The sequence below is a fragment of the Schistocerca piceifrons genome, chromosome 3, assembly GCF_021461385.2.
Source record: "Schistocerca piceifrons isolate TAMUIC-IGC-003096 chromosome 3, iqSchPice1.1, whole genome shotgun sequence".
NCBI classification, from domain to species: Eukaryota; Metazoa; Arthropoda; class Insecta; order Orthoptera; family Acrididae; genus Schistocerca; species Schistocerca piceifrons.
In genome coordinates this window covers 312523081-312667259 of record NC_060140.1, presented here as the reverse complement: position 1 = coordinate 312667259, position 144179 = coordinate 312523081, and the positions used below count along the sequence as shown (strand labels likewise).

Genomic DNA, 144179 nt, shown 5'->3' with positions numbered 1-144179 from the left:
TCCGGAGGTAAAGCAGTCCTGCCATTCGGATTTCCGGGTGGGGACTACTCAGGAGAAACAAAACTGGTGGTCTACGAATCGGAACGTAGAATGTTAGATCACTTAATCGAGTATTTAGGTTAGAGAATTTAAAAAGGGAAATGGTTCGGTTGAAGTCATATACGTGTGGATTATGAAATTTGGTGGTAGGAGAAGCAGGATTTCTGGCCTGATGAATAGTGTTATAAATACAAAATCAGATAGGGGTAATGCAGGAGTAGGATTAATAATGACTAAGAAAATAGGAATGCAGGTGAACTACTAAGAACAGCATAGTGAACGCATTGTTGTAGTCAAGATATACACGAAGCCCATACCCACCACAGTAGTAAAACTTTATATGCCAGCTAGCTCAGCAGATGATGAAGAGATTGAAGAAATGTATGACGAGATAAAAGAAATTATTACGGTAGCTAAGGGAGAAGAAAGTTTAATAGAGATGGGGGAATGAAATTCGATAGCAGGAAAACGAAGAGAAGGAAAAATATTAGGTAAATATGGTCTGCGGAAAAGGAGTGAAAGAGGAAGTCGCCTGGTAGAGTTCAGCACAAAGCATGATACTTGGTTTAAGAATTATAAAAGGTTGTATACGTGGAAGAGACCTGGACACATCAGGTGGTTTGTTTGATGATATAATGGTAAGACCGAGATTTAGGAACCAGATTACAAATTGGGGGGGGGGGGGGGGGTCCACCGGGGGCCGAACCGCATAATAACCCTGGGTTCGGTGTGGGGCGGTGGAGGGGTGAAGTGGACTGCGGTAGTCGTCGTGGGGTTGTGGACCACTGCGGCTGCGGCGGGGACGGAGCCTCTCCGTCGTTTCTAGGTCCCCAGTTAACGTAAAAGACATATCCAGATGACTTGGAATTATTCAGTTTACATTTGAAATTCTGCGTAATTTATTTTTAGACGTGTATACATGGCCCCCTTCACAGTATAGTTTACCGAATAAAGAAATTTCCATTGATTTGTTAATAGTGATAAGTGTATTACTTGGATTGCTTTTTACAGGGTGCATGCTAAACATTTTTAAATACCAATTTCTCTACTGAATAAAAACGGTAGCTGCGAAGTAACAGTTGGTTGGTTTTAAGATTGCTCCCCGTACATGAAATACTGCAGAGAGGCTTCGGCAACGATGTTGTCTTCCTTCGATAGGCGTGCGTCAGTGCGAAAGGTCATATGTGACAAGAGATACAACGTTCCCTCCGAGCCAAATGGTTGACACTCGTTAATTTCCATTGTGTAGTGCACTTTTACTACTTTCATTGCACTCTTGGAACAGGTGGCCTGGAGAGCGGGCATTCATGAGTATTGGCACAACATTCAGCAACTCTATGGCCAAGTACACAGTAACGACCGTGAATCTGGGATATCTAGCGTTTATCTCAGCATGTCATCCATCACTTGGTGACTCTCCGGGGCATTCTATGCAGGGTGATGTCTCCTTTCTTCTGGCGCCTGCAGCTCCCTCTAAAACTGCCCAACATAAAGCATGCATACTACGCAGAAAATGGAAACAGAGCTATCCATAACTGTTGTGAACGATCCAAAACTGAGTAACCTGCGGGACATACTCTGTATTCCTGCCAATACAAACTGTTGTCTTGTTACATTGCGTTAGGTCGAGAGATAGCACCCTTCGCATCTGTAAACAGAATGTCAGTAGGGTATCAAATCGAGATGAATCTGTGGCTCTAAAGGTAGAATTATAATTAATTACATGATTAACTGGGGTGAAAGGAATTAAAAGGAAACGGGATAGGAAAGAGATAGGAAGGAAACGTATCAATAACTTCCAGCCGCACAGGGCATTGTGGCAATGCAACGACGAGAGCTGAAAATTTGTACCGGATCGGTACTCGAAACCTAGTGCTCCACTTCTCTTGAATTGCGGCAATCTGTACATTCTTTGCGGCAGATCCAAATAATCCGTAACTTCACGCTCTCCGCACTGCAACGACCCCCCCTCCCCCCTCCCCCCACCCCCCACCCCCCACCCCGCCGCCTCCTCCCCGGCCCATCCCCCGGGCCCCCCCCCCCCCCGCCACCACCCCCCCCGCACCCTCATTAACCCCGTACTCGTAGATTTCTGATTCCCGTAAGAGTTTGGTCATTGGCTGTGCATCTGCACTGAACCTTTTTCATCAAACAGCCCACAAAATTTTAGATATTTGCTGTGTCTGTTCTGTCAGACATGTCCGACAGAACAGACGCCACTCATCTATAATTATAATTAATTGAGGATGGGTTGCCTTTGCTTCAAAATATTCAGTACCAAAAAGCCGTTCTGGTAAAGCAAGTCTAATCGCTCTTTTGTCAATTGAGCCTTACTGTCGAAATTTAGTAGGTACCAATAGCAATCTTCTAACGACCGTTCGGTGTACGCCTTACACATAATAGCATATGTCAGTAGCAACAATCTCTGATTAGCTCCTCGAAGAAAGTAAACTTTGAAATCCACACTCAGCGTAATACAAGTACATAATACGGAATTTCTACGACAATGAGCCATTTCATGCTGAACGATGATATGGTATCAGCTCGCAAAACCGTTTTCGACACGTATTCAATGCCGGTTCGGCAACGTCAGTTGCACTTCCCATCTTCCCTCATAAATTAGTTGCCTTTTACCTGCACTGTTGGTAAGAGCTTTAAAAATAAATCTGAATCTAATGATCGTAGAAATCGGTTGGTTTTTCTTCTTTTAAAACAATTACTGCGTAAACAGTCCTTCGTAACAGAAATAATTTTCTTAATCTTATTCCATAACCAAACATTAAAAGAAGAAACAATTTCGATGTAAGTTAATTCTTAACATCTTTAAAGGCTTTTAGTAATAGCAGAAGGAACGAGACCTGTTGCCTGATTAAAAATGTGCTCTCTTAAATTAACATAATGCAATCTGAGCGGATAAAATTAGAATATAGAATTCCTGCTTTTTAACTAGCAAAATTAAAAAGTTCCGTTATTAATTTCCAAATTAATTCACTGCGTATCAGAAAAAGTGGAATAGAAATACACAAAATACCATCTAATTTCATACTAACCTGTTAAACATAAGACTTGTTCAGATGCTAAGTTTTGTATACACGTGAAGAAAATTAACCAATAAGTAGTTAAATTTCGGAAAATTTGCCTTAAAAGTAGTTGAAAATGGATAAACATAAAGTTTTTGTGTGTACAACTGAAAAGGACAATATAAATTTTTGTGTGGTACAAAAGCGAACTATTCTGTTAATGAAGTCTTGTTCCACCTGCACGTGGAACTCTTTAAGCAGATACGAATCTACAGTAAATTGTAACCTGTGATGTGTTGAAGTAACCTTGGGTGAAATTTGAGCCGAATTAGACGGGGACTTGTCGGAAAGCTCGCATTTCAAATGCGTTTATACTAATTAGGTCAATATTTCATACTGAAGTCAATAAACTCGCAGTTATCTCGGAAACGAACCCATGTCCCTTGAACAGCTTTTGCTTCTATAGCATTATGCTACACTTTCACCCGTGTCACTTTTCGCTACCAGTCATGATACGCGTATAGTTGGATTCAAGAACGATGGCGGTCGAGTTTAGACTTGTTCTGAGCATCTATGTCACGCATTCGACAGCGAATGAGCTTTTAGTATTGTTCTCAGCACTGTGGTATGAATTTCTTAGCCAACGCGAGCATTAACGTGATCGTAGCGAGGTCTTTAGAAACTTTTCATTCCATTTGTTGCGAGTTGTCACGGCTGATCGTGATGGTAGGCGACAAATTCTGCACAAGCAAGCGGGAGACATACTTTGCATTACATGCGCTTTCTTCAAGCGTACGGCAAGTGTATGCGCTCACCGCAGCCATCGTTTGGAACGGGCAGCAATGCAATCGCCGTTCGTGTCTCGATCTGCACGAACCGCTATCGTATATAGATCTTATACTTAGCGGGAGGGGCGGGGGGGGGGGGGGCGGGGGGGCTTTTCGCACGCGCAGTATCACTTAAAAAATTGCTGTAATCATCGTAAAATAGGAAATTAAATTTTTGTCATGGTATGTTATAGCGACTTACAGAACAGTATTGCAAAATCGCGCAGTGTTTTTCATTTCGTAACAGTACTGTTTTTTTATTAATTTCGTTTTGTGCGCACTTCCTGACACTTCCAGACCTTTACCAGAAAATTAGTGCAGAATACCTGTCATTATTGATCACACAAAATCTTATGCATCTTTACTTCTTAACATGTGCGAAATATCAGGACGCACACACGTGCTATAGCACGAACATTTTAGGTTAGAACTGGCTTGCATTATCGTCAAGCGCAGCAGCTGCTGCTACTGCCGAAAGGGGCAGCACCGTCCGGCCACCGGCAGTTTCGCCACTGCAGCCAACAGAACAACCGTGTTGCAGCAACGCACTGTTTGTCTGCGAGATACACCCACATAGCTGCAAATCATTCGCAGTGTTACTCGAATAACAAGTGTGTACACCTTTCTGCGCTTCCGTGCTTCCTAACAGGATTGCACACCACATAAAATTTCCTAGACTTCTTTCTAAAGCCCTATTTGAGGAGTTACAGTCCGTTTAAAATGGTTCAAGTGGCTCTGAGCACTATGGGACTTAACTTCTGAGGTCATCAGTCTCCTAGGACTTAGAACTACTTAAACCTAACTAACCTAAGAACATCACACACACCCATGCCCGAGGCAGGATTCGAACCTGCGACCGTAGCGGTCGCGCGGTTCCAGACTGTAGCGCCCAGAACCGCTCGGCCACCCCGGGCGCCTGTTTAAAATTAGATGCGACTTTTGATGATCAGCTGACCGGGGCTGGGGTTGTGATGCAGTTATCCAGGTAACACCAATGGCGGGCCGGCTTTCCCTACCACACCGCCTGCGATTCGGCTGTTAAAGCGCCCTTACTGCCACACCATGAATAAACAGTAGCACGTTGTCACACACGGGTCAGCGTTCGTCAGTTCTCGTTGTTAATTCGTATTCTGTGGCACTGAAGTGCTCTGTAGCCGTCAGGTATTGTGAACAAATGTTTTATGTTTGCGTTGCATTAATAACAACAGTGCAGCACATCTGAACACGAGATTTGCAATACAAACGTCGTCCAGGAAGACATTCACCGCCTGGGAAGATAACGTTCTGCTGCAAAACAATCTTCGGAATACGGAAAAAGTAGTGGACAAAAGCCTTACCACTCTGTTGTGGTGCATAAGTCCCCAACAATGTAGTGAAGGAAAGAAGATATTTGCTCTGGTTACAAAGAAATGTTCCGTGAGATAAAGTTGAACCAGCATATATAAGGCGAAGTTAATGGAACTTGTAGTGCAGTACAAACAAAAACTGCACGCTACCAGGTCGACGAACTGGCGAACTGTAAAGGGCATAAGTTGATCAGGCTTCACCCGCATCACACTTATTTAAATCCGAAAGAGTATATGGGACAAGGTGAAAAGTAACGTGGCAAAAAACAAGTAGGCCGTAGTAGTTTACGTTCATAGAGGTTGAAATGCTGACGAAAGGAGCCACTGCAAACGTTACACAACAGCACTGTAGTTTTCAGCTACACCAAGAAGGTTACTGAAGATACACATCCACGAAGGACTGTGACGAGTTTTGAGGAATACGTAACTTATCTTGCTGCCATGTTAAAATCTGCTTCTTTCGTCAAAATACAGCAGAGTTTAGAAATATTCATCTCACTAACATTCTAATGCCGTTGAAATTGCTACAGAATCCTGAAATCGTGTTATTACAGTAGTGGGATTGCAAGTCAGGTCAACAGTTTATAAAACAGCCCATTTTCAGTACAAAAATAAACGTAACTTCTTTACTTGTATTGTTGCAAAACCCACAATAATTCTCGTTTCACCTGCTATCGACGGCCCTCAATGATATGATTTCACTGAAAAAAATCTGTAGTCGCTTGAATATCGTGGTAGATAAGAATATTTCGCATATTAATCTCATGACAAAACACACTCATCTTTGCGCGCTATCATTTGCCAAAAATCTTTCTTCGACAACTCAGACCATTTATGAGATACGAGTAATTTATGACTTATTTTAATCTAGTTTTTTTTTTACTGGTGCACGATTTCGTGACGGAGTGGTTTACTTGCATTCATTTTTCTCGAGATTGGAAACACAGCGATATCCTTCAAAGTTCAAAGAATGATTCAATATATTACCTACATTTAATACGCAGCAATATGCAACCTAAGACCCACCAAACACAAATTAATGGTGACACCTATTTCTCAGTGCGAACTAAGAATTTCTTGCAGTAGGTTACTAGTATTGAAATATCGCAATTACTAAGACCATTAACGTGATTATAGGCGGTTTATCATGAAGCTGGCACATTACTATAAGACGTGCGATAATCAGAGTTTATTACCAAATAGTTTCTTTAAAATTGTTTAAGAAACACGGCAGATCCTCCGGCTTATGCAGCTTGCTGTTCACGCAATCAAACGAGACTGCTAGGTTCACCGCCGATTAGGCCTGACATCATTACACTGTGGTAACCTGCTGACGCGCCCAGTACTTGCTGACAACTACGCTTCCCTCCACTCTTTCCGTGCTGAACTGTCAAAAGCCGTAACTTATTTTAAGGGCACTGTAGGCGTTTCCATTACAGCTTTACAGATCGTTTGTATGTGATTAGTTCTAACTAATCCCTTACCATTTAGAACAAATGTAGTTACATGGTAAGTACAACAGAATGGACCTTCATTCCTATTCATTAAATTGTGTTCCACCTCTATAACTCTGTACTTCAGAGTCCACGAAAACTGTAGGTTCCGCTAGTCCGGCCAGTTATGAGTTCAAAGGTCGGAGGAAGCAAGGACAATCCAAAGGTGGGGTCCAGGGAGTTACTACCCCCTTCCTCTCTTCCACCTAGTTGCCGAGTAGTGAAATTATATATTTTGATTTTCAATCGTGCGACTTGCACAAGAAGGCCAACAATAGATTTAAGCTATCGATTTAGTGATAGCACTATCGGCTATCGCCCTTACCTGCTTCAGCCAAGACCAACTACCGTACATTGGTGGCCTTACTTGAGCATATTTGTTTCGTTAATCTATTCATTTGTTACTTGCAGTTGAATTTAAAGTACACTACTGGCCATTAAAATTTGCTACACCACGAAGATGACGTTCTACAGACGCGAAATTTAACCGACAGCAAGAAGATGCTGTGATACGCAAATGATTAGCTTTTCAGAGCTTTCACACAAGGTTGGCGCCAGTGGCGATACCTACAACGTGCTGACACGAGGAAAGTTTCCAACCGATTTCTCATACACAAACAGCAGTTGACCGGCGTTGCCTGGTGAAACGTTGTTGTGATGCCTCGTGCAAGGAGGAGAAATGCGTACCATCACGTTTCCGACTTTGATAAAGGTCGGATTGTAGCCTATCGCGATGCGGTTTATCGTATCGTGACATTGCTGCTCGCTTTGGTCGAGATCCAATGACTGTTAGCAGAATATGGAATCGAGGGTTCAGGAGGGTAATACGGAACGGCCACGTATCACTAGCAGTCGAGATGACCGGCAACTTATCCACATGGCTGTAACGGATCGTGCAGCCACGTCTCGATCCCTGAGTCAACAGATGGGGACGTTTGCAAGACAACAACCATCTGCACCAACAGTTCGACGACGTTTGCAGCAGAACGGACTATCAGCTCGGAGAGCATGGCTACGGTTACCGTTGACGCTGCATCACAGACAGGAGTGCCTGCGATGGTGTACTCAACGACGAACCTGGGTGCATGAAGGCAAAACGTCATATTTTCGGATGAATCCAGGTTCTGTTTACAGCATCATGATGGTCGCATCCGTGTTTGGCGTCATCGCGGTGAACGCACGTTGGAAGCGTGTATTCGTCATCGCCATACTGGCGTATCACCCAGCGTGATGGTATGGGGTGCCATTGGTTACACGTCTCACTCACCTCTTGTTCACATTGACGCCACTTTGAACAATGGATGTTACGTTTCAGAGTGTTATGACCCGTGGCTCTATCCTTCATTCGATCCCTGCAAAACCCTACATTTCAGCAGGATAATGCATGACCGCATGTTGCAGGTCCTGTACGGGCCTTTCTGGATACAGAAAATGTTCGACTGCTGTACTGGCCAGCACATTCTCCAGGTCTCTCACCAACTGAAAGCGTCTGGTCAATGGTGGCCGAGCAACTGGCTCGTCACAATACGCCAGTCACTACTCTTGATGAACTGTGGTATCATGTTGAAGCTGCATGGGCAGCTGTACCTGTACACACCATCCAAGTTCTGTTTGACTCAATGCCCAGGCATATCAAGGCCGTTATTACGGCCGGAAGTGGTTGTTCTGGGTACTGATTTCTCAGGATCTGTGAACCCAAATTGCGTGAAAATGTAATCACATGTCAGTTCTAGTATAATATATTTGTCCAATGAATACCCGTTTATGATCTGCATTTCTTCTTGGTGTAGCAATTTTAATGGCCAGTAGTACAAGTGCTGCCAGTAATGGTTTTTTTTCTGTGCTCTGTTGAGATAGTTTCTCTTCATGAGAGTACTGACGGGCGATCAGCTTTAATTGTTAAAACCATTCAAAAGCCAAGAACGCACAAAATATCCTTTATTCGAGACAACCAGTTTGAACAGTCTCAGCTGTCGTCTTCAGGCCTGATGTAACAGAGGTATTTTAATAGTATCTTTCCATTACTTTTTACTTCCATATCCAGCTTCTACGTGCATTGATTCTTTCTGATCAATTTCTTAAACTTCTGCCTACTCTTCATCATTACTATACTGTGATTTGATATCTACGCCAAGGTACGCCTTACAATCCAATATCTCCCCCCTGCGGGTCCGGGGATTAGAATAGGCCCGAGGTATTCCTGCCTGTCGTAAGAGGCGACTAAAAGGAGTCCATCCCCCTCAAGGGGGTAGTTAGCGCCTGCGTCCGGAGTCGGACGGTTCCACGACCTCTATTTGCGGTCATTTTGCTTTTTCACTTCTCGTTTCTTCCTTCCTTTGGTTGGTTCCTTTCTTTGCTCTTCTCCATCTCACTGTCTTCCTTACTCTTTCCCTTGTCTTCTTCTCCTTGCCTTCTCATTGCCTTCTTCTCCTTGCCTTCTCTGGTCTCCGCCTCGGCCTTTGAGACAGTCTGTCCTCTCTCTCCCTCTCTCTCTTCTTTTTCCTCTTCTTCCTTCCTGCCTGTGCGCGCCTGAAGGCCGACCCACGCGTTCGCACGCGTAGCCGGTGACGGGGTAACGCGTAATTCCCCACCCTGGGTAGACAAGTAAGGCACGCACGTACCCCTGGTAAAGGCCAGGCCCAGGGAGGGGTGATTGCCTGAGCTGATACCTCCTGAACATGCCGATTGGTCCCTCCGTCTGTTTCTCGGGAGGTGTGACCTGAAGTGTAAACATTCACCTAAGGCGGGAGTGCCCTCTGAGAGGGTCCCCACAAGGAAGGAGCGCGCCATCGGAGACGCTGGCAATCATGGGGGATTCCTACGCAGTGGATCTCTCTCCATCTCTCTCGACTTCTGCCCAAAAACGGAAACTTGACCAGCCACCAGTGACAAAAGTACTGCCGCCTGCCCCACAGTTCCTCGTCGTTTCTCGATCTGAGGACAGAAAGGATTTTTCCTCTGTCAACCCTTTCGTTATCCAGAAGGGCGTAGATGCCATGTCAAGTCGTGTACCAGGTTGCGTAATGGTACCTTGTTACTAGAAACTGAGAGCGCCTTTCAGGCACAAAAACTGCTTCAGGCCACACTCCTGTACACGTTCCCTGTCCGGGTGGAGGCTCACCGCACTTTGAATTCATCTCGTGGTGTGGTCTATACTCGATCACTTGACGGATTGACTGACGAGGAGATTCAGTCTTTCCTCGCTGAGCAGGGCGTGACGGCTGTCCATAGAGTCATGAAAAAGGTCAACAATGACCTTGTACCGACCTGGACACTTTTCTTGACCTTTGACAGTGTTCAGCTGCCGTCGCGTATCAAAGCAGGCTACGCTGCTACCAGTGTCAGCGTTTTAATAACACTCGCCAGTCTTGTTACAATGCGGCTAAATGTGTCACTTGTGGCAGGGATGCCCATGAGGGTGACTGTCCACCTCCGTCTCCTTGTTGTGTGAACTGTCGGGGTGACCATGCAGCGTCCTCCCACGACTGTCCCATCTACAAGGAAGAACGCTGTATCCAATAAATTCGGGTCAAAGAGAAAGTGTCCACCTCGGCTGCTCGCAAGCTATTTGCTAGTAGGAAGCCCGCGCTGCTCCCAGCGGGAAAGTACAGTACAGTACAGTACAGTACTGTCCTCGCCTCTCCTCGGACTACCAGGGAGGTGGCGACGCAGACATGCGACCTGACCTTCGGCACCACGGTCGTCCGTTCGGCCAGTGCTAAGATCGCGCGGTCGACGTCTCCTCTTCCTCCCGTCACCCCTCCAACACAAGCACCTTCATCAGCTTCTGCCAAGACGAAGACCCAGAAATCAGATGCACGGGCCTTCAAGAATGAACCGTCCCGTGCAGACTTCCTACGTACCTCGCACTCTCAGCCGTCGACCAGTACTTCCACTAAAAGACCTTCCAAGAAGGCTCATAGGAAGCACAGTTCTCCTTCTCCTCCATGGCGCATTTCTTCTCCTGCGCCACCCAGCGGTTGCCGCCCCAGGCCGTCATCCGTTTCGCCTGGCCGCACCGCTGGTAGTCGAACATCTGGCCGTCCACCGGCGGAGGAAGCTCCTCCTCCCGGCCATTTTAACGAGATGGCCGATGAACCTATAGAACCAAATGACGATGGCTGTCCGCCTACTGATAGCGGCGGCAGTACTCGGTCGAAGCCAGGCCCTCTGTGGCCTTCGAGGTGACCCCTTTTTTCATCTTCCTTTTCTTCTCACGATGGCACTTATTCACTGGAATATTCGCAGCATTCGCTCCAACCGAGAGGACTTGAAGTTGCTGCTCTGCTTGCACCGTCCGCTCGTCGTAGCCCTCCAGGAAACGAAGCTCTGCCCATGCGATCACATTGCCTTGGCACACTACACCTCTGTGCGTTTTGACCTACCCCCTGTGGTAGGTATTCCGGCTCATGGAGGGGTTATGTTGCTTGTCCGGGATGATATTTACTACGATCCCATCACATTGCACACCGGCCTGCAGGCAGTTGCCGTCAGAATTACTCTCCCCACTTTTACATTTTCTATTTGTACCGTTTACACTCCATTGTCGTCTGCCGTTACCAGGGCAGACATGATTCAACTTACTGCTCAGCTACCTGCACCATTTTTGTTAACTGGAGACTTCAATGCCCACCATCCCCTTTGGGGCTCTCCAGCATCCTGCCCGAGGGGCTCACTGTTAGCAAACCTTTTCAACCAGCTCAATCTTGTCTGCCTCAATACTGGCACCCCTAGTTTTCTTTCGGACACATCTCACACCTATTCCCATTTAGACCTCTCTATATGTACTACCCAACTTGCACGCCGGTTTGAGTGGTATGCCCTTTCCGATACATATTCGAGCGACCACTTCCCGTGTGTCATCCATCTCCTGCATCATACCCCCTCTCCGTGCTCAGCTAGTTGGAACATCTCCAAAGCCGACTGGGGGCTCTTCTCTTCCGGGATGACCTTTCAGGATCACACCTTCACAAGCTGCGATAGTCAGGTCGCACACCTCACGGAAGTCATTCTCGCTGCTGCTGAATATTCCATCCCTCACCCTACTTCTTCTCCACGTCGCGTTCCGGTCCCCTGGTGGACCGCAGCACGTAGAGACGCTTTACGTGCTCGTCGACGTGCTTTACGCACCTTTAAACGCCACCCTACAGTGGCGCATTGTATCACCTATAAACGATTACGTGCGCAGTGCCGTCGTATTATTAAAGAAAGCAAGAAAGCCAGCTGGGCTGCTTTCACAAGCACCTTCAACAGTTTTACTCCTTCTTCTGTTATCTGGGGTAGCCTGCGCCGTCTATCTAGCACTAAGATCCACTCACCAGTTTCTGGCTTGACGGTCGCGAATGACGTCGTTGTGGCCCCTGAGGATATCTCCAATGCCTTCGGCCGCTTTTTCGCAGAGGTTTCGAGCTCCGCTCATTACCACCCTGCCTTCCTCCCCCGAAAACAGGCAGAGGAGGCTAGGCCACCTAACTTCCGCTCCTCGAATCGTGAAAGTTATAATGCCCCTTTCACCATGCGGCAACTCGAAAATGCACTTGCCCGGTCACGGTCCTCCGCTCCAGGGCCTGATTCTATTCATATTCAGATGCTGAAGAACCTATCTCCTGCGGGTAAAGGTTTCCTTCTTCGTACTTATAATCGCATCTGGATTGAGGGACATGTTCCCGCATGCTGGCGCGAGTCTTTTGTTGTACCGATTCCTAAGCCGGGGAAGGACAAGCACTTGCCTTCCAGTTATCGACCCATCTCGCTTACCAGCTGTGTCTGTAAGGTGATGGAGCAAATGGTTAACTCTCGTTTGGTTTGGCTGCTCGAATCTCGGCGCCTACTTACCAGTGTACAATGTGGATTTCGTAGGCGCTGCTCTGCTGTTGACCATCTGGTTACCTTGTCAACCTTCATTATGAATAACTTCTTGCGGAAGCGGCCGACCGCGGCTCTGTTCTTTGATTTGGAGAAGGCTTACGACACCTGTTGGAGGGCGGGCATTCTCCGCACCATGCATACATGGGGCCTTCGCGGTCGCCTCCCTCTTTTTATTCGTTCCTTTTTAATGGATCGACAGTTCAGGGTACGTGTGGGTTCTGTCCTATCGGACACCTTTCGCCAGGAGAATGGGGTGCCACAGGGCTCAGTTTTGAGCGTCGCTCTCTTCGCCATAGCGACCAATCCAATAATGGATTGCCTCCCAGCTGATGTATAAGGCTCCCTTTTCGTGGACGATTTTACCATCTATTGCAGCGCGCAGCGTACATGTTTCCTGGAACGCTGTCTTCAGCGTTCTCTTGACCATCTTTACTCCTGGAGTGTCGCCAATGGCTTCCGGTTTTCTGCCGAGAAGACGGTCTGTATTAACTTCTGGCGCTACAAAGAGTTTCTCCCACCGTCCTTACGACTCGGTCCCGTTGCTCTCCCATTCGTGGAGACAAAATTTTTAGATCTTACATTTGACAGGAAACTTAGCTGGTCTCCACATGTGTCTTATTTGGCTGCCCGTTGTACCCGTTCACTAAATGTCCTCCGTGTTCTCAGTGGTATGTCGTGGGGAGTGGATCGAACCGTCCTACTTCGCCTATATCGGTCGATCGTCCGCTCAAAGCTGGATTATGGGAGCTTCGTATACTCTTCTGCACGGCCGTCCATCTTACGCCGCCTCAACTCCATACATCATCTGGGCTTACGTCTTGCGATCGGAGCATTTTATACTAGTCCCGTCGAGAGTCTTCATGCTGAAGCCGGTGAATTGCCACTCCCCTACCGGCGCGATATACTGCTTTGTCCGTATGCCTGTCGGCTACTGTCAATGCCCGACCACCCGTCTTATCGTTCCTTTTTTTGACGACTCCCTCGATCGTCAATACGGGTTGTATGTCTCTGCCCTGCTACCCCCTGGAGTTCGCTTTCGTTGCCTCCTTCAACACCTTGATTTTTCACTCTCTGCAACCCTCAGAGTGCGCGAGAGCCACACGCCACCTTGGCTCCAGGCTCAGGTTCGTGTTCACCTTGACCTCAGCTCGCTCCCAAAGGAGGTTACCCCCGGTTCGGTATACCGCTCCCGTTTTGTCGAACTTCGTTCGAAGTTCGTTAATATGACCTACCAGGCTGTTCTTTACATCTGCCGCCACCGACATTCTGCTTATGTCATCTGCTCTGATTCCCAGAGCGCCATCCAGAGCCTCAGTGATCCGTATCCAGTTCACCCTTTCGTGCACTGGATCCAACGCTCTCTTCAGCAGCTGGTGGACGACGGTTCTCCGGTTAGTTTTATGTGGGTTCCTGGCCATGTCGGTATCCCTGGGAACGAAGCTGCAGATGCCGCGGCCAAGGCTGCGGTCCTCCAGCCTCGGACAGTTTTTTGTTATGTTCCTTCCTCAGATTGTAGCAGGGTCATTTGTCGGCGCATTTTATCGCTGTGGCATGCCGATTGGGCTGCACTTACGGACAACAAGCTTCGGGCCTTGAAACCTCTTCCCGCGGCTTGGACGTCCTCCTCACGCCCCTCTCGGCGGGAGGAGGTAGTTTTGGCCCGGTTACGAATTGGACACTGCCGGTTCAGCCATCGCCATCTGCTGACGGCAGAGCCGGCGCCGTTCTGCCCATGTGGTCACTTGCTGACGGTCCGCCACATTTTAACGTCCTGTCCGGATTCTACTACACTGCGTCTTGATCTTGGCCTGCCACGTACTCTCGATGCCATTTTAGCAGATGACCAGGAGCAGCTGCTCGCGTTCTTCGTTTTATCAAATTGACCAACCTGTCTATGGACATATAATTATGCTGTTTTTTTAATCCTATGCCTGTCGATCTTTTATCGTGTTTTCCCTTTTAGTTGCTGTTTTAAACTTGTGCCTCGCGGTGCATTCCTTACGTAGTCTGGGCGCTAATGACCGTTGAAGTTGTGCGCCCTAAAACAAAAAAAAAACAAAAAATCCAATATCTGATTTAGGAATCTCTGCCAGACCATGATGTAATCTAACTGAAATCCTCCTGTATCTCCCGGCCTTTTTCGAGGATATCTCCTCCTCTTGTGATTCTTAAAGACAGTATTCGCTATTACCAAGCCCATATTCTCCCATAACCCTTTTTTTCTGCTCCTTCCCCTAAAATCGCATTCCAGTTCCCCATGACTATTAGATTTTCATCTCGCTTTGCGTTCCGAATTACCCGTTCAGTGTTTTCGTATACCGCTTGCGACGTCAGCATCAATACCTGGTCTAATGTTTGCTATGGGTCTGGAGAAAATGATTACAAAATTCTAAGAGACTTCCTTTTGAAGTGCAGTGTGGCAGGGGGAGGAAAGTATTTGATCTGACGTCTGTCGAAGATGTGGAAACAGCACTGCAGGAGGGGTCGAGTGGCATCGTGCAAGCATGCAGTGAACGGGGAACTGACCGAACATTGGAAATGCCTGCGATCACGGTGTAAAATCACATATGTTCAGGAGTTGCCCCCTGCTGACCTACCAGCAAGACAAACATCCTCTCTGGGATTTCTTGCTCGCATGCAAATGGAGAATGAATAGCCATGGAACATAATGTGGAAAAAAAAACCATCTCCAAGGCCATGTCAATACACGGAACTGCAGGATGCCCAACGGAAGATCAGCACGCACATCAACCGGCACCACTTAGTACTGCTAATGTGTGACTGTGTGATGCGGGTTGATGGCATCCTTTATCGCAGGGCTGTATTTTTTCGAGGGGAGAGTTTCTGCGGGTCCTGTTACCTATACCATCTCTGATAAAAGCCACGAGAGTTTTTTTCGAACCAATGTCATTCAAACCCTTCAACAACGTGGATGTGTGAGTAGGATCATTTTTATGCAAGATGGCGCTCCTTCGCACAGCCAGTGACGCGGATGTTGCAGAGGCATTTCAGAAATGCTGCAGCGTGGCCGTCCAGATCACTTGATCTCAATCCGTGTGACTTCAGGCTCTGGGGTTATCTGAAAGATGATGTGTTCAGTGCTCCAATTACGTACGTAGATGAACTGAAGGCACGCATTGCACAACCCATTCTGAACGTGACCCCCGACACACTCGGATCTGTTGTGAAAGCTGTTGTTTCTTGATTTCAGCTTGTGGCAGAAAACGGTGCACAACATATTGAACATGTCATGCTCCAATCTCACGACAATTGTAAAGGGATATCAGTTTGCTTTTTAAGCGGTTTTTGGCCCCGGACAATAATTGATTTTTATGTGGTTCTTGGCCCCTGGGCAATCAAAAACGGATTTTTCCCATCTTCTGTGGTACGATCTTGCGTAGTGTATGGGTTTCCCTTGCCACAAATGTTGACTGCCGACTTGGGCAGTCATGCGCATTGAACAGTATGGATACTGTAATGTGCAACTCAAACCACAGTCGTGGTATTGCGATTCATCTGTCATTTGTAACTGATTCTAATTACGTCAAGACACTTACGCACCATCTATTGGAAAAATTTCCGTTAATAGTTTTGTTCCATGACGTCTCTCCCTGCATCAACAACAAGCTGGTCAAATTTGACGTCATTCTGAGCATTCTTTTTGAAACTGGGACTTTACTTATGGATATCCTGTACATACCAAGACAGGATAACTCTTTAAGATAACTTACTACATGCTGACTGTGCAGTGATTCTAGCAGATAAAGGAAAGGACCTTCAGAAAATAATTTACTTACTGGAACAGATAAGGGCGAAACTTGACATGGAGATCTCAACCGAAAAAACTGACACTGCTCTTAAAAAAAACAGTACATTGAAATGAAAACAATGATGGATGAAAATACTTTAGAAGTTGTTAACCACTTCAGTTACGTAGGATGTGAGGTGGCGTACGGCTACAGCAAAAATATAGAAATTAAGGTCACAAGGAGAAGGACTCGGACACGGCAACCCATTCGACTCATATTTGGCAGGTGCTAAAACTGCATAAAATAGTGGCTCCCAACCTGGAGACAGTTACCCCCTGAGAGTTGAAATCAAACGAAACGTTCAGGTGCATATTAGTCACGAAACAAAGTTTTCAAAAAGTCGGTACTACTATCAGTACTCTGTGGAACCATAATGATGATTACTTAAGTAACCAACAATTATTTTTTTCAAATAGTAGCATTAACACATGACACAGTGTTGCGGACGTTACGGCTTGTGTAACGAATATGTGATCACCATCTTCCTCACATATTCCTAACAGTTTGTATCATGCATCTGTGGAAGCAAAATGCAGACATATACATCACATACGCTTAAATATCTCATGAAAAGTCTTCTGGAAGTTACAAGTAGTTCTCGAAATAGAACAGAAATTACTTCATTATTTACTTTGCAACAATAAATGAACTACCCGACAGCGCAATACAACAGTAACTATCTAAATGGCTAATACAATGCTGAAGGACCTACACAAGATAATTATTATTACAGCTGCACTCGCATATGAGCAGTTTCATTATGAGTGACGGTGAGTAAGCAACCTACTGTAGATCTGTAGATGCAATAACATCAGCTGCCCTCTTGTGTCCTCCCGTTCAGGTAAGCATAGCTCGTAATGCGCGACACCCTCTCTCCCACTTCCCATGCTGTCTCAGTTCACGATGTGTCGGCATATGCTGCACCACTGCTGAGCAATGCGTACAGGAGCGTGAATGTTCGCATTGTCCTATTAAAATAGCTATACGTTGTACAACTTGTACATTATGCAACAAATAGTGTGAAAGTATGGATTAAACACATTGAATATTGTATAAGCATTGTATTCATAACCTTGATCATATCACAGGTCATATCAACCAATAAAAGCATTATCACAAATATGATAAAGATCAAAAATCAAAGAACAAATCTTTTTCCCTAATTAGCATTATATTCTTCAAATCAATAAATACCCTGTACTAAACATTTTCTAAAGTAGCCTTTGTTCTTTCAAAGGATTCGGGCTATCTCCATACCAAATTTCACTGAAATCAGTTCATCAGATTAGTCGTGCAAATGTAAGTTATTTTTGCATTCATAATATTAATATGGACAAAACTTTCAATTACGATAACTTTTTTCCCATCATAAGATTTTGCTGGAATGAAGTCTATATGGTGCTCCAAAATAGGCTAAAGTTACATGAGAAAACAAAAAATTATTCTAGTAGTTTTGGATAAGCGTGTTGAAACATATACATGAGAGTTTTACATATTTATTATTCGTATAGTTTATTATTTTTAGGAACAGTTGGTCAATTTGGGTCACACAGAGCTCTTATGTTTAGAGTTCGCAAGCATCTCATTTTATCTCCATGGATTCTTTTTCTTCCTTTAGTCCACTTTGTAGTTGGTCGTGTGGTGACTTCATTCTCTGGAAGTACTTTTAATAATAATAATAATAATAATAATAATAATAATAATAATAATAATATAATTTTTGTGACATTGTCATGTCTTCTGGGGTATTCTGTATTTGCTAGTATTGTACATCCACTTGTGATGTGATCTACTGTTTCTATTTGTTGTTTACAAAGTCTGCATTTATCCAGGATCAAACAATAAACACCAGGTATTACAGCAAGCATATTATTAAAGATCCCAATACCACAACGGATAAATGCAGACTTTGTAAACAACAAATAGAAACAGTAGATCACATCACAAGCGGATGTACAATACTAGCAAATACAGAATACCCCAGAAGACATGACAATGTCACAAAAATAATACATCAACAGCTTGCCTTACAACATAAACTTTTAAAACAACACGTTCCTACATACAAGTATACACCACAAAATGTACTGGAGAATGATGAATACAAATTATACTGGAACAGAACCATTATAACAGATAAAACAACGCCACATAACAAACCTGACATCATACTCACCAATAAAAAGAAGAAATTAACACAACTAATCGAAATATCCATACCCAATACAACAAATATACAAAAGAAAACAGGAGAAAAAATTGAAAAATACATCCAACTGGCTGAGGAAGTCAAGGACATGTGGCATCAGGATAAAGTTGACATCATACCAATTATACTATCAACTACAGGAGTCATACCACACAATATCCACCAGTACATCAATGCAATACAGTTACATCCAAACATATATATACAACTACAGAAATCCGTAATTATTGATACATGTTTAATTACCCGAAAGTTCCTAAATGCAATATAACACATACCGTACAGTTAAAAGGAAGTGACACTTGATCAAGGTCCGTGTCACTCCATTTTTAACCGGACTTTGTCTGAGAAAGTGAAGGAAATAATAATAATAATAATAATAATAATAATAATAATAATAATAATAATAATAATAATAATAATAATTAGTGCCAGTAGTCAGACACAAAGCGGCGACAGCCTGAGGCCATCCAATTTCTGCAGTTCAGAAGTAAGGAGCTCAGCAATCAGTTGATTTACAAGCAATAAGTATAGTGCAAGCATTTTCACAGGGTTGATTTTTAAATGGGGGTGCAGAATGTGAGTGAAAAAATTGTCACTATGGAGAGGAGTAGCGCAAATTGTTATTTATATTCACATGTTATATGGGAGTAAAACAATATGATTACATTTTGCTGAGTAGGAAAATGGCAGTTCATCTGTGGCATGGAGTACGACCATGCTTTTAAGGATCGCTTAAGGGAGATTTAGTGACAATAAATTTCAACTGACCAACTACATCACATTTTCTTGGAAAAGCTGACAATAGAGACATAAATACAAAAAAATGGCATACTTTGATTACCTTCCTTTAAACTCATAGAGTAAAGTGTGTAGTAAGACTTTTTGTGTAAATTAAAGAACAGCACACGGAAACCTACTCAAATAATTGAGTATATTAACTGCTGCTGCTCAGCATATTTATTCCTTAAAGACATGTGTTGTAAATAATCTCTCTTTTTTTCAAGCAGTAGTTGAGTACACAATATCAATACTAGGAATAAAAACAGTCTCAGTAAAAACTTGAAATCTCTTTAACTTGGTCCAAAAAGGCCTCCAATACTCAAGAACACACATTTTCAGTCAGCTGTCAGCAGTCATTAAGAGCGTAGTTTCAAACCACAGTTTGGAGAGTTTGAAAGACTATTTGGTGCCCAATTCCTTCTAATCCATAGCTGAATTACTAAATACAAACTGTTAGACTAATTTAGGTAAAAATTTCAAAGAGATTTCATTTTTTACAATACTTAGTTGCAATAATTAAGTAATTAGTCAATTTTGTTTATGACCAATTTGATAAAAGTGCATATTTGTTTTATTCTGACAGTGTATTAGTTCTGTAAACATTAGAAGTTTTATCTTAACCTACGTATATAGCTTGAACTTTTCGTCATTAAAGATCAGTGAAATGAGTATTAACTCAAGTGTTATTAATATTTTTGTTTTCTTATGTTTTTTGATTTGTTCCACATCTACTTTTCGAAATGTGTCCGTTGCGAAATTTGATCTATCGATCGTAATTCACGGGATTAACATTAAAGTGGTAGTCCTCTTTAAGCCCATGGAAAGTAGGTGATTTCGCGCTTATTTCAAGTCAAACAAAAAGTAACGCTAAATCTGATGATACATTTTTGTTCCTTACACTTTTGTCTCTGAGATTAGTTTTGTGTACATATCGGACGCTCCCCGTAACCGCCGCACCAGGTTGAAGGACGCCTTTCAGTCATCGATGAGAAATTCCGAAGCCCTACTCTTTGACCTGTAACAAAATAATTTTGTGACGGTCATTTTCAATATATTTTCTATCAGCATGCATAGGACAACTGGAAAATGCAAAGTTCAGACGTAATGTTGACGTGCTGACAGAAAGTCATTCTCTTCGCCCAAGAAATCGAGACAAAATCGTGCACCAAAAATAGACGTTTGGAAATGCCTCAAAACGTATACTAACAGAAAATTTAATGTAGAATGGCGATATCAAATCCCATGTACGTTTCTGATTCCCGTCAGTTTGAAAAATAAGGTTTCGAGAAAACCTCGTTTAAAGTTTTTGGTTACACTTTCTACAGTGACATTAAATATACCTCTAGTCAGCGATACGTGGACCATACAGCAATCCTTCCAAATCCAAAGGAGGTCCTCCTGGATCTTCTTCGTGGCCATGGTGGTCCTGCGGACCTCTTTCCTGTCATCCTCTGCTCTGTTCGATCGATACGCTTTTCGTCCGCTTGCAACAGGCTGATCCGATCTGAAGTTAAACACTTTCATAATTTTCATAATGCCTGTTAGGCCGTCCTTGAAATCACATGCTGCGACATTAGTTGCGATGTCGACTAATTTTTTTCTGCTGTGAATGGCTTTCGAAGTCGTTTTTTCACAAATCAACTAGTAACATAAGAGGTCCTGGCAAACTTGGGATGAACGGTACAATAAAGCAGACATACCAGAGAACACTATAAGCCAAAAACAATCGATTTCTGACTTTCTCGAACAGGGCTACGCTCTGAGTCCCAACAAAAAAAATTTATTCCAAAATGTTTCACAAAATTGACCTTTATTATAAGAGAGCAACGAATATGAGAAGAATTGGCAAAAGGCAATCAGCTATTTTAAAGAGGTAGTTTCATTTTGGAATAAAATGTTAAAATTTTACACAAAATTAACCATTATTGTCATAGTAAGCAACGAATACAGGTCAAGATTGGCAAAAGTTAGATAATTGATTGTTTTAAGGACATGGTTTAAATTTGAAACATTGGAACATACCGTTTTCTATCACCCATCACAGAGCTGCTTCTTGTAATGGCTCCACACAACGAAGGTATCGTCGACGTATCTGTACCACACCTTCGGTTTACAGAGTGCCACGTCCGTTGCCAACACTTTAAAATGTTCCATGAAGACGTTGGCCACCACTGGACTAAGTGTACTACCGATGGCGACGCTCTGCAGCTGTTCATATAAGTTGCCATTTCACATTAAATAGCTTATTGTGAGACATGATGAAGCGTGACTGTCTTTTGTGTGGTACACAGCAGCTGTGCGGTTTGTTTGGCGGTGCATGACGATGTAGGAATGGCGGTTATCGCTGAAACAACGTGTTTTCGGTTATATCCTTCGGTTCTAGGCGCTTCAGTCTGGGACTGCGCTGCTGCTACGGTCGCAGGTTCGAATCTTGCCTCGGGCATGGATGTGTGTGATGTCCTCAGGTTGGTTAGGTTTAAGTAGTTCTAAGTCTAGGGGAGTGAAGACATCAGACATCCAATTTCAAGTCCCATAGCGCTTAGAGCCATTTGATTTGAACTGTTATATCCTTTTTTTCCACCCCAGTTTGACCTGACTGTTAAAACAGCTCAAAAATAACCGGTTTCTGAAATAACCGATTTTCGGTTTTCTGTTCCTATTGTTTCCTTTTATAGAGTCTTAGAAATGTAGCAAAGGTTGAAAACATTTTGACTTACTGTTTCGAGATCGTAGAATCAAAATATTAAACAGGCAAATAAAAAAACTTAGTCCGTTCACCGTTAGCTGCTGTTCTCGTAACATGGTACGTGCTTAAATACCGCTCAAAAATGTCTGTCTACAAGGCCTACAAACAGATAGACGTAATAGCTATTACAGCAAGAAAGGAAGAATGAATTGATTGTTGGTGTTGATAACGATCAACCTTCTTTACCTCCTCTGCATTACTGCAGATGACATGTCACTGAGCACATACGTTTTGTGCATGCAGTACACATGAGGCGCCTCGTTGTTTCCACTGCACTGTGTGGAATACGAAGGTTCATAGTTCACTAACCTGCTGTCTTCAAGTTGATGTCCCCAGCGCAGAAAACAGCACGCATGTCGCAGATTCTGTATCTTGAAGCTGAAACTGACTTTCAGCGATGTTCTGTTCTGAATAATGCATCACTTCTTTGGGATGCCACTCGCATATTTTAATATAGCCACACGAGAAGACTACATGATCTTAGTACACCACCTTCTGATATAGCAAAGTACATGATCAAACACAATCTTTACGAAAATGTATCTTTACACTATTTGTGGCACGTGTCTGGAGTGAATCTTTTAATAATGAATACTGGCAAACATTCTGCCACAGACAAGACTGTACATCTCGACTGCCTAATCCAGAGTGACGAACAGGAAATTCAGTAAAAATTGGAAACACATCCTACGACAGACAACATGTCTGTTGCTCTCGACTGCCTAATCCAGAGTGACGAACAGCCAGAAACACTTCGCGCGCCATACCAGAAAAGGCATGACCCTAACGCTTCCGAAGTGCTTCGCCTGATTACATTAGTACTTGTTCCATAGATCGTGAATACGACACTTTGTAATGATGTGGAACGTGTCAGGTTAATAAAAGGTGTCTATACAAGATATTACATTAGACAAAATATTACATGACACTCAATAATTTTTGTTTGTTGAGGTTGGGAAATTACCCACTTACTATATTCAAAAATTCACCTAATGAGTAAGAGGAGTTGCCATTAAGAAGTTCTTTTAATTTCCTTTTAAATGCTATGTGGCTATCTGTCAGACTTTTGATGCTATTAGGTAAGTGACCAAAGACTTTTGTGGCAGCATAATTTACTCCCTTCTGAGCCGAAGTTAGATTTAATCTCGAGTAGTGAAGATCATCCTTTATCCTAGTGTTGTAGCCATGTACACTGCAATTACTTCTTAATTCATTCGGATTGTTAATAACAAATTTCATAAGCGAATATATATATTGTGAGGCTACAGTGAAGATTTCTAGCTCTTTAAATACGTGTGTGCAGGATGATCTTGGATGAGCTCCAGCAATTATTCTGATTACACGCTTTTGTGCAATGAACACTCTTTTACTCAATGATGAGTTACCCCAGAATATGATGCCATACGAAAGCAGAGAATGAAAATAGGCATGGTAAGCTAATTTACTCAGATGTATATCGCCAAAATTTGCAATGACCCTATTAGCATAAGTAGCTGAACTCAAACGTTTCAGCAGATCCTCAGTGTGTTTTTTTCCAGTTCAACCCTTCATCAATGCATACCCCTAGAAATTTTGAATATTCTACCTTAGCTACCGATTTCTGATCGAAGCCTATATTTATTAATGGGGTCATTCCATTTACTGTGTGGAACTGTATATACTGTTTTCTCAAAGTTTAATGAGAGTCCATTTGCAGAGAACCACTTAATGATTTTCTGAAAAACATCGTTTACAATTTCACCAGTTAATTCTTGTCCATCGGGTGTGATAGCTATACTTGTATCATCGGCAAAAAGTACCAGCTTTGCATCTTCGTGAATATAGAATGGCAAGTCATTAATATATATTAAGAACAGCAGAGGACCCAAGACCGAACCTTGCAGCACCCCATTCTTGATTGTTCCCCAGTTTGAGACATCACCAGTTTTTTACATATTATATGAACTGTTCATTTCAACTTTCTGCACTCTTTCCGTTAGGTATGATTTAAACCATTTGAGCACTGCCCCATTCATACCACAGTACTTGAGCTTATCTAGAAGTATTCCATGATTTACACAATCAAAAGCCTTCGATAGATCACAAAAAATCCCAACGGCTGACTTCCAGTTACTCAGAGCATTTAATATTTCATTATTGAAAGTATATATAGCATTTTCCGTTCAAAAACCATTCTGGAAACCAAACTGACATTTTGTTAAAACTTTATTTTTATAAAGGTGTGAAGCTACTCTACAATACATTAATTTTTCAAGAATTTTTGATAAGGCAGGCAGAAGAGAGGCTGGGCAGTAGTTGTTGACATCAGACATATACCCTTTTTTATGAAGTGGTATAACAATGGCATACTTCAGTCTATCTGGGAAAATACCCTGCTTCAGAGAGCTATTACATATGTGGCTAAGAATCCCATTTATTTCTTGGGAACAAGCTTTTATTATCCTGCTGGAAATGCCATCAATCCCATGTGAGCTTTTATTCTTGAGAGAGTTTATCATCTCCCTAATTTCAGATGGAGAGGTGGGTGGAATTTCAATTGTATCAAATGGTGTGGGTAAGGCCTCTTCCATTAACTGCCTTGCTTCTTCTAATGAACATTTAGATCATATTTTCTCTACAACATTTGAAAAATGATTATTCAAAATGTTTTCGATTTCTGGCTTGTTGTATATCAAGTTTCCATTCGCTTTGATGATGCTGCCATCCTGTACTCTTGGTTGCCCTGTCTCCCTTGTAATAATATTCCAAATTGTTTTGATTTTGTTATCAGAGGTATTAATCTCAGACATGATGCACATGCTTCTGGACTTTTTAATAACCTTTCTTAATGTAGCACAGTAGTTTTTATAATATTTGGCTGTTTCTGGGTCATTACTCTTTCTTGTTGTTAGATACAGTGCCCTTTTTTGGCTACAAGATATTTTTATTCCTTTAGTAAGCCAAGGCTTTTTGCATAGTTTCTTATAATTAGATTTAACTACTTTCTTGGGGAAAGAGTTTTCAAATTCTCTTAAAAGCGTATCATTAAATAGGTTATATTTTAAATTAGAATTGGGTTCCTTGTACAGTTCATGCCAGTCTAAATGCTGAAGATTTTCTCTGAAATTTCTAATTGTTGAGTCATTAATTGAATGCACAACTTTGGAGGGTAGTTTTGAATTACTGAATGGAGTTATGTCATACACTGTAACTAGCTGAGCATCATGATCAGAAAGCCCATTCTCAACAGGACAAGAATTTATGTTTTTAAACCTATCTTGGTCTATAAAAGTGTTATCTATCAATGTGCTGCTGTCCTTTACTACCCGAGTAGGAAAATTGACAGTTGTCAAATTGAAAGAACCGAGCAAGACTTCCAGGTCATTCTTCCTGTTACTCTTTCAGTTAATCAACATTGAAGTCCCCACAAATAATAATTTGCTTTCCCCTATCTGACAGATAGCACAACAAGGCATCCAAGTTTTCCAGGAATAAATGAAAGCTTCCTGGAAGGGACCTATATACTGTTACAATTATAAAAGAGCCCTTCTTCAGTTTAAGTTGACAGGCGCATGCTTCTATATGTTGCTCTAGACAAAACTTTTTTGTATCTAAGCTTTCTACACAGTGATAACTTTTTTGAAATCTGCGATTTCGTTAGTCTTATGTTTTTTATTTAAATTTTCTTTTAATAATTCTAAAATGACTGATTGATAGTCAGCTGTTGAGAGACATTTGTACTAAAAAGTGAAGTCATTCCAGTGAGTAGTTTAACTAATAATAATAATAATAATAATAATAATAATAATAATAATAATAATAATAATAATAATAACTATACTTTAACGTTTTGGCGCCCTTGCTCCGAACACAGCAGCCAATCACAGAGCAGTAGCATTATGCAGGCGGTCTTTCTCACGGGAATGGTACCGAATGTAACATCTGTCACTGGTACCTTACACCACATTTCGTCATCTATATACACTTCTTGCATCTCCACTGCTCTGGGAACAGCTTCTTGGAGCCTAATATGATGGCTGACTAAGACAGAAATATTACACTATGCAGACACGGGCAACAGAGCAGCCATTTTCTGTTTTTTATTGTATACTATGAATGACTTGACGTGATGTTTTTAATTTATTACTTTTACAAAAAGAAAAGGCTCCAAGCACTATGGGGCTTAACACCTGAGGTCATCAGTCCCCTAGACTCAGAACTACTGCAACCTAACCAACCTAAGGACATCACATACACCCATGCCCAAGGCAGGATTCGAACCTGCGACCATAGCAGCAGCGCGGTTCCGGACTGAAGCGCCTAGAACCGCTCGGCCATAGCGGCCGGCTATTACTGTAGCGATAATATCCTTCCCCTATTACTGTTTCATAGAAATGACAGACAAACCTTTAATCTTTCAAAGTAAATGAAATATTGTACTTCATTGCTACGTCACTTCGTAAAAATATTTCCAGACTAGGGTTGACGCTATTCTGCAATACAACATCCGGCAACGACAACGAGAAACTATCTTATAGACCAGGTGGGGGGGCAAGGCTTCCACACTGCACATACGTACGCCATGACGCACAGCCGGCTACATGGACATTGTTGTCTTAGCAATGCCGTACCAATTCTTATGCCGTGTGTTGGTTGCTCGTTTCTGTCGGTATTTTTTTCCCATTTTCTTAATAATGCAATATTTCAAACCAATGTAAATTTTACAAATAAAAATTACTCCTTATTTAAACGACGTCTATTTAAAAAAGAAATATATTAGCACTGCTACTATAGTTAATTGATATTTCCCTTTTTTACTCGGTTATTAGTAAAAAAAAATTAAAAACATCTGTTATAACTGAGACCAAACGAATACCGAAAAACTCGCGCAGATAGGTGGCCGAAGCGCAGTGAACAGCTTTCGTCCAAAGCGCTGGGAGAGTTCATTCGTTTGTTCGGAAGGGGAGACCAGTAAGGTTTTCCACCTTTCGGCCGCTCAGCGATGACAGAATCGAGACGCGCGTCATGCAGTCTTTCTCAAGCTATTTTACAGAAATTATTAGGTAAAAAGATTTCATTTTTGCTTTACTTATAGCTTTATACGTCAGGTTCATGATGTGCCCAGCATTTCGTTAATAGTCATAGTTATTGCGATATTTTTGAAAATTAATACTCTGTGCGAAATTCAGAAAAGTGTCCAAAGGTCTTATGATTTTGCGTTTCCTGCATTTTACATAATACGAGGTGTAACTGGAAAGTTTTAAGAATGGGCTTGCAATTGTACAATGGTGGTACTTACAAGCTACTGTGATGCATCTCTTTCAAAATAGTCTGCATCTGATTGAACACACCGACTCCAACGGTGTTTCCACTTTTAGAAACATTCCTGAAATTTTTTTCCTGGAGTGTGTGAAGGACGCTCTCCATATTTGCCTGAATGTCTTCAATGCAGTCAAATCGCTTCCCTTTCAGTGAAAATTTCAGTTTAGGAAACAGGTAGCGGAATATGGCGGTTGTGGAAGCGCAGAAATTTTGAATTTGGTCAAAAATTCGACGATGGAGAAGCCACGATGAGCCAGAGCATTGTCATGGTGCAGGACCCAACTTCTGTCTTTCCACAATGCAGGCCTTTCCTACCGTATCTTTTAACGCAAACGCTCAAGGACACATTTTTAGCATTCCAGGTTAATTGTCTGTCCTCCAAGGGTAAATTCATGATGCACAATACCGGTAGAATCGAAAAAAATCACCAAAATTGTCTTCACCTTCGATCGACTTTGCCATGCCTTTTTCGGTCGTGGTGAATCTGGAGTTTTCCACTGCGAAGACTGCACTTTTGATTCAGGATCACATCCATATATTCACGATTCGTTACCTGTAATTGCCCTGTTTAACAAATCTGGGTCATTTTTAGTCCGATTAATCACACCGTGCACACTTCAAGTCGGTATTCTCTCTGGTCACTTGCCAACACTTTCGGAATGAATTTTGCGGACAATCGACACATGTTCAGATCTTCCGTTAAAGTTGAGTGAATTGCACAGAAACTTAAGTTGATCAGCCATCTCCCTAATTGTAAGTCTACGATCAGAGCGCACTAAATCGCGAACTTTCACAACATTTTCATTCGTTTTTGAAGTGGAAGGACGGCTAGACCGTGGTTCGTCTTCAAATGATTCGTGACCATTTTTAAATCTGTTGAACCAGACAAAAACATTTTACTGGCTCATACAGTTATCTTCAGAAACTGTTTTTAATAGTTCCTAAGTCTCAGAATCTGATTTCCCGGTTTTAAAACAAAATTTCACACAAACTCGTTGCTCGGTTTTTACGTCCATTTTCATGCAGACAGAATCCGGCAACAAGCCCTAACAGACCCGCACTCAACCAGCTGCCACAATGGACTAAATAAAGGAAACGCAGTTTCCTGTCAGAGGGCGTTCAAGGACAAGGCAATGACTCACTCCCCACCCTCCATGTACCTGCCCACCAAACAAGTAAGCAGTAGCGGATCCATTCTTAAAACTTTCCAATCACACTTCGTATGTTGTTGCATATCAAATTTAGCTGACATATTAAATTTTTCTGTAGACTTGGACAGAGGTACCTGTCTGTCACCAGTCTCGAAAAAAACTGATCTAATGTAGCATACTCATTTGCGATCGCGTTGCGCCAGCGATAAAGCCAGAGTGAAATATCCATCGCGTTCATCATATATCATAACCGGTTTCATATATCGAAGTGAGAATTTGGTAAATGATAAAGTATTTCACCATATAGTTATTATGTAGAACTTCATTATCTACGTGTTATCCCAATAACTACAGACTTTTTCGGTGAAAGAATGTAAGTTTTATGGGCCATCGATAGCTGATAAAACGAGAAATGCTATGGGTTTTGGAACAACATATGTGAAGATATACGTTATTTTCTACTGAGGAGCCAGCCGGGGTGGCTGAGCGGTTCTAGACGCTTCAGTCTGGAACCGCACGGCCGCTACGGTCGCAGGTTCGAATCCTGCCTCGGACATGGATGTGTGTGATGTCATTAGGTTAGTTAGGTTTAAGTAGTTCTAAGTTATAGGGGACTGATGACCTCAGATGTTAAGTCCCATAGTGCTCAGAGCCATTTGAACCATTGTGTACTGAGGATGTGCTTTTCATAATTATTGACTTCCCTTTTCCTAAGTTCCTAGCTTAACAAACTTAGTAAACAATTGATTCAGAATTCTCTCGCAGTTGTGTCTGCACAACATGTTAGTGAGGTGAGACACTGTAAGCTCCGCTGTGTTTTGGCAAAAGAAGCAAATTTTGACATGGCAACCAAGGGAGGGCGTAGGTTTACCTCAAAATTCACCACTCCTGGGGCTTCTCTGAAAGTTACAAATGGTTAACAAGCCAGACAAAAATAAATCTCTGTTTTCTGGGGTATTCTTTTTAGATACTAACGAAAGCACAGGTGGCAGAAGATCATTTTTGAAAGGTCACCAGAGAGTGTGCGTGGAGGGGCCAGACATCATATTTACAAGAAAAATGTGAGAGTGGGTTTAGTTTGAAACAGAACATCCCCTGCAGCGCTCGGTGTTTGCCCTGCAGCGCTCGGTGTTTGCCCTGCAGCGCTCTGAGCGACCCCCACCACCACTGCCGCTCTCCCAAGCTTCCCCGCCGACTGCGCACCTAGCGGCCGCGGCTTTTCGCGCTGTACCAGAATCTGTTCTAATCGGTCCGTTGTTCCCATCCATAGGACGATGACTCGTCGGACACGGGCGTGGCGGCGCGCGGCAGCGTGGAGGACTCTGGCTCGGGCGACTGCGAGGGCGGGCTGGACGCGCCTGGAGGCTCCTCGGCGGCGGGACCCGGCGCGGCGCCCCCGCAGGCGGGCACTTTCTTCCGCGACGGCCGCCGGCGCATCGACTTCGTGCTGGTCTACGAGGAGAGCGGGGGCGGCGGCGGCGGTGGGTCGCGTGGAGGCGGCAGCCGCTCCACGCTTGGCTCGGGGGACCCCGTGATGGCGGCGCACCACGGCTCTGCCGCCGCCGCCAAACGCTCCTCGCGCCGGGAGCTCTGGCGGCAGCGCTTCATGGGCAACCTGCAGCGATCCGGCCTCCACATGGAAGAGGTCTCATCTTATTATTATTATTATTATTATTATTATTATTATTATTATCACTATTATCATCATCATCATCATCCTCTTGATATATTAGGCAAATTGCCTGTTGCGGTACTCGCTCTCTCTCTCTCTCTCTCTCTCTCTCTCTCTCTCTCTCTCTCCCCCTCTCCCTCTCCCTCTCTCGTTTGGCCTTCCAGCATTTCTTCTTCCAATGCGTTTGTAATTAAGCGCCTTTATAGGGAGTCTTTCCCCACCCATACCATCTACATGTTCCTTGCATTTTCTTTATTTATTTTTTCGTTTAAGTTATACAAGAGCTGGATAAAAATATGGAACTTTTTAGACACTGTGGAAGTAGGCTGTTTAGGTTTTTATGTTGGTAACGCCACGTAGCGCTCTGTATGAAAATCACGGACTGTGCTGTGTGGAGCCTGTGGCTGGTTTCACTGTTGGAATATTTGCTATTGTAGTCTTGGGCAGTTGGATGTGAACAGCGCGTAGCGTTGCGCAGTTGGAGGTGAGCCGCCAGCAGTGGTGGATGTGGGGAGACATCTACATCTACACCCATACTCCGCAAGCCACCTGACGGTGTGTGGCGGAGGGTACCTTGAGTACCTCTATCGGTTCTCCCTTCTATTCCAGTCTCCTATTGTTCGTGGAAAGAAGGATTGTCGGTATGCCTCCGTGTGGGCTCTAATCTCTCTGGTTTTATCCTCATGGTCTCTTCGCGAGATATACGTAGGAGGGAGCAATATACTGCTTGACTCTTCGGTGAAGGTATGTTCTCGAAACTTTGACAAAAGCCCGTACCGAACTACTGAGCGTCTCTCCTGCAGAGTCTTCCACTGGAGTTTATCTATCATCTCCGTAACGCTTTCGCGATTACTAAATGATCCTGTAACGAAGCGCGCTGCTCTCCGTTGGATCTTCTCTATATCTTCTATCAACCCTATCTGGTACGGATCCCACACTGCTGAGCAGTATTCAAGCAGTGGGCGAACAAGCGTACTGTAACCTACTTCCTTTGTTTTCGGATTGCATTTCCTTAGGATTCTTCCAATGAATCTGTCTGGCATCTGCTTTACCGACGATCAACATTATATGATCATTCCATTTTAAATCACTCCTAATGCGTACTCCCAGATAATTTATGGTATTAACTGCTTCCAGTTGCTGACCTGCTATTTTGTAGCTAAATTATAATGGATCTATCTTTCTGTGTATTCGCAGCACATTACACTTGTCTACATTGAGATTCAACTGCCATTCCCTGCACCATGCGTCAATTCGCTGCAGATCCTCCTGCATTTCAGTACAATTTTCCATTGTTACAACCTCTCGATACACCACAGCATCATCCGCAAAAAGCCTCAGTGAACTTCCGATGTCACCCACAAGGTCATTTATGTATATTGTGAATAGCAACGGTCCTATGACACTCCCCTGCGGCACACCTGAAATCACTCTTACTTCGGAAGACTTCTCTCCATTGAGAATGACATGCTGCGTCCTGTTATCTAGGAACTCCTCAAATCACACATTTGGTCTGATAGTCCATATGCTCTTACTTTGTTCATTAAACGACTGTGGGGAACTGTATCGAACGCCTTGCGGAAGTCAAGAAACACGGCATCTACCTGTGAACCCGTGTCTATGGCCCTCTGAGTCTCGTGGACGAACAGCACGAGCTGGGTTTCACATGACCGTCTTTTTCGAAACCCATGCTGATTCCTACAGAGTAGATTTCTTGTCTCCAGAAAAGTCATTATACTCGAACACAATACGTATTCCAAAATTCTACAACTGATCGACGTTAGAGAAATAGGTCTATAGTTCTGCACATCTGCTCGACATCCCTTCTTGAAAACGGGGATGACCTGTGCCCTTTTCCAATCCTTTGGAACGCTACGCTCTTCTAGAGACCTACGGTACACCGCTGCAAGAAGGGGGGAAAGTTCCTTCGCGTACTCTGTGTAAAATTGAACTGGTATCCCATCAGGTCCAGAGGCCTTTCCTCTTTTGAGCGATTTTAATTGTTTCTCTATCCCTCTGTCGTCTATTTCGATATCTACCATTTTGTCATCTGTGCGACAATCTAGAGAAGGAACTACAGTGCAATCTTCCTCTGTGAAACAACATTGGAAAAAGACATTTAGTATTTCGGCCTTTAGTCTGTCATCCTCTGTTTCAGTACCATTTTGGTCACAGAGTGTCTGGACATTTTGTTTTGATTCACCTACCGCTTTGACATAAGACCAAAATTTCTTAGGATTTTCTGCCAAGTCAGTACATAGAACTTTACTTTCGAATTCATTGAACGCCTCTCGCATAGCCCTCCTCACACTACATTTCGCTTCGCGTAATTTTTGTTTGTCTGCAAGGCTTTGGCTATGTTTGTTTGCTGTGAAGTTCCCTTTGCTTCCGCAGCAGTTTTCTAACTCGGTTGTTGTACCACGGTGGCTCTTTTCCATCTCTTACGATCTTGCTTGGCACATACTCATCTAACGCATTATGTACGACGGTTATGAACTTTGTCCACTGATCCTCAACACTATCTGTACTTGAGACAAAACTTTTGTGTTGAGCCAACAGGTACTCTGAAATCTGCTTTTTGTCACTTTTTCTAAACAGAAAAATCTTCCTACCCTTTTTAATATTCCTATTTACGGCTGAAATCATCGATGCCGTAACCGCATTATGATCGCTGATTCCCTGTTCTGCGTTAACTTTTTCAAATAGTTCGGGTCTGTTTGTCACCAGAAGGTCTAATATGTTATCGCCACGAGTCGGTTCTCTGTTTAACTGCTCAAGGTAGTTTTCACACAAAGCACTTAAAAAAATTTCACTGGATTCTTTGTCCCTGCCACCCGTTATGAACGTCTGAGTCTCCCAGTCTATATCCGGCAAATTAAAATCTCCACCCAGAACTATAACATGGTGGGGAAATCTACTCGAAATATTTTACAATTAATCCTTCAGGTGCTCAGCCACAACAGCTGCTGAGCCAGGGGGCCTATAGAGACATCCAATTACCATGTCTGAGCCTGCTTTAACCGTGACCTTCACCCAAATCATTCCACATTTCGGATCTCCGTCAATTTCCTTCGATACTATTGCACTTCTTATCGCTATAAACACGCCTCCCCCTTCACTGTCCAGCCTGTCTCTGCGGTATACATTCCAGTCTGAGTTTAGGATTTCATTACTGTTTACGTCTGGTTTCAGCCAACTTTCAGTCCCTAGTACTATATGGGCGTTGTAACCGTTTATTAATGAGAGCAGTTCTGGGACCTTTCTGTAGACGCTCCTGCAGTTTACTATTAGCACATTAATATTGTTATTCCCTGTTGCATTTTGCCTACTCCTACTCTTCCGCGTCTCAGGAGGCGTCTTGTCGGGCCTAGGGAGGGAAGTATCTAACCTAAAAAAACCCATGTGCATTCCACACGTACTCCGCTACCCTTGTAGCCGCTTCCGGTGTGTAGTGCACGCCTGACCTATTCAGGGGGACCCTACATTTCTCCACCCGATAGCGGAGGTCGAGAAATTTGCACCCCAGATCTCCGCAGAATCGTCTGAGTCTCTGGTTTAAGCCTTCCACTCGGCTCCAAACAAGAGGACCGCGATCGGTTCTGGGAACGATACTACAAATAGATAGCTCTGATTTCACCCCTCGAGCGAGGCTTTCCGCCTTCACCAATTCCGCCAACCGCCTATACGAACTGAGGATGACCTCTGAACCCAGACGGCAGGAGTCATTGGTGCCGACATGAGCAACAATTTGCAGTCGGGTGCACCCAGTGCTCTCTATCGCCGCCGGTAGGGCCTCCTCCACATCTCGGATGAGACCCCCCGGCAAGCAGACAGAGTGAACACTGGCCTTCTTCCCCGACCTTCCCGCAATTTCCCTAAGGGGCTCCATCACCCGCCTAACGTTGGAGCTCCCAATAACTAATAAACCCCTCCCCCCGTGTGCCTGCTCGGACCTTGCTGAAGGAGCAGCCACATGTCCACTCACAGGCAGAGCGGGCGATGCCACACGGCCAGCCTCCACATTGACCCTCCGCCTCGTGCGCCGCGAACGCCGCTGAACCCGCCACTCCCCTTGGGGAGAGGGTGGCCCAACCGCGCCCAGTACACGCGAAGATGTCTCGACAGCAGCGACAGTGGGTGAAGCATGTAACAGCTGGGGTGTACCTTGCGACGCACCAGACTCCCCACTGCCGCTACACTCCGAGGCAGCAGCCTGAAGACGGCTGACCGCGGCCATCAACACGCTCAGCTGTTCGCGAACAGTGGCCAGCTCCTCCTGCGTCCGTACACAGCAGTCACACATCCTATCCATCCTAAGGAATCAATTTACTGAAGAGAGTTAATCAACCTTTAACTAGACTGCTAATTCACTAAAGGCGGCTGTTTATTCACTAAACTGTGGTTGCTAGGCACTTCTTGTAGAAAACAATGAAAATAGCACTACCTGTCTCTGGACTGTATTGAAAACAAACACTAGCACTACTGGCACTATGGTTGACTAAAGGGACTCTCTGACTGTATTCAAAACAAACACGAAATTTATGGAACACTATTAATAGCACCAGACAATTAAAGCTTCCTAAAAGCAAATACACACGGAAGAAGAAGTGACAAGTAAGAAAAATACAGTTAATACTTAAATTAAGGTAGCTCGCTGCACAGCAGACGTGAAGCAGACGGCAGTTACGACGACACTGAGGGGAGAGAGATGGCAGAGTTTTGAGAGCGGATGATCTGGACGTGTGTCCATCTCTCTCTCTCTCTCTCTCTCTCTCTCTCTCTCTATATATATATATATATATATATATATATATATATATATATATATATATATATATATATAATGACTTTTGAACACTATTAAGGTAAATACATTGTTTGTTCTCTACCAAAATCATTCATTTGCTAACTATGCCTATAAGTAGTTAGTGCCTTCAGTAGTTCGAATCTTTTATTTAGCTGGCAGTATTCGCGCTCGCTGTATTGCAGTAGTTCGAGTAACGAAGATTTTTGTGAGGTAAGTGATTCATGAAAGTTATAGGTTATTGTTAGTCAGGGCCATTCTGTTGTAGTGATTATTGAAAGTCAGATTGCGTTGCGCTATAAATATTGTGTGTCACTTTAGTGTTGATCAGAATAAGTAAAGAGGGAAATGTCTGAGTACGTTCAGTTCCGCTCAGCTGTTTGAAAATCAAATAACGTAAGGGGTTTAACCAGCACAGTAATTCATTAATTTTTCTAAGGGGACGTTTCAAAAGTTTCAGATGTAATGTTATTTTTATTACAAATAACCCATTTCAACTGATTTAGGCTTTCTCAGATTTTTCTAAAAGAGAAGGGAAAGGAAGGTTGTAATCGTGTAACATTACAAATTAAGGAACATGTTTCTAACTACTATAAATTTTAAAAAACTAGAACTATTTTAAAAAAAGTCCATGAAAGGCTGTCAAAGCAATTTCGTGTCACTGGCTGGTAGGGCAGTTACTCGGAACTATATTTTTTAACAACCGTCTAAAAGGAAGAACTGTCGAACAACACACATTGGAACATAATCAAGAGTATAAACGTACAAGGATAAAAGAAATGGCTCTGAGCACTATGGGACTTAACATCTATGGTCATCAGTCCCCTAGAACTTAGAACTACTTAAACCTAACTAACCTAAGGGCAGCACACAACACCCAGTCATCACGAGGCAGAGAAAATCCCTGACCCCGCCGGGAATTGAACCCGGGCGTGGGAAGCGAGAACGCTGCCGCACGACCAGATAAAAGCTCGGGAAAAATTTATGAAGGCAAAAATAAAAATACTGTGGGAGGGGGGTGGGCACACGCAAACTAAGTAATGAAAATTACCTTGAAATAGTCATAGCTGCCAGGTGAACTGCAGCGCAGAGCTACTCGTACCTCGAATTACCCTGGAGAGCAGGTGAGGAAACAGTCTGATAGACGGCCACATTGAAACTAGAGTGCACTAGTAGTTCAGTACCGGTACGTCAGCAGAAGGCGCTAGTGTCAGTAGAACGTAACTGATCTTGCCATTACTAAAAGAATCAGCTACACGCAATAATTAGAAGTTATTGGGTACTACCTTAATTGGCAATGCGCGATAGGGCATAGGATAAAAATACTTAGAAATTACAAGAAAGATTAAGAAGAACTTTAAAATTCAAATGTTGACATGAAAACAAAGAATCACAGAAGTTTACAAATGGGTGTACATAAAACATAACCAAAATAACTGTATGCATGAAAGTAAACAGGGTAATTTCCGCTCATTTATTTATCCATGCCCCGACCCCTTCCCCCCATTTCATTTTTGCCTTCATAAATTTTTCCCCGGTTTCTATTATTTTATGTTTTTACAGATTTTGTTCCAACTTACCTTGTTGGATGGTTGTTTACCATTCTTTCCGTTAAATAGTGGCAAGTTCAGGCAATGATGATGGCGATGGATAGCGAGCACGCCGCCGCCTCTACAAAGTAGACAACAAAGGCTCAAAACACTGTGATCTGGTAACAAGTGGCCACATGGTTGTTACCATTGTTCTCATTAAGCGCACTACCAGCCGTTGATGTACTTCGCTTTGACAGCCTTTTGTGAGTGGTAATTCGTTTTTTAAAACTTTTAAAATTTTTCGAAATTTAGCGCAGGAGAACCATCCTCCTTAATTTGTGAGCTTATATAATTACATCCTTGTTTTTCCTTCTCTGTTAGAAAAATCTGAGAAAGCCTTAACCGGGCGAAATGCTTTATTTGAAATTAAAATATCTTCGCAGCCGAGACTTTGTACATAATTATGAAAACGGGTTATTGTAGGAATCAGACTATCATAGAATGTAATATGCTTTAAAAATATGGAAACACCGCGAGAAATGTTTGATTAAACATAAATGCACATCCTAGCCGAGCTGGTGAGTGGCGCTGTTAAGTTTGACTACGAATGGCACGTGTGTAATGTCCTCTGTACTTTGCAACTGTAAGTCGTAGTCTGAACAGTGTTCTTTGTAGTTGTCAGTGCATTATGTCGGATCTAAGTGATTTCGAATATTGCAAATGTTTGGCACTTGTATCGTGGGTGCCGAAGTGGTTGGTATTCCAAGAGGTACCGTACAGAAGGTTTATATGGCATACAGCGTAAAGGCGCGTTTACATTGAGCTCAGAACATGTTTTTGTTCGGAACATTGTGTGCAACTTGTTCTGTCAACATGTTGGCAACATTGTTCGTTGTCCGCTTTCCCGTTTACACTAGCGAGCAACAGTTCTACGTATTCGCATAGTCTGCTGCGGTGAACTGATAGGTTACTTCGTGTATTCACATCAATAGATACGCTATGTCAAGTGAAAAGGAAGAGTTAATGACATTTGGTGCTGCATTAATAATACTTAACGAAATAAACAGACGAAGAAAACGATGTAGTCGTCGTCGGTGGACCAAAACCTATTATAGAAGACGTGGCGGGAATGGCATGCTTTGTGAGCTGAATTTGGAAGACGGTTCTGGCTTTCGCAACTTCAGTAGGATGTCGCCGTCAGATTTTGAAATGTTGGATGTTATAGGACCAGTTGTTTCTAAGTAAGTCACAAATTTCAGAAAAGCAATCCCTGTGAACCAAAGACTTACTGTTACTCTTCGTTTTCTGGCATCAGGAGACTCCTATCAAAGCCAGCCATATCTCAAATAGTTCCATATCATCCAGGAAACGTAAATATTTAAATCCAAACCACTTCGTTTCGTAAAGTGTGTCAGTACCACATCCACATTTTTTACTTTCCTCTATTTTTCGTTTCTCTCGTCGGTACTGAGACGAGAGAGATTTAACTTTTTTGTCCACGTCACTGCTGCTGGTGCCAAGCGCCGCAGCAACTTTTTGTAGTGAATCATGTTTGATTTTAGTATTTTTATAACCTGCGCAACGTAAATTCCACAGGCACTCCTCTGCCTCATAGAGCGACATCAGCTGGAAAATTTTGTCTCATGACCACTCCATTTCAAATAAAAACGAAGGGATATAAAATACACACCACTACACTCCAGCAAAACAAACACCAAAACACTCACTCAGAGCAAACGAACACTAACGCTGCGTAGCGGAATTTAGTGGTAGCACGCCACGAACAATGTTTCTTTGATCTCTACCGACACAACCGTGGAACACTGATTTTGTGTTGCGAACATCGGTAGTCCATTACTAGCCACGAACAATGTAGCGAATAATGTTGTGAACGATGTTGCGAACTCAGTGTAAACGCGCCTTAAGATTAAAAAGTCATCTAATAAGTCACAACGCGGAAGAAAGTGTGTTCAGTCATCATGACAGATGGTCATTGAAGGGGATTTGACGAATAATTAGAGGTTGAAAGCTATAAAAGTCACTGCGGAACTGAATGTCGCACTCTTAGATTATAGAACAATGGGAAGTCATATAGCCGAATGAGTCTTGTAGCACGCTGTTCCCAACTCCTGGTAGAGTTTACGTGCCAAGAGTGAAACATGGCGGGGGGTTCGGTGGTGGTTTGGGCAGCCGTATCGTGGTATTTCATCGGCCCGCTTAGGTACTCTGCAGGCATGCATTACTCTCAAGGATTATGTGACCATTTTCGCCGATCTGGTCCATCCCATGGTACAAAGTTTGTTTCCCAGAGGTGATGCTGTGTTACGAGAAGACAGGGCCCTTGTTGACCCAGCTCACATCGTCCAGACCTGGTTTTGTGAGCATGAGAGTGAGCTGTCTCATCTCTCCTCGCCACCAGTCGCCAGATCTCAGTATTATTGAGTCTTTGTCGTCTACTTTGGAAAGAACGGTGCGCAATCGTTATCCACCACCATCGTCGTTGCCTGAAATTGCCAATATTTTGCCGGAATAATGGTATAAAATTTCCTTGAAAATCATACAGGTCCTGTATTTATCCACTCAAAGACAACTGGAAGCTATTTTGAATGCCAACGGTTTATTGGCATGGTAACATGTTGTAGTGTCTGTGACTGTATATTTTTGTCCACCCCTTGTATATTCCTGAATTTTCCCTTAGAGCTTCATTTCTTTTACGATATATACTTCTACTTCCAGCCCCTCTTACCTGTTATGTGCGCATGCCTCAATCACACATCTGGTATTGATGTGGTTTTGTAAAACTTCAGTTGCATTTCTCTCTTGGCTTTATTGCACAACTTTTTTACCATCATTCCACATACAGAAGCAAATTTATTTAATTTTTGGCCCACATCGTAGTTGCATTCATATGTAATGTCGCATCTCAGATATTTAAAGCGTGTAACTTGTTCCATTATTTTATTATTCTGGACTCCTTTTCGTCTTAATGATTATATGCCTTGAAATGTCATCATTTCTATTTCATCTACAGACAATGTTAGTTTTCTGAAGCTATCTGCTGCAACTTACTTGTTACTATATAAAAACATTATTTTTTTTATTCATCATTTTCCGTTCATTGATACCTTCATCTATGTTGAGAAAATGCAGCATCCTTCTCGTACCCCTTCGTATTCATTGGCTTTATGTTTATATTTCCCACATCTATACCAATTTTAGTGTTTGTGTATAAACTTTTAATTACATTTAGGAAAAAAGATGGATAACCTCGGCCAGCTATACATTCCATAGTTTTTTCAGGTTGTCGAATGCGGTTAAAATCTAAAAGAGCAAGCTGCATTTAGCTACCAAGTTCTCGCTTCTCTCTGTAACTACTTGCTAGTGTACAAACATTGTCAATAACTGATCGTCCCTTTCTAATACCTGACCTTCAAATGTTCATTTTTCAAAGATACTTTTTCTCTTGCATTCACCGATATTGGCATATAATTTATAGGCTGATCCAGGAGGCTTATACGTCTATAGTTACTGCATTTATTTCATCACCCTTTTTAAAGACAGAGATTACCTTGCTTTCAGCCAATCCTCTGTCACCTTCTTGTTTCTCCAACATTTATTTTAAAAAATTTAAAAATCCTTAGATATAGGAATAACCTTCCACATGTCAACATTTCTATATTAATACCTTCTAAACCAGTGGCTTCCGTATTCTTAGACTTTCTGTCGGCTCTCACATGTCAAGATCGTCCACATCTTTTGTGACATCCAGTTCAGGCACTGTCTGAATTACTATCACCTATTTCGTGTTTTCGTCACTTTATAAGCAATCAGTTGTCTTCCAGCCTCAGCCTTTACTCCCTAATAACAATATTTCTCTCACTAGGGATAGTTGCAAAGTTTTAATTATCACTCTTAAGGAATAAAGTTGCGAATAGTGCATACACTTTAACATGGCAGCCAACTGAGAGAATAAACCGACAACTTAACCCTGTTTTATACAAGTGACTTTCTAGTCAGAATCGACTACCAGTTGTGAGTCTGCATCATGTGCTCAAGTGTACCTGTGAATCAAGCGCCAACCACCTCGCTTGTGAGACTGTGATAGCAGTAAGCAATTTAGAACTCCTCGTCATTGTGGATGAGAATTAGATACAAATAGGGTAAAGCAAAAAAGTGACACAAACAGAATTATCTGCATTCATTCCCCCTTACCATTGTCATAGTGGTGTGGTCGGGGCGGGGGGGGGGGGGGGGGGGGGAGGAAGAAGGGAGGGGAGAGAAGAGAGATTGAGAGAGGGAGGGAAATGAGGTTGTTAGAAACCAGTTATATCATAGGAATAACTCTAGTTTAAATATTTTTAAATACTTTATTTTTAGTTTTACCAACTTCAGCATAAAGTGCATCATTACATATTGGTTCAAACGGCTCTGAGCACTATGGGACTTAACATCTGAGGTCATCAGTCCCCTAGAACTTAGAACTACTTAAACCTAAGGACATCACATACATCCATGCCCGAGGCAGGATTCGAAGCTGTGACCGTAGCGGTCGTGTGGTTCCGGACTGAAGTGCATAGAGCCGCTCGGCCACCTCGGCTGGCCATTACACATTCTTTGAAGTGTTGTCTGTACTGTAGACACTGCCCTCATGTTCAACCACATTCACAATACAGTAAACAAATATTTTGTCATTTTGTGCAGGGCAAGGACATAATACTTCAGTAAAAATCTGAACATTACATCAGCCAGGTATCTGGAAATGATTCCATTAAAGATACTACTTACACGTCAGTAGTGGGACACAGAATGTATGGCCCCACTCTGCATTCTTGCCAAATTTATTCAACATTGCGGCCATAGATGTGGCAATGTCGCAGTGACGTCATGGTGGGGAGAATAGGTCACTTGAGCTACGACCACTAACCTAGCCCCCTTTCCCCTCCCCATCTGGAAATTGGTGGGAGGACGACTCTGTCTGTTCTGGACTGTCAGACAGGATGGACATAAGTCTTTATTTTGCATGCATTGTTTAACTAAACAATTTGAGTTGTCATAGACAGTAGCTCCATCCAGTCTGTTCAACATGTCTGGAGTCAGTCACCTAGTTCACAACGTCACCAAAAGATGATGCTGTCAACCCTTCCCACTCCCCTCCAGTTACGTTATCCAAGGTGACGGTCTGGGGAAAAAATGGACGGAAATGGAATCTGTCTATATCGTGCTGCTGGACTGGGAGGCTGGTAGTAATTATTTACTGTGTTCAATGGATGAGATGCCTTTGCTGGAGGAAGAGTATATTAGCTGTAATCATGCATCTGAGAATTGTGTTGATAGCAATGATATTTGATGAAGAGGAATACGCTTCATGAAATAATGAAGGTGCAGCATGATGGGGCTAAGTTACACTTAGCAACTCATTCTGATAAATGCATATGCTGCAACTGTAGATCATTCGATAAAAGTCTAGTCAGTTTTCCAGAGTGCAAGAGGCAAGACATTCACCCCAGAGTCTTCGCATCTGCTGGAAGAGAGGCCACATGCAGGGCTCACGGAACGCCATGCAGCAACTGCAGGGTCACGCGCTAAGCACTCTTTGTAATGCAAGAATATTTAAAAATTACACGTTTTATTCTGAGGAATACCACGACTGCAACACACGAACACAGATTCTAAAAAGTTCGCGACACACTTGTGAAATCATCCCAGAGTCATATTGAATCTTCTCAAATTTCCACAGAGAACACATGCAATCACGAAAGCTGCCCGACACATACTGAGTATTAGTTCGCTATCGCCCGCCTAGAGGGCGACAGGGTTAGGTCAGCTGCATTCTTGTACTCCGGCCTGTCCAGTTTGGACGACTCCCACTGTAAGCTGGAAATGTCAATTGTTCCAGCCACAGGCCACCATCACAACATGTGTTCCCACACCCCAGACAGAATCGTCCTAGGAAACCAGTAATATAAATTTTATCATTGCACTTACAATTAAATATTACGATCACAGCCTCATACTGACGACGTTGGACAATGAGCGAAGTATTAGAGATAAGTCCTCCTGACGACGTGACTCTGGAAATATAAATATCTGCTTTTTAATTCCCCTTATGGCTATCACAAATCCGTACCTTCCCCACAAGAGGCTGTAGTCATTTTGTTCTCATATGCTGGAACACACACATACTTTTATAAGCATGTTGATCACAGCAAATCTGTCACACATACCCTACTAAGAGGTTCTGCGATTATAGGCAATGGTTGGTAGATGGTGGTTTTTTTTCTGCTGTAACATGTCCAAGCAGCGTATGACACAGCTTTGTACACTACCACACGTTTAGTTTCCTCCACCATGCCTTAAAGGTCTGTGTCAGGTTCTAAACTGACATTAACACATTTCAATCCACTGAAATTCATTCTCTCTCTCTCTCTCTCTCTCTCTCTCTCTCTCTCTCTCTCTCTAATGTATCATCAGTCCACCATTAAATCATACTTCATTACAAGCACATCTCAACTGATCACTCCATCCACATTCTGTCATCCTTTAATACAGATACAAGTCAGTTTAGAAGCAGATGGTTCTGCTTTTTTCCAGCAAAGCATCAGAGGCAGCAATATACTCACATGCACAACTATTACCTCAGTGGACATACAGTAGTATGTTGCAGAAACTGTTTAACTGACATCGCAAGGTTGTGATTGGGGGAATGTACAGAGAAGCACAGTGTACATACTGTTTGTTGGGGTCTAAAACATCAGATCAGTCCTGTACGGTGTCAAACACACGATCCATTCTATAGTCGTATACGGCTGTCCCTCAACTGGTATTACAATGCCCTATAGCGCGCGCGTGGGTGTGTGTGTGTGTGTGTGTGTGTGTGTGTGTGTGTGTGTGCGCGCGCGCGCACACATATGTACGTATTTTGTGGGAGCAGCAGCTTAATTTACGCCATGCAATGTTTTGCTTTGTCAAAGCCATTGGATCGAAACATGTTAGTGTCAGTTTAGAACCTGACGCTCGTCTCAAAGTCGTGGTGGAGAAACCAAAATGTGTGGTGGTGTACAAAGCTTTGTCATAAGCTGCTTGGACTTGCTACAGTAGAAAAAAAACAGTGCGTCAAACATCACAGGGACCCTCTCTTGAGTCTGATTGTCTGTGGGGTATGATCCTCCTACAGTAAAGACAATGAAACTTTACATTGGTCTGTGCAGGCGACTTCGATCACTGAGTGGATCAATACTTGTATATTTAATGAGTGTCAGTGCATATGCTTGATGCCAATATACAGACGGTATTTGTTTTGCTATATATATATATATATAATCAGAGGAGAGGGAGACTGTGAAAATCTTATCTGGTTCTCTAGCTGATAATGTTAGTGGAGTTTTTATAGTTCGTAGTTTTTTATTGTTTGTTGGATGGTATATGACGGAGAATGTTTTGGTGACAAACATGAATGCACCCTGAGGAATGCAGATCTCCTTCCAACTGCAGTACCTGTATGTAGTTTGAAAATGCACCGCACCGCGCTGCACTGCAGCAGCAAAATCCTCATTCTTCTCTAAGTTCCCATACTGCTTTTTTCTACTCCTACCTCGTGGTTCAGGAGAAAGCTTCGTTTGGCGCTGACCTTACACATCATACATTGTTGGCAGAGCTATAACAATATTTTCCCATTTTCATCAAGTGGTCAAAAAATAATGCAGTCCTGTCGCATTAACTCAGCTCAGCCTGTTTCTACTCAGGTTGCAGAAGGTGTAGAAGCAGCACTCGCCGATTTCTGCTCAGTTCAGACTTAAATTGGAACGATCATATGCACAAAGTGGCAAGGATGTCGGGGAAGAGCCTGATTCGCTAGTGGCTGTAATCATTAAAAGCCATTTCCATAGGATCCAATGATGGTATGTGGTTGAATGGAAAGACTTGATTCCTTATCACATATGGCATTTCTACTAGAAAGCGTAACACTATAGATCTGAAAAGCCAGTGTACATTTCTTGCGACTTCAATCCAGTATTGCATGTTTGTGTGTTTCGTCGCATATCACTCCATCACATTGCATCAGGATAGAAAGTGTTAAAGGTACTGGAGAAATATCTAGTGTTGGCATAAGGGAGTTGCAAATACTGGCTCCATACCACAGTCCGTAGCCAAATCACTTTCTAAATTTGGTGATTTTATTACGAGCTTACCGTGGGCGACATGCATCCCACGTATTCGATCTGTTAATACACACCCCATGATCAGCGTCTATATTCAATGTCATGGTATTAGTATGGAAAACCACTTCATTCATAAGCAATACCATATTGCGATTTATAACGCTTCTTTAGTTTTTGACATTGATATCGCTAGCAATGCTTCATGTGCAGATACAACAAAGACCGATCAGAATCGTTGTGATCATGTGGTTAACACCTGGTGGATTTTAAGACGATTATGTGTCTCTTCCTAAGACATACTGGTACCACTCACAAAAAAGACCTATCCATCCATCACGAATTTTCACTCAATATTGTTTGGTGTCACCAGAATTCAGTTATTCTTAATAGGGTATGTGTGACAGATTCGCAGTGATCAACAGGCTTAAAAAGTATGTGTATTACAACATGTGCAAAGAAAATGACTGTCCACTCATAGGAGGGTATGGATTTGATGTGGAAAACTGTGATAGCCATAAGGGGATGAAAGATATTTTTTACGTGTGTGTGTGTGTGTGTGTGTGTGTGTGTGTGTGTTTCATTTAGATCCTGTGACATCTTCAAGTTACATATGTGACAGTATTCCGCAACACGCAACACGTGCACGAGGTGTGGAAAGGAGGAGGAAGGCTACAGGTATTTCTAATGTGACAGGTAGTATGTGGCCGCTCCTGCAGCTACCATATCGACGTGCTGTAAGCTGGCACATGGCTTCTCTTCCAGTGGAGCACACACACTGGAGAACATCTTGCCTCTTACGTTTCAGAAGGCTGACTTTACTTTCACCGAATGATTTACAGTTACAGTTTATGCATTTATCAGCATGAGTTGCGATGTGTAACTTAGCCCCATCCTGCTGCAACTTCATTATTTCATGAAATGTATTCATCTTCACCAAATATCGACACAGTCCTCAGACGCATGGTTACAACTAATGTACCTGTTATATTCCTCCATCTCCAGCACAGACATCTCGTCCACTGAACACAGTAAACAATTATGTCTGTCGTCCTAGTCCAGTAGCTAGACACAGACTGAGTACTTTTCCCACCGTTTTTCCCCAGACCGATATCTTGAATTATGTCGTGGAAGGGGAGGGGGAGGGACGACAGCGCCTCGTGGTGGTGGTGGTGGTGGTGGTGGTGGTGTGAACTAGGTCAGTTGAACTCCAGACCTCATGGTGAAGACACTATATGGAGTTACTGTCTGTTACAATTCAAATTGTTTAAATAAACAATGCATACAAAATAAACTGTCCTATCCAGCAGCCCAGCTCATACTGAGTGCTTTTCCCATCAATTTCCAGATGGGGGAGGGAAGGGGAGAGGTTCAGTTAGTGGAGGTAGCCCAATTGACCTATTTTCATGCCAAAATTTGAACTTCCCACCATGTCACTGTGACATTGCCACATCTATAGCCGCCATCTTGCAATGCAATGTGTTGTGGCGTCATTGTTGCCCCACTACTCACATCAGTTACTACAATTATTCTTCTTAAACTATATCTATATAATGCACCCATTTGACAAGTTTCCGTGCAATAGATATGACATGACTTCCAGCCAAGGTCATATTCATAGTACCAGAAATAAATCTTTGCCCATGTTTGACAATGATATGTTAGGATACCTCAATAACAACTTGGGAAAACATTAAATCTAGGAGACAGGAAGCAGAGGCATCTACAGAGATTTCAATGAGTGGAAGCCTAATCGGAAGGGGGGCGTGAAGGGAGGGAGGGAGGGAGGGAGGGGGGGTGTTGTTCCATCATCCCATGTAAACTCCGTCAACCAGAGCCTGTCTGCTGTGACAGCGCTAGGAAGATAGCAGCAAACTGACCATGCTTGCTAGTTGCAATCTCTAAATTGCACTGGTTTTGTGTGCTGGAAGTGCTGTGATTTGTGTTGATTTCTAGCTCTCTATTCAATGTTGAACCAGTAGTGAAATAAATAGGATCGGCTAATTGCGCCGTAGCTCATTGCCTAGAAAACTCAGGATGTTATGTGATAGTTCCCCAAAAAACGTTATTGTTCAGCAGAAATGGGTATCTCGGTGCAAAAGAGTGGATAAAATAATGCTCGTAATGCAAGGTTGTGCTCAGGACTTTTTCTCCCTGAGGATGATACGCGGGATTGTAAAAATAAGATATTACGTCTGTTTTTAAGAGGGGGAGGGTCTGACATGTGGGTCACCGTTTTTGATCAAGTTTTGCAAGTTTTATATTGAAAAATAGACGTATGTTTCACCTTTATGCTGGACAGTCCCAATTTTTTTAAAAAAGTTGCCATCGCTGTTGATAAAGAAAAATTATATTTTCAATGCTATAAAAAAACGAAAGATCGTCTAAAAACATATTTGTTGCTAATACAAGGTCCAGAGTTAACAATGTTAAAATTTTCGTATTTTCATGCTGTAGCTTGGGGTACCCGTCATTCAATATGTCAGCAGAGCGAGGTCGATAAGTCAAGGCGTAAGATTACCAAACCATTGGTCCATGTTCGGTTCTTAGAAAAAAGAAATTCCACCTGAATAGGCCACAAAGGCAAAATGGCACCGGTAAGGCCCTGTGAGCAGCTAGACGTCACTGTGTTATTCTGATCCGGGTATAGTTGCTCACAGGGCTGCTAACAATGCAACAGCCAATCGTACAACGCAATCGGCCACGCCTCCTGTTCCGTTCACAGTTGTCAAATCTCACTGCTACTGCAGGTAGCGGCTACTGTAGCCGGTTGTAGACAACGCTCGCGGCAGTTGCTTGTCGTTTCCGTGAGTGCTTTGTTTCTCTTTGCAGCAAGTTTATTTTGCGCTACAGGATGTTTGAAGCTTATAGTTGAAGTGTGCAAAAGAGTGTGGCTGTTAAAGGAAAATTCAGCGATGTAGGCATACTCTATTTTGCGTGGCCAGACACGTGAGTTTGTGTGCTCGGTGCAATAATACTTCAAGAAAGAGAGAGAGAATGGTACAACTCTAACGAAGGTAATCGAAAGAACTGCAGACGTCTTGAAGATACACAAAAATACTGTCGACAAACTTTCTAAGGAGAAATACTCTGCAGAAGGGGAACAGCTTGGTTCATTGAAACTGTGGACTCCCGGTAAGAAGAGGACGGAACCAAGTGTAACAAACTTGGTTTGTTTTCAATGAGATGATGATCGTCGCCACATGTGTATATTACGAGAGAAAAGAGCACTCAGTCATTAAAAAACTATGCGTTACTCTTCGTGAGGCAGAGTTATTAAAAGGCAGCAAAACGTCGTTGTTAACGGTTGTCAGAGCACTCGATTTTCACTATAAATGTTAATAGCCGGAAAATAATGGAGAAAGGCGACACTGTAGGGCGGCGTTGTCATTTTTAAAAACTATAGTCAAAGTGCCGTTCGAAGACATTGTGTGGCTCGATAAAACCTTTCTCTCTCGGGAAAGACTGGACAGATGATAGCATATGCAGAAGTTCTGCTGTTCCAACGGGAAATGGCGCAAGAATTACTGTCTTGCATGCTGGAACGCATCTGGTTTCGTACGTAACTGTCTTCTCGATTACAAATCGAGGAAAACAAACGACTACCACGAGATAATGAACCACAATAGTTTTCTGATGTGGTTCAAGGGGCAATTACTGGAAAACTTATTAGAGATAAAGCTCAAACTATGGAAACGAAAAAAGCCGACATTGTTGAATGGTTGCAACGCCACGACGTGAAAATTCAGGACGATTTATGTAAGGCGGAGCTAATGGAAATAGTAAAGAAAAATAAGCTACACATTAAACAGTGTGCTGTGGACGGGGGTAGCTAAAGAACATGGCCACAGGATTCTAAGGCTTCCACCATACCACTGCCACTTTGTCATCGAAATGATTTGGGCACAAATTAAAAATTACTTGGCAACAAATAACAAAGGCTTCACTGTGGCAGAAATTCAAAGACTGTTAGGGGAAGCAGTGGCACCAATAACGCCAGAGAAACGGAGAAATGTAGTACGCCACATAGAAACGGTTCTTAAAGAAGTGTGGAGAAGGGAAGTGTGTGTCGAGAGTAATGTAGAAAGTATAATTATATTCTTGACAATTCTTGTGGCTCGTCCACGGACCAGAGCTGCAATAACGGCAGTGTCAAGGAAGAAAGTGATCTTGAACTAAGTGGCATATACCCTTTGCCGTAATTCGTCTTTATTTTAGTGTTTGTATTTCGTATCATTGACTGAACGGAGTGTACTGCAGTTGCACCATAAATCCCATCTTGTTATTAAGGAATACTCCTCTGCATAAGTATGACACTCAGCTTACACACCACAGTGATTGGTAAGTTCTCAAGCAATTTTTGTTATTTTAATGTTGTTAGTCACAGTATTTGCGTGAACGATTCAGATCCATGTTAACGCCACTTACATATCGAATACGACTGAATGTAATTCATTTTGATTTTTACAGAAACAGTGTTCTTCCTGCTGCTTTTGTTGAGGTATACTAATAATAGGAACACGGTATCGTTTTGCACATGGGAGTGCGTTTGTTAAGCCACAAGGATATGACGATCCTGTAAAGGAACCCAGTACCACACATCGCACGCACCGGCAAACCGACATCATTGCCCCCTTCCATGCTCAACTGGGCTTCGCCATCCAACACTTTGTTGTTCTGAACCAGGTATAGTGCTACACAGAAGTCCATGGCTCCCCTGTCGCCCGGTAGACGTCACGCAATGTTGACCAACGGCAACGCACTAACCGGAAGCGGCCCAACTGCTTAGTCCATAGAAAATTACCATTCATTAAAATGAGTAGGGTAACTGTCATTCGGCAGAAATCGAGGGTTAGCTTAGGATGAAAGGTAATGATGTGGTTGAGAGTTTGCGAAGTCATGAATTTAATTTCCAAATAAAGATTGTGGTAACACATCAACCTCAATCGTAGCCTAATGTTCACGTTCGCGCCATATTTAATCGGTCGATTTCAGCCGAAAACCAGTCGCACCGCCTTCATCTTAGTTACTCGTGATAATTACGTACCGCTTCGATACATGAGTGGTCAGCGTGACGGATTGCCGTCCTACGGGCCCAGGTTCAAATCAATCAAATCAAATTTTATTGTCGTTAAACAACTTAGTGTAGTAATAGACAGCGTCAAAAAATACAAGGAAAGGTACCAAAATACAATACAATACATACAGGTTTCTTAAGGTACAAATTAGTTTTTAAAAAATATACAGAAAAGAAAAGTATTTACAGTTATACATCTCCTTGGATCAAATTTGTCACAGAATATGATACCGCCTATATTATCACTACATGCTATAATCATTCATTCTGGAGGCGTCTCAAGTTTTCTTCGAATTCCAAAATGTTATAGGTTGTATTCAGAGTCAGCCAATTTTTTAGTTTCTTCCCTAGTTACTGTACTGGCATTTCCCTCAGTGTTATAGGCAGTTTGTTGAATAGCTTTATCCCCATGTAGTTATGGCAGTTTTGGGTTTTCTTTAGCCTTACCAGGGGCGTGTCAATGTAATGTTTATTTCTTGTGTTTTGTGAATGTACCTCCCCCCTTACTGTGAAGTTACTCTGGTTTTCTTTGATGATGTCTATCAGACAGTGGTATATGGATATCAGCGAGAGTCATTATTTTGAGGTCCCTGAATACTGGTCTGCATGATTCATTGTCAGGTAAGCCCTTTATACCCCTAACTGCCCTCTTCTGCCACTTAAAAACTTCCTGAGCCCCTGAAGAGCTCCCCCAAAGTATTATGCCATAGACCAGATGCGAGTGGAAAAAGGCATAATATGCCTCTAACATTTGGCTCTTACTGACACAAGTCGTAAGTTTGCCCAATAAAAAATTACTCTGGACAGTTTCTTGCATAGTTGTTGCGTATGTTCGCCCCAGTTCAAATTCGGGTCTAAATAAATTCCTAGCAGTTTTACAGATGTGTTTACCGTCCCTTCTGGTTTCAACTTACTCAAATGAAAATATATTGTCTCTGTTTTATTGCCATTTAAGACCAATTTATTGCTTTGCAACCATGTGTTGGAGTTTTCTACCATGTCTGTATTTTTGTCCTGTAATGTTTCCGTCCGGCTCGAGGATTTTCTCCACTCAGGGACTGGGTGTTGTGTTGTCCTCATCAGTATTTCATCCCCATCCGGCGCGCAGGCCGAATGTAATAGGACCGGCACCAAGGCGGCAGGACCTGCCCCCCAAGGGGCCTCCCGGCCAATGACGCCAAACGCTCATTTCATTTCACTATATCTCTGCCATGTTGGTGTTTGAAACAAGCACCTGAGTCAAGAGACAGAGGGCAACTGCTGAGTTTGTCATTACGCAATGTGGGAATGGTGCTGACATTCACAGTATTTCTCGTTTATATCACTGAATGCTTTACAATAAGAGGGTAACAGTTTCAAACATTGTATTCTTTTTCTTTTTTGAAGGCGACAACTAATTCTCGTTTTATTGCGAGTTTAGTTCACCGCCCTCAGAAGAGCCGTAGCCAAATTCAGTGTTTGGCAGGAAGCTTTTAGTTTTCTGACGATTCCCGAACAATATGCGTTCATAAGAAATGATATATATTTCTAGAGAGCTTTTAACAACAAATAAGCATTTAACTTTTATGTTTTTTGAAACAATATCGAGCTAAGAAGTGTAATATATGAGAAAACATCGCTTAGAGAGGAGAGTCATGCAGTGAGAGAGAGAGAGATCATTATGTATTCTTAAAAACCACCGTCATTCATAAAGCTTCAGATCCGAGGAAAAAGTATTTTTTAATGAGAAACTTATATTATTATCTTTATCATTCAGTTTGTGTTACTTAGATACAAATAAATATTCTCGAATAGAAAATCAATTGCATCTGTTTCGTAACAATATCACTCCTTAGCTTCAGCCTATAAATTATCTTATTCCGAAATGACGTGCTCGCACTTTTTTGTGCTTTTAAAGCAACTGCTCTACCTGTGGAGTAAAATATTACTTTCTTTCACATATCTATTGGTGTAACCAAACAGTTCAGGTTTTAAGATTTCTTGTTAAAGAAAACAATTTTTCGGCCTGATGTGAACATTATCACTCTTTTTAGGAGTTGGTGGAGACGCAGACAAGCCGCAAAACACTTTGTTTCATTAAGCTCCATGCCACGTGGTCTGTACTATGCCACTATGCAGAAGAACTGAATATGAGAGCACCATTACAGGTTTGTGAACGCAATAAATTATTTAAAAAATGTGATATGTCATTATAGCATTACGGTATTGTAGTCTAGGCTTCCATCTGTAATACATTGCATTTTTATATAACAGTAACAAACAAACAAATTGTCTAATCCAAGAACATAGTTTGACATTACAGAAGTGACCGATTCCACTCGTCTGCTTTGACCCATTACGTCATCAATATGACGGAAATAGGTATTCTAACCGTCTCCAATATGGCGCCACTATATACACACGGCAACAAACACGAAAATACTTCCAAATAATACAATAACATATCCCACCAAAAATGCTATCAAACTAACAGGGCAACTGCGGGAAATTGGGTGTTTTAGGGTGGGTACAAGCTAAATATAACAGTGAAAAGAAACACACCACAACCCCAAAACACACAAAAGACAAAAAAAATTACAGCATTCCGCAACACCAACAAGAATCTACAGGAATCTACACTCCCCTTGTCCTATATAGGTCAACCACAGCTGACGATACACCAACACCAACCAATACTTACAAATGAGACAACGAAAATTGGAATCTGTTATTTCCCTTGTCCGACAGAGGTCAACCACAACTATTGATACCAAAAAACCAACACCTACAACTACGAAAAATAAAACCAGAACCACACCTCAAAAATCTAAAAATCAAACATCCCTACATAAATTAAAACACAGCAAACTAGTTTGCCCCCCTCCCCACACACACACTATTGGAAGGCACAATCAAACACAACAAGACAACATCTGCAAACACAACCAACTCATAAACTTCGTGCTGTTATGACATCACATGTCACAACACCCAAGTTGCGTCAAAGCAGATGGCTAGAATCGGACGCGTCCATTGACCCAATAGCTTTATAGCTAAAAGTATTTTTTCTGCAAACTCTTCAGTATTGCCATACTATTTAATTGTGTTTAATTTTGTTATTAATTGCATTCACTCCTTCACAAAGTCAGATCTTGCTCTTTCTGCGTTGCTGCTGAACATTAAATGAAGGAGAGTTTAGAATATTTTTCCAGTTATCATAAGCAGAATGCATCATGCTCTTAGTGTGTCATTCCAACAGACATTACTGCAGTAAGTGCTAAATTTTTAACTGGGATTTCATCAATGTAATTCCACTCATGACAGGACTAGCAGGTTCTTTCATTTATCTAAAATTTGACATATGGGCACTTCTTGAGACCTGATGTCACTCTGCACACAAGAGACAGAAGTCAAAGGTGTAAAAGACAGTATATGGTGCTTTACATTCCATGAAACAACTTGGTAACTTGATAGATATCTTGTATCACAGGATCAGAACCTTCTTTGATTTCCAGTGAGAGATAATAGCTATGCCTTGACATAAAGCAGAAGCGATGAAATCATATTTCCTTGTATTATATACTGTAAACTTTGCTTCCATTGCTACTTATATTCAACTATAATGATATATTCCACATGAAAACAAAAAGTATTAAAGTACATGAAAATTGTTTACATTTTAAAATTCCATTTACAAAAATGTTTGTTTTATGTTGAGTATTCATATCAACCTTTATTTTTGCAGGCTCATCCAAATCCTTCAATTAACTGGTCTGAACAGATACTCAAAGCTCTCCGGCTGCCAAATATTATGTATGAAGATGTTCCCAACAAACCTCTTGATTACTATACTTGTCCATTTCGCAAGTCTAAAATAGACAGGTAATTAATACATACAATTTCCACATAAATTGATGTCGTCACAATTTTTTTCTCTACTTCTTATTGATTGGTTGCAGTTTTTCATCTTTCTTTACTGCATGCAAGGCAGGGCAGACACAGATGAATGCATTTGAGAGTGCAGATTTTTCGAGTATTGCCAGATGAAGATGATGTCGCCATTTCCTAATAATTGATACTCCGTTTATATGAAAATTCTATAGCGGTTTGAGTGTAATATGACAGATTTTGAAAATGTTGTAAACTGCAATTCATTTCCAGGGGCAAATGTAGAATCAGCCAATAATTTATTGGTTATGACCTGTAAATTAAAAGAATGGTAAGGAGATGGGACCTTCATAAATTGAAAGAACACAAGGTTGTTGAGAGTTTCAAAGAAAACATGGGGCACCAACTGGCTGAAATGGAGGAAATGATCACAATAGAAAATGGAATAGTTTTGAGGATGAAGTAGTGAAAGTAGTGGAGGATCACACATGTAAAAGGACAAGGCTTAGCAGCATAACTTGGATACCTCATGAGATATTGATTTTAATTGACAAAAGAGAAAATACAAAATCCAGCAAATAGAGTAAAAGGGAACACAGATGTCTAAACATGAGATTGACACAAAGTACAAAATAGCTAAGCAGGTATGCTTAGAGTGGCTGGAGGTAAAATACAAGGCCCTAGAAGGCTGTATTACAAGAGGAAAGGTAGATACCACCTACAGGAGAATTAGAGCGATATTAATTTTGAAGGAGAGAATCACTTTTATGAACATAAAGAGGTCAGATGGAAAGACAGTGCTAAGCAAAAGAGGAAAAGCTTGAAGATAGAAGGAATATATAGAGGGGCTAGACAATAAAAATGAATTTGAAGGCAATATTATAGAAAGGGAACAGGTAGTAAATAAAGATGAGATGGGACATCCTTGGGAAGAACAATAGTACAATACTATTCCGCCTGGTGTGCAAGATACACTGAGGTGACAAAATTAATAGGGCAACGAAATGTACAAATGCAGCTGATGGTAGAATTTGATATACAAGGTATAGAAGGGCAGTCCATTGGCGGTGCTGTGATTTGTGCTTGGGTGATTCATGTAAAAAAGTTTCTGATGTGTTTATGGCCCATGATGGGAATTAACAGACTTTGAATGTGGAATGGTAGTTGGAGCTAGATGCATGGAACTTTACATATCGGAAATCATCAGGGAATTCAATATTTCGAGATCAACATGCCAAGTGCATGCCAAGAATACCAAATTTCATGCATTACCTCTCACCATCTACCATGATGGCTGTCACTTAATAACCGAGAGCAGCTGCATTTGCATAGAGTTGTCAGTGCTAACAGACAATCATCACTGCGTCAAGTAACTCCACAGATCAATGTGAGATGTACGACAAACATATCTGTTTGGACAGTGCTACAAGTAGTATGGTATTCTGCCTTACAGCAGGTCTTGTCATGGGTAAAGCCTCTTCCACTTTTGTCTGCCCATAGCCAGTCTTTTCATTTCTGAATATTTGCCTCCTTTGATATTGTCCAGCATTTGATATCTTCTTTTTCGTCTTCCCCTTTTTCCCTCCACCATTCCTTCTATTCCTTCCCTCAATAAACAGTCCCTTCTCAAACAATGTCCAATCCAGTTCCGTTTTCTCTTTCTGATGACTTTCAGCATATTTCTTTCTTCTTCAACTCTTCTAAATACTTTTTCGTTCCTTACTCAGTCTTCCCATTTCAATTTTTCCATTCTTCTCCATATCCACATCTCTAGTGCGTCCAATCTTCTTTCATCTTCCTTCCTCAATGTCCAGGTCTTCACGCCATATAGTGCAATGCTCCAGATGTAACATTTGGCAAGTCTTGTCATCAGATCTTTGTTTAGTGATCCACAAAGTAATTTCTATTTCCTCTTGAATCCTTCTTTTGCCATTGCAATTCTTTTCCTAATTTCTGTTGAGCAATACATATCATCTGTTATTACGCTTCCCAAGTAATTGAAGTTATTCACTTGCTACAAAATTTGATGTTAATGGGCTATGGCAGCAGATGACTGATGTGAATGCCGTTGTTATAAAAAGGGCAAAACATTGCCTGCAGCACCTATCCTGGTCTCGTGACTAGGCTAGATGTGTCTGGATTTCAGTTGGAAAGAGCTGATGGTAGGGTTTGAGAATGGCACAGACTGAAAGAAGGCTTGGACCCAAGTCGTCCATGAGGCACTGTGCAAGCTGGTGGTGGCTCAATAATGGTATGAACTGTGTTTAAATTGAATGGACAGGGTTGTCTGGTCTAACTGAAACGATCATGGGCTTCATGTTCCCAAACAACGATGGAATTTTTATGGATGACAATGTGCCATGTCACAGGGCCCAAGTTGTTCGCAACTGGTATGAAGAACATTGTGGACAATTTGAGCAAATGATTTGGCCACCCATATCTCCCAACATGAATCCAAATGAACATTTGAAGGACATATCAAGTGGTCGGTTCATGCTCAAAATCCTGCACCGACTGCACTTTTACAATTGTGGATGCCTATAGTGGCAACATGGTCATTATTTCTGCAGGAGACTTCCAACAACTTCTTGAGTCCATGCCATGTTGAGGTGCTGAACTATGCCAGACAAAAGGAGGTCCAACAAAATATTGGGAGGTATCGCATACTTTTGTCATCTCAGTGTACACAAGATGAAAATTCTCTGACTTCAAGAAGAAATGCGTGAATATTACTGAACTATCAGCTTAATAAACCATGCTTCCAAATATTGACAGAAACTAGTTGCAGAATGATAGAAAAACTGGTAAAGGGTGGCCTCAGGGAAGAACACTTTGGTTTCTGGAGAAATGAAGCAACACGAGAGGCAAGACTGACCCCCACCAGTTACCCTAGAAAATAGGTTGAAGGAACATCTACAGCATTTTTAGATTTAGTGGAAAGTTATTTACAACTTTTAGAAACCATACTACAGTTAGCAGAAGACACGTAAGGGGCTCAGTAGTTGAGAAGGGAATGAAACAAGGTTGTAACCTGTCGCCAATGTTATTCAACCTGTATGTTGAAGGAGTTGTGAATGAAACCAAGGAGACAATGGGAAAGGAATTATAGTTAAGCAAAAAGAAATAAAACTTACAGGTTTGCTGATGGCATTCTAATTCTGTAGGAGTTTGCAAAGGACTTGGAAGAGCAGTTGAATGGAATAGAAAGCATTTTGAAGAGATAATATAAAATGAACACTGTCAAAAGTAAAACAATAGTACTGGAATACAGTCAAATTAAATTGGGTGATGTTGAGGAAATGCGACACTAAACACAGTCTCTGAATCAGAGGAACCAACAACACTGAATATAAATTAAACTTCAGACTAGGAGAGAATATAAACTTTTAAAATGTTTAACACCACAAATGTTCGTCAAACCACAGCCACTATACAGTGAAATTTTTAAAAGATTATGTAACTAATTTTGATGCACTGAGTCAACAATTTCAAATGTAATCACAATCCTGGACAACTGCAGCAATAATTTCAACTAAACTTCATTCAGATATTACAAAAAATACTCTAAAACCAGTATACTAAAGCAAAAGCACCAAAAATTGGTTGCAAGTTGTCATTACAATTTTTTGGTTGATCAGTCATTTCACACTTCAATGAGGAGAACTGCATTGGGATGCGCTGCATTTAGGTGTGAACTCACTGATGAACCAAAAACTGTCATGACATCTTGTGACCCGTTTCTGCTGCCTTTGCTTCAGTTTACTGGTTTTAGTGCATTTTTCATAATATTTGAAATGAGTGTGGTTGTAATTATTAATGCAGTTGTCCAGGCTTGTGGCTAAATTTGAAAATGATGGCTCGTTCGACCAAACTAATTATGTTACCTTTTAAAAATTTCACTGTGGCTTGATGACTGTAACTGTGGCATCAAATAAACATTTAAAATTTCATTCAGTCACACTCCTTGATGACCATTATGTTGAAATACAAAAAAAGAAAGTTTTAACATGTGGTGATAAGAATATTGAAGATTAAATTGGTAAATTGTATAATTAATGAAAAGATGTTGAACCAAATTGGGAACAAAGAATTTTGTGCCACAGCCTGATTTAAAAAAAAAATTAATTGGTTGATAGGATACATCCTGAAGCATCAGAGATTTATTTTATTGTGTTGGAGGGTATTGTGGAGGGTAAAAATTATAGTAGGAAAGAGTGGTTACCTGGTAAGGTTAGGAAGTAGTACAGATTACTGAGACTCTAGGTTGAGGGAACCAATCTGTTGTGAAGATGGAGGGATGCTCAGCTAAAGAGACCGGCATCAGAAAGAGTAGGTGGTCAAAATCAGTAAGTTGCTGAGCAGTGTGCCATCTCTAGGCAAAATAAGATAGGAGGACAGTGTGAAAGAAATGGATGAAATATGAGTAAGAGAAATGTGAAGTGCAAAAATAGTGCAATTAAGGACTAGGAGAAAAGCAGAAAAGAACATTGGAGAAAGCTGAAAAGAAAACAATAACACAAAAAATGAGAAAAGATAAAGGGAAGAAAGGACATGCTATTACAGAGATTAGGAGGATAGGATGTGTGAATAAGTTTCAGAGCCAGTTCAGATTCTGGTGCATAGGAAAACTAGTACCAGGCGAAAGTGTCCAATTGGCTTGTGTGGTGTAGCTGACACTCGGGTCCTTGAGAGTCAAACTGTAGAGCATGCTCATTAATTGGGTGCTGGTTGTCCTCAAGGCAGACTTGTCTTCTATATATATATATATATATATAAAACAAAGATGAGGTGACTTACCGAACAAAAGCGCTGGCAGGTCGATAGACACACAAACAAACACAAACATACACACATCCACAGATATATATATATATATATATATATATATATATATATATATATATATATATATATATATATATATATATACTGAATAATTTTCTGTGCTATTATTTTTTATCTTCATGTTTCCCTTATCTATCTTTGGTTTCTCCCATCTCCTTTCCTGCTTTCCTCCCAGAAGCTGCACAATTCATTTCACTTCACTTCCCATTCATCTGTCTCATACTCCATCCTCACCTTCTTGCTTCCTCAAGGCTCCCTGAAGAAGCAACTGACAGTTCCAAAAGCTTCACCAGTTCTCTGCTGTGGACTTGCTAATCCTGGGATGTTCAGTCTGAATACTTGTTTGATACAGCCCTCTTTGCAGGTCTGCCTGTACAAGTATCTTCATCTCTCCATAACTACTGCAGCCTAGAGCCGTTTGAGCCTTTTTACAGACACAGTGCTTACCGGTTTACTGTTATGACCTACTTCAATCTCTGATGCCTCTCCTTTATCTCCTCTCATGCTCACAATGGCTGAACCCCTTTCAGCTCAGGGTCAGGGTGACCTGCCTCTCTTTTTAACCTTCCTCTCTCCTACATGAAGAAGGAACTGACAGTTCCAGAAGCTAAGATAGTTTTTTCCTACTTTCTTATGTATATGTCACAAGAGGAGGTGGTATACTTCAAAAATGCCAGATGATGCAGAGAGATTGCAGTTAGATTACATCATGACCAAGCAGAGAGTCTGAAATCAGATATTGGATCATAAGTCATGCCCAGGAGCAGATATAAACTGAGATAACAATTTAGTAGGGACAAAGAGTAGGCTGAAGTTCAAGACACTAGTCAGGATCAATCAGTGCGTGAGGAAATGGAATGTGGAAGTAGTAAGGCGTGAAGAGGTACACTTTAAGATCTCTGAGTCTATAAGGAATAGCTCAGTAGGCAGTTCAGTTGAAGAGGAATGGACATCTCAAGGAGGGCAATCAGAGATGTTGGTAAGAAAAACATTTGTATAGAGAAGGTAACTATGAAGAAACCACGAGTAACAGAAGAAATACTTAGTGATTGATGAAGGAAAGAAATAAAAAAATATTCAGGGAAATTCAGGAATACTGAAATACAAGTCACTTAGGAATTAATTACTGTAAATATAAAATGAATGAAAACTAAGGTGAACTGGCTGTGTGAAAAATGTGAAGAAACTGAAAAAGAACTTGTCAGGAGGACTGACTCAGCATATAGAAAAGCTGACACAACCTTCGGGGAAATTAAAAGCAAGGATGGTAACATTAAGAGTGCAATGAGAATTTTGTTGTCAAATGCAGAGGAGAGGACTGATAAATGGAAAGATTACATCAGAGCCCTCTATGTGGGGAAAGATGTGTCCAATGATGTGATAGAAGAAGAAACAAGAGTCGGTATAGAAGAGAGGGGAATCCAGTATTAGAATCAGAATTTAAAAAAAGCATCGGAAGACTTAAGATTGCGTAAGGGGTAGATAACATTCCGTTAGAACATCTAAATTCATTTGGGAACGTGGCAACAAAGTGGCTATTCACATTGGTGTGTACTATGTATGAGTCTGGCGATATACCATCTGACTTTCAGAAAAACACCGTCTGCACAATTCCAAAGATTGAAAGAGCTGACAAGTGTGAGAATTATTGCACAATCAATTTAACAGCTCGCACATTCAAGTTGCTGTCAAAATAATATGCAGACAATAGAAAAGACAATTGAGGATGTGCTGGATAATGACCAATTTGGCTTTAGGATAGGTAAAGGCACCAGGAAGGCAGTTCTGACATTGTGGCTACTAATCGAAACAAGACAAAAGAAAAATCAAAATACATTCCTAGGATTTGACAACCTGGTAAAAGTGTTTGACAATCCAGAATGGGGCAAGATGTTTGAGATTCTGAGAAAAATAGGACTGAACCATAGGAAAAGCAGGTAATATACAATATGTACAAAAGCCAAGAGGGAACAGTAAGAGTTGAAGGCTGAGGATGAAATACTCAGATTAAAAAGGGTGTAAGACATGGATGTAGTCTTTCGCCCCTACTGTTCAATCTATATGTTGAAGAATCAATGACCCAAAATGAAAGGTGAAAGAATATTGGTGATAAGATATGCTGATGACATTGCTATCCTTGGTGAAAGTGAAGAAGAATTACAGGATCTACTGAATGGAATGATCAATCTGATGATTACAGAATATGGATTGAGAGTAAATTGAAGAAAGATGAAAGTAATAGGAAGTAGCAGAAATGAGAACAGTGAAACCTTAACATCAGGATTGGTGTTCCATGAAATTAAGGAACTCTGCTACCTAAGCAGCAAAATAAATTGGAGCGAAGAGGAAATAAAAACACAGAGTAGCACAGGCAAAAAGGGCTTCCTTGGCAAGAGAAGTATACTAGTATCAAACATGCCTTAATTTGAGGAAAGAGTTTCTGAGAATGTATCTTTGGAGTGCAGCATTGTATGGTAGTAAAACATGGACTATGGGTAAACTGGAAAATAAGGGAATTGAAGTATTCGAGATGTGATGCTACAGAACAGTGTTGAAAATTAGATGGACTGATAAGGTAAGGAATGACGTGTTTCTCCAGAGAATTGGTGAAGAAAGGAATATATGGAAAACACTGATAAGAAGGAAGGAAAAATGGTGTCCGTTGACAGTACTTAAAATTTCACCTCCTGAAGACAAGTTATGGCCAGACATTGTGTGTCCTTAAAGTGAATTTTTATTTTATACAATTGTTGTTACTATTTCTTCTTTGCTTTCATTTTGGAACTTCCTTAGAAGGATGGCAAGATACAGTGTAAAAAGATTAATTATGAAGGAATAGTCTTTCTTAATTGATTGCCAAAGATAGTGTTATAAAGAGAAAACTACTGGAGTTACAAGTGATGAGAGAAATGTGGAAAAGAATGTGTTTACAAATTAAGCAAAACAGTAAGATTAATGGCACATTACTATGAAAATTTTGGACAACTTTGAAAGCACAGTACATGAATAAAGTTCTCATTACTAAATTTTGCAATGGTAAATGATGCTGTTCTCATAGTAATTAAGTTTGTTTTTCTCTGTTGGCAGCATCATCACTTCAAAATATCACAGTTTCTCTTTATGCTCTGACCAGCACAATGTAAATCCTTCAAGAGAGAGGACTAATGTTTTAAATGATGTGTTGCTTTTAGTTGGTACTGTTTTTATTTCTACTATTGCATTTTCAGCATTTGTGCAGATTTCAAGCGTAAGATTTTGACATGTGGGTTGTTGATGAGCAGACATCGTAATCTGTTCCCAACATCAATCTTCATATCAAAAAGCTTACACTTAAAAATGGCAAAATTGTAATACTGAAATATAAGCAGAAACAGCTAAAAGCAACATGACATTTAAAAATTCTATAGAAGCTACCGACCCATATTACAGGGAAAATACGGGGTTAATTGTTTTGCACTCATCAACTCACAGAAAATATTCCTTATCTATATATTCCCGTACCTCTGTAATCTCAGAAAACTTAAACTCTGCATTCTTCTCTCCTTCAGCAACCATAAGCAAGAATCACATCACTTGCATGCATTTCAGAGCTGTTAGCACCAAATTGTAATATGCAGTCCTTATTTGCACATTAAAAAGAGCTGAGACTTCTTTTCTGTAAAATAAGCTTTCATATAATACTTGTCGGAAATGTGGCTAAAACCACATATATCCTATTTAAATGTTTGTCTCCTGGGTTACATGTTCCTTAGGGCTGATAGGCCAAACAAAGTGATGGAAGTGTTGGTGCATATATAACCATGTTGACTCATAATGAAGAAAGACAAGCAGAACTCATGTTCATTGAAATAAATCTACATTGTCTCATAAAAATACACGCACCACACATTCACTTTCTTGTAAATGTAATCACAATGAGAGAGACTGACAAAGCAAGAGTTATTAGTCCCAAAGAGATGCACAAAAGTTTAAGTCCAGCCTGTTGCAATTAAAACAGACAAATATCACAACATCCAGTTCCTGGTCATGGTGTTGGAGACCACATCTCTTTGGCAAAGAGGTTGCTGATGAGTAGGCCAATAGCTGGCAGCTACTGGAGGTGAAAGCTCAACATGGGTGGTGTCATCATCATAGTGGCAGCTCCAGAGGGAGATCTGATTGTGGACTTTTGTAGTCAGCACCTGGCCCATGAAACTCACTTCGAGTGAGCTATTAGAGTATAGTCCAGGCACTGGCATTAATACTACCTGGATACCAGGATACTGCAGGTGCTGCTTTTAGTCATGTGGCCCATGGAGTAGTCGTAGCTCAGGGGGCCAATGACATCTGGTGGCAGTTGATGGTTCAAATGGCTCTGAGCACTATGGGACTCAACTGCTGGGGTTATCAGTCCCCTAGAACTTAGAACTACTTAAACCTAACTAACCTAAGGACATCACACACATCCATGCCCGAGGCAGGATTCGAACCTGCGACCGTAGCAGTCGCATGGTTCTGGACTGCGCGCCTAGAACCGCGAGACCACTGCAGCCGGCGGTGGCAGTTGAGTTGCTGCCTGATCGCTGGGCAGAGTGCAACCATCCCTCCTATGTTGTCTGAAGAACTGTTCCCTGCAAGGTCTGTGCCTGCATAGCCCAGGGTGTTGGTTCCTGGCTGAATAGGCACAAGTCTTCAGCACAGCATTCTCCCCACCCCTCCCCTCCAATAACTCCACTCCACCCCAAAGGGGAGGAGAGATGGTAGCACTTCTCACTGTCTCTGCTGTGACTGGAATTGCTAGGGAGCTGAGGTCCACTTCCTTCAGTGTTGGTACTAGTGTGACTTGTGGAGCATCTGACAGTGATTCCAGAGAGCTGGCCACGGCAGACAGGCCGGCAGTATCTGAGATGGGCATTGTGGAGGACCAATGACTGCAGCAAAGAGTGATGAGGAACTAATGTACCCAGACAGAACCACAAGAAGACTGCAATTGGTTAATGTGCTTACTGCAACACCGTGCCATCACATCGACCATGACCCAGCTCAGAAAATTGGAAACAACCATGGGAAACAAATACTGGCAGTCTTTGGTGAAGACAAGGGTCCATATACTTTCATGGACAGAGAAGTGGTGGCCACTGGACTGCCAGGAGGAGGGTGGGGCACTGGTAGGATGGGAGATACATAACAGCAACCAATGGGGACAGTTGTGGAGGGCTTCTGCTAGAGTTGACCCATCCTGGGGAATGCAGTGATAAGAAACCAGAGAGAGCTTAAAGGCCTCGCCCAAAGGGTGATGACAGTAGAGATCAGACAGCTGAAATTTAAATATACAGACAAAATTTTCAGCTAGACCATTATAAGGAGGGTAGAAGGGCACAATATGTGTCAGTACTACACCATTTGCTTGACAGCCAAGAGCATTGAACAGATCTAGGCCCAAGAGACCGATGGCTCCAGGAGCATCGACGACCAAAATCCTGGATGTGAGGGTGATCAAACACTTGTTGTGGATCCTGCTGGGTGACTGACTACTCGAGAGGCTGCTAAAAAGCTCCAGTAATTTCTAAGGAAAAGCACTCAATCTTCAGGCCACAAGTGGCCCATCAGGACCATCCAACCATCATGTCATCCTCAGCTAAGGATGTGGATAGGAGAGGCATGTGGTCAGGACACTGTTCTCTCGGTCGTTATGATGGTTTTCTTTGACCGGAGCCACTACTATTCAGTTGAGTAGCTCCTCAATTGGCATCATAAGGCCCCGAAAAATGGCAACAGCACGTGGTGGCCTGGATGGTCACCCATCAAAGTGCCGGCCACGCCCAACAGTGCTTAACTTCGGTGATTTGACAGGAACTGGTGTATCCACTGTGGCAAGGCTGTTGCTTTCTAAGGAAGGGTTCTTCAATTTCTCTGAGTGTAGTCCTTCATAAGGAGTGTGCACAAGAAACATGTCCTGAACCAAGGCAACTTCATATGATTGCTTACTCTGAATATTAATGCACTGGAAACAGCATTCATGAGAGAAACCTCAGAGGCGGGCAATGCATTCGCATTAACATTGCCCATTAAGTTTATGGCACCTGAAAAAACTTGGGTTAGGTTGCCACCTCATGCACCTGATAGTATTCTAACAAACTGGACTTCAACCTGCCACAGGGAAGAGCATGGAGTTCCACTTCTGGGTTAAGTAGTTGCTGGAGGTGGTATGGCAAAAAGGTATGCTGCTGAATATCACATGCAATGCTATGGGTTAAGAAGTAGTTCACCCATGGCTCAGCATTGTTGAACTGCTGGAAGGGTGGGGTGCTGTCCTGAAGGCCTTGACAATAGTCGATGTGAGAAGGGGTAGTTGAACAGCTCTGGAGGTGACATGGAGATGGCAACCAGCTGCTCAGTCAGGAGTTTTTGGGTGTGCTGCATCTGCTGTAGCAGTAACACCACCTGGGCAGAGCTATCTGCCAGTTTTGTCATGCTGGAAGCAACGTGGTAGTAAGTGTACATGAAAGTCGAAGAAGACATGCTAAAGTACTGTCTTCCTGGGTCAAAGCACACGTATACTTCATCACCAACTGACATCTGCCAAAGGCAGCACAGGAAAAATACCCATGTATGAAATGAAATGAATATGAAGTTTATTGTAACGCACAGAATCAATCTACTCTGAGAGGAGTTAGTGTGGAAGCAAGTCACTTCTTGAATGTTGAAAAGAACAATAACAATATCTAACAGCCGAAAGCCTGGAAATGTCACAGTATATTGCAAGCTCCCAAAGCCATTGTCCTGACACCTGAGCAAGACAGTCAGTCATAAAGCAATGCACAAAAGTTTAAGTCTGGCTTATTGCTGATGGAGCAACAAAGACTAATATTACAAAATCTAATTGTGCAGTTGTTGCCTGGCCCAGAAAACTCACTTGGAGGGAAACCTTGCAGCTTAGCCCAGGTGCCAGCCTAAATCTTGCCCTGGCACCAGCATACTGCAGTTGCTACTTTTGATCTCCTGCCTGTGGAGAATAAAATGTCCATGGGGATAGTGATCGTGGGTGGCACTTAGGTTGCCATTTGCTGGCTTGACAGATTGTACTGATCCCTTGGGTGTCATCTGAAGAGCTGTCCTTTGTGAGGTCCATGTCCACGTAATACATCTGTGTTGTTGGTTCCTGGCTGAGCAGGCATAAGGCCTCCACACAGCAATATCAGATTATCCATAATCAAGAACACCACAGATAGCTTAGTACCAGGCTTAAGATATATTTAATTTTTCTCTTGTGAATAGAACATGTCCCATTGCATGGAAAAGGAGCATAGTCTGACCTATCCCGAAGAATAAAACACCACAATCACCTAGTGATTACTGACTGATCACTCTGTACAAATTCTGCAATATACGGGTGTTTATAAACAAATCTCAGGGTTTTAATGCTTTATAATATTTATTACATTAAAATTACAGTTATAAATGATATGTCAAATGAAAGAGAAACTCAAACAGTTTTACCAAGAACCTTATAAATGTTCAATGTGAGCATCATTTGTCACACAGCACACATCAAGTCTATAGCCGAGTTCTTCCCAAACAATGATAAGTTGCTTTGCATGGCCTCCACGTTCATCCGACCTAACGCCATGCAATTTTTTCCTTTGGGGCTTCAAGGATTGTGTGTACATGCCTCTGATACCAGCAGACCTCCCTGAATTAAGAAACTGGATTGAAGCAGCTGTTGCTACAATCACTGAAGACACACTTATCAACGTTTGCGAAGAACTCAGTTTTAGACTTGATGTGTGTCGTGTGACAAATGGTGCTCACATTGAACATTTATAAGGTTCTTGGTAAAACTAAGTTGCTCTTCCATCTGACATATCATTTATAACTGCAAGTTTAATGTAACAAATATTGTTGTTGTTGTGGTCTTCAGTCCTGAGACTGGTTTGATGCAGCTCTCCATGCTACTCTATCCTGTGCAAGCTTCTTCATCTCCCAGTACCTACTGCAACCTACATCCTTCTGAGTCTGCTTAGTGTATTGATCTCTTGGACTCCCTCTACGATTTTTACCCTCCACGCTGCCCCCCAATGCTAAATTTGTGATCCCTTGATGCCTCAGAACATTTCCTACCAACCGATCCCTTCTTCTAGTCAAGTTGTGACACAAACTTCTCTTCTCCCCAATCCTATTCAATACCTCCTCATTAGCTACGTGATCTACCCACCTTATCTTCAGCATTCTTCTGTAGCACCACATTTCGAAAGCTTCTATTCTCTTCTTGTCCAAACTGGTTATCGTCCATGTTTCACTTCCATACATGGCTACACCCCATACAAATACTTTCAGAAACGACTTCCTGACACTTAAATCTATACTCGATGTTAACAAAGTTCTCTTCTTCAGAAACGATTTCCTTGCCATTGCCAGTCTACATTTTATATCCTCTCTACTTCGACCATCATCAGTTATTTTACTCCCTAAATAGCAAAACTCCTTTACTACTTTAAGTGCCTCATTTCCTAATCTAATCCCCTCAGCATCACCCCATTTGATTTGACTACATTCCATTATCCTTGTTTTGCTTTTGTTGATGTTCATCTTATATCCTCCTTTCAAGACACTGTCCATTCCGTTCAACTGCTCTTCCAAGTCCTTTGCTGTCTCTGACAGAATTACAATGTCATCGGCGAACCTCAAAGTTTTTACTTCTTCTCCATGAATTTTAATACCTACTCTGAATTTTTCTTTTGTTTCCTTTACTGCTTGCTCAATATACAGATTGAATAACATCGGGGAGAGGCTACAACCCTGTCTCACTCCCTTGCCAACCACTGCTTCCCTTTCATGCTCCTCGACTCTTATAACTGCCATCTGGTTTCTGTACAAATTGTAAATAGCCTTTCGCTCCCTGTATTTTACCCCTGCCACCTTCAGAATTTGAAAGAGAGTATTCCAGTTAACGTTGTCAAAAGCTTTCTCTAAGTCTACAAATGCTAGAAACGTAGGTTTGCCTTTTCTTAATCTTTCTTCTAAGATAAGTCGTAAGGTTAGTATTGCCTCACGTGTTCCAACATTTCTACGGAATCCAAACTGATCTTCCCCGAGGTCCGCTTCTACCAGTTTTTCCATTCGTCTGTAAAGAATTCGCGTTAGTATTTTGCAGCTGTGACTTATTAAACTGACAGTTCGGTAATTTTCACATCTGTCAACACCTACTTTCTTTGGGATTGGAATTATTATATTCTTCTTGAAGTCTGTGGGTATTTCGCCTGTCTCATACATCTTGCTCACCAGATGGTAGAGTTTTGTCATGACTGGCTCTCCCAAGGCCATCAGTAGTTCTAATGGAATGTTGTCTACTCCCGGGGCCTTTTTTCGACTCAGGTCTTTCAGTGCTCTGTCAAACTCTTCCCGTAGTATCTTATCTCCCATTTCATCTTCTACATCCTCTTCCATTTCCATAATATTGTCCTCAAGTACATCGCCCTTGTATAAACCCTCTATATACTCCTTCCACCTTTCTGCCTTCCCTTCTTTGCTTAGAACTGGGTTTCCATCTGAGCTCTTGATATTCATACAAGTGGTTCTCTTCTCTCCAAAGGTCTCTTTAATTTTCCTGTAGGCAGTATCTATCTTACCCCTAGTGAGACAAGCCTCTACATCCTTACATTTGTCCTCTAGCCATCCCTGCTTAGCCATTTTGCACTTCCTGTCGATCTCATTTTTGAGACGTTTGTATTCCTTTTTGCCTGCTTCATTTACTGCATTTTTATATTTTCTCCTTTCATCAATTAAATTCAATATTTCTTCTGTTACCCAAGGATTTCTATTAGCCCTCGTCTTTTTACCTACTTGATCGTCTGCTGCCTTCACTACTTCATCCCTCAGAGCTACCCATTCTTCTTCTACTGTATTTCTTTCCCCCATTCCTGTCAATTGTTCCCTTATGCTCTCCCTGAAACTCTGTACAACCTCTGTACAACCTCTGGTTCTTTCAGTTTATCCAGGTCCCATCTCCTTAAATTCCCACCTTTTTGCAGTTTCTTCAGTTTCAATCTGCAGTTCATAACCAATAGATTGTGGTCAGAATCCACATCTGCCCCTGGAAATGTCTTAAAATTTAAAACCTGGTTCCTAAATCTGTCTTACCATTATGTAATCTATCTGATACCTTTTAGTATCTCCAGGATTCTTCCAGGCATACAACCTTCTTTCATGATTCTTGAACCAAGTGTTAGCTATGATTAAGTTATGCTCTGTGCAAAATTCAACAAGGCGGCTTCCTCTTTCATTTCTTCCCCCCAATCCATATTCACCTACTATGTTTCCTTCTCTCCCTTTTCCTACTGACGAATTCCAGTCACCCATGACTATTAAATTTTCGTCTCCCTTCACTACCTGAATAATTTCTTTTATCTCGTCATACATTTCATCAATTTCTTCATCATCTGCAGAGCTAGTTGGCATATAAACTTGTACTACTGTAGTAGGCATGGGCTTTGTGTCTATCTTGGCCACAATAATGCGTTCACTATGCTGTTTGTAGTAGCTAACCCGCACTCCTATTTTTTTATTCATTATTAAACCTACTCCTGCATTACCCCTATTTGATTTTGTATTTATAACCCTGTAATCACCTGACCAAAAGTCTTGTTCCTCCTGCCTCCGAACTTCACTAATTCCCACTATATCTAACTTTAACCTATCCATTTCCCTTTTTAAATTTTCTAACCTACCTGCCCGATTAAGGGATCTGACATTCCACGCTCCGATCCGTAGAATGCCAGTTTTCTTTCTCCTGATAACGTCCTCTTGAGTAGTCCCCACCCGGAGATCCGAATGGGGAACTATTTTACCTCCAGAATATTTTACCCAAGAGGACGCCATCATCGTTTAATCATACAGTAAAGCTGCATGTCCTCGGGAAAAATTACAGCTGTAGTTTCCCCTTGCTTTCAGCCGTTTGCAGTACCAGCACAGCAAGGCCGTTTTGGTTAATGTTACAAGGCCAGATCAGTCAATCATCCAGACTGTTGCCCCTGCAACTACTGAAAAGGCTGCTGCCCCTCTTCAGGAACCACATGTTTGTCTGGCCTCTCAACAGATACCCCTCCGTTGTGGTTGCACCTACGGTACGGCCATCTGTATCGCTGAGGCACGCAAGCCTCCCCACCAACGGCAAGGTCCATGGTTCATGGGGGGTAATAAATATTATAAAGCGCTAAAACCATATTATTCATTTATAAACATAAATATTACAAACATAAATATTATAAAGCGTTAAAACCATATGATTCATTTATAAACATGCTGCATTGTGCGTGACCAAATTACTGAATACTTACACAAATATCACTCATACGACAAATATCAGTTTAGCTTTTGTAAATAACACAACACTAATCCTGCATTGATTAAGGTAACTGGAGACATGAAATATCCCATGATCAACTGTAAGGCCATAATACTGACACCACTAGAATCCAGCAAAGTGTTTGGTACCAACTTTGACGTACTGCTCAGAAAACTGAAACAACTAAAATTTTCTTATAGTACACTGAAGTGATTTAAAAACTGCTTGAGGAAAAGACAGCATTGTGTTGTCTATAGTAATGAAAAGTTGTCCTAGAAGTACATTTTCCCAGGAGGGCCACAGGTATCAGCTCTGGGCCCACTATTTTATGTCAATGATACCTTGTCAGTTCTGTCATCCTGTTAATATCATTTCTGAGTTGACAATCTCCAGGTTCACCAAAGTGCCAGATACATTAATACTGTGTTCATACAGATGAATGGTGATATTCCTTCAGTGGTGAGGAGGGTGCAAAACCTGAGACTCAAACTAAATGTGAAAAAAATGCTGAATATCCTTATCAGAAATTAATAAGGTCTGAGTTCGATAAACAATTGTATCATGTTGTTCTTGACAGTATTCCAGTAATTATAAAAAAATGGAGAACTTGGGTGTAATTTTGAAAGAGATTGCAACTGAGAAGAAAATATTCTCACCAGGTGGTTTGCCTCTGTGACCACAAAATTTTATGGAAGCTATTTCAGTAGCATGTGAAACATAAATTTGTGCTGTTACTTATTTTACTGAACCTTCACTAATGTGATGTAATCCAACATGGCAAAGCAGTGAGAATACTAGACAGCTAGAACTAACCAAAAATGCTTGTGTACATTATGTTTGCTACATCTGTCTATTTGACAATGTCAGTGCTTCATACACCCAGTTAGGTTGACTGTAGCCAAACAAAACACATTGCTACCACATGCTGTGTTTACTTAGACTCCACAGGGCATAGGAATCCAGTAAATTGCATCAGATATTAAGCACCTGTCATCTCTATCATAATTGAGCCCATCTCACTTATGTAGTACCCTAGTTGTGTCCATCCAAAAAACAAAAACACTTGCAAACTTCATTTCTGGAACTTGACACTCTGCGTCCTATGCACAATTAAATGCCCTGCTGCTTTTATTTTAAGAAGCAGCTGGAGCACTTTCTTCTGGCAGTTTCATGTTTCCCCAAAAGTCGTATATGGTCAGTTCACTTTGTCAAATAGTGAAGCAAATGCCCCCTATCTTCTCCCATTTATGCTTCTTTTCTCTTGTCATATCTCAGTCAATCACATCATTTTCTTTTCCTTTATGTCCATTGTGTTTTATCACATTCCTCTTTTCTTCTTCTACCCTGCTTCTCACATCTATAGCTGCTAGTTTAAACCTATCTTTCTGTAAATTATCTTTATTGATAAACTACTCTTGCTTGTTTTTTTCCACTTCTGTACCACAGTAATTAATAAATATTTTGTACTATTGTATGTTAAATGTAGCTTATAACACCATTATCATAATGAATGCAATGTAATTTATATAGACTGTCTGGTTAGGTATTAGAAAGGACCTGATAGCCCTAATATTACTGTGTTAAAGAAATAATAAAAAAATATTTATTAGCAGAATATTTTGCACACATACACATTCACAGAGGGAGTAGGATACTGCCTAATGGATTAACTGTCCAAAGCAGTATAAAAAGACACAGGGGGAGCAGATTGCAACAGAGACCGTATGCTCATAATATCTCAAATGAAAGTAAAAAGGAATTGTTGTTGAAACCATGTATAAGGTAGGTATCCTAGTGGAAGAAAAATACAAGAAAATTTTACACAAGAAACAGAAAATAAGCTAGCTAAAAGTAGCCCATCCCACAATGAACAACAGGATATGTAAATCTGGTTGAGACACCAGAAGGAAAGTAAACATGAAGTGACATCCAAAGTAATTGGAAAATGAAAATAATTAACCAAGCTTGCTTTAACCAAAAATGCTGGAGTGGAGGAAGACAAGGGAAGCTTGGAGTAAGGACAGGAACCATATTACCTTAAAGATATCATCTGCTAAAATACACAAGGAAACACTACAAATTCTAAGAGGAGAGAAAAGGTAATACTGTTACAAAGTGAAGCTGTAAATAATTACATGCATTACATTAGAAGGGAAATGTTATCAATTCATCAAAGATCCTTCAAGCATATTCACTTGACAAAAACATTTTATTGAGATGGAATGAAATAATCATATGGTATTTTTGACTGGGACACCCCCTTCTGAGGTTGTTCGGCTTCCTAATGCAAACATTTTTATCTGATACCACTTTGCTGTCTTGTGCATCAGTGATGATGAGGATAATACAATATCGAGTCCCCAAGCAGATAAAGTCTTTGATCCAGCTGTGAATAGAACCCCAGCTCCTGGCATGTCATTCAGCTGCACTGACCTCTCAGCTACAGAGGTGGACAACATTTTATCAAGATAAAAGAGGAAGCTGTTGTAATATTTACTTGTGGTCTTACTGGCTACATTTGGGAACCGTGACTTCGTGAAATAATTACTTATTTGTATTTTTTTCTGCCAATATTGTTGTAATATATTGCGTTTACTGAACCTCTGCCATGCTGTCTAAGGCAACTTGCCATGGTTCATGCAGCTCCCCCCATCGGAGGTTTGAGTCCTTCCTTGGGCATAGGTGCGTGTGTTGTCCTTAGCATAAGTTAAATTAAGTAGTGTGTAAGCCTAGGGACTGATGACCACAGCAGTTTGGTCCCATAGGAACTTACACCTCTCTCTCTCACTGAACCTCCAGAGAAAATTCATCAGAAATGTGTGCTGCACATCAAAGGGAATCATGTTGTCCATTATTTAAAAACCTGAATATTTAACAGTCTGCTACCAACACATATATGAAATAATCATATTTTTATACAGCAAACCATAATTATTCGTGAAAAATCACATTCATGCATGTAAAACAAAAATGAATATAATTTTGTGGTTCCTATTGATTGATTAAAGTTGTATGCTCTGATACCTCCATTAATGGGAATAAAAATATTCAACAAGTAAAAGATAAAACTGCATGCACATGAAGCTGTCTGCTGAAAAGAAAGCTACCTGATACTCTGTTACCTACACAGTACAAGAGTTAGTGGTGGACAAACTGGTAATTTAAACAGAATGTCAATGATAATTAGCATTATTACATAAACATAATTGTCTGTCCTTAGGGAGAAAATGAACTGTCAAATACTGTTCCATGTCCTCAGTAATCATTTTATACCAGGGCTGTTCAAAAAATTCTGGAACATTCGTAATTTTGCGCCATTGTTGGAGTGAAATGCAGCTGGCATCCTTGCATATGCCTGTATTTAATGTGTAACTGCCGATAGTTTCATTGTTGTATGTCTGTTAGTTATTGTTTACTGCTGTATTGAGTAGAACATTGTTGACAATTTGCAAAGTTTGAGATGACAGAGTTAGAGGAGTGGCCCTACTGCTTTAAACATTGTATGAAATTCAAGAAAATCATTTCAGAAATGCACCAAATGATGCAGGAAGCTTACGGTAATGAGTGCTTAAGCTATACTCAATGTTACAAATAGTTCACACAGTTTAAAAATAGCCAGATGGAAGTTAAAGATGTCCGTCTTTCACGATGCCCTTCTACATCTACCAATAATGCTCATGTCAGGAAAGTCAACGAAACTGTGTGTGCCAATGAAAGACTGACTGTTCAAAAGCTCATGTATCAACACCAGAAAGATCTTTGCCTCATAATGTGTGAAGAGCTTTTGGATCATGCAAATGGGAACAAGGTGTTTCTTAAGAGAATCATAACGGGTGATGAGAAGTGGGTCTAAGGTTATGATGTTGAAACCAAGGTCCTATCTTCACAATAGGTCAGGAAAGGTTCTCCAAGATCAAAAAAAGCTTGTCAGGTCAGGTCAAATGTCAAAACAATCTTGATAGTTTTGTTTGGCTTTGAAGGATTAGTTCATCGTGAATTCAGGCCTCTGGGACAAACTGTTAATCAATGGTACTATCTGGACACATCGCGATGTCTGTGATAAAATGTGAGAAGGCTAACACCTGAAAAGTGGTGAGACAATTCATGGCTCTTACATCACCATAATTCACTCATACATTTAGTCCTGTTGGTGTGTCACTATTGCACAAAAAACGACATCACTGTGCTGCCTCATCCTTCTCTCTCTTGAGACCTGGCCCAAGTGGACTTATTTTTTAATTCCAAATTTGATAACCACATTGAAAGGATGAAGATTTGCAATAACAGGCAAGATAAAAGGTAGTTCACAGATGATGCTTTGCACCATGCAGCAGGAGGCATACCAAGACTACTTCCACAAGTGGAAACAGTGTTTGGAGTGGTGTATCAGTTGTGGATGAGAGTATTTCAAAGGAGACCATGCAAAATAAGAAAAAGGTAAGCATAGGAAAATTTTGTGGATGAAGTTTCAGAATTTTCAGAATAATCCATGTCTTGCTAAATGATGATACTAATTTTATCCAAATCATGTGGAAAAAATCAGTCTACAGGCTACTTGTACAGCATTTATTTGAGAGTATGACTACTTGTTGATAGTTGACATGCTACTCAGTAGCACATTGGCTCAAGTTCACTAAGAATGGACATATATTTAATACTAAATACTCACATAACTTAAGACACACTTTATTTTTTTGACAGAAGAAATGATTTTAAGTTTGACTGAAGATTTGTTTTTCTGCCTGCCAGAACATTCTGTGTTAATGGGAAAAAATAAAAGATTTTAGTCACTGCATATTGAAGTCTTGCGAAAGCCACTGATAGCTTTAGCAATGATTTATAAAGACTACCTTCATCTTCGCCTTCTTCTTCTTCTTCTTCTTCTTCTTCTTCTTCTTCTTCTTCTTCTTCTTAGTAGTAGTCGTCGTCGTCGTCGTCGTCGTCTAGTGTTGTAAAGGTTTACATTACTATTTTACATAAATTATAATGGGTTATTTATGATTAATTCTGTTGGCAAATAAATACATACATACATACATACATACAAACAAAAGTGTGGTGAAAATGTCTAACTCCTTGAAAAGGCATCGGCAAGATTACTCTGGAGGAACACCATATATCAATCTGGAACCGCGCGACCGCTATGGTCACAGGTTTGAATCCTGCCACTGGCGTGGATGTGTGTGATGCCCTTAGGTTAGTTAGATTTAAGTAGTTCTAAGTTCTAGGGGATTGATGACCTCAGATGTTAAGTCCCATAGTGCTCGGAGTCATTTGATGTGAACACCATATACTGTTCTCACTGCTTGATTTTGTGCAGTCAATATGCCCTTTCTAAGTGGTGAATTATTTGGGTATAGTTATATTTTTGTCAACTGTTGCATTAATTTCTAAATAAAAAGTAGTATTCATTTTTTATGAATACTAAAAGCCTATGGAGTGAGTATTAAACCTTCAATATGTTAATTCTTATGTAAAATGAATATTCTTTACATTATTTTTCTGATGTATTATACATCCATGATGATTTTTCTCAGCATCCATGAGGATCATCTTACGTTTTACCTACAGATCCAAAAATATAATTCATAACATTACCAGTAACTCTTTATGTCGAACATATTTTTCTGCAAACTAGTAGAAAGACCAGGCTTTACAGATTTACAAAAATTGTTCCCAGGTTCCTTGGCAGTGATAACCATGATACTTACTTTACCAATGTTCAGCGTAGTCGCATATTGTATGAGATCCTTTCAACAGCTATATTTGGCAAGAAGAAGAAAGGTGAAGTGGGCATTGAAAGGCTAGTGGAAGAAGGGGTCTTCTGCTCAGCATTTCCTCTACATGATGTAAGTATGGTTTCTACTTTAATCTTGTTAATTTATTAGTTACATCTTCCACAGATAATTTGCCTCATATTTGTATCAAAATGTTGTGGACTGTGTCAGCTTACAGAATATGTATATATAATTTACTTTTAACAATAACAATCATACTATTTTTCAATACTGTTTCTTTTTTCTTTAATTTTCTTTTTACAGGCTACCAGTTCTTAAATAAAAATTGTCTATGGTATGGAAGGTGTTATTCAGATTATAGGTTAGATTTGAAACTTGCATTGCTATCTCAGACTTTTATGTTATTGGGCAGATGATGAATATATTTTGTTGATGTGTACTGAACTCCTTTCTGCACCCATGACTGCTTTAGTAATGGGTAATAAGTGTCATTTTTCAATTCTAATGTTGTAGGTATGGTCATCACTCTTCTTCTCAAACTGTGATGCATTATTTATGACAAATTTCATTAGTGAATGTACATCCAGGGTTTCCGAAGACAGCAAGATTTCTCCCCCCTCCCCTCCCCCTCTCCTCTCCTCCCCTCCTCTCCCCTCGCCCCCCTCTCCCCTCGCTCCCCTCTCCCCTCGCCCCCCTCTCCCCTCGCCCCCCTCTCCCCTCGCCCCCCTCTCCCCTCGCCCCCCTCTCCCCTCGCCCCCCACTCCCCTCGCCCCCCACTCCCCTCGCCCCCTCTCCCCCTCGCCCCCCTCTCCCCCTCGCCCCCCTCTCCCCCTCGCCCCCCTCTCCCCCTCGCCCCCCTCTCCCCCTCGCCCCCCTCTCCCCCTCGCCCCCCTCTCCCCCTCGCCCCCCTCTCCCCCTCGCCCCCCTCTCCCCCTCGCCCCCCTCTCCCCCTCGCCCCCCTCTCCCCCCTCTCCCCCTCGCCCCCCTCTCCCCCTCGCCCCCCTCTCCCCCTCGCCCCCCTCTCCCCCTCGCCCCCCTCTCCCCCTCGCCCCCCTCTCCCCCTCGCCCCCCTCTCCCCGTCGCCCCCCTCGCCCCCTCGCCCCCTCGCCCCCTCGCCCCCCTCGCCCCCTCGCCCCCCTCGCCCCCCTCGCCCCCTCGCCCCCTCGCCCCCTCGCCCCCTCGCCCCCTCGCCCCCTCGCCCCCTCGCCCCCCCGCCCCCTCGCCCCCCGCCCCCTCGCCCCCCGCCCCCCCGCCCCCCCGCCCCCCCCCCGCCCCCCCGCCCCCCCGCCCCCCCGCCCCCCCCGCCCCCCCGTCCCCCCGCCCCCCCCGCCCCCCCGCCCCCCCGCCCCCCCGCCCCCCCCCGCCTTCCCCGCCCCCCCGCCCCCCCGCCCCCGGCCCCCCCTCGCCCCCCTCGCCCCCCCTCGCCCCCCCTCGCGCCCCCTCGCGCCCCCTCGCGCCCCCTCGCGCCCCCTCGCGCCCCCTCGCGCCCCCTCGCGCCCCCTCGCGCCCCCTCGCGCCCCCTCGCGCCCCCTCGCGCCCCCTCGCGCCCCCTCGCGCCCCCTCGCGCCCCCTCGCCGCCCCCCAGTTCTTTTGTGAGCTCATGCATGGTGCACATGGGGCCCCAAGCTATTGCAGCCTGTTCTTCCTTCCTGGATTGCATTTCTTTCCCTGTGCCCCTCCCGTCCTGTCCTCCTCCTTCCCCTCTGCCCCCTCCTTTCATCACTCTCTGGGTTCTTACTTATGTTGACCTGGCTAGCCATCCAGTTTCCTGTATTCGTTCCAGTTTTGTTTTCCTTGTCTTTTTGTTTTTCATCCTTCCTTTTATGCATTTTTAGTCCCCCTTTGGGGTTTGACCTCCTCTCTATGTAGAGTCAGCCATTTGGGCAAGAATTCCCTCCCTAGCATCTATCACGTGGATACCTCTCTCCCTTTCCTTCCCCTCGTCCTTCCCCTGCATAGCCCCCCTTCCACACTGATAGGTCATCAGTGCATGTAGCCAATCTGTGTGGTGGGGCTGTTATGAACCCATGTGGCTGAGCCCCTGACAACAAAGGGATCGCACTTGTGATACCTGATCTGTTGGCTCCCCATGTATGCCTAGGAGTTGTTGCTTGACATTCTGCAGCATCAGAACTGGAAATGGCTACATTGTACCCGTGGAGCTAGCCCCTGATCAGAGTGGGTGGTATCAGGGCAGATGTATGAAACGTATCAAGCTCCAGAAAACTGGCCGTTCTTCTATGACCATCTCTTCAGTTGGTAATGGATCATTTAATGCTGCTTCTTATTTCCTTGCGGCCTTCCCTTACCTGACTACACTCTGGGAGAAGGGCCAGGCTCACCAGCTTGGGGTGCAACACTTCCCTTGTTACCTAGTCTGAATTAGGATGGATGGGGACACATTCACTGCCACTAAGCTGTTATTTTCTGTCGAAAACGTCGAAGACAAGTCTGCCAAAGTGGAGTCTTTCAGTAAGATTCGGTTGAGTTCACTGTCAATCAAAACTTATTCTGCATCCATTCTGCAGCCCTCCATTCTAGTGACCATGTAGGTGATGTCCTGGTGTTCATTACTCCTCACCAGTCTTTGAATATGGCTCAGGGAGTCATTTTTCACAGGCGCCTCATCCCTCAAACTGATGAGAAACTCTGGGCAGATCAGAAGTGATGGGGCATTCATTTTGTTTCACATGTTCAGATAGGTTATAAGGATAATCACACTGATATTAGCACCTTTATTGTGGCATTTGAGGGAGGTACCCTGCCAGAGAAGGATGAGAGGTCAAGTGTTATCAGTGTGACCTGAAGCTGTACGTCTCACTACCATTGTGATTCTTTCAGTGCTTGCATATCAGCACACGTCTTCCTACTGTAAGGCAGAGCCTTTATGTAGTGAATGTGGACAATCAGTCCATGAGGGGAGCCCCTGTGTCCCACTGCTCATGTTCGGTAATTGTCGAAACCATCTCTCTCCATGCTTGCCTGACTGCCTAATTTATAAGAAGAGGAGATGATACAGGAGCATAAGACCCCTGATAGTTTCTTACACTGAGGCTCATAAAAAATATGACTGGCTTCAACCTGTATCAATGACTTCTACCTTTTCCTCTGACACATCCTTTCCCCTCCTCCCAGAATTGTTTCGTCTTCTCTCTCTCTCTCTCTCTCTCTCTCTCCCACTTCCACTCCCACTCCCCTGCAGTTTCCATGCTCTCACTTATGGGTGCTGCTCTCCTTCCCTGGCCAGAGAAGTGTACCCCTTCTTTGATGCCCACCAGTGATGTGGCTCCCTCCTGGGTCCTCTCACCTTGATGTCTCCAATGCCAGAGGCCTACTATCACAAACTCAGTCATGGGACACACAGTCAGTGCGCCCCAAGGTCACTGGCTCTCTTTATGCTCCAGACCTTACAGAAGCCTGCTTTCCCTCCACACTCTGCCCTCCTCGACCTAAGAAAGAGTAGGAGTAGGAGTAGGACTAGGACTCTCAGGGACAAGGCACCCCTAGTGAACCTGAAGGCACCATCTCCAACTTTGCAACATGAGTCTGACCTGTTATTTATTGGTGTCACCTGACCCTTGTTGGTGACAGATGGTGACCTGGTAGTGTGATTGGCTCCAGCCCATTTGCCTACCATTTGGATACCCACTCCATGCTTATTCTGTGGAACTGTAATGGATACTACCATCACCCCCTAGAGTTGCACTCTCTTATTGCCTTTTACTTGGCAACTTGTGTTATTCTCCAGGAATTTCATTTCACTGATGGTTGCTCACTGACTTTTTGTGGAGTCCGTGGTTTGTCGGAACTGGGTTGGCCCTTTGAGGGCCTCTGGTGGCATCTGCATGTTGGTATGTCCAGTCAACTTGGACCCTGTGGTCACTTTTGCAATTTTTCCCTCCCTCCTGACAGGTCACCTACACCCGCTGTCCTAACTGCCCTCCTTCAGCTGCTTGCACTTCCCTTCCTTCTCCTTGGAGATTTTAGTGCCCATCACACTTTGCGGGGCAGTGCTTTTTCACCTGGTCAGGGGCTCCCAGGGACCAATTTCTTGCAGACCATGAGCTAAGCCTTCTTAATGATGGTTCCCCTACTCATTTTAGTTCTGCATATGGCACTGTCTCTGTCATTGGCCTTGCGGTCACTTCCCCTCCTGTTCTTCCTTTCCTATACTGCTCACCACATGATGACGTCTGTGGTAGTGACCACTTCCTTTTCTCTCATTCTCTTCCCACCTCACAATGGCTAGCTTTCTCTGCTGGGCTTCACATAGTGATGATTGGCCTCTATATACCTCCCAGATCATGTTCACACATTCTTTGTCAGGTTGTATTGATGAAGTCATGTGTAATCTGTTTGATAAGGCAGTTTGCCCTGTCATTCCCCACTCAAGCCTCACTTGCCTGTTCCATCCTGGAGTGTGGCTATTGCCACTGCCATCCGTGATAGTCACTGCACCTTGCAACATATTAAGTAGCAGCCATTCTCTGCCAGTCTTATTACCTTTAAATTTCTTCATGTCAAAGCCCATTACTATTATATTTTTTGTGAAAGCCAGGATTGCTTGATTTTAAGACGTTTATTTAAATTACTAGTTTCAACAGGATCATGCTGCCCTCTTCAGATTGGCATTACACTTTGCATACATGTTCACATACATGTGTCATAAACATTTTGAGAGCAAAATGTCAATACAAAAAACACCACAGGTATGCAAAGTATAATCCCAATCTGATGATGACAGCGTGATTTAGTCAAAACTAGTAATTGGAGTGAAGGTCTTAAAATCAAGCGATCATAGCTGTCACAAAAAATACATATATAAACAGAGATCGCTCCAACAACATGTGTACATCATGTAGTATATGCCCGATAGCTAATCAGTCGAGCACATGGGTGTGTTGGGAATGCTTTGTCTCCTCCCTAGGTTCTTCTGTCCCTTCATCAGGGGTGTGTGGACTACACTCCGAACCCTCCCAGATTTTAGTGGGAGCCTTCCATTCCAGGCCTTACCACTCCAGGTGGCTTTTGCACAGATCCATCAGTTCTTACGGAACACTTTGCAGCCCATTTTTCAATGTCATCAGTATCACCCTCCTATCCAGCCGCCTTCCTCGTCCAGAAACAGGGGGCTGAAGCTTCCTGCTAAATGTTTTACCCCTTGTCAGATCGAATCCTACAATCAACCTTGTACTGAAAGGGAACTTCTTTTGGCCCCCTCTTCTTCGCACAGTTCAGCCCTGATTCCATGCATAATCAATTGCTTCAACACCTCAATCCTCCATGACGACAATATCTCTTCCAGGTGTTTAACTGTATTTGGCTCCAAGGCACTTTTTCCCCCTCAATGGAGAGACATTATTGTGGTTCCTGTCCTTAAACCTGGCAAGAATCCATAATCCCTTGATATTTACTGTCTGATCAGCCTGCCTAAGGTCCCTCGCAAATTACTAGAATGGATGGTTAGTCATCAGCTCAATTGGGTCTTCGTATCTCAGGACCTTTCATCTTCTTAACATTGCAGCTTTTGTGTGTGACCATCTCCAGTTGATCATCAACTTTGATTGGAAACCGTTGTTCAACAGGCCTTTTCTCACTGCCAACATCTTGATGCTTTTTTCTTCAATCTTTGTAAGGCCTACAAAGCGGCTTGACACCATCACAACCTGCTTACACTCCATGAATGGGGTCTTTGGGGACCCTCTACCTATTTTCCAGTTCCTGTCCACAGGCTGTTAAGAGTTCATTTTTTGCCACCCTTCTTAACTCTCCACATGCTCCATATTAAGTATCCTTCTCATTGCATCATTGCATTTAATGGACTTGTGGCCTCTGCCAGACCATTAGTCACCCCTGCTCTGTATGTGAATGATTTCTATATTTACACTAGTTCCCACTCATTGGCCTCTGTGAAATGACAGCCTACCACTATCAATATAGGCGGACACAATTTTGAACGAGTAGAGAAATTAAGTACCTAGGATTGAGTCTATCTAATAAAATCAAGGTTAAGAAAGAGGTTCAACAGAGAATAGTTAATGCTAATCATGCCTTCTTTAGTCTCAATAACTTATTCAAGTCACACTTGGGCTCACAAAACAGCAAGATCAAACTTTACATGGCACTAGTAAAACTGGTTCTATTATTTGGCCGCAACACATGGCCAACTTCACAAACACTTGAAGAGTGCATTTGAAAGGAAAGTGCTCAGAAAGATCTATGGGCCTACATTCAACAGAGAAAATGGAAGATGGGAAAGGAGGCAAAAAGAGGACTTGTACCAACGTTTTGTGAACGCTGCTGATGGTAGGACCATCAGAGGATAATGACTCTGGTGGTTGGGACATGTCTCCAGAGCTGGAGAATCTATCCCCAACTGAGTGTTCAATTCCCAGCTGACTGAAAGACGTCCAAGAGGTCGTCCAAGGACTTGGTGGAAAGATAGGGAGATGAGGACATTGCAGAAGGTATAACCAACAGCATCCCCAGAAGATGCAATGGACAGAAGAAAGTGGAACATCTGCCAGAAATACCTGCAGCTGTGATCAGGACAATGCTCCCTACTGTGTCACTGATTGTGTTATTGATCTTTGGATAGTGTGTGATTAATGCATATGATATTCTGAGCTTAATTGACCACTTTTACACTCACTTCAGTTATGGATTTGCACCAATTGACTTACTCCATCACATTCTGCAATGTGAATGGTATAATGCAGCTAACTGTGCCATGACACACCAATGTCCAAATAATTTGATACTAATTGGTAGATATGCACATTTTAAACCTTTCCAGGTGGCCTACTTCTAAACTAGGTAGCTTACAATTTGATACTAAATATTCACTTGCATATAACCACTCTGGTTTCACAGCTGTATTACAGTGTTTTAATTTCTACATCTGCATCTAATTTGAGTCATTTTAATAACCTTTATTTTCCTTTGAGAAATTATAAATATTATTATTATTATTATTATTATTATTATTCAATCACTGAATTTAATTAAAAAATCAGTTCAAGTAGTGTCATGTACTATTTATATGAAATAAAAAATAAAATTAAGTTTTTGGCTGTGGTGAGCAAGATGTGACACCAAGGCTTTGGGTGCAACCCTTTTTGCACAATTTGCCATGCTCTTAGTGCTGAAAACTTCATACGTGCTCAATATTTCTCACCTTATTCTTTTCTTGTTCTGATATTTGGAGAGATACTGTACCTATTAGGAGTATTTATTTGCAGTATAATGTACTGTTGACAGTTATGTGCTACATTTTGGTGGATAGACACAAACATTCATTTACAACCAAAACACTTTTGTACAATCTCATAATGCAAGCTTCAACCAGAATATTTTCTGTTCATTCTCCACAATACAGAGAACAAAAAATAGTTTCATTTTCCTCAACACAGTACTGTGTGAAACATTTGCTGAGTTCACAGGAGAGTATAAAATCTGATGAGAAAGTCTATCAATATTGCTAATGTGGAACTGACATTGAAGTATTATAATCTACCTTGAAATGGTATCCTTTGGGCTTAAAGCGAATTACAGTGTAAAGAGAGGCTGCCAGTAGTGCATTCATTGAAATGGCATCAAACTAAGCAGTAAGCAAGCACAATTCTCAAAACTTCCAAAGCTGTTGAGCACACTATTCCACATCAACATGCAAATTGTTATAGCAGTCAGTCATACCTAAGTCACTGCTGTGACAGTCCTCCAGAGTCAATCAGCACTAAATATAAAACAAACTATTGAAGGTTTTTTACTGAGTAGTTGTTTTATTACTTACAGAGACTGGTAAGAAATAACTGATAAATTCTTCTTTATTGCAAAGGGGCCTTATGAAGTGAAGAGAAGAACTGATGGCACACCACTAGGACCACTCAATCCCCGTCAGGTCCTCTATGAATACTGGGCCCGTTGGGGAAAGTGGTATAAGTACCAACCACTTGACCATATTAGAGAATATTTTGGTGAGAAGATAGCAATCTACTTTGCTTGGCTTGGTGAGTCACTGAAATCCTAGGACGAAAGTGATAAATGCACTAGTTTAACTTACATGTGAAGTAACTGTTTCTTTATGTATCCACGTATTATTTCTGTTACATTTTTAATTTCCAATACAATATTCTTTAATGTAATTTGATTGCAAATATGCCCATCTTTAGATGTTTTAGTGTGAATTTATATCTTTGGTCAATGATCTGCAAAGTTTGCTTAATATAGCAGTAAGAAAACAAACAATTTCCTTCTGGCAGTCACTAAAACTGTATAGTAACATGTAATGAACAAAGAAGTTAGAGGCTTAGTAAGAGGGCTGTTATTGTAAAAAGTAAATTAAGAGAATAACAAAGAGATTCACAGAAAGTAGCACTGGTAGAAGAGAAATGAATCGCGTTCAGTGTCAATTTTCTGCCATATATTTTCTCCCACTTTCCACTGTATTCAGTCACTTACTCTTTTTCTTGCTTCATCTGACATGTATCTTCTGAGACACCTGTGTTCTTTTTCATGTTTTGTTTCATGAATATCAGTTTCTGATAAGCCAATATTTATTGACTTTGATAATTGTATTGTTTGGTTCCCTCTCTTTCTTGATTTTGTATGAATTTTGAATGTACCTACATTTATTGTTCCAATATTGGCCACATATGTAACAGCCAATGCTTAAAATTTTTTTTGAACTGTGAATAAGATAGGATTTTTTTGTAACACATTTTTAAAACTGCAGGCTTCTACACTGGATGGCTACTGCCTGCTGCTGTGGTTGGCTTGTTGGTCTTCATGTATGGTGTTTGCACAATGCACTCAAATAGACTGGCAAAAGAAGTATGCAGTAGCCAAGGACAGTTTAAGATGTGTCCTCTCTGTGATGTGGAAATTGGTTGCAATTATTGGGACCTGAGTGATGTTTGTGGCTATGCTCAATTTGCCTACCTCTTTGATCATCCAGGCACAGTCTTCTATGCAATTTTTGTTTCATTTTGGGGTAAGTAATTTATTTTAATGATGATAACCCTAGTAGTAGTAGTAATAGTAATCTGCTTCAGTTGTTGCCACCAACTGATACTTTGCAGCAGTAAGATGCTATACTCCCATTATGAAGGAATGAGTTTATACTCAACGTCCAGTTTGTGTGATCCTAGTGTTTCTATAAAATAATTAGAGCCCAAGCCAAGTCATTTGTTTTGGAAAAGGTGATAGCTAACTTCTTTACCTGATCCTATCTTGTGGTCAGTCTGTAATCTTGTCACATAACTTTCATGAGGGGCAGCCATGTTTATATATAGACTTAAACATAATTGCTGTGTAGCTTCTTGTATAGGCTAGACTGCCAGTCAGTGTCATATAGTGCTGCTCACGACGATGTTGTCAGTTTCAAGGCTGGTTCACAGGCTATGTTGCTAGTCCACCCCACTCCAACACCAGCTTCTCTAAATTTCAAGGGTGAAAACAGTCACTCAATCATTTCACTTCAACAACCCTCCAAATATCAATCTCCTCCTGTCCCTGTCAGCGTACCTGCACTCATGTATATCCAACCTGTTGCCCCACTGGCTTCTCATGTTGTCTTCTGTTTGTAGGCTATGTGTACTTGTCACAGTTGTCTGGCTCTATTGTGACCTCCCTTCTCCTACACCAGCGTAGTTACTGTAGATATATGCAGATATCTCTGCTTATTCTCTGGAGAGATCTCCCCACGCACCACCACAGTCACCTCCCCATATTCTTACCCTCCTTTGTCCCCTGCATACACCAGCCTGAATGCAGATGACAGCTGTATTAGAGTTTTATCAAGTAACATTCCTAACATATGACATTTGTCAAAATGCAGTGTGTTCTATATCCGCATATCATAATACTTTTGGTACACATGTATTTGCATAAGAAAGGTCAATGTGTTTGATGTCTTGTAAGGAACCCACCCACAATCATCTAGGCCACAAATTTTCAAGATAAGTATTTTATTATTTCAGTCTTCTTTTCCCCGTTTGAGTGTAGATATGGTGGAGTAGTGAGACGGAGAATAGTAATTAATTTTGGTTGCTAGTGCTATTGCTCAGTTCACTGTTAAACCCTGTGTTCATATGGAGTGAGAAGTTCTGTTGCAACTGTATCGCCACATAATTTACAGGTTTAGAGTGAGATTATAAACAGAATGCTGCAGTGGCAAAGTGAAGTCTCAATAATTCAGTAAAGTGTTTACCTGTCCTTCTGCTGTTATGAAGAAATTGAAATTCTAACCATACCAGAGGACCTGTCAAGGTTATAGTACATTTAGTTTTTGCATATTTTATGAAAGAAAGTACATGAAATGAAGTTCTAGTTAGTTATCAGTTGTCTTGGAATATGGTAACAGTGTCATCTATTCTATCCAGTGGTAAAAAATACCAGTACTAAGATTCTTCCAGTGCAAGGAAACAACAAAATCAAGTACAAGGAAATCTCAATAGAACTATGAAACACCAATAGAATGCTGTAATCATGAAAAGACACTATACTAGATGTTTTCTTTTCTCCATCATTTGTTGTTCCATTCTTCCACAGTTTTAGGTTTACTCTGTTATGTCTGATTTTCATAGACGAGATGTATGTTCCTCATTATCAATATTAGGTGCATTTATGGGACACTTACGTGGAACAACTATACGTGACTGGTTATATTATGTGGCTAATTCATCTTAAAAGGGGAGGACGTGGGATGGTTCTCACTGGTTTGGCTCAAACTGTGTGAATAGAAGCAAGTATATGACCTTTCAAAGTTCCTAAAATACTTTGTGAGTGGTCCATAGGAAAAAAGAAAACTCTCTTTGGAAGTTTTTTGACCACATTGTGAGTGATTTTTGAATAACAACTGTGCAGTCAGTAGTGTGGCACAGTTGGTTAGTGTACAGAATAATAATTATTCATTGTATTTTATTCCCTGCAATTTGGAACTACCAATTAAAAAATTTAAACATAGTTTAACAGTTTCATTTATTTACATAAAATATATATAATTTACAGTTAGTTATAATGGCTTTAATTTGAATAATTATTATAGTTAAAGGGGCCAGTTTTCATAACTGGATGTAGTTATGAATGGAAGTAATGTTTCTGAAAATTCTATCAAGGAATTACCTGTTTTTTATTTATTACAGGCAGCTTCATTACATATTTTGGGCAATAATCATCAAAGAAACATTTAAAACATAAATATTGTTCACACAACACACATTTTATGAATGCATTTTTTCAGCATAAACATTTTTCTGAAATATGCTTCAGTGGAAAGCCTACTTCATTCACATTTTTAAATGGAGGCTTTTCCCTCTATCAAGTTTGATGCATACCAAGCATATTGAACCATTGGAGTGAAAACAGGAGCAGTAAACTGATGCTGCATGATGTGCATCTTTCCTCAAGAATAATTCTTGCTGTTTTTGTAGCATACATAATCTTTGTAATCTTTTAATTAGATTTTTGACTTGGTGATAGATATTTATATAACATGGTTGAGTAAGAGGAGTACATACTGTAGAGACCATTACAATATCTCAGAAAAAAGTTGAAATCACAAACCATTAGAGATGAGTCATTCAAAAACAACCCATGTTTAACTATATTCATTATTCAGATTAAAGTAATCATTATTAACTGTAAGCTGTGTATACTAATTTTATGTATATAAATTGAACTGTTAAACTATATGTAAATTTTAACATTGCTAGGAATAAAATACAATAAGCAAAAAAAATTTGGGTAGCAGCAGGAATCAAGCTCATGCTGCCAAATTATCACACTGTACACTTACTGGCTGCGTAACACCACGAAAGGTACAATTGTCACCCATATAATCACTCATAATTTAATCAAAAAACTTTAGAGTATTTTTTTTCTCATTTCCTATGACCCACTCAGATGTAATATTTTAGGAAACTCAAAGGGTCATATGCTTGCTTCTACTTAGAGTTTGAGCCAAATCGATGAGACCTGTCCTGCGCAATCCTCTTGCTAATGTCAAGTGAAATGGCTTTTAAAACTGGAAATTTGTATTTATTATTCACTGTATCTTCACTATCCTGCTCGCTCCCCCCCCCCCCCCCCTCCACACACACACACACACACACACACACACACACACACACACACACACACACACACACACACACACACACACACACACACACAAAAACAAACATGTATTTTTAGTAGTTTCAGAATGACAAGTTTGACATTTGAACTTAAAATGAAAGTAATAACACAATCAATGATGAAGGCCACTTGTCCCAAATAGAGAAATAGAAACAAGTATTGATAAACAAATGCTAAACTGCTGCTCTTTGACAATTCAAGTTTCTACAAAACTAAGCAATAAATTCCTAGTAGTGTCAACACAGCCCCAGTCATGCTTATACAGTGCCAGTTCTACTCTTCTACTACAGCTGTAACTTTCCTGGAGTACTGGAAACGCAAGTCTGCAAGCCTGGCTCATCACTGGGATTGCATGGGGTTCCAGGAGGAAGAGGAACGGCCACGGCCAGAGTTCGCAGCACGTGCCCCATTTCTGGAACGTAATCCTGTTACTGGAGTGAGGGAACCAAGCTTCCCTTCCTCCCTACGGCACAAACGCATTGCTGCAGGAATTGGAATAATTTTTTTGATGGTGAGTTTCTTAATCACATTTTCTCATGCATATTCACCTTCGTGTTAAGTAAGTATATTTTGTTTTGTAATTTGCATAACCTCTCAACTTATTTTCTCATCTTGTACTTACATCATGAAGCATGATAGGTGGAGTAGGAGTTGGAAAGGTTTGTAAGTTTACCACATTTTGTCTAGATATTCTAAGTCGAGTGATGTGAAATGGCAAAAATATTTCTACTTGACTTCTTATTTTTACATTTTTTAACTTGAAATCTCACTCACACTTTTCATTCAGTTTTATTGTTTAACAAAATTAGTAAACATCTGAGGTAAAACAGTTTACAACGTGGTTCAGTGTAGGATCTGCAACATGTAAACTAAATCTGCCACACGAGATAGATCTGCCCCAGTGTAGCTCCTTTTAAGATTTCCTCCTCCTGTCCTTCTGAAACAGCAATGATACCATTGTAATGCTTTCCGAAACAAATTGGAAGCAGACAGAATTAGACAATAGAAAGCATAAACTGATTCAGGTATCCAAAAGAAATTTCATGATCCATATCATCTCTCCAGAAAGTTAGATTGATTTTACTCCTGGCATATAAGCAACATTAGCACAGGAACTACAGTGGCAGCTTGAACTAAAAACTGTAAGTGACAAATGATCATTCAGTCAGTCAGTGGTGAGAAGGTAGTGTGAAGTAGTGGATGTGATGCCTTAATGTGTCAACATTTTTGTCAACAAATCACAGTGGAGAAACATCTCTAAATCAAATGTTCAACACATTCTCCAGGATGGTTTGAAGAAGACAAGTGCATGTCAGATTTATCCCTCACACCTTGACTCCTAAACAAAAAATGATGAAGCAGGGATACCTGCCATGACTTGATTGAAATACAAAATGCGGACAATTCTTTTCTGAAAAAAATCATCACAGGTGATGCAGCCACTCACAAAACAGGGTAGTGCAGAAATTCACATGAAAAGTCAATGATGTGATGATAACTTTTCTTTATTTTTAACTATCCAGTCTCAAAACTTTTTGTACTGCTGTGCTGCATCATAAAGCCTCACCAGACTATTGAGTTGTTGTTAAAAGGAGAAAGACTCCTAGTCTAATGTATAAAGGAGCAAGCACCAGCTTCTTGCTACTGCTTTCTAGTGTATGTTCTAGCTCAGTTTATTTTGTATTGATATATAAATATTCCGTGTGTAATCTTTCATTGTTCCTGAAGTTTCATTGTTACACCTACCAATATAGAGAGAGACTGATATTAAATCACTGTGTATGACATCAGTGCTCTCAAATCTGACTGGAATTTTAATGTAGTATGTCCCAACAATACTGAAGCTGAAGTAAGTAGAAATCAAAAATAAGATTTCAGTTGGGCTCAGTCATAAGGATATTTTACAGATGACAAATGATTGACTTCAGAACAACATTATGATGTCACAAGATTATGGTATTTGTGGGTTAACATTTTTCTGCCTTCATTTGATTAAAATTTTATATTTAAATATTATTTTATGTAAATTTTTAAGATTGTTAAGATTCCATTATTATATCTTTTTATGTAGATAATTTAGGAGTAAAGCAAACCATTCATCGAATAGCAACAGCAGTCAGTTGTTAACAGGTGTGCAGCAAAGAAGAACAAAAAAGTTCAGCAGATGGACTGGGGTAGGGTTATGTCATGTAGTGTAGGATGAGGGGAAAAGAGGGAGGAAGGAGGAGGAGGAGGAGGGATGGGTAACTAGTGTCTCGGAGGGAGGCAGCAATCATACAGGATAGGAATGCATGTGATAGAGGTGGCAGATAGACAGGCTAGGCATGCAACACACGGGCACAACAGACATGGAGGTGTGGTGTGTGATGAGGCTGATATGGAGGCATGAATTTGGAGGGGTTGACAGGTTATAGGGAGGGGAAACTGTTGGCTAGAGGGTGTGAAGACAGTGGGTTAGTGGAGATTGTGGTCAGGAAGATTGCGAGAGTGGAGAATGTCTTACAAGGATAACTCTGTTCTATGTAATTCAGAAAATGTGGTGCTGGAGAGAAGGGTCCAAATGGGATGGGTTGTGAAGCAGCCACGGAGCTTCACTATGTTGTGCCCAACACAATGTTGTGCCACTGGGTGATCAACTCTGTTCTTGGCAGTGGCTGTTCATTATGGTAGACAGCTGGTAGGTGGTTGTGCCCACATAAATTTCTGTGCAGAAGTTGCAGCAGAGCTGGTATATGACATAGCTGCTTTCACAGGTGGCCCTGCCTTTCATGGGATAGGAGAAGCCTGTGACAGGACTGGAATAGGATGTGCTCGGTGAGTGAATTGGGCAGGTCTTGCATCTGTGTCTTCCACAGGGAGTGGGAGTGGCATAGGGATGGAGCAGGATGTTGTACAGGTTGAGTGGACAACAGAATACTGCTTTAGGAGGGGTGGGAAGAATCATGGAAAAGCTGTCCCTCATTTCCAGGCAGCACCCTGGCAAAGTGTGTGGTTCATCTGCTCCAATCCATTAGGGGTGATACTAAGTGATTCTTAGGAATGGAGGGAGAATTAGGAGTGTGTGATGATATGGCATTGGAAATCTCCGATTTGGCTTCCCAAGAAGACAAACTTCTTGACAGAAAAAGGACAGACATTTGCAAACTCAAAACAGACCTTGATTTAATCATCCTCCCATAGACAAAGACTCCACCATTGTCACAATGAATCACAGTGTGTAGCTAACAGAAGGCTGTCACAAACTGCCAATTTCCCACAGCTTAGCCTCAGAGACCAATCACTTCCTTCACCAATTCTCAACCATCCCACTCCATTACTGCTGGGATTCCTTTCTGATACTGTTGATGTCTCCTCCCTATATACCAACATCCCTCATGCTCAAGGCTTTGCTGCTATCAAACAATACCTATCCCATTGTCCTTCTGGCTCCAAGCCCACTACCTCACCTTACCAATTACATTCTCACACACTTCTACTTTTCCTTTGGAGGAAGGTTTATAAACAAATCCATGGAATGGCCACAGTCACCCATCGACACAATCCCCATGCCAATCTGTTTATGGGCCCTCATAAGGAACCTTTTTAACCTCCCAAAAACCCAAACCCATTTGTTACCCATGGGTGGCACAGTGATGAGAATTTCCTTTCCCAATATCCTGAAGCTTTGAGAGTTCAGTCTGTGCTTCACAACGTGTCCCATTTGGAGCTTTCCTTCCAGCACCAGCTTTTCTGAACTATGTAGATGGGAATTATTCTTGCAACGCACCACTTCCATAATCCACCTGACCTCAGTCTCTCTCTCTCTCTCTCTCTCTCTCTCTCTCTCTCTCTCTCTCTCTCTCTCTCTCTCTCTCTCTCATATAACTTCTACCAAATAGTTTCCCTTTCCCTGTCCCGTCAGCCCCTCCATATCCATGCCTCCACATCATCCTCATCATGTGCCGCAACTCACTGTCTTTGTTGCCTGTTTGTCACATTCCCAGCCCATGTACTTGCCATCCCTCCCTCATGCCGTCCTATGATGCACATCTGTTGCCTCCCTCTGATCTGTTAGCTACCTATCTCCAACCCTCTTCCTGCCTCCTGCCTCTTTCTCCTTCCACCCACACCACTCAGCATAACCCCCACCACAGTTCAACTGCTGAACTCCAATCCTGGCAGCGTGTGTGTGTAGTCTAGCTCATAGAAGAATTTCTACAAAAAGCTGGCTACCCCAGCACTGCTCCCACTCTATCACCCCTCCTTATCTCATTATTAGCCACCTCATAATCAACACTTATTTTTCCACTGCTGCCAGTGACACATGACTCCGTCATTTCAGCGCTATCAGTTCAGATATCACTCTAGTGAAATCCAAGAAGATAATGCTTTTTATTAAGTGTTAAATGTGAGCGTATGTGATTACCAATAATCTGCAAGTGTGTGGCTTCCTTTGCTCAGTTTTGTTTATTTCAGGTATACCCCTCTCATTTCATTGTGCTGCCTTCCAAGGCATTCTTACAAGGCAATTAATACATCATATTCTTTATAATAGAAGACAGAATGTCATTATAGAGGTCAGCAATAATAATTAAGCACTTGTACAAAATTAGGTCATAATGATTGTCATGCCCTTAACACGTCCCTCTCTGTCATATATTTATTGCCGTGTGTTTTATATCAAGCCATGAGGGCTGCAGCCAACTTCTGTGTGATATCTAGTCCCCTCATTGGTATGTCAGGTAGAAGATTTTGATGTGTGTCCAGAGGAGTTGCTTCACCTTTTATTTTCCAATTGCTCAACCAGCCACAATTCCCTGTTACACCAATTTAGATGTTACGTAGTTTGTGTATTTATATAAAATTTTCCTTCAGGCTATCTGGTTCATCATCTGTATAAAGATTATTTTCAAGTAAAACAGTCTTGGTTGTAATAATTATTATTTAGTGACATGTTTTGCCTTTTTAGGGCATCATTAGATTTTCTACAAACAGAGAAAAAAGGAAAAATAATAAATAACCAGATGTATGGTTGTATCATTTACAGATCAAAATAGAAATATCAAAGCAGTACCTATAAACCATTAAGAGGAAAACTTACATTTGCTGTTATGATCTAAAATAAGCATATGCTAAACAGGCTATGTATATGTACAATAAAAATCAAGTAATGAGAAAACCTTTAAAGAATAAGGAAGAGGTTCAGTAGCAGAGGCAAAATGAAAACATGCATATGCATAACATATACATGTGTGAAGGTCCCAAAGTGAACAAATATTGCCAGAATGTATGTGTTGTCATTGTGTGGACCCAGCATATAGCATGATGGTATGAGTTTCCATGGGATACACAAGATCACATCTGGTTCACTTAGACACTAATTTGGATAGCATCAGTTACATTTGTGGCGAGTTAAGGCCAGTGGTTGTGCACCGTCTTTGGAGTCTCCATGACTGTTTTTCAACAAGGTAAGATGTTGCTTATATGTTCAAGACCTATCTCCGTATGAGAGGGTGTTAATTTGTTATTCTGGCCATCACATTTTACAGATCTTTCACAAAACTGAAAACATCTTGCCATGGTTACTAAGAAACCTGCACTCCTCCACTCACTAGCACCTCTGGTGTGTAGTTTGTTGCAGCAGGGGCTGACATCCTAGCTAACTTTGGTTTGATGCCCAGCAGAGTTAGAGCTATTGTTGCTTCCAGAAATGGCAGCTCTGAGCACCAAACTAATTTTCTTGTTTTCTGTCTTTCCTGGTGTAGTGCTTGTATTGGCCAGCAGTGTAGAAAGCCCAGAAATCTAAATTTGTTTATGCTCTCTTGGTATGCTGCAGTATCTGCTCTCATGAGGACTCCATCTTGTAACCCCCAGTGCAAATATTCAGTGAATATCTCATATCTGACTTTTAATATTCCTGTTATTTTTGTGTGTATTTAAATAATAAATTAAACAAGTATAAAAATATTTAACATGCATCTGATACAGTTTGAGTATTATTATTATTAACTTTTTTAAAAAAAAGGGTCTATTTGTATTCGTTGGTAGGTGCAGAAAATATCTTCCCTACAAAAATTATATCAGTGGTAATATGATATTGTAGTTTGTAATTTTATTCTGTTTCAGATGTCCCTGGTTATAATTTTCATTATTGCCATCATAATATACAGAGTGCTTGTGTCTATTCCACTGTTCCAAAATGCAACCCTCAGATCACAGGCACAGGCCATAGCCAACCTTACAGGTGCCGTAGTGAATTTAATTCTTATAATGGTCATGAGCCGTGTTTATGAGAAGCTTGCTTATCGTCTCACAACATGGGGTAAGTTGTCAACAACAGTTTTAGATGATGATGATCAATCTGTTACATAAGGCATCCTAAAAAGTAATGCCTCCAATTTTTTTAAAGCTTTTTAAGCAAATAAACTGTGTTCACATTCTACCTCTTCATTCTTCACATCTCCATTTTTGTTTCTCAACAATCATCCTGACTATGAACCCATTTCTTCCAATGAGGGACTGATGTTGTCACTGCAGAATGTTTGATTTTGTTGATGGAACCACAATTTCATCTCTGCTTTTGCCGCTTCATCACTACCAAAAAGTGAAGTCCTTAACGGTCTTCTTTAAGTTTTGGAAACAGATGAAAATCACACGAGACCAAGTTGGGACTGTAAGTAGGATGATAAAGGACAGTCAACACAAGAATGTTGGACTGTTGATGTCACAGTGCTTGTGTGTTAACTGGCATTGCCATGCTGAAGGAGAAGGTGCACCATGTGTAGATGAACTCTTTGAATTAGAAACTGAATTACAACATTCTGTTTCTCAGGTACTGACATAGTTATGTTACAATCTGCCATGCTACATACTACAATTTCAAGCCATCTCATGGAAGAGGGCTATAAAAATGTAGTCATGAAGAATAAATGTGTGCAATGTTCCGAGTTCGAGTCTCGGTCGGGCACACAGTTTTAATCTGCCAGGAAGTTTCAATGTTAATCATGTTTGTTTTTATTTAAAAGGCTTTAAGAGTTCTCACATAAAAAGTTCACACGCATTACTTTCAGCACATCCTCATACACAATTTTTACAGCGATTCTTGCAAAACCTGATGATAAAGAGGGATCACTTTGGCAAGTTTAAGACAGTTGGGAAAGTTCCCTAGTGAAGAGGACAAGTTGATTATATCTGAAAGGGGTGTTTCAATATTTATAATACATTTATTTATGATTATGTCTGGAGTACCATCCATTACCAAGCACATATTTTTTGAAGCTTTTGCTATGTGAATAATTTCATAGGGTTGTTTCATAGAGATAGAGCATGAGGAGACAAGACTTCAATTTGTTCTGGTGGATGCTTGGGCTACCTCTCTTATTACAAATCATATCTTTTGTATTGTCTGTATACTATCACTTCAAGAGAATTATAGCCCTTTGGGGATAAGTTATTGCCTTGTTCCTTTTTACTATTGCCTTCATAATTTATTACTTTCCAGACTACTTTGCTTTTATTTTCTGTCTCTGACATAACTTTATCATTGGCCATTATTTTTTTTCTGATGTATGGCTTTTCTACATGGCTGAATGTATTTTGTAATGCAACTTGAGGAGAATGAACATGTGGAGGCTTTTTCTGCAGTTAGGCAGTTCTCTTTGCATGTTGTTTGAGATTTTTATGCCTCATGTTATCCACTTTTTGCTTTTAGACTTGTGTTCTTTAGAACCTGTGATTCGAGGGAAAATGCTGTTTGAAAACAACAGTTAAAAATGTCTGAGAACTTTTCAAGCATTTTGTTGGTGTCTCATGCACCTGAGAAATTTCTTCCTAACTTCCTCTGGATTGTAAGTCAGGAATGTTACTATGCTCTGAGTGTTGAACCTTCTTGCAGTCACAGTGAGTGAGAGCAACAATGAGTATGGATCTTACTGAGGCCATTAATAGTGCAGTTTTGGTGCATTTTAGAAAGGCAAGTAGCCAATCAGACCACTACAAATTATGGTAAGATTATCCTGCGGAAACTGTGCTCACCAAAGCAGGCAGACAGATGAGAGTAGCTAATGTTACTGCATGTACAGCATCTTACTTACCATCGCTTATCATAACAGAACTACTGATATGTGAGCAGAGCCAAGGGTAATAGCTTGTCACACTATAAATGGACACTTCTTTTGATTGGGTTCACATTTAAGGACCAGCTAATTATTTGTTAGAGAAGTTTTTGGTTGTTTCTTCTGGTGTCTGTCTCTGTGGTCAAGGATTTGTTTGCAGATCTCTCTTGGGGGTTAGGTAGTCAGTAAATATTTTGTCACCTGGTCTTCCTCACCTGTTGGTCTAATGAACAGGTTATTTGAACATTTAGCCTGTGAAATTGCAATTTGCAAACTTACCTAACCACTTGGTTTTCTCTGGCATGACTGTTCAACTAGTTTTTGTACTTTTTTTATTATTAATTAGAATTTTTTTCCTCAAGTGTTTGTCTTCTTTTTAACTGCTCTTTTTTATTGTATCAACCTCATTTGCCAGATGGTAGGAATCATGAGCTTTTTCCTGAGAAAGGAGAGATCAGAATGGAGGAAAGGTGTGGAAAATCACTGAAAGGAAAGCATTAGGATGGAGGTGGATAGGTGACGATCAAGAATGGGGAGTAGCTGACCACTCTGAAGAATCTCAAGTGGCCAGCTTCTTCTATAGTTCATTAGAAACTATCATTAACCACATCACACATTGCTGTGTGCTGTATTGCAGTTCAGGATAATTACACAACTGTGGTGTAATATATCCCTTTGGTAAACTGATATGTTACCCCACATCAACATAATCAATGAATGATGATTGTGACCATTAAAATTTTTGTTAGTTAAGTAGGTTAGAATCAGCAACTTTTGGGAAATTTCATTATGTTTGTGCATGTAAGTGGGTACTAATGGATGCCTTGCATCTTCAAGGTGGGACAAAAATGGCAGCTAAACTATGCATTGCAGTGTCTGCTAGCTTGGCAGTTATTTTTTGCTATGATGTCCCATCTTGAAAATGGGGTGTGCCGTGAATAAAAGGGCATGCAATGACAATATTGCTGAAGTCACAGAATACATATGACCCTCAGTTAGCTGTCAGTGCATGTAGAACTGTTGCTACTTACTGTCAGATAAAGTCCATTTTACATTGTGCTAACTGTATATGCAGTTTCCTATACAGCTGTTAACTGTAATGGAAGATGCAATATCACTGTTGTCAGAAGAAACAGTTTTTATTATTTAGGAAAAAGTCACAATATATCAAAGTTTACAGGTTCCAGCACAATTACTACTGCAACATAGTAGTAGTTCTAAGTAAGTCAAGTTACACAGTTTTAGCTAAACATGCAGCAGTTCAGAGTTAGAGGATAACAACATTCTCGGTTAGTACAATCATACACATTATTTAAAAACTAACAGAAACACCACACTGTGCATAGATGTTGTTTGTATGATACTAAAATGGCACATTAATTTTGTATGTTTCAAACAGCTCCTATGTTTGAATAAAAATACATCAACTGTAATGATGTTTTCTTGTTTTACTAATAACATGTCAGATATTGTTCACTTCTGTCAAATTTAATGATGTGCAACTGACAACTTTTAGAGTTACCAGTATTTTTCCTTAATTTATGAATCCATGGTGTATGAAAGTAGCTGCATTTTCTTAATTTTGGCCCAAAACAGCAAACACTGTGCCATTAAAGTAAAGTATCAATCCAACATGAGTACTGATACATGCTTTTCTATCTTATCCTTTTCCCAGATTTGATGGTTTTCCAGTATCCTATGAGCCTCATGACGTTGAGATCTGAAAAAGCAAGTGAAAGTTTCAACACGGAGCACATTGGGATTGCAAAATTTGCTTATTATTTCATCATTTGCAGCATTTCTAGAAGTCAGAGGCCGTTATCCCATATTAATCTTTCAGGTGTGTCAGTATCAAAGTAAATTGATGGGCTGAAAATGCTTAACAAGCCCACCAACCCCAGCTCCGACTTTACCTTCATCACAGGTTGCATACGTTGGTGAAAAGAGAAAAGAACAAAGGAAAGGCCAAATAAAAGAAAACTCAAAAGAACAAACATTTTGTCTGAAATTCCCGCCTTCATAACTGGAGTCACTGTAAACCTCATCCCGCAAGTATCAAAGTCAAGCCTGGTGGTGAAAAAAATTTCCTACACCAGTTTTAAATGTGAAGGCAAAGGGAGGGACAGTTACTTATCAGTTCTGAAAGTTTCATTCTAATTGTAAACAGCACTGCGTTGGGGACTGTCACAACAGCATGTCACATCGGCATGCTATAAATATTACACAAGAGTGAGCTGAGGGATAGTTATTACTTTATGCTAAAAAATCCCTTGATTCATGGTAGATGTTACGAAAAATGTTAAGCTATAGTATTTGTCTTTAAGACAGTATGTTATCAGATTTGTGCTGCTTTGTATATTTCCCTGAATAATTCACATGTCCACCCTTCTTACAGAAGCTGAAGTGTAGATGACCCATTCAACGTGTTGCACCATAGTAACTTTGAGTTGTTCTAGTAGCTTGAGTATTTTTTTTAATTGTACAGTAATCATTGAGCATTGTGAGATAAACACAGTATTTTAAAAGAAAAAAAAATCATACAATGCCAGATTGAAATAATAGAACTCTACTGCTGTACACACCACTGAGAGACCCATTATACCCATTTCTATGTCTGCATCTACTTCTACGTACATACTCTGCAAACCCCTGCAGAATATATTATAGGCCTCCCTCATGCCAGGGTTTCTTCCCATTACCATGGCATATGGAGCGTATGATGACCGCAGCCCTCCTCTGCCCCCTCCCCAAATAAAAAAAAAAAAATTAAATAAAAATGTGTGTTGCTGTGATTAAATGTGTTTGCATGTTTACTAGGGATCAGAGACAATAATTACAACTTTACTTCTGCAATTTTCCCCCCAACATTTGAGGCTTTAATGAAACTAATTGGTCACACATGTATCATTCAAAGTATTTTCCATTGCTGGCCACTACTTTCTCCCATCTTTTGGGCAGTGTACAAATCACATATCGAAAAGATTGTTCATCTATTGAAGCTACCCACAAATCGATCCAATTTGTGACTTCTTCAAAAGATCGGAAGTGTTGGTCAGCCAAGCCATGCGCCATTGATCTAAATAGGTGACAGTCAGAGGGAGCAATGTCTGGAGAATATGGTGGGTGGGGTAGGACTTCCCATTTTAACGTTTCCAAGTACGTTTTGACCTCTTTTTGCAACATGGAGTCGAGTGTTGTCGTGCTGCAAAATCACTTTATCGTGCCTCTTGCTATATTGCAGCCTTTTGTCTTTTAAAGCTCTGCTCAAACACATTAATTGCATTTGATAACCAGCACCTGTGATTGTTTAACTTGGTTTTAACACCTCATAGTACACGACGCCGAGCTGGTCCCAGCAAATGCAGAGCATGATCTTGGACCCGTGAATATTCAGTTTGGCCGTCGATGTGGAAGCATGGCCAGGATATCCCCATGATTTTTTGTGTTTAGGGTTATCGTAATGAACCCATTTTTCGTCCCCGGTCACAATGCGATGCAGAAATCTCTTCCATTTTTGCCTCTGAAGCAACTGTTCACAAACACACAAATGCTGTTCAACATCTCTTGGTTTCTACTCACTTGGGACCTAAGTTCCTTCTTCCTGAATCATGCCCATAGCCTTGAGACACGAGTCTTCACTCAGCAATGTGTCCAGTTCTGCATCTTCAGAAACATTCTCTCTTCCACCACTATGCCAGTGTACGACGTTAAAATACCATTCTTGAAGTGTTGAAACCACTCACAACATGTTCTTTCACTAATAGCGTCCTTACCATATGTACTTTAGAGCATTCGATGAGACTCAGCTGCTGTTTTCTTCACATTGAAACAAACCAGTAACGCCTCCCACAAATGACGAGAATTAGGTTTGTAAACTGATATTTTCAATCAAGAACAGCTTTATGATGCAGACACAAATCGACTAACGTTTGAATGAGGTTGTGTTGACAAAGGTCCAAGCTAACTGCCTCATGTCTGTGATCTGTTTCTTTTGACCGTTACTTACCGTTGTCACCACATATTGGCAAACAGTGAAAGCAAAGTTGTACACCTTGTAAAAAGGTCTTAATGAATTGATGAAAAAGTGTTCAGAAATGGGTGTAGACATAGATGGGGTTACACATCAATTTTATTATTCAGTGATGATCAAAGTACATTGCCTGCAGATAATATGATATAGAGTACATTATTAACAAAATCATACACATGCAGTAAGGCAGAATTATCAATAAATTTTTCTAAAATGAAAAATATCTCTGTGGGAAGTATCATCATGGCATTATCATAGATGGAACCACTAGAGATACAGCAAAAGAATAAGTATCTGGGAGTTATAGTTTCAGCTCAAGGTTCCAGTAAAAGAAATAAGGCAGGGGTCAACCAAGCCAAACAATCAATCAATAAGCTAACTTCCACCCTTTGGTTAGACCAAATTAAAAAAGACAAAACACTGATATAAATTAACAATATTAAGCATTTGCTTATATGGAGCCAGATATTGAGAATTGACATAACATTGAAAGATACTTGAAGTTATCCAAATGAATTTTTTGAGTAGTAGTCTTAGTTTCAAAACGAGAGAAAACCCAAATAACAAAATCAAGAAGTGAATGAAAATTCCCACTTACATCACCCAAGAAGCAGAAAAACATTGTCTAAAATGGTATGGGATTGTAATGAGATTAGGGATGACTGATGGCTGAAAGTAGTACTTTGTTGGCAACCTCCATACAAGGGGAAAAAACGAAGACATAATGCAAAATGGAAAAATCGAGTAGAGGAGGATTTGCAGTGAAAAAATTTGAGCTATGATTTATACAATGCTAGGGAAGCTTGGATATGAGGTTGCAAGAAAGAGCCCGAAGAGCTGTGAACAATTGGTGTTGTAGTCATAGGATACTCCAGTGTTTTGTGAAGTGCATAATTTCACACTTCTGTACATTTAAAACAATTTGCCAACCTTTGCACCACTTTGAAATCTTACCAAGATGTGACTGGGTATTTGCACAGCTTTTTTCACGCATCCTTTCTTTATAGGTAACTGCATCATCTGCAAACAGAGACTGGTATTAGTAATGTGTGCCACATCATTTTATACAACATGAACTGTAGGTCCCAATATATTTCCCTGATCCAGCCGCAAAATTGCTTCTACTTCTAACAGTGGGTCTACAGCACAATGCGGTGTCTGTTCCCTACCAATAAATCCTCAGTACAGTCACAAATTTTGTTTGATACCTCATATGATCAGACTTACTTTAATACTTATTGAAATGGAACCAAGCCAAATGGTTTTCAGAAGTCAAAAAATTCTGCATCCACCATATTGCCTTGATCCTTGGCTTTCAGGATATCATGTGAGAAAAGTGTGAATTGGGTTTCATATGATGTTTTCTAAATCTGTTGTGGGTGGCATTAAGGAGGTCATTCGGTTTGAGGTACATTATTATGTTTGAGCTCAGAGCATGTTCTGAGATTATAGAAGAGATGGATGTCAATGACATCGTATGAAATTTTCGTGGATCATGTGTGACGTGCTTTCTCACAACCACTGTGCACAATTTTCTGTTAAAGGGATGTACTATACATTATGGTTAAAATGGGAGATAACTCAGTTCATTTGCTGGTATTGTCTCTCATTCTAAATAATAATCCTTATTTCTTATGTGGAATACCACAGAGAACATGAAGCAGTATAATTATCACAGTGCATTGCTGAAGAGATCTGCTTCATGTTCCTGCTGGCATAACAGGTAAAGGTAAACTATGGATTAATTTCAAAAGTTTTAATTCCAGGCATCATAATGCAATGAAAACCCTGCACAGGCAAGATGCTAAATGTAGTATGGAGTAGAAATCTCTATATCCAAAGAATAGTTTTATATTTCATCTTATTGAGGATTAAAGAAATGTTATTTCAGGATAAAGTGCCCACTGTAAAATGACTTACAAAGCTATAACTAATAGCTGGAGCTTTTTATCAATGTACCTGTTACCTCAAACAACTCAACAATTCTTCCACAAATTGTTGATACAGTAATTTATTGTTGATTGGGCGAGCCCTTATCAACCCTCATAACTGTTTTCACTATTTGTAGTAACTTCTTAGTGATTCCATCAATAATTTAGTGTGCATAGTTTGAAGATGTTACTATGCAATCACATGAAAAGTTATGATATTATTTTAATGTAAAACCTTTATTCTGATAAATTTAGCTAAATTTTGGGCTTCCTGTTTTCATGTTTTTGTTGGAAACAGCCATTTCTTTCAGAGTTTCTTAAATAAATATAGAATTAAATTTCTCTATTAAGACTCTGTTTTTAAATGATGACACATAAACTTGCTTGTTGAACTTTGAAATAACTGCATAAATGTATACAATAAAGCAACAATGTGTTTGAAAGTTGCATTGCATTATTCAGATGTGATTGATTTCTACTAAAATTTAACAGTTTTACTGAGAACATCAGCTTGAAAAAATTCTTCATTTTGTTTCAGAAATGCATCGTACACAGACAGAATTTGATGACAATCTAACATTCAAAGTGTTCATTTTCCAGTTTGTGAATTTCTACTCATCAATATTTTACATAGCATTTTTCAAGGGTCGTTTTGTTGGTTATCCTGGAAACTACACTAAAATACTGAAACTCAGGAATGAAGATGTGAGTACCTAATTTTTTCTTAAAATGTAAAAAACATGACAAGTTTCTTCTTCTTCTTCTTCTTCTTCTTCTTCTTCTTCTTCATTTCATGAAGCTGGCTTACAAACTGTTTTGTCTCCGCTGAAGCCATCTGTTCCTTGGTTGTCCTATGTCTCTCTTCCCTGTTGGCTTATAATTGATTACTTAAAAGTTCTTCTTCTTTAATCTCTGAGAGTATGTCTTCGACGTTCTTTAAATATTTCATTTGTACTGGCTGTGTTCTTCTTTTGCCCTCCTTAGTTAATGTCTAAAATTTGCTGTTAATGTCTAAAATTTGCTTCAGTATTTCAAAATAGCAGTAATCATTACTGTGTAAAATTTTAAACTTTGTATCCTCCCTTATTTTGTCATGCAGTGTTCCATGTATGCATCACATGTCATTTGAAACTTAAGTAATTTACCAGTGATATCATTTTGATATTTGTAGCTAACATCACAGTGTAAATCTGAAATGTGCTATTGGTTCTATTGATTGTTCATATAGTACTGTTCTGAAGCTAACTGGAAATTTCCCCTCAAAGGCCAATACTTTGAATTTTTACTGAAATTTTTAAATGTTAGTTCTTACACATTTTATCTAGGTGATGTATTGGTGTCCACAGCCCGTGGTCTTGTGGTAGCATTCTCACTTCGTGCGCACAGGGGTCCCGGGTTCGATTCCCAGCGGGGTCAGGGATTTTCCCTGCCTCGAGACGACTGGGTGTTGTGTCGTCGTCGTCGTCGTCGTCGTCGTCGTCGTCGTCGTCGTCATCGTCATTCATCCCCACTACGGTCGGAGGAAGGCAATGGCAAACCACCTCCGCTAGGACCTTGCCTAGTCAGCCGTGTGGGTCTCCCGCATCGTCCCCTACACTCCTTGGAGTATGGGACCTCATCATCATCATCATCATTGCAATCTGGAGGTCTTTTCTGACTTTTGAATAATTATTTGATCATCATCTATGTATCCTATTAGTAATCTGACACTTTGATAAAGTTCCCATTTCCACTGTCAGTCAATGTATTCCAACAATATATTGAACAACCAACTTTCCCCAGCTTCACACAGTTAGCACAAAGTATCTGCAACTGCACAACTTGTGTGGCATAGCAGTAATTTTTTTAGGGCCACTGCATAGAATTCAGATTAAAATTCTGAGACTTATGTAAGGTAACTGAATATCATCACTTTCGTATATCTGGAATGATTTATAGTGCGCATGCCAGGAAAGTTCTCGTGAGCCACAAATATTGTCTAGTCCATACTACTGAAGTTTGTAGTGACATCCTGTGACAATAATAGTAGCTGAAAGCCAACACCAGTCCAGCACAAGCTACATTTACTGTGTGACCATTTCCTGCTTTTCCTTTCACACCCCTTAAACATTAACTAAGTACTGAAAGCTCTGTTTTCATCTGATTACTATGTGAGATGTCCAGCTTACCATGTTATTGAGGAATTGGCAGTAGTCCATACAGGCTGCCTGGTAGCAATAGCTCAGGCCAACCTGGTACTGCTGTTGAGTAGCCTTGCAAGCCATGCTGTTGTAGATACTTCGGGGGCAATTTCATTATATTTTTGGATTACATTGTTAGACAATTGATTCAAGAACTTTACCAAAGTCTCAGATTAATAACAGGACACACAGGTGCACATAAAAATACTCTGCTCTTCTCTCATGACCAAATAATTATTCAGAAGACAGAATATGACCTGTAGTTTGCAATGTATTCCTCATTAATCTGTCAGACTATTAGCAAAAACTGTATCAAAAGCCATGTAGTAGTTCCTGATATTGGCCCAAATATAGAAACGAAAACTGTGATGTGGGCTTCAATTTATATATGTATAGACAGAAGATGTAACAGTAAAGGAGATTCCTGGATGGAAAAATACATAAAACAAGGGAAAGGCAACCACTCTTATATAACGGATTGGTGCATGATGCACATAACACCACCTACTACTACTACTACTACTTCTTCTTCTTCTTCTTCAGTTCTCTTATGCTTTCAATCATTGGGTAACCTTGTCCTGTCCAATTCTTCCACACTCATGCCTTTGTCCCAGTTTCTTGACCCTGTTCTTGCATGAGATGAAGAGTTTTTATCATCCAGCACCTCCCTGCACATGCAGTTCAAATGCTTATTTAGCTTTTCTTTCCTCTCCCAGTCTTGCAACATGCCAATACCACCCAACTGGTGCTCCTCAGCCACCATACTCGTTACTTTCTGCTGCATCTACGTCTACATCTACATGACTACATGCAATTCACAATTAAGTGCTTGGCAGAGAGTTCATCGAACCATCTTCTGCCCAGTCTCTTCTCAAGTTCTTCAATTTCTAACTCAGTCTTCTGGTCTTTCCTACTGTGCTTCTCACAAACTTCCTTTTGTGGCAGCAAACCACATTAGATGTTTCTCCATACCACATGCTGTAATTGGAGCCATAATTGCATTGTAAATTATTTATTTGTAATTTCTGCTACCAGTCACTTTTATTTTTTCGTTCTATGTTTAATCAAATATAATACAATGTGTTTGGAACATGACTTGTTCATTAGGTGTTTATACATACATACATACAGAGAAATTTTACTTAAAAATAAATTGTCCTGAACTGAATTAACCTAGAACTTTCTGTCCATTGTTTGTTACTGTAGTGGCTGGTGTGGCATTTTGGGGGGAGGGAGGCAGTGGATGGCCAGAAATCAAAATCAGTGATGTCTTCTGCTGGTTTTTCTTGTTGTGCAATAGTGTAAAGTTACTCAACAGCTCCACCATTACACCAGTGATGCAAGTGAAGCTACAAGGTGATGAAATCATAAGTGATCAACTGTCATAAAAGTCTTTCACACAATTGTCACAACACACGACTGCTGCAAAACTATCTGCATCCTATATATGCGGTGATGTCATACATTAGAAGACAAGAAAAACCAGTAGAAGACATCACTGTCATCAATTTTTGGCCATCCACTGTCTCCCTCTCCCCCCCCCCCCCCCACCCAATGCCACAACAGCCACTACAGTAGTGAGAAATGAGCAATGGGCAAAAAATTGCAGGTTAATTTAGCTTCAGATAATTTATTTTTAAGTAACTTTTCTCTTTATGTATGTATGTATGTATAAACACCTGATGATGAACAGAACATGTTTGAAACACATTGTATTATATTAGATTAAACATAAAACAAAAAAAATAAGTGACAGGTAGCAGAAATTACAAATAAATAATTATCCCACACAGTCACGGTTCACAAATGTAGCCATTATGGCTGAAAATAATAAGTATTGTAAATTTTCATTCTCTCTCTCTCTCTCTCTCTCTCTCTCTCTCTCTCTCTCTCTCTCTCTCTCTCTCTCTCTTCCCTACTATTATGTTATTCATCTTATACTAAGCTAAGACTGGTTTCTTAGTTGTGTTTAGAACCTCTTGTTCTGTTTTCCCATCACTACTTAATATGGTGCCGAGATATTCAAAATGGTCTATTTTTTCAAAAGAGTATTACAGAGTATATAGAGTTCTTTCTGTTTTGAAAGCCACATTACTTTGTTTTTCTCCACATTCACCATCATTCCCTTCCTCTTCAGTTCTTCATAATATTCCACTACAGCCTGCTGAAGTCCTTCCGGTGTGTCAGCCGTCAATACTGTATTATCTGCAAATTGCAGATAGATCGGTCATAGTCTCCACATTATGATGTTTGTTCTGTGGGTTTGATGCTTGCATACTTTTATTACTTCACCTAGAAAGATGATATAGAATAAGGGGCTGAGGCTATTCACCTTGCTTGATTTCTTTTCCCACTTGCAATTCTCCTGATTTTTCACCATCAATGCAAATCATTCCCCCTGCTAGTTCATACACACTGTTTACGACATTTATCAATTTCATTGATGCCCTCTTTCCTACCAGTTCTTCTCACACATACCCCCTTGACATGGAGTCAAATACAGATTTAAGATTCTCTATTTGATCATACCATATACTGAGAGCATTCTTCTTCTTCTTCTTCTTCTTCTTCTTCTTCTTCTTCTCTACAGTTTCTGTTGCTTCTCTGTTAATGCACGGCTTGATGTTTCCACATTCTGTTTTTCCATTTCTCTATGTGATGTTGTTCTGTAGATATTATGAGAGTTGTTGTTGGTATAGGTGTTTCTTACTGCCTCCTTATATCTGATAGGCATTAAATATTCCTTCAGTGTTGTGTAATTTTTCTTTTCCCTTCCATTTCGCCAACAGATTTATATTTGCTGTAACAATGGAAAATCCATGATGGAATGTAAGGTGCTGAGTCACAGATAGGCACAACAAAAACACTGTCACAAATACAGCTTTCGGCCATTAAGGTCAGAATTAGACTGCGTGTGTGTGTGTGTGTGTGTGTGTGTGTGTGTGTGTGTGTGTGTGTGTGTGTGTGTGTGTGTGTGTGTGTGGCTAAAAGCTATATTTGTGACAGTCTTTTTGTTGTACCTATCTGCGACTCAGCACCTCTGCTTTACGGTGAGTAGCAACTTTTCTTTTAACAATATTGTTACAAAATATATATTTAATTTTAATACTAATTTCTTTTCATAACTCATTATAGTCTGTAAAATCTTGCCTCAAGTTCGCTTGGACAGAGCATAATAAATTCTTAAATTCATAAAGTATGTAGCAAATGCAAATAAAATACAGAGCAAAAGATATGTACACTGGATATAAGTTTTGATTTACAATTTTGATATCTGTAATGTGTATAAATGCTTCCAGGAAACTGCTTAAATATAATACTACCTTCTCTTTTTCTAGTGCAGTGCTGGAGGATGTCTGATTGAATTAGCACAGCAATTAGCTGTCATAATGATTGGAAAGCAGATAATAAACAATGCGCAAGAAATACTTGTCCCAAAGTTGAAAGCATGGTGGCACAAGAAACAAGTGAGCCATTACATTGGTAGTAACAACTTTCATTAGCTTCTGTTCAGTGTTAATAAACACCAAGCATACTTGAGGTGTGACATGGATAAGGATTATATAACTGTTAACGGGGACATTGGTGACAACACATTGTAGATTATACACTCCTGATGTATGCAGTCCATGACAACTAGTGTTACGTGGGTTCTACAATACATGGGCCAAGGAATGAAAATGCTCTTTTCGTTTATAGTGGAGCTGAAGATGGCGTAAGAGTTGTGAGTGTTGGGCAAACTAGTTGCTTGAAAAATTTCTTTGACAATACAGTTGTGGTTGTTCGTTTCCTTTATGTAAATGGGAATTGTCTGTTTTTAGAGACTGATAGAGGACAGATATATGTCCACAACTACTACGTAGACTGTAACATACAGGCAACATATTATAGATACTTGTGATAAGAGTCTCAAACATTCTAAACAATATTTCGTCTAATGATCTCACATGTATTGGAAATAAAAAAATGCAGTTAGGCATGATTGTTATGGCTGTCATGAAAGTTGACTTCTGGTAGCTATTTAAGAAAATGTAAAACATTTTTCTTCTTTTATCATTATTTGTAAGACTTCTCTATCAGATTTTGTGGGAAGTCTCAGATAAGTTACAGTAAATAAATACTTACAATATATTTACTGTGTATACATTGTACATACATTCTATGCTTTTCTTGTGTAGTTTTGCAACACAATTATGATCCTACTCAAGATGATTCAAATATTCCAGGTTAAGCTTACTAAGAAGCACAAAACCCGATGGGAAGAAGATTACCAACTTATACAGAATGAAGGACTTTTTCAAGAATATCTGGAAATGGGTAAGCCTCTTTCTCTGTCATTAATCTTATAAAACAATATGTTTGAAGTAATGGTTTGTTCTCCAAAAGTTAGGACAAAATCAAAGGATTTAGTAAATTGTAAAAAGTGATAGGACAACCTGTTATACATGTTCATATATTTAAGGAAATCTTTGGGCACCCTCACTGTTGAGAACAAGTAAGCCCCTTATGTACCCTTTCAGGCCTTACAACAAACATAATTGCAACTCTAATCATTTACATACCCACCAATGTGATTGTGTGTGTGTGTGTGTGTGTGTGTGTGTGTGTGTGTGTGTGTGTAGTTAGATTGACATATTTTGATGCTTAACTTTTTGTCGGGCACTGTGTAAAGAGTCATCTATTTTCACATGAGAATTTGATGTATGTAGTTATACTTTCCTCAGTTAAATTATAATTTAGCATATCAGTCAAAGATAGGCATTAATATTTAATTAATCTGTTTATAAAATAACCATCAATCAGTGTTGCAGTTTTATTTAGTGTTGTAGTTTTATTTTTATTGATTTTAATGTGATCTAAGTCCTGTGTTTGTAATTAGCTTAAATTATCTTCAGCATATTTAATATAGATAATTTCCATTGCAGTACTCCAGTTTGGTTTCATCACAATATTTGTAGCAGCATTTCCACTTGCTCCATTGTTTGCTCTCCTCAATAACTGGGTTGAAATTCGTTTGGATGCACAAAAGTTTGTGTGTGAAACAAGACGCACAGTTGCAGAGCGGGCAGAGAATATAGGCATTTGGTTCAAAATTCTTGATATGCTGGCACATCTGGCAGTCATAAGCAATGTAAGTATTAAAATACACAATACTGTACACATTTGCTTTTACTATATAATCAGCTCTATCGACACCAAGGACACATTAAAACTGAATGTCTTAATTTGTCTTATAATTATTGTTCTTTCTGATATTGATGTTAGAGGCACATACCACTACACATTGCACAAATTTGCAATGATCAGTGTCACATAAAAATTAAAACTTACAATAGCACCAGTAGGTTTACTGTAACAGTTAAACAATAGAAACTCCAGGTATGAATATCAATAATGTAGGAGAAGACAGATTGCTACTTACTGTAAAGAAGAAATGTCAAGTTGAAAACAAGCACAATTAAGACACTTCCATAAATCCTTCTGCCACAGTCTTCAAAATCAGTGAAAGAAAGAGACATACTATTCACACACACCAGCAAACCAACCTCATGCACACACGATCACCAGCTTCAGTGTCTCTTGCCAGACTGCAACTATCACATGGATTGCAAACATCAATCTGGAGAGGGCAGGCAAGGGACGGGATAGTAGTGTATGGGTGAGGAGAGAGACAAACACTCTCTGGTGGAGTGTGCAGGAACTAGACTGCCAACAGGTGCAGTGTCAGGAGGCTGCAGGGCAGTGAGGTGCGGAATAAAAGGAGAAAAAAAAAAGGAGAGGAGCGGGGAAAGATAGCCGAATCTGTTGGCAGAGGGCTGCAAATAAACATGGTGGGAGGTGAGAATGAGGAGGAGATGATAGGACAGAAGAGGTGAAAACTGTTGGGTGGAGGGTTTGGGGACAGTATGTTACCATTGCTTGAGGCCAGGATAATTAACGGCGTGGAGCATGTGTTGTAAAGTTAAGTCCCATCTGCATACTTCAGAAAAGCTGGTGATGGAGGGAAGGATCTAGATGGGTTGGGTAGTGAAGCAGCCATTGAAATAAAGTGTGTTATGCTCAGCTGCATGTTGTGTCACATGGTGGTCTACTTCGTCGTAGCCAAGTTCATTAGTGGCTGTTCATCCTGGTGGACAGCTGGTTTGTAGTCATACCAATATGAAAAGCTGTGCAATGATTGCAGCAGAGCTTGTAAATGACATGGCTGCTTTCATTGATAGCCCAGCCCCTGACAGGGTAGGATAAACCTGTGACAGGACTAAAAAGGAAGTGTTGGGTGGGTGGATTGGTCAGGTTTTGTACCTGGGCTTCCCACTGGGGCATGATCCTTGTGGCAAGGGGTTGGGATTGAGAGTGGCATAGGTATGGACTAGGATGTTGTGAAGATTGGGTAGGTGACAGAACACTACTTTAGAAGGGGTGGGAAGCATCACAGTCAGGATGTTTCTCATTTCAGGGTATCATGACAGGTAATCAAACCCCTGGCAAAGGATGTAGTACAAGGATGAGGTTCAGTTGTTCCAGTCTGGGGTGGTACTGGGTGATGAGGGAGTCACACCTTTGTGGCTGGTTCTTGAGGGTGGTGAGAGGATTGGGAGTTTGAGGGGATATGGCACAGGACATCTTTTCACTGACTAGGTCTGGGGGATACTGCCTGCCTGAAGGCCTTGGTGAGACCCTAGCATACTGAGCACAGGTGTTCTTGTTACTGCAGATACACCTTCCACAGGTGGCCAGGCTGTATGGGAGAGACTTTTTGGTGTGAAAGGGAGACAGCTGTCAAAATGCAAGTAGCGTTGGTGGTTTGTGTGTTCATTGTGGACAGAGGTGCAGATGGAGCCACCACAGAGGTGGAGTTCAACAACTACGAAGGTGGCACACTGGGTTGAGGAGTAGCACATTAAGTGGAGGGGAGAGGTGTTGAGGCTGTGAAGGAATGAAGATAGGGTGTCTCGACCCTGAGTGCAGATCATGAAGATATCATCAATGGACCTGAACCAGACTAAGGGTGTGGTGTTTTGTGAGGCTAGGAAGGTATCCTCTAGATGGCCCTAAAAATGTTGGGATAGGAGAGTGCTATATTGGTGACCATGGCTGTGCCAGAGATTTGTTTATATACCTTCCCTTCAAATGAGAAGTAGTTGTGGGTTAGGATAAAGTTAGTAACGTGTATGAGGAATGAGGCAGTGTTCGATAGCAGTAAGATTATGGGCATAAGGGATGTTGGTGTATAGGGAGGTGGTGTCAACAGTGACGAATAGGGATCCAGGAGGTAAAGGGATGGGGATGGTGGAGAGTTGGTGAAAGAAATGGTTGATATCTTTGATGTGGGAGGCTAGGCTACAGACAACTGGTTGGAGATGTTGGTCAGTAAGCACTGAAACTGTTTCAGTGACGGCACAATAACCAGCCACTATGGGGTGTCCAAAATTGTTGGGTTTGTGGATTTTGGGGAGCATATAGAAGATGGGTGTGTAGGGTGTAATAGGGGTGAGGAGGGAAATGGATTTAGGGGACATTTTCTGGGAAGGGGCTAAGGCTTTAAGCAGGGACTGGAGTTTGTGTTGGACTTCTGGCAGAGTTTGTAGGTGTAGTAGTCAGATAATTGGCTGAGGCCTTCTGCCAGATAGTCCCAGCGATTCATAACATCAGTGGTGGAACCTTCTTCTGCAGGTACTGGAAGAGGCAGTGTTCAATGTTGGAGTTAGGGTGGTTTTGGTTGGAGAGATTGGCAGCTAAGAAGTGCTTTCATTGCAGGGATTAAGAGGAGGAAAGTAGGTCTTTGACAAGTCCAGCATGGTTAAATTTGGGTGTAAATCTGAAGCCGAGGCCTTTGGAGAGGACAAATTTCTGTGGAGCCAAGGGAGGTTTTGGCTCTTGGATTTGGTGGAGAGTTGGTAGGTAGGGAATTTTTGGGGGTGTGGCAATTAAAAAGGTCAAGGCAGGGTTTAACTGCTATGAGGGATGGATGAGGAGGAATATTGTGGGTACAATAGGTATTGTATAGTGGCAGTAGTAGGGTGTCGGCGGGTTGGATACGTTATGGAGGTGGTGTCTGGAATACTCCTCCAGGTGCCGAAGAGCAAGGAATTCAGTTTCAGAAGTGTGGTATATCGAGTAGGGATTGCAAAAGAGTAGTATCTTGTCAAGGGAGCTGAGGTGGTTCTGGGATGCCTGTGCCATGGAGATGTGTTTTTGCAGTACCAGGTTTGTGAGGGCCAGGGAATGGCAAAATTTGAAAAGGTGTTGGTCATTGTGAAAGGAGGGGTGTGATCCAGATGAAGTGGTTTAGGCAGCATTTGAGAACCAGGATGTGGGACTGGTTTTAGCCAGGGAAAAGGATACTTGCTTGGTATGCTGTGAATCCCATCAAGGCCTTTACAGACAGGCAAGATCCCACCAACCTAAACAGAAAACAAATCTCCCATGCCATTCCCCTCACATCTCAAATCGTCCCACCAACCCCAAGGACCACCCACAAAGGAGTGTCCCCATCATTACCCAGTACTTCCCCAGACTGGAAGAGCTAAACCACATCCTTCACCAGGGCTTTGATCATCTATCATCATGCCCTGAAATGAGGGGTATCCTACCTGAGATACATTCCACCCCTCATAATGTGGTGTTCTATCATCCACCCAGCCTCCATAATATTGTAGTCCATCCCTGTGCCACTTGCAACCCCAACCCCTTGCCACAAGGGTCATATCCATCATATCCCTGTGGAAGACCCTGGTACAAAACCTGCCCAATCCACCCACCCAGCACTTCCTATTCCAGTCCCATCACAGGTTTATCCTACCCCATCAGGGGCCGGGCCTTCTGTGAAAGCAACCATGTCATTTACCAGCTCTGCTGCAATCATTACGCAGCTTTTTAAATTGGTATGACTACCAACCACCTGTCAACCAGGATGAACAGCCACCACTGAACTGTGGCCAAGAGCAAAGTAGACCACCGTGTGGCACAACATGCAGCAGAGCACAACACACTTGATTTCAATGGCTGCTTCACTACCCAAGTCATCTGGATCCTTCCCACCACCACCAGCTTTTCTGAACTGTGCAGATGGGACTTATCTTTACAACACATTCTCTGCTCCCATAATTATTCCCATCTCAACCTACAGTAACACACTGTCGCCACACCCTCCACCCAACAGTTTCCACCCCGTCTGTGCTATCATCTCCTCCCCATTTTCATCTCCACCCTGTTTATTTGCAGCCCTCTGCCAATGGATTTGCCCATCTTTCCCCACTCCTCACCTTTCTTCCACACCTCCCTGCCCCACATCATCCTGACACCACACCTGTTGGCAGTTTAGTCCCTGCACACTCCAGTAGAATGCATTCATCTCTCTCCCCACCCACACACTACTATCCCTTCCCCTTCTCCACCACCTCCAGAGTGCTGCTTGCATCCAACATGATAGTTGCATTCCGGTCCGAGATGCGGGAGTCGCGATGTTGCTCTTTAATCTGATAATATTTACTGAACTGCACAGTTCTTCCTGTACATAGTTGAACTATTTAGAAAGATCTAAAGAAAGCAATGGGAAGGGTGGTGGGTGGAGAACAGACTGTGCTCCTGTGTGAAAGATTTTATTCTAAGTGATTTCTTGGAACTGATTGCCACATAGTAAACACTTACTACAGGGCGATACTCATATAATTGATCACCATGTCCAGGAGATTTTTTGAAGGTGATGTATAAGCAAGGTATCCATGACAGTGAAGTGTTTCATGTTTGATATAGGAGAGAGTGTTTTGAATGGGCAAGCCATTATGTGTACTGGATCACTTTTCACGGGTGAGTCCTATTTATCTTGCAGAGTGATAGCAGATATAGTATGATTTTCTGAGAAGTTAGAACCAGTTATCCTTCAGACACCAACAAAAGACATGACAGTGTTTGTCTGTGGGGTAAGACTCACAGATTTCCCATTGTACTATGACTGCACAGGCCTATAGGGATGACATATTTCATGCTTGGTTATGTCCTTATGCTGGTGTATTAGATAATGATATCATACAAAAACATCAAGGTATGACAATGAGTTGCTTCTCATGTATGAATATCTTCAGCAGCCAATAATTTCATATATGAAGTGGTCACCTATCTTCCATCCTGAATTCTATGCAGCATGTCTGGGGTATGCTTTGGAACCCTCTTCACTGCCCACATTATTCCACACTGACAAGGAAGGTACCTTAAACGGCTGAAACCAAATAAAATTCATTTTTAAAATATGGGGTTTTGTTTGTTCTGCCACCTACATAGGTCATTTATGTGTAAAACTCTGAATTTATGTACAATAAAAGGATGAAGGTTGACAAATATTATGACATAAAATATAATGAAGCACAAGTCACTGATGAAATAATACTGTGTAACAGATGGTTGTAATCATCTGAATCACAGTAATCATAAATGAGGTATATTTGGCAATAAGTTAAACATTTGCTTGCAACAACAAATGTAGTTTTACATAGGTAGTTTTCCATGAGCAGATGATGTTTTGTCATCATATACTCTTGCCTTATTCATGATAGAATTGCAAATACGGAGTTTCATTGAGTGATTAAAACACAGTGGAATGGAACAGTATGCACACTTGACAAGGGCAACAGTTGGATATGCTACACATCATCCCTGTCTCAAGAGACCTTCAGACTCTTATCACTGAAGCAGTTGGAGTGGAGGGGGAACATATCACTGGTACTACCTACATAGGAACTTGGTGAAACCAGTAGTAAACTGGATATGGATTATGGATTTACATCTTGCACAAATGAGAGATTTCATAGAGACTAGCTTTAAAATGAATGATCTGTGTGATTGGATCACTACTACCAACCATATCCTGGAAAATATTCATCACAGCTCTTGGTCAAGCAGTTTGCTGGATCTGATACAACTCATCACTAACTAATAATGCTGTTGTACTTGGTATTTCAACCAATATGGTCCAGGAGTATAAATCTGACTGGGGAGAAATAAAGTATGGTGTTCCCAAGGCTCAGTGTTAGGTCCACCATTGTTCCTAATATATTTAAATGATTTTCTGTCTAATATACAATAAGCAGAATTTGGTCTTTCTGCAGATGACTCTAGTATTGAAACAATCCATCCATAAATGCAGAAACAAAAAAAATTGGTAAACAGTGTTCTTAAAAGTATCATTGACTGGTTTTCTGTGATTGGTCTCACCATAAATTTTAAAAAGGCACAAAATATTCAGTTCTACAAGTCTAGGGTATTATGGCAATGATAGGTGTAATGGGTGGCGAGGAAATAATAAATAGGGTAGAAAAGGAGAACCTTAACTGGAAAAAGCATAGTTTTGGAACTCCCACAACTTAGTTAAGCCACATTTCCACTTAGAATTGTTGCAAATCCTGGGGAGAGAGAAATCAGACAGAGGGGGGCAGTCCTCCAAAATGTGGTTGGGAGTAGTGACCCAATTACACAGTTTGTTGTTTCAAAAGCTCTTCTGTAGGAAATCTCATATGTGCAGGATATAGTTCCATAATCCCTATCCAGAGTATTTGATTTCCTCAGTAGGTACCACCAGTAACTTTTTTGCCCTCCACTGCTTCAGTGGTAAGAACCTGAAGGTCTGTTGACAGGGATGATATGTAGCATATCCAGTTGTTGCACCCCCCCCCCCCCCTTGTGCATACTACAGATGAGCTAATTAATGTATGTCAGCCACTCTCTATGATCTTCAGCTCTGCCTTCAGCAGAAGAGAGGAATATGGTGATGGGCTAGCAATATTTACAGCAAGAGATAATAACTATAAGGTAATAGATGTAAGTACTTTCACCATGGAGGGTATAATCAAGTTATTAGCAGTTAACTAAAAGTGGGGGAAAAAGAACTTAATTATTACAGGTCTTTACAGACCTCCATGTGGCAACCTAGATTTTTTTTTAAGTTCATGATGGCCTACTTGTTTAACATGCACAGTAAACAATGCAAAAAAAATGGTTGGGTTGACATAAGACTAATAACTTTCCTGAGAAGTGAGTCCACTAGAAGGGTCAGTCCCAGCATATACTGCATTTACATCATCATAACACATCTCACATTGCATACAGTGTATCAGCTGTGAAGTGTGCCATTTCTGATCACAAAGCTGATAATATTTGTCAACAGCAAAAAGAAACAGTATATGACAAAAAGAACCACCCATGATGACAGTGTTGAAAATCTCAACAGTGTGCTAAAAAGCCTAAAAAGGTATGAAAAAAAACATTACTTTCAGTGAATATGCATCAAAATTTTATTATTGCCAGTAAATGACTTTGAAAAACGCAGTTAAATAACTGGATAAATCATGAAGTGAAAACAGCAAGAGAAAAACTTACACTTTTTCAGTGTGCAGTGCTTTAGAATGGCAATAATCAAAGACTGAAGGTAGAATTTAAGAACTATCATATTTACTTCAAAGATATGCTGCTAGAAAGTAGAAGTAAATACATAGCCACAATGTTAAGAAACTTAAGTAACATTGGCACAACTGGCTAGAAAGTTATAAATAGCTCTAGGGATTGTAAGGACAAATTGGCTACTGATCTCATCATAGGGAATATTATAGATTGCTGTTATTGGATCAAAAATGTTTCTAACGAGTGCTTTTCTTCTGTTGGGATATTCATCAGTAGCCATTTCAACACACTCCATAGATGTGAGAGTGTTACAGTTAAATATAGCATATATTTCATGCCAACTAACAATAGTAAAGTAAAATACATAATAAAGTCACTAAAAATTTCAAAATGGGTCATCTATCAGCACCTTAAAAAAGTTGCATAGACAACATGCCTAATGCCATGGCCATGGCCACAGCAATAAATTATGTAAGTGCACCAGGTAGTGCCCCAAGACAATGCAAAGATAGCACAAGTAATCCTGATTTACAAGAGAGGTGGTGATCTATAATTGAAAACTATCAACCCATCTCAATTTTAACTGCATTTTCTAAGGTAATTTAGAAAGTTATTTACACTAGACTAATCACATTCCTGCAGTAACAGAATTTAATATTTAAAAATCAGAATGGCTTTATGGAAAAAAAATAAACTTCACTAGCCTCAGCACAAGTAATAGATGAAAATAGATGAAATAATAACTGTCATAGAGAACAAGGAGCATGTTACTGGACTTTTCCTTGATCTTGAAAAAACTTTTGACTGTGTCAGCATTATCATATTACTTGACAAGCTGTGGAATCTTCAGAGTGCTAAAAGGAAATGGATATGGGTTAATAAAATTGTATATTGCAACAGGGCACAACTTGTGTTAGTTAAAACAAACAGTGGGTCTTTCAAATCCAAAATTACTGACGTCAAATATGGAATGCCTCAAGAACCTGTGTTGGGACATCTTCTTTTCTTGATTTATGTTAATGTTATAAAGTAATGTTCTCCTTACCCATAAAAAAAAGATATGTAGACGATACATCAATTGTGTGAAAACACAAAGCCTAGGGTAGTCTGGAGGTGCTACGCAGCAGTGTTACCAATGAAATATTAAAGTGTTTCAATGAATCCCATTTAACTGTAAGTGCTTCAAATACTGCAATAATGGAATTTAACACAAGGAAACAAATAGAATTTAGTATGAAATTATCCATAGAAAATGACGTTGTAAAAAAGGAAAACTGGACAAAATTCCTGAGAATCATAATCCAAGACAACGTCAAGTGTGACAGGCATAATGTAGATTCCTTAGCCTGTAAACTGTATAAAAACATGTTTGCTGTAAATTTGATAACCAAATGTTGTTAAGACATATATGTGCAAAAAAACTACTTATCAGTTGTTATTCTCATCAAATTTAAACTATGTGGTAGAAATATGGATTGAATAACACAAAGCAGTTTAATCACATTATTAACATTGTAGAAAAGAATGCCATCACAATTATTTGTAGTGCCAAATCTAGAGAATCATGTTGTAACCTGTTTCCAACATTAGGAGTGCTTTTCCATTATAGGTGTATTTATGTAGTAAAAGTAATACTGCTCATGAGAACAATAAATATACACCAGCATAAAAGTCAAAAATTAAGATACTGTATAAATAATCCAAGAACAGCATTATACTGTATGAAACAAATTCCCCATGCTGGGCTGAAGCTTGACAATGCCATGCCAAAATGTCTCGCAGCCCTCCCTAATAACAAATTAAAGCACCTACTAAGTTCTTAATTGATATCATAATCAGTTTTATTCCCTAGAGCAGTTCCTTACCTATGTTGGGCTCATAGTTTCAGGTAATTCACAATTGATCTAACAATCATTAACATATTTTGTAACTCTGTTATTTGTGTATTAACAAATGTAAAATGCATTAGTGTTAAACACAACTGTTTTTAGGTCATAGTTTGTAAACTGATATATTCAGAAGAATTATCTGTGCATGTCCTGAAACTTTATTATTTATTTGGATTTTATTTGATGTTGAGTAATTATTATTTTTATTGTTATTTTTATTATTCTTATTATTCTTATTATTATTATTATTTCTTTCTTGTCTCAGACATTATGTCTGGTTAAAAATGGAAGGTGACGCAGACCTTGATGAAGCGTGACTTCCTTTTAACTGTACGGTATATGTTACATTGCATTTAGGAACTTTCAGGTAGTTGAACAAGTGTCAATAATTACAGATCTCTGTAGTTGCATATATAAGTTTGGATGTAGCTGTATTGCATTGATGTACTGGTGGATATTGTGTGGTATGACTCCTGTAGTTGATAGTATAATTGGTATAATGTCAAATTTATCCTGATGCCACATGTCCTTGACTTCCTCAGCCAGTTGAATGTATTTTTCAATTTTTTCTCCTGTTTTCTTCTGTATATTTGTTGTATTAGATATGGATATTTCGATTAGTTGTGTTAATTTCTTCTTTTTATTGGTGAGTATGATGTCAGGTTTGTTATGTGGTGGTGTTTTATCTGTTATAATGGTTCTGTTCCAGTATAATTTGTATTCATCGTTCTCCAGTACATTTTGTGGTGCATACTTGTATGTGGGAACATGTTGTTTTATAAGTTTATGTTGTAAGGCAAGCTGTTGATGTATTATTTTTGCTACATTGTCATGTCTTCTGGGGTATTCTGTATTTGCTAGTATTGTACACCCACTTGTGATGTGATCTACTGATTCTATTTGTTGTTTGCAAAGTCTGCATTTATCTGTTGTGGTATTGGGATCTTTAATAATATGTTTGTTGTAATATCTGGTGTTTATTGTTTGATCCTGTATTGCAATCATGAATCCTTCCGTCTCACTGTATATATTGCCTTTTCTTAGCCATGTGTTGGATGCATCTTGATTGATGTGTGGCTGTGTTAGATGATACGGGTGCTTGCCATGTAGTGTTTTCTTTTTCCAATTTACTTTCTTCGTATCTGTTGATGTTATGTGATCTAAAGGGTTGTAGAAGCAGTTATGAAATTGCAGTGGTGTAGCCAATGTATTTATATGAGTGATTGCTTTGTGTATTTTGCTAGTTTCTGCTCGTTCTATAAAGAATTTTCTTAAATTGTCTACCTGTCCACAATGTAGTGTCTGTGTACGTGCGGATGGATGTGTGTGTGTGTGTGTGTGTGTGTGTGTGTGTGTGTGTGTGTGTGTGTGTGTGTGTGTGTGTGTGTGTGTGTGTGTGTGTGTGTGTGTGTGTGTGTGTGTATGTGTGTGTGTGTGTGCGCGCACGAGTGTATACTTGTCCTTTTTTCCCCCTAAGGTAAGTCTTTCCACTCCCAGGATTGGAATGACTCCTTACCCTCTCCCTCAAAATCCACATCCTTTCGTCTTTCCCTCTTTCCTGATGAGGCAACAGTTTGTTGCGAAAGCTTGAATTTTGTGTGTGTATGTTTGTGTTTGTTTGTGTGTCTATCGACCTGCCAGCACTTTCGTTCGGTAAGTCACATCATCTGTGTTTTTAGATATGTCCATAATGTAGGTTTTTTATGTCAATAAATCCCCTTCCTCCTTCCTTTCTGCTTAATGTGAATCCTTCAGTTGCTGAATCTATGTGATGTATTCTATATTTGTGGCATTGTGATCGTGTAAGTGTATTGGGTGTTTCTAGGTCTGTGTTACTCCATTTCACTACTCCAAATGAGTAGGTCAATATTGGTATAGCATAAGTATTTATAGCTTTTGTCTTGTTTCTTGCTGTCAATTCTGTTTTCAGTATTTTTGTTAGTCTTTGTCTATATTTTTCTTTTAGTTCTTCTTTAATATTTGTATTATATATTTCTATTTTTTGTCTGTATCCTAGATATTTATAGGCATCTGTTTTTTCCATCGCTTCTATGCAGTCGCTGTGGTTATCCAATATGTAATCTTCTTGTTTAGTGTGTTTTCCCTTGACTATGCTATTTTTCTTACATTTGTCTGTTCCAAAAGCCATATTTATATCATTGCTGAATACTTCTATTATCTTTAATAATTGGTTGAGTTGTTGATTTGTTGCTGCCACTAGTTTTAGATCATCCATGTATAGCAGATGTGTGATTTTGTGTGGGTATGTTCCAGTAATATTGTATCCATAATTTGTATTATTTAGCATGTTGGATAGTGGGTTCAGAGCAAGACCGAACCAGAAAGGACTTAATGAGTCTCCTTGGTATATTCCACGCTTAATCTGTATTGGCTGTGATGTGATATTATTTGAATTTGTTTGGATATTAAGTTTGGTTTTCCAATTTTTCATTACTATGTTTAGGAACTGTATCAATTTAGGATCTACTTTGTATATTTCCAATATTTGTAGTAACCATGAGTGGGGTACACTATCAAAAGCTTTTTGGTAATCAATCTATGCGTAGTGTAGCGACCTTTGTTTAGTTTTAGCTTGATATGTCACCTCTGCATCTATTATCAGTTGCTCATTACATCCTCGTGCTCCTTTGCAACAGCCTTTTTGTTCTTCATTTATAATTTTGTTCTGTGTTGTATGTGTCATTAATTTCTGTTTAATGACTGAAGTTAATATTTTGTATATTGTTGGTAGGCATGTTATGGGGCTATATTTAGCTGGGTTTGCTGTGTCTGCTTGATATTTAGGTTTCAGATAAGTTATTCCATGTGTAAGTGTATCAGGGAATGTGTATGGGTCTGCAATGTAACTGTTAAATAATTTATATATAAAAACAAAGATGAGGTGACTTACCGAACAAAAGCGCTGGCAGGTCGATAGATACACAAACAAACACAAACATACACACAAAATTCAAGCTTTCGCAACAAACTGTTGCCTCATCAGGAAAGAGGGAAGGAGAGGGGAAGACGAAAGGAAGTGGGTTTTAAGGGAGAGGGTAAGGAGTCATTCCAATCCCGGGAGCGGAAAGACTTACCTTAGGGGGAAAAAAGGACAGGTATACACTAGCACACACGCACATATCCATGGATATGTGCGCGTGTGTGCTAGTGTATACCTGTCCTTTTTTCCCCCTAAGGTAAGTCTTTCCGCTCCCGGGATTGGAATGACTCCTTACCCTCTCCCTTAAAACCCACTTCCTTTCGTCTTCCCCTCTCCTTCCCTCTTTCCTGATGAGGCAACAGTTTGTTGCGAAAGCTTGAATTTTGTGTGTATGTTTGTGTTTGTTTGTGTATCTATCGACCTGCCAGCGCTTTTGTTCGGTAAGTCACCTCATCTTTGTTTTTATATATAATTTTTCCCACGTGGAATGTTTCCTTCCATTATATTGTTAAATAATTTAGTTAGATGTGAATGTGTTGAGGTGAATTTCTTTAGCCAGAAATTTGCTATTTTATCTTTTCCAGGGGCTTTCCAATTGCGAGTAGAATTAATTGCTTGGGTGACTTCATGTTGCAAAATTATCACTTCAGGCATTTGTGGTATCATCTTGTATGTATCTGTTTCTGCTTGTATCCACCGTGCATGCCTGTTATGTTGTACCGGGTTTGACCATATGTTGCTCCAGAAGTGTTCCATGTGTGTTATGTTTGGTGGATTGTTTATTTTAATGTGTGTGTTATCTATTGTCTGGTAAAATTTCTTTTGGTTTGTGTTGAATGTTTGGTTTTGTTTCCTTCCATTTTCACTTTTTTTTTGTATCTTCTAAGTCATTTGGCCAATGCTTGTAATTTCTGCTTCTTTTCATCTAATTGCTCTATCACTTCTTGTTGTGAGATTTTACCTAACCTTTTTCGTTTTTTTTCTGACATTTCATTTCTTATAAATTGTGTTAGCTGTCCAATGTCTTTTCTCAGTTTCTCTGTTCTGATCTGTAGCCTGTGTTGCCATGCTGGTTTTGTGGGTTTCTTCTGTGTGTTGGTTGGTTCTGATCTCTGCCTAGTGTGTATATTTAGTGTAGTGAGTGCTCCTATATAAACCAGTAGTTGTAACTCTTCCATAGTTGTGTTTTCATTTATTTTGTTGTGTATGATTGTGTTGATAGTTTTTATTGTTGTTTCAACTTGTGGGTTATTTGGCTGTCTATGCAGGAATGGTCTAATGTCTCTATTTGTTTCTTTGTATTCTATGTATGTCAGCTGAAATTTTTCTTCTATATCTAACATGTGTGTCACTTCGTGTTCTATTTGTGCTTGTTCTGGTGGCTGTCTTAAGATTTCGTTTTCCTCTGATTGTTTAATTGATGCGTGTTGTTCTTTGTTTGTTTGCTCTGGGATGTTTGAGTCCATTACTGTATTTTCTTCTTCTTCTGATTGCACATTATTTTGTTCCAGTATTTGTTGTACTTGTTGTTTGATGTTTTCTAATTCTGACTGGGGTATCCTGTTATTTTTGATTATTACACGGATCTGATCAGCTAGTCATTGTTCTGTTAAAAATTTTAATTCTGGGTATCTGGTAATAAATTTTGTATATACTTGTGATCTGTATCCAGTTGTGTTGGTTCCTAGGTTTGTTGCTTGGTAATAACAGAACATGAGGTGTCGATTAACTTCATTTGACCATCTCATCCTCTGTCTTTGTTTTCCTTCTAGGGTGGTTGCAGGAAGCATACATATCCTGCAAAACACCTCTATTTGGATTTGAATCATTTTCCAGTTGGCTAGCAGTGTCGTCACCATTGTGGGCGGGCATAGGGTTCAAGCGTCGTCCCTGACCATGACGGCGCTTGTCCGAGGCTTCTTTAGTTCTGTCCTGAACCAACTAATCACACTAAAAGGGAGGTTAGCCCTATTAGTGGTTTGTTCTTTTCGTCGCCTTTTACGACTGGCAGAACATACGGGAGGCCTATTCTTTTCCCGGGCCTCCACGGGAATTATTATTATTAATTATTATTATTATTATTAGTATTAGTATTATTATTAAGTGTTAGTCATTTGGAATGAAATCTTTCTTTCAGAACCTTCATTTGGATATAGTTATGGTTCAAGCTTCCTCAAAATTTACCTTCAGGCTTTTTACCTATGAAGTTGCATTATATCTACATACAACAACAGTGCATATAGGTTATAATTACATTAAAGATGCTCACTCCAACAGTCCTGTCTTTGCAGGCTTCACCTGATGTGAGAGCTATGACATTCTCTCTCCTCCACTCTCAACCGCCTAAACCATTTCCGCTGTCATCACCTCTGTTTCTAAATATGTTTTCTTCCAGAAGAAATCCGTGACTCAAAAGTTATGTCTTCTTATAAATGTACCTACAGTGTTGAGTTTTGCTAGTGTAGAAAATCATCATAGATGAATTGAGCAATTATGTTTTGAGATTACTGAACAACTGGCTCCATGATTATATTATTTCCAAAAGAATCAGTATTGAAGCCTGTCCTTCAGACCAGAGCACAGTGCACATTATCATCTCCTCCTCCTCATCCTCCTCCTCCTCATCCTCCTCCTCCTTTGGCTTCTTCAAAAAGGGCAGTAAAAGGCCTTATCCTGCTAAATGCTGTAACAAAACATTGAACAGTACAGTAACAATTCTATTTGAGGCTCTTCACCAGGAATATTAAACTGGATTTAGAAAAGGATACTGGTGTAGTAACAACATTTTTACAATAACATGACTTGTATAAAAACTATGAGAATTTGGATCTCTCAGATCTCTGCTTAATTGATCAATAGTTTGCTCCCAGGTGTTCCACTGAGTTGTTTCTTCCGTTTTATGCAGTTGATTTTGATTCCGGATGGAATACAGGCAGAGAGTACACACAACAGAACTTGCAGCACCTGAAGAGGATAGTTGGGTCAGTCGTCAGAATATTGTACTTAAAATGGAAGAAAACAGCTTGGCCAAACACCTGGGAGAGCAATAATAAGATAATTTAGTTTCAAAACCCACACTGATTTTGTGGATTTAAAAAAAAAAAAAAAAAAAAAAAAAAAAAAAAACTGTTGACTTAGTCAGAATAAATTATGAATAAAAATGGGTAACATTGGCTACCCACTACATCTCATAAATTCAATCAAAAGTTTATTTTGTCACACAAATAATAATAAATACAAGAGAATAATTAATGGCGTGTGACAAGAGCCTCCCGGCGGGTAGACCGCTTGCCTGGTGCAAGTCTTTCAATTTGACGCCACTTCGGCGAATTGCGCGTCGATGGGGATGAAATGATGATGATTAGGGCAGCACAATACCCAGTCCCGGAGCGGAGAAAATCTCTGACCCAGCCGAGAATCCAACCAAGGCCCTTAGGAGTGACAGTCTGTCGCGTTGACCACTCGGCTAACGGGAGCAGACAATACAAGAGAGAAAGGAAAAGATAAGATAAAAAAAGCAATTAAAATGTGCAACAGGTGTATGTTAATCATCCACACTTTTTAACACTCATGCTCATAATGTCCTTAAAATCTAAGCACTACATCAGCTAAAGCAAAAATGTCCAGAATAGTCTAATATCATTATAAAATATAATCCATAGCCAAAATAAACTAACTCAACAGTATTGTGAAAAGGATAGATTACTACTCACTGCATAGAGATGATGTTGAGGCATGGACAGGCACAACAAAAGAACTGCTATATATTTGAGCTTTTGGCCAGAAGGCTTTCTTCTAAAGTAGGGAAAACACACACACACACACACACACACACACACACACACACACACACACACACACACCACACACACACACACACACAGTCTACTTCCTCCGGCCACTGAGGCTGGACTGCAGGCAACTATGCCTGATAGAAGAAGCAATCCATGGGTGGTGAGGGTAAAGAGGAGGCTGGGGCAGGGCAGGGGAGTGATAGCAGGGAGGGGAGTGTATAGTGCTTATGGTAGCATGCTGGGACGTGTTGGGGACAGAGTAGGGCTGGTAGGGGCAGTTAGGATGTTTGGAGGAGGGGGGCTGAAAAAGGAGAGAAATGGGGGCCTTTCGGCCAAAAGCTCTAATGTATAGCAGTGTTTTGTTGTGCCTGTCTACAACTTAATGTATCCTATGTGCAGTGAGTAGCAATCTAGCCTTTTCTTAATACTGTCATTATTCCATCCTGGAGTTTCCTGTTTAACTTAAAATGTCACTACATAAGATGAAAGTTGGAGCCTTTTAAGATAATTTACTATGATGAAAATAGTAATTAAAATAATGAATTGATCAGATATCACATTTTAAATAAGTGGACTGTGACGTGAGATCTCTGATAATGATACAAATGAAAAGCTGCACATATTTGAAGGAGTATTTGGAATAACGAGCAGAACAATTTAATACAAAACCCAGAAGGATTAAAAACTCAAGCTGTGTATAACCATGGTGATACCATTAATGCCCCATGGAATCATGATGTGGACACACACAAAAGAAAAGATAGTAGCAAAACGTATGGGGCAGAATGGAGATTTTTGAGGGGAGTGAATGGTTGTGCAGGAAGAGATTTAATTAGAAATGAAAATGTTTCAGTTGAATGCATATACTATTAACTAGGAAAAAAATTGAATACAGAGATAAATGAAAACACCTTGTATCCTATAAAATTCTGAGCTAGAGCTCCAAAGAAATGAGAGATGTATGTTGACAAATGAAATGATGAACAAACACTTTTTGAAAATGGGACAGGCAGATGCCTAATCTCAATATGCAGACTACAACAATAATGTAATATATTAAAATGGTACTTTGTTTACACATTATAAGTTTCAGTAAGTTAGTATCATCAGAATAATTACTCATCTGAGCACTACTAACAGCAAGAATGAAGTTGTGTGTCTTACTGCTTGAAATAAATGAGAGATTTACAACTAACACTACCATCTTACAGTAATGTTGCATTTTGTTTAACTTTACTACCTTCTGAATTAGGTGAACAGTTCTGCATTGACAACTTCTAAATCTGTTTGTGGGGTGTACTTCATCATATGAGAAAGTTTAAGTAAAATATGTAAATCCTTCAGTATTTTAGTACAAAGAGCTCTGTGATAACTTTTGTTGAAGCAATGTTCAGAATACTACTGTGGGGAAACTTTCTTAAACATGAGCTAGCAAATTCATCATATTTAATGCTCTGATATTGTGACTATAACAAAAAATCAAATTTTAATTTATTAATTTGAAGGTTGCTCATTACCATTAGAGTTTTTTACTGGTGGATAATGTGTACGTGTGTGTGTGGAGGGGGGGGGGGGGGGGGGGTGGGGGGTGTCCTTAAAAAAAATAAAAAAATTAAGAAACACTAAAAAGTGCCATCACCACAAAGCATTTATTTGTTAAACCCTCCTTTCGTATAACAATTTCCAAGATGCCTACTGGAGCATGCTTGTCTCAAAAGTCTTGCCGCCTCCTTATAGTTCTCTTACTTCATTTATTTATATATATCACTTGATCTTCCTTCCACCATTGATTTTCTGCCTCGATACAACTTGGTACTTTTCTGCTCCTATGCAACTTGGTACTTTTCCCATCCCTGTAATTCTGAGGTTCTTACTTATTTGCTGTACATACACCTTATCACAAGATCTAACATTTTCATGATCATTATCACCATCAAATCTCAAATATTTTTTCCTTCTTTACCTGTTTTATAGTTACACAGAAGGATATCATTATAATAGTCCATTAAAACTTAAATTTTTAATCATTATTAGATGGTTCATCTGAAGTAGTGCCAGTTGTTATCTGTGACTACAGGCATTTGCACACTTGTATCTGTCATCTGCATTAAGCACAAAGTTTATAAGAAAGCAAGCTTGTGGTGAACAAAGTTTCTGTTTGTGGACTGGTGGAAAGTGCAAAGGAACATTATTAGATGGCTATATGTGAAATTTATTTTGGAATGAGGTATGCACATGGATCTATGTGTATATTTAGATCTCATTCTAATTATTATATTTTTTAATGAACAGGAGTTGCAGTTGAAGTTAATTATGTTCTGTCATTCACTGAAATCAATTGTATTCAATGGCATCACATTAAGATTATGTTGAAATATTAATTTAAGAAAAAAAAAATAAGAATTTCATTAATGCAATAAATAATAAATGCCAAGTTGTAACAATATTACACCACTAATGAGGTACTCAATAATTCGTCTAATTTTTGTTGTTACAGGGTTTCCTCATTGCTTTCACTTCAGAATTTTTACCCAAATTATTGTATCAGTACGAGTATGATTGGGATCTGACTGGATACGTGAATTTCACATTGGCATATGCTCCAAAGGGGAATACAACTGAACAGTGCCGTTATCGTGGATTCAGAGATGAGACTGGTAGTCACACACCATTTTTTTGGAGACTGCTTGCTGTGCGCTTTGCCTTTGTCATCATTTTTGAGGTATTTCACCCATGCTTTGTGTTATCTTCAGTTCCATCTCTTTATTTATAACAGTAGTCGTATGTTGTTCTCAGACAATTACTATTCTCATTAGAATTGTGTCATCAGTTGGCAGGGGGAAGTTCCAGCCATCATACCTTTAGAGATTGTATGTTGAACTGCTGCTTCAGTATTGTGCTATGTTGCTGAAACTAAATGTTTACTCTAATAATGCTAAGACTCTATAAACTGTCATCAGAAACTATTCCAGTCCTTAATGAACAGTTTTAAAGTATTAAGCTTTTTAAAAATAACAATTATCATTGCCTATAAAAATCTTAAATCTGACTTTTTGTCAGTGTGTGTTGATACATTCTATCCAGAGTTAGTGATGTCTGTCTCTAACCTCATCCTCACAACAACATTCCCAAAAGAATCAGAGATGGTACTGGCAGCTGTTTACAACATTTTAGAGGACAATAACTTTAGTTATTATGATACGTGAATGGTAGTAACTGATAAGTCTCACCACCGTGGCCAAACCAACCTAATTAAAATGAAATATTATATTTGTTTATTGAGGATAAAAGTCACTGTAACATAAAAAATGACTGGGCCCAAATCTTTTGACAGAATTTATGTAAAAAATACTGGAAAGATGTACATGAAGTTATTCAGCATCAATGTGACTCTCGCAAAGTCAATGTCTGGTGCAGTTTGATGGAAGATTGTGTGATTGGTCCTTTAATTTTTGTAGAAAAGACAATAAACGGGGCTGTTTACTGTGACAAACTGACAAGAGTACATCTTTCCCCAAATGGACGATATTGAGGTGAAAAAGGGGCTTGTGTTTTTCCAAAAAGACGGCCCCCCACCTCATTACAGTAACCATGTGTGTGCAGCTCTTGACACTCGCTTTCCAGGAAGGTGGATAGGCAGAGCTGGCCCAATACCTTGGTCACCACGAATCCCAGAATTAACCCCACTGGACTTTTTCTTTTGGGGTCACATAAAAAATGTTGCGTACAGTGAAAAGATCAGAGACATCAATCATTTATGGGAAAGAATTGTTGCGGCATTTGGAACAGTTACAACTGAAATGATGGTGAATATGTGACGAGAAGTGGAATTTCATCTCGATGTGTGCAAGGCAACAAATATATCCCATGTTGAACATTAAACAAAGCCTGAAGGAATTCTCTTTCATAATATGTACTCATTGATGTAATTTTTCATTAATTTCCCCATTAAATTTATACTTAAGACTAAGTTCTTTTTCAAACACCCGTATATACAAAATGTACAGAACAAATTTAATCTGTATCGAGAATATGAACGGATTATCAAAGTGGTACAGAATCCATGTTAGAGTACTACAAGGATGTTGGTAGTCACCATTCTTGTTCATTATTTGTATGGATAAAATTGTCTGACAGTAAAGACAAATGTCAGTTGGCTTCATTCGAATGAATAGGAACCCTAGTTGGGTGCTTTACTTTTTGCTGATGATTTGCCTCTTATAGTATCTTCAGAGAATGACCTGCAGTGTTTTGTACACAATTTACAGATTATATCTGAGATATATAGCAAGGGCATGGACACCAAAAAAGCAAAAATTGTGGCCTTCTATGCAAAATACCCAGTAAAAAATAAGATCAATTTCAAAAATAGAATTCTGGAAAGAGTGAACACTTCCACTTATTTACACTACAAACTGTCCTTTCTGGAAGAAACAGACCTAACAGAAAAAACTGCCAGGTATACAAAACAAAGGGAGTTGTTAATGATGTAATGACGCCTTCCCTAGTCCAAAGCACACCAGAATATGCCTTTATAAGACCTTAGCGAGAGCTGTGCTGTGCTGCGCTGGACAGCAGAGCGCAGACAATAAAAGCAAAAGATGGGAAAAGACTAACAATCTATTAAATGAAATTCTTCAAGAGAACAGCTTTCACACTAAATGGGATCACAAAAGAAATGAAAATGTGTTGAAGGAACTTAAAGTGGAACACATGGCACATTTTGGTACACAACCACCAAAACAACGGTAGGAAACACCTACAGCGAATGGCCTCAGGTTGATGCCAAAACCCGTGCTATGCTACCTTACAGTGCAAGATGAAAAAATGGCCAAAGAACTTCTGAATGAGGCCATAACAGGCCAAGAGGCCCAATGAACAAGTGAAACTTGACATGTGGAATTAGAAGTGGCATGTCTCTCCTGTCAGAGTATATGTTGAAATAGTGTCACAAATTATCATTATATACAGAGTACCACAACATTTATTTGTAACAAATATGTAGACATGAGTGATAATTGCAGTGATTACATTTCCAGAAAGAAGAACTCTTAAAACTTAGCAAATTGACATGTTCTACAAGCCACTTGGGCTGGAAGCAGTTTGAGCACAACAGAACAGGTAATAGTGTATGATGTGTGCCATTTCAAGTTCCTTAAACATATTTTCATTTATTTTGTTATCTCATCTGGTGTAAGAAACTGGTCCTCCCCCGTCCCCCTCCCCTACACCCCAAGAATTTCATTTTAAGTGCTCCAATCAGAGACACTGGACAGACTAGTTTGTAAAGATAATTGTCTGAAAGTCAATAACACCATTTTTATCAATTTGTTTTTAATTGTTGGCAGAGATATTGTATAAGAAATTACTCTAGTGAGTATTCCACATCAACTATTATTGATTAATCATAAATAATAAATCCACATAATTTATTGATATAGTCCAATAATTATTTAAAATTTCCTTAAGAATTGGATTATGATTTAGCTAATAAAGGCTTTAAATGACAAGAAGTACTTATTGTGCATAAAATTTATTGTTAATTACTGGAATTGTCCTTCTTCCACAAAATCCAAACTACACTTTGATTCAGAAAAATTCCCATATCCTGCAACACATGATTAATTTATTCACACTAAAAGTAAATGTTTGCACTGAACATAATCTCAAGAGGAGTGCAATTTTTATCCCATTATTTAGGTTATGAACCATGCAGGTAACAGTTTTATTGTTTGTAGTTACAGCCATGCCAAAACTTGAGAGTCATCTGTAGAACACATTTAAAGAATACCCTACAATTTTTCAGGGGCACACAAATACCAAGTTAATAAAACCTGGAAACTGCATGTTTCCAGGCACCAATTCTAACTGCTGCATCACAGTGGACAATGCACAGGTCCCTGTTCCAGCAGTATCACGACTACTTGTGCATGCATTTGATCATGCCCATAATCGTGCAAATAAGCAAATTTGGTCTTGTATGGAGCCACACAATCAATTGTTCCTATGCGTCATTTAGGACCGTAACAGGAAGGGTCAACTGCTTAAAGTGTATTGTGGAATCTTCTTCTTGAATTGTAAGGTCATTTCTAAAGATATTTTTTTTTATTATCAAAGCATATAATTGTGACCATGGCCAAGCTGTACAAGAGTCAGAATTATAGCATAAAAAAGCGCACATGCCTATGCGCGCACACACACACACACACACACACACACACACACACACACACACAGAGAGAGAGAGAGAGAGAGAGAGAGAGAGAGAGAGAGAGAGAGAGAGATCAGAAACTTTTTGTTGAAAGTCCACATGGTTGTACATCCAAAATGTTTAAATTTACTTCTGTGAACTCACTCTCTCTCACCATATAGCTCTGTTACTTTAGCAGAAATTTCTGACATATGTAATATAATAAAAAATAAAGTGGAATGTAGCTACTGTCTTCAGATGAAGATGTATGAGGAAACGTCACAGATTTCCTCATCTAGCTAACATCACACAAGAAATGAACAACATTTTATTCCCAAAACATTTCTGAGATTGTGTTCTAATTTGAAACATTAGGATAGTTTGATTTAATAGACTGCGCTTTGGAGATCCGTGACTCGCAGTTGTACAGCATAAGACAGTGTGAGTGAGAGTGAAATCTGTAGCACACTCTATTTTTGGAACTACTTAAGAGAAAGTACATAATTTGGTAGTGCCTTTCTATTAAATTAGCATGTTAATTTGACTATTAATTTTGTGCAGAATTTAAACTGTTCAGTACCACTTCACTCTAAGGCTGTATTCCTGATTCTGCAGTTTAAGTTTCATGAACAACACCACGTTTTAATAAGATATTAATACTAAAGGAATTTTATCTGTGCTTTCAGCATGTTGTCTTTGGGATCTGCCGACTGATTGACATCTTGGTACCTGATATACCAGAAAGCCTTGAACTGAAGATAAAGAGGGAACGTTATTTAGCAAAGCAGGCACTTCAGGACTCTGAAACAATCCTCAAGGTTTAGTGCAGTAATTTTGTTTTTAATTTATTCTTATGTATAGCAGTGTATGAGGAAATGCAAATCCTCTCTGCTAGTCACAAGCCATCACACACACAGGAATTAATTCTATGAAATGTAAAAATTATATGAATTAAATATTTAAAATTACTTCACAGCTTGTAATACCTAAAAGGCAATAACTGATGCAAATTTGCACAGCAAAAATCGCTTTCTTTCACCGTCTTCCTTTCTCTAACTCTAATCTAAAACTATTTTAACAGTCCTCCTCTATTCCTTTTGACTATTCTCACCCCATCCCTCCATGCAGTCCTTCTCAAAGATCGTTTCTAACTCTTCCCCTTGCAGAGCTCATAGTGTGTGTTGCCATTGCAAAATGCACAGTGAGATGGAGCTCCTGATGTGAGTTGCCAGTAGACAGGACAAAACCACATTAACTGTGGAATGGAACTGAAAACATTCCAGGAGTATTAAATGATACAGAAATATTATGGGTATACAAAATTAGTACATTTTGAAGTAAATTTCTTGAAGTGTCAGTATGTTTCCAGAATGAGATTTTCACTCTGCAGCGGAGTGTGTGCTGATATGAAACTTTCCTGGCAGATTAAAACTGTGTGCACGGACCAAGACTCAAACCCAGGACCTATGCCTTTCGCGGGCAAGTGCTCTACCATCTGAGCTACCCAAGCACGACTCTCACCCTGTCCCCGTCTCCCGTTTGGAAGGTAGGGGACGAGGTACTGGCAGAAGTAAAGCTGTGAGGATGCGGTGAGAGTCGTGCTTGGGTAGCTCAGATGGTAGAGCACTTGCACGCGAAAGGCAAAGGTCCCGAGTGCGAGTCTCAGTCTGGCACACAGTTTTAATCTGCCAAGAAAGTTTCATGTCAATATGTTCTCACAACAAAATAATTTTAAATAGGTAGCTAACAAGTAGAGGTCTCTGGTGATGAGATTGACTTTTTGCAACCATTTTATGATGGTGTAGGTTAGGATCCTAGGTATGACAGTCTGAAGCCACTCACCATGGCAGACCCACAATTACAAGTAAACGCAAAAAAAAAGGAAAAAGAAAGAAAAAACAGCCTGCTGCTCTAGGCATCATAATACTCCCACATTTTTGACTAAGTTCATAGTGTAATGGATAGCATACTAGACTGGTAAATCGAAGGTGGTGGATTCAAATCCTTCAGTTTTTTATTTTTATCAGAATGACTTCCACCATTAATTTTCTTCAATTACTGTATTTGGTTCTGATGTAATGATTTAAATTTTCTAATCCTTTGCCAATTAATTATAACCATTGTATCAACTTTTTTATTCTATGAGGTTTCGAGATTGCAGACAGATCATATAGACTTCTTGCCACAATATTCCGGGTGCCAACTGTCTAGTCATCTTCAGGTGAGTGTCTGCCACTGGAGACTGTTAGTTCACAATATTGGCTTTATAGAAAATATTGGCGTGGAAACGTACATTGGCAGCCATCACTCGAGCATCCTCTATCGAAACCCATGCCCTCAGCAAATACTGTTATATCTGTGGCATGCAGTCGCATGCATAAAGGTGATACTACACATTCACCCACTGTCAGATTGTGCGCTCACATCATTAGAGGCAAACATCAGATGTTGCCAGATGTTTAATTATGAATAAAATATTTTCTCTCAGATGAAATTAGAGAGATCACCGGGTCCCAAGCCTCGTTCAGTTGAAAGCTGCCATCATGATTTATAAGATTTCGTGATAGATGTATTTCCACAAACTCTTTAATTACTGAATCTGAAAAAGATCTCACCAGGCCATAATTTTTGTAGCAGAATAATCCATAGTGTCTCTAGGTAATACAGTGTTCAGCTGTGTCCAGCTTACTGGGCTACAAAAGGCAAGTGTGGTGCTCATGTTCAGCGCACCTTCCATGTGCTGTGCGTATTGTCTGACATATGTACACTTTGCCACACTCACAAGGGTTTTTGTTAATCTGGCCTTCTGCAGACCCAGATTGTCTTTTACCTAACCAAGAAAGACACTAATCTTCACCGGTGGCCAAAAGATTACTCTAAGCTGATATTTCCTTAGGATCCCACCTACTTTCGATGAAAGGTTGCTGACTTACAGAAGGAAAGCCCTGGACTTGAAGTCTCCTTATCTTCTTGATGTGGTTGGTCACATTTCCTCCACCTTAGCACAGTACTAATCTGATGTGGACAGTAACCATTATCTATGAACCCTGACTGTAGATGTTCTTGCTCTTTTGTAAGGCTGTCTCCATTAGAAACAACATGAGCCTGATGCACCAACGTTCTAAGGACGCTGGTAATTTGTGAAGGGTGATGGCAGCTCGATGTTTGCAGATAAAGGTCCTTATGTGTGGGCTTACGGCAGATAGGATGCCCTAATGGTCCACCCTCTCTCCTAGTAACAAAGACGACCAAAAGTGTTAAGCAATTGCCCTTCTCTATTTCCATTGTAAACTGGATGTTCTTGTGGATTGAATTTAGATGTTGCAAGATGCGTGACAGTTCTTGTTCACCATGGGGCTGCATTATAAAAGTGTCATCTATATGTCACTAGAAGGCTCTCAGTTTAAGTTCTGCTGATTCAAGTGCCCTTTCCTCAATGTCTTCCTTAAAAACGTTAGCTACCGGAGAGGAGAGAGGATTGCCCGTGACAACATAATCAGTCCGCTCAAGATATTTGTTGTTAAATAAAAAGTAGGTTGAGGAAAGTACGTGATGGAAAAAGTGCTATTACGTTGACCATGAACTTATTGCTGATGAGTGACAAGGAGTCCATAAGAGAAACCTTAGTCAAAAGTGAGATGACATCAAAGCCCACTAGTAAGTCAGTTTCACTGAGTTGAAGTGATTTCACTCTATTGATAAAGTCAGCAGAGGTGTGGACATGATGCCCACACTTCCTCACAAAAGGTCTCAGTAGAGAGATGAAATATATTGCTAAATCATAAATGGGGGCATCAATACTACCCATGATCAGCTGTAATGGAACCTCTTTTTTATGAATCTTCAGAAGACTATATAACCTGGGTGTCACAGAACTATGAAGACATGAAAAATGTCATGCACCTACAAAAGCTCCACTGCAAATGAGCAACATTTCTGCCATTGAAAGGCCCATGCTACGAAAGCTACAAGAAGCTGCTCACATGGTGGTTGTACCAGCTGATAAGGGAAACACCACTATGCTGTTTCCACGTGAGGTTTATGAACAGAAGGTTTATAGCTTGTTGAGTGAACCAATGTATCAGTAGATTGACAAAGACTCCACAGGGAAAGTGGAAAGAAAAACATCAACACTGCTGGATTCTTCTTCTGTTCCAGAAGAAGTGGCCAAAAGATTAAGGCCTCATAGTTCTATGCCACACAGGCTATATGATCTTCCGAAGAGTCATACTAAATAGGTTCCTTTATGGCTGACAGTAATATCGATGCCCCCGCCCCCCGCCCGTGGAATTTGGCAATACATTTCGCCTGTCTACTGCAACTTATTGTGGGGAAGTGCATGCAACTTTGCTGACTTTATTAATAAACTGAAATCACTTCAACCCAGTCAAACTGACTTACTAGTGAGCTTCAATGTTTTCTCTCTTTCCACTAAGTTTCCTCTTAAGGACTCTTTGTCACTCATCAGCAATATGTTCAAGGCCAATATCACATCACTTTTTCATCATGTTGTTTCCTCAATGCACATTTTATTCAACAACAAATATTTTGAGCAGACTGACAGTGTTGCCTGGGCAATCCTCTCTCCTCTCCAGTAGCAAACTTTTTTTGTGGAAGATGTTCAGGAAAGGGCACTTGATTCAGCAGAACTTAAGCTGAGAGTCTTCTGGTGACATGTAGATGACACTTTTATAGTGTAGCCCCACAGCGAACAAGAACTGTCACGCTTCTTGCAACATCTGAACTCAATTTAAATCATCATCCAGTTTATGATGGAAATAGAGAAGAGCAGTTGCTTACCATATTTGGTCGTCCTTGTTATTAGGAGAGAGGATGGGCACTTAGGGTATTCTATCTACCAAAGCCCACACATATGGACCTTTATCTGAAAGTGTTGAGCTGCCATCACCATTCACAAATTACCAGCATCCTTAGAACGTTGGTGCACTGGGCTCATGTTGTTTCTAATGGAGGCAGTCTTACAAAACAGCAAGAACATCTACAGTCAGGGTTCAAAGATAATGGTTACTGTCCATATTGGATTAGTACTGTGCTAAGGTGGAGGAAAAGTTATCACCCACAACATCAATAAGATAAGGCGCTGTTCAAGTCCGGGGTGTTCCTTCTGTAAGTCAGCAACTTTCCATCTGAAGTACGCAGGATCCTAAGGAAACGTCAACTTAAAGTAATCTTTCAGCCACTGGTAAAGATTAGTGCCCTTCTTCGTTCAGTAAAGGATGATCTGGGTCTGTGGATGGTCAGGATTTACAAAATTCTTTGTCAGTGTGGCAAAGTGTACATAGGTCAGAAGATACACATAGTAAGTGAAAGGTGCATTGTACATGTGTGCCACACTTGCCCTACGCAGCCCAATAAGTTGGCCATAGCTGTGCATTGTATTACCACAGGACACACTATAGATTATTCTGCCACAAAAATCTTGGCCCTGGTGAAATCTTTCTGGGATTCAGTAATTAAAGAGTTTGTGGAAAAACGTCTAGCACAAAATCTTATAAATCATGATGGCAGCTTTCAACTAGACAAGGCTTCGGACCCAGTTATCACTCTAATTTCTTCTGAAAAAAAAAAAGAAAAAATTATTCATAATGAAACGTCTGGCAACATCCAACGTTTGTGTCCAGCAATGCAAGCACATATTCGGACAGAGGGCGGACATGTAGTATCACCTTTACGCATGCACCTGCTCACCACAGATGGGACAGCACTTGCAGAGGGTGCAGGTTTTGATAGAAGATGCTCCTGTGACTGCCACCAATGTGCTAGCATTTCCGTGCCAATTTTTTTATATATAGCTACCACAGTGAACTAGCAGTTTCCACTGGTGGACGCTCATCTGAAAATGGCTGGACAGTTGACAGATTTATTTTTCGTTGAGAGATGTACAGTTCTTCAGGTGTTAGTATTCAAATAAATGTTTAAAACACAGATTGTTCTCTCACAATAGACAAAATATAAAAGTCGGCTTTCTACATTCACATTGTTTCTTCATCAAAGTCACTTATTGATATTATGAAATATTGTCTTTTCATTGCCTGACTTCAATCCATATCAGTCACACCTTAGCATGTTTCAAAAGCCTGATGCACACATAATCCAATGAACAATTGAATGTATCATGATTATGTTTTCAAATTTAGCAATTTCATGCTTATCTTGAAGTAATTAAAGTATCCTCTTAAGTTTTTTTACAATATTTTTTCACCTGATGGTAAAAATGTATGTCACATGACTGACAGGTGGAAGTACACTTTAGATGAATAATTTTCACAGTGCATATAGCTTTCCCAACACATCATAGAAAGAAGGCTTTCCAACACTGTTCACAAATATGTCATCGTATAATTTGTTGTCCATCTGACCACTCCATGAATCGTCTAGTACAAAGTGTCATTTTCTTTTATGTACAGTTTCATGACAGATTGCAAATATTGTCTGTACAGTTCTTGTGTTAATTTTCCTGATTTTCAGGTGACAACAGTATTTCTGTAATCTAATTCCAAATGTTCAATTTCTTTAGAAACCGTAGGTCCAAATTTTTTTGCGACTTTCTACGTACATAAGAACACATGTGGCAGCTATTCTTTGACAAATGTCAAAGCATATTCCACTGTATATGAATGTGTAGTTTTCGTCAAATTTCTCTTTTGCCCCAAAACTGTTTTTGCCCCACAACTGTTTTTGCCCCACAACTGTTTTTGCCCCACAACTGTTTTTGCCCCACAACTGTTTTTGCCCCACAACTGTTTTTGCCCCACAACTGTTTTTGCCCCACAACTGTTTTTGCCCCACAACTGTTTTTGCCCCACAACTGTTTTTGCCCCACAACTGTTTTTGCCCCACAACTGTTTTTGCCCCACAACTGTTTTTGCCCCACAACTGTTTTTGCCCCACAACTGTTTTTGCCCCACAACTGTTTTTGCCCCACAACTGTTTTTGCCCCACAACTGTTTTTGCCCCACAACTGTTTTTGCCCCACAACTGTTTTTGCCCCACAACTGTTTTTGCCCCACAACTGTTTTTGCCCCACAACTGTTTTTGCCCCACAACTGTTTTTGCCCCACAACTGTTTTTGCCCCACAACTGTTTTTGCCCCACAACTGTTTTTGCCCCACAACTGTTTTTGCCCCACAACTGTTTTTGCCCCACAACTGTTTTTGCCCCACAACTGTTTTTGCCCCACAACTGTTTTTGCCCCACAACTGTTTTTGCCCCACAACTGTTTTTGCCCCACAACTGTTTTTGCCCCACAACTGTTTTTGCCCCACAACTCCAGTGTTCGATGATATGTTGATACATAATTGCAACCCATGTGATCAGTATTAGGAGCAAGGTTTGGATTGTAATTGCCCATTATCTGCACTATTTGTATTCTGAATTGTTCTGCTTGTTTCTACAGCTTCTTAAAGTGTTGCTACATTATTTGCATTAACGAATTTAGTCACTTTTCTCTCTAACGTATTCTGTGTTTTATTTTAAAATTCTTTTCCCAGTTCCCAATTGCAAAGAGTGAAAAGTTTTCTGATAAATATGTAACAGCAATAGCACTGCCCATCGTTGCAGTGTACGCATTGTCACTTGTTCATGACACGTCCAAGCATCCTTAAATTTTCAAATATTCAGTATCAATTAAACACAGCTTATTGGATTTAGTTTCTCCTTGTTTGGCATCTTGTTTCCATTTCCTCAAGTATTCTTTTGCGTGTAAAAGAGAGGAACCACTTTGTTGAATACTTCTTAGTGAATAATTGCAACGAGCTTCAGTGAAGGCAATTGCTTTTGCTTTGTATTGTAATGAATGTACGTCGATGGAGGTGCTTGAAAAGTGGATGGGTTAAAACATTCATCCATGTCTTCATCACCAACAGTACACTGCAAAGAACAAATTTTTTGTGTTAGTAATGGGCAAGAAAACCTGAAAGTTAACAGATAATAGTATGGAAAGGCTTACCTCATCATACAAACGCTCTTCATCAGCCTTTCTGATTAAAATGAGGTCCTCTTCTTGAACAATAACTCTCTCCATCTAAAAACATCACATTTGAATCAATTAAACGAAGAGAACTAATGATGGAAGTCATTTTGATAAAAATTAAAAAATAACTGAAAGGACTGTGAGAGGATTTGAATTTTTTCCACAATATCAGTGTTTAAACACGTAGTTTGGCCTTCAAATGTAGTTCTTTATCATTTATTTCAGTTTGATAGTTTCTTCTGTGGAACACTAATGCCAATCAAGAAAAGTGGTCAAGGTGTTCACATCAAAAAGAGTTGGTTAATTCAAAAAGACACTCGTAATATAACAGATGAAACTGACTTATAAATGCTTTTATATGCAGAGCTGTCATCCAGCATTCTGTCCCTTCATGACAACTTTGAATTAATTAATTTCCCATAGTACAAAAGTCCAATTGAAAACGTCTACTACAGCCACTAGGCTTTTTTTTCTGACAATAGAGAATGTGCATAGAAATCAGAAAAACATACGTTGGGTCCTGTTGCAATGGCTCTGGCCACAGTACCTGCTTAGGTAGGGAAACAGGTTACAATATAATCTTTCAGAAAACTGGATGTAGTTTCAATGTATATTTATTTTTTTCACTTAAAAGTATTTGGTGTGATACCTTATAATTGGAGATTGAAAATTTGTAAATGGCAAACATCTATCAATAACTATGGTTCGGTAAAAATTTAATATATCTTGGAGTGGCCATTTCCCCTCCTCCCTACGCCTCACCCCCCCCCCCCCCTCCTCCCCCGCCCACCCTCTTTCCCATCTTTCCCATGCGGCCCCGCCTGTCGCTCTACAATGTCAGTATTAGCTCTTTTAAAAATAATAATAATAATTTGATGACCACTGCTCTAGAGAGCCAGGTTAAATTTTGTTTCGCCTTTTACTTGTAAGCTAGGACATACTGCAGAGCGAATGGCTTCAGGGTGTGATATCTGGGTTTTTAATAAACAGTGTCATACAGGTTGTTGCAAAAAGTTAATCCCGGCACTGAGGACCTCTCCATGTAATTACACGAACAGGTTAGCTATTTAGTTGTAAGGACTATTGTGTGAGTTTTTCCTTACAATATCCAAAATTAGTTAAGGCTTTCAAAGGAAAATCAGTACACTGATGACAGTTCTGCTAAGTCCTGTAAATCAGTAGAGAGAAACCTGTCTCATTTTAGTAAGCCTGAGAGCATAAGGCAACACTAACTGGAGATTCACAGTGTTAAGATAGTTTGATGTTATCAAGTCTCATTGATATTCCACAGTCAAGTTTGTACATTAACATACCTAAGAGAGATATGAGAAAGTAGCATTTAAGCCATTATCAATTGTTAATATATATCCAGAGTGTAACAGGTATAAGCACAGATATTTTTATTTTTAGTACCTTAATATGTACACATCTCAATGTTTCCTCCCCCACCCCCACCATTCATATCAAGCAGTCTTTCCACAAACACATAACAAACTTTGCAACCTGATGTTTCCTGCTTGGCAGTAACAGCATCACTAAATAAACTACACCTGTCTGAATAGACTGACCATTCTGTACCCATGTGTTCACACTTTAACACCTGACATGCTGCCCTGGGGAAAATAAAGTGAAAAGGGACTTCTTTTAAAAAAATTTGGCTTTTGAGTTACTGTAAATTTTAAGTTCAGCGTTAAATTCTGAAAAATTTCTAAAAAAAAAAACCTCTAAAATTGAGTGAGTTCCCTTCAAGCCGTATTGACTATTCCTTGATGTCTCAGGATCTGTCCTATCCTCTGATCCTTTCTTTTAGCAAAGTTGTGTCATAAAATTCTCTTCGCTCCAATTCAATTCAGTCCCTCCTCATTAATTACTCCATTCACCAACCTGTTCTTCTGTAGCAGCACATTTCAAAAGCTTCTATTCTCTTCTTTGCTGAAATGCTAATCATCCACATTTCACTCCTGTACAAGGCCACAGTCCAGACAAATACCTAAAGAAATGATTTTATAACACATTTTTATGTTAGATGTTGACAAATTCCTTGCTTATCAAAAGTGTTTTCCTTGCAACAGTCATTTTCCCAGTATCCCAGCAATGAACTGAAGCTGCCGCCTGCCTTACCTGTGACTGAGCCTGTATGGTCATTCCGCTTCATATCCTTGAGTTTGTAATCAGCTTCCAATGACCTCATTTTCAATGAACACTTTATATGCAAACTAAATGGTTTTCAAGCACATTCAAGCAGCCTACTGTTTTGACTGTCTGTGTCCCCCCTTCCCCAACCCCCTTCTTTTCTGTGAGGTATAACTGTGATTTCACATTTCAAATGCTATAACATAGTAATACCTTAAGTTCTTAAGATAGTGCTTCATCTTGCTTTAGTTGCAGCCTAAAATATGTAACTGCCAGTTTGGTATTCAGGCATATAACCCATCATCAGTGGTATCTGATACAAAGGACAAATAAATAAACGTATAAATATCATTGTCTTTAACATAAGAACATTTTCTATACATTACAGAAGTAGTATTAGGTTACTTACATATAGTGTGTGTCAGTAATTAGATGTGTCTGTCAAGCATGAAAGGTTTATGATAGCGAAACTGATCTGGATCTAGAAAACACAGAATCCTTAGATATTAAAAAGGTAATTATAAATGTGTCTGTGTGGTTGTGATAGCATATTTATCTGCTGGGTATGCAAGTTATAGCTCTCAAGTGCTAAATGGCTACACTTCTTGGTCATATTGGACAATACTGTCACAGAACGGAAAGAGGGATCTGGTGGTCAGGATAAAGAGTGTTACAGGATAAGTTTATTGTCGTCTTAGAGATCATATCCAGATACATCTGTGGCATGCAGGCACTCTACTGTGAGTCCCTCTTGAGAGTCATCAGGCATATTTGTTTCATATTTTCAGTGTATAGATGGAATTGGCTCAAACTAATACTGCTCATTGCATCTCTCATGCTACATGTCGGTGTTGGAAAGCATTGCTTTGTTTCCCTGAGCAAACAAAATTATTTTTAGAGTGCAGTTTAACATGCCCATGGTACAGAGCGGCCCCAAATTAGTATAGTACTCCATCAGTGACTAGTGTGCTGCTGTAACCCATACTGATTGCTACTGCCTTGCTGCAGTACTGCTCAGTAGCTGCTGGAGGACTGGTTATTTGTCATGTTTTAATGTTCCTGTTCAAGATTTCTCAATATGCTGAAGTGCTCAATACACTATTGATGTTGCTTGAACAGCCACATGACGTTTGGCTCACACAGCACTAGTGCAAGGGATACACTAGAAACTATAAACTAGCAACTACAGCAATCTACTGCTCTGCTTAAAATTTGACAGTTTTGTGAAAAACATTAGTAAAAAGCACTAAACTGCTGTTGTATTTGAACAGGTTTGCAATAAAGGTTCTAATGCTACTACATACAAACATTACTGCCACTTTTTAAGTAAAAGTAACATTCAAAATCAGATATGTTGCCCTTCAAAAAACTATACTTGATTCCGAACCCAGATCAATATTTTATTTGATTATGAGAGACTGTAATGATTATCTAAGAGGGTTGAAATGGAAAATCCAGTCACTGTTCTTGTATTAGAATACAGATAAAAATGTTCCAGCTTTTAACCAGCTTTAGAACTTGGTGACATTTAGATGAAAGAAGAAGGAAAATTAATCGAGAATGAAATAGCTAACAAACAAAGTCATTCATATTAAACTGACTATAAGTGTTGTGAGAAAAAATTACAGCAGCAACACCCGTCATGGAAACTGTACCAACAGATGTCAGTAGATCGCAGGACAAGTGAAAGTTCCAGAATCAGACTGACTCATGAATTCAATCTTTTATTTATATATGAGTTGCTGTTGTTACATGTGACTTGCATCCTAGAAGATATTGCAGTCCATGTTTCACAGTTGCTCAAGCACAATACTACGGAAAGGTTGGAGGGAGAAGTGATACCAGCTTGACTGAGAACTAGTGGTATGCTGGGAGAAGCGCAGTGAGTGGGCAGAAATTACGTCATGTTGCCAACCATGGGAATGTATACTGTGTCCTTTGGCTTTCTATGAACAACTAAGGCCTACGAGACCGGAGCTGCTGCTTCTCAATCAAGTAGCTCCTCAGTTTGACTCATAAGGGCTGAGTGCACCCACTTGTCAACAGCACTCAGCAGACCAGATGGTCACCCATCCAAGTGCTAGCCCAGCCCAACAGCACTTAACTTCAGTTATCTGACTGGAACCAGTGCTACCACTGCGGCAAGGCCATTAGCTCTAGGAACATCTACCATGTTCAAAATGCAGTTCCATTTGTAGCTGGATGTGAATTAACTTTAAAATTGGATACATACTCAACAATAGCATTCATTCCTTCAGGAGACAGTAAAAACCTAAACAGTGATCATTTGTGTACTGAAGTGTTTCATGATGTTTTGTTGTTGACGCTCACCGTAATGTATGTAGGGAATGAAAGGGGCTGTGTACGCAGCCAATGAGAGAGCGGCAGGCAGATAATATGTTTGAAAGCAAGAGTCATCCTACCATTCTTACATCAGTATAGAAGCAAAATCCGATATGTACTCAGCTGTGTTCTCAGATCCCATGGTAACCACCACCTCAGAAATCAGACAATACTCAGAAGACAGCCAAATATTTGTGATAACGAATATATAAATTTCACAGCTGTGCCATTATGGAGATGGTGATGATGATGGGGGTTATTACTATTATTATTATTAAAAATAGTGACACCACAAATGACAGGGTTAGTAAGCAAAAAAAAAAGAAAACATTCTTCAAATTAATGTAAACCACTTTGTTTCGTTTATTTTATTTATCCTTGTTTTATCAAAATGGAGACAGCCAATAAATGGAATATATTTACAATAGGTATAATGTTAACTTTTTAGACTCTGCTGTTGTCTTTGTGTTCAAAAATCTGTCTAAAAAGAGAGGTGTTTTGTTGATAACTTAACTTCTGTAGACC

At 40.4% G+C, this 144179-nt stretch overlaps 1 protein-coding gene and 1 pseudogene across 1 annotated transcript; one reads left to right on the top strand and one right to left on the bottom strand.

Moving 5' to 3' along the window:
- Positions 1–30118: 30118 nt before the first annotated feature.
- Positions 30119–132009, top strand: LOC124789471 (anoctamin-7-like). Its single transcript, XM_047256837.1, has 14 exons — positions 30119–30237; positions 51867–51980; positions 53558–53694; positions 75549–75717; positions 83444–83615; positions 84341–84598; positions 88035–88255; positions 93850–94045; positions 102337–102503; positions 107317–107445; positions 108205–108295; positions 108904–109109; positions 127493–127717; positions 131872–132009. Exons 1-14 carry the CDS (start codon positions 30127–30129, stop codon positions 132007–132009), a joined length of 2334 nt encoding a protein of 777 aa, XP_047112793.1. The 5' UTR covers positions 30119–30126.
- On the bottom strand, positions 64294–64411 carry LOC124790308 (annotated as a pseudogene).
- Positions 132010–144179: the final 12170 nt, after the last annotated feature.

Excerpts from the sequence above, each read along its gene's own strand:
- LOC124789471 (XM_047256837.1), top strand. The coding sequence starts at position 30,127 with ATGGCGGCGCACCACGGCTCTGCCGCCGCCGCCAAACGCTCCTCGCGC. Across the intron at positions 83,616-84,340 it reads AATCTACTTTGCTTGGCTTG|GCTTCTACACTGGATGGCTA; the intron begins GTGAGTCACTGA and ends TTAAAACTGCAG. Across the intron at positions 94,046-102,336 it reads TTATCGTCTCACAACATGGG|AAATGCATCGTACACAGACA; the intron begins GTAAGTTGTCAA and ends ATTTTGTTTCAG.